Source organism: Eumetopias jubatus, unplaced genomic scaffold (assembly GCF_037043125.1).
Source record: "Eumetopias jubatus isolate StellerSeaLion01/CBP00866 unplaced genomic scaffold, mEumJub1_p1.0 scaffold_5, whole genome shotgun sequence".
NCBI classification, from domain to species: Eukaryota; Metazoa; Chordata; class Mammalia; order Carnivora; family Otariidae; genus Eumetopias; species Eumetopias jubatus.
This window is the reverse complement of record NW_028274811.1, coordinates 17,532,354-17,676,532: the sequence shown is the minus strand read 5'-3', so window position 1 is coordinate 17,676,532 and position 144,179 is coordinate 17,532,354. Positions and strand designations below refer to the sequence as shown.

Sequence of the window (144,179 nt, the reverse complement as noted above, 5' to 3'; positions counted from 1 at the left end):
TAAATGTGTATAGTGATGGTATATGGTATTGATGGCACCCAGAGTGATAGTTTTAGTAGAAGGAAAATATATTTTTATGCTCCTAATATGTTGTAAGTCGTTGGGAAGAAGAAAAGAAATTCTTTTTATTTTTCTCACAGCTTAATTTGATTTCATTCAATGGAAAATTTGTGATTTTAAGTGGAAAAAATGTTATTGGTTGACTCCTGCATACATATTGTTAAAAGTCTGTGTGTGTGTGTGTGTGTGTGTGTGTGTGTGTGTGTGTGATATCTAATAGAAATCAAATCAAGATTTGACCAAGGAAATAACCCTGGGATGAATGGATTCTTAGTACCCCTAAAATTCATATTGAATGGGAGCCTAACTGCTGTGGAAAATATAATGGGTCATTTACCATTAGGTGACTAATATAAGGATAGAAGAGCATGTTGAATTTTCTTTTATATTCACTAACTTTTATTTTAGGTATCAATTATGTTGTTTTTATCCCTTTTCATGATTGTTATTATGTATATTACATAATCAGCTTTAACTCATTACTTTTATTAAAGCTAGGTGCATGTTGTCCTTTATTCACATAGTATGTGCTATCTTTTTCTTTTAAATTTTTTAAAAAAAGATTTTATGTATTTATTTGAGAGAGAGAATGAGCATGAGTGGGGCAGGGTGGGGGGCGGGAAGAGGCAGAGGGAGAAGCAGACTTCCCGCTGAGCAGGGAGCCCGAGGTGGGGCTCAATCCCAGGACCCTGAGATCATGATCTAAGACGAAGGCAGACACTTAACTGACTGAGCCACCCAGGCACCCCTAGAATGTGCTATCTTAATTAACTTGTACATAGCCAGCTTAACCAGAATATCCATGTCCTCTTTGCATTGAAAAACCAACATTCTGATTGAAGTTCATTTCATATCAAATGCATGTAGTTAAGTACCTTTGCATATTTCCAGACTAACAGTTGAGCTGTATGCTTACTGAGGGCTGTTGGGTCTGAGATTTGCTTTTTATTCTACTTACAAGATAATAAATCAACCTGTTATTATTTCATGGATGCTGGCAGAAGACAAAAGACTCTTGGGCCAGAGACTTTAATTACTCATGGTGTAGCAAGCAACAGGAACATCAGCATATTCACAGGAGTTTTCCTTGCTTCCAAGAGTCAGCAGGACAATGTGAAAGACTATACATGCAGTCAGTTTGCGTTAAAGCCAAGAAGCATTAGAATTGGGGAATCTACCTGTCTTATAGCAAGCAGTAAGCAAACCTCCTCTGTGCCTGGGGAGAGATGTTATGTCATCTCTCAATGTCGCTGCAAAAACAACCCTGAGCAATGATCTGAATGGAAGAACAGTCAAAGTCTTTTGGTCTTGGCAAAGTAGTTTTAAAAAATTGCCCTCAAATAAATTGTGAGGGAAATAGTTATGAAATACTGGTACATACCGCATACAAATCTAGCTGGCTCTTACACTAAGATGATATCACAAATTTTAAAGGCTCTCACTGCATTTTAAAGAAAATGGAAATAGAAATCACAGATCATGCGTTCTGGTTTGTGAAATAAAGTCAACAAAGAATTGCAATTAGCACACACACACTCAAAGTAATGGCATTAAGTGAAGAGATTGGCAAAATAAATGCACATTTATGCCTTAAGTTAAAGAGTATATTTAAGAAAGGTATGTACAGGCATACCTTGGAGATACTGTATGTTCAACTCCAGATGATTGTAATAAAGTGAATGTTGCAATAAAGCAAGTCAAAGAAATTTTTTGGTTTCCTAGTACATATAAAAGTTGTGTCTACACTGGTGTTTATTAAGAGTACAATAAGCATTATGTCTAAAAAAACAATGTACATACCTTAATTTGAAAATACTTTATTGTTAAAAAGTGCTCTCCTCTGAGCTTTTAGTGAATCATAATCACTGATCACAGATCACCAAAACAAATAGTAATAATAAAAGATTCGAAACATTGTGACAATTACCAAAATGTGACACAAGACACAAAGGGACCGAATGCTGTTGGAAAAATGGCTCTGATAGACCTACACAACACACAGTCATCACAAACCTTCAATTTGTAAAAAATGCAGCATCTTTGAAGCACAAACAAGTGAGACGCAAAAAAACACGATATGCCTACCGAAGTGTTTTTGACTCGGTCAGTTGCTTTAACCCATCTTTTCTTTTCTTTTTTTCTTTTTTAAAGATTTTTTATTTATTTATTTGACACAGAGAGAAACACAGTGAGAGAGGCAACACAAGCAGGGGCAGAGGGAGAGGGAGAAGCAGGCTTCCCGCAGAGCAGGGAGCCCGATGCGGGGCTCGATCCCAGGACACTGATATCATGACCTGAGCCGAAGGCAGACGCTTAATGACTGAGCCACCCAGGCACCCCTAACCCATCTTTTCAATTAATTATAGTTCCAGCTATTCTACTGCTCTTCCTTTCCAAGAGTTGTTTATTATCAAATAATACCTACTGATGGCCTCTGGCCTTGCTAGTGGTAAAGAACTAGACTCTCCCTGTGTATTGCAAAGAATGTATCTAAGCAAAGAGTATGATAGTTACACAATGCCCAGAGCCACATTACTCACTTTTCTAAGGGATTTCCTTTCAGAAACCATTTTTCCTCTCTCAGAAAACATGCACCTTTCAGGTTGTTGCAGGTAACGGCAAACCTAGCTACCTTAAGAGCTAGATTCCAGTTTATTAATCACTCACGAGAAGACACGTGTTGATAACCAGACAATTTCCAGATAGAAGATCCAATGCAAATTAAAAGGAAAGAAGGGGTCTTAGTGGCTAGACTGTGTATCCTAATGCAATTATTTATGAGGTGTTTTCCCAGAACTCTTCATGAATCACCAGCTGCCTTTGGCTGAGCTGCTGTTTTTCCCTTGGACAGATGATACCAAGGTTCACACCTATCCTGCATGGGGCCTGAAGCCTGGGACTGAGAAAAGGTGTGTGGATGGCCACATGTAAAGAGGCCCAAGCCATAGTGATCAGTATTATTGCATTTTATGAGTACCTCAACTATGGCAAAGGGTATTTTTATTTTATAAGCCTATAGGTCCCCTAATGGGGCAGTAGGCCCATAAACACAGTGACCCATTCACACTAACCAAGTTCAAAGCTTTTAAAACTTAATCTAGTGTACTACATCGAAGTGACTGGCAAATAGTTTACTCTCAGTGCTTATGGAAAACAAATTGTGTTGTTGAAAATGTTGCGACTGGGTCTAAGTTTGACAAATTAGTGCTTTGACCTGAGTTTATACGATACTAAGAGATATTAGGACATAAAAGAGCTGCTTTGTGAGAAAAAAAATTTGGCCGTGACTTCTTCCAACAATTACCGAGTTCCACAAAACATATGCAAGCAGATCCCTGAAAACCCCGACGAGCCCATTCATCCTGTGCGCCCGTAACCCCAGTTCTCGCTTTCTGAACTGTTAACGTGCTGGGACACTTCCTTTCTTCACCTCTGTTTTGGGCTCCATTCCTGTTGCACCAGCATAATGTGATTGACAAAAATGACCTCCTGATGCAAGAGGAGCAAAAAATTTCCAGATTTAGATTACTAGGGGAAAAAAGGAGATTATCAAAGATCTAAATAATGCAACTGATAGCAACACATCCTAGTAAATCATGAAAACCCAGCTAAATTAGATAGCACTGTCCATATACAATTACACTGTTTGGCTCCCATGACAGCCTTTAAATGTGACATGTTATTTGACATGTTTGCAATTAGAGCTGAGAAAAAAAAATCAATCTTTTTCTATTCCACTTAAAATAAAAAATGTACTGTTTTCCAATGAAATGCATCTTTTTAAAATTCAAGACAGACAAAAAAAGGAATACCAGAACAAACATATCACAGCTGCATTATGAAGATAGACATTTAAAGTCCGATTTTATTAGATTTTATGAAAGGGCAGAACCTAGAAGTAATTACCAGCATGTTGTATTTACTTTCACATCATTAGCCTCATTCACTTTGCCCCTAGACTCTAACAGGCATTGAGGCAGACAGTAACTGGCTGTCCTGGGCAAGCTTCTGAAAAGGCTATGGGAACTGTGCCTTTTACCAACTCAAACAGGGGCATGTTCCTCCTTCCATCAGCCTGAGACCCATTAGCGGACCAGAGAAAGTTGCACTTTCTCCTCCACGTTCTGCTTTCCTTCAGTGTTGGTTTCCAACCACTCTGAACAATCCATACATGTTGCGTATGGATATTCGAAGGTGAGATTCTTAACAGAATGAAATGCTTCCAACTTCTTGTTATTCTTCCTTCTCCTTGCTCCTTACTGCTTCTTGTATCCTCTGAAGATCTAGAATCAACATTTGAGATTTTTTCTCTTTCAAGGAGACATTTTGACCTTCAATATACTTTGCCCCATCATTAAGTATCAGATAAATAATAGCAATAATAACCATAATAGGAGAAATTATAGTAACAATAAACTAACGTTATTTGTGTAGTTTCTATGCATAGGCACTGTTCTAAGTGATTTATAGGAACTGTCTCAGCTGATCTTTACAGCGACCCTATAGTTGTTAATGCCATCCTCAATAAATATATCTGCCATTGTCAATAGATTAAGGAATCCCAGCAATCATTCTGAAGTAAATCATATAATTCTTGTTAGTTACTTTAACACAAATGGGGGCTTATGATATTTACATAAACTCTGAGATGAACTTTAGATAAAACAAATCAAGCATTATGGTAGGCAGAATAATGCCCTCCTCCAAGATATCCACCTCCTAATTCCCCAAAACCACTGAAGGTTACCTTATATGGCAAAAAATGATGCTACAGGTGTGATTAAGCTAAGACTCTCGAGATAGGAAGGTTATCCTGGATTGCACCAGTCCTTATAAGAGCTGGTGAGGCTGTCAGAGTTGGAGAGAATGAAAGATGCTAGACTGCTGGTTTTGAAAATGGAGGAAGAGGCCACAAGGTAAGGGATGCAGGTACCTCTAGAAGCTGGAAAAGGCAAAGGAACTGATTCTCCTCTATAGCCTCCGGATGAAACATGGCCCTGCTAATACCTTGATTTTAGCCCAGTGAAACTCATTTTGGAAAGGTGACCACTGGAAGAGTAAGATAAAAATGTGTTTCTTTCAGCAACTAAATCTGTGGCAATTTGTTATAGAAGCAATAGGATGCTAATACATATAAGAATCCTCATACATTGTATTATTATGGGGTATGAAAAAAATGTGGAGCCCCAGAGGAGGGCCTGGAGGAGTCTGAGAGTCTCTTCAGAGAAGGTCCCTCTGCAAGAGTTGGTCACCTTAGTGGCAGCACCAACCACAAAAGATTGCTCTGCCTTCTGACACCAACTTTAAGTTCAGGGAGTTCCTACAACCACTCTCAGTCTTAATAATCCTGCAGAAGGACTCACAGAATTCACTGAGAGCTACTATATCCATCATCGCAGTTTATTATAGGGAGAGAATATGGATTAAAATCAGCCAAGGCAGGGCAGAGTGTGGGCAAGTACCCAGCGCAGTACTCTATAGTTTTCTCCCTGCTGCCTTGGGGACAGCCTCACTTTGCTGACATTGATGTGTGACCAAATTGATGTGTAGCATGGAGCATTGCCAAGCAGGGGAGCTTACCCAAGACTTGGTAGAGTTTTCACTGGGGCTCCATCCTGTAGTCATGACTGACTGATTAACTGATTGCTCACATGGTTAACCTCAGTTTCCAAGTCAACTGATACCACTTTACTCAAAACCTCCACTTTATCTTCTATTATTGGTCTTTCTGGCCAGTACCCCACTCTAAATACTAGCTACTGTGGACAGCCCCCATCTTAAGTCAGCGTTAGCCTATCTGGTATGACTGAAAACCCCAGTCCAACCAAGACTGTCCTAATAGACATGGCACTTACAAGAGCCCAGAGATTTAAATCCTCTGAGAACTTGAGGGCAAAGGCCACACCTTTTCTTTGGGCAAGGCTAAATTCCTTATAACATGAACACCAAGCTGTGTTTAGAGCACGAGTGGGATTGTTCTCATTGGAGCAAAAGAAAGGGAGAGAATGGCATCCAAGACGTAGAAAACAGCATGAACACAGGTACAAATGTTTGGGGCATTTCTAAAAAATACCACAGACTTGGTGGCTTAAATAATTTTTTCCCTCACATTTCTGGAACCTTGGAAGTTCAAGATCAAGATGGTGGCAAATTCAATTCTTGACGAGGGCCCTTTTCCTGGCTTATAGACAGCCACCTTCTTGCTCTGCCCTCAGTGGTGGAGAGAAAGAGCTCTGGTGTATCTTCTTCCTCATATGAGGGCACTAAGCCCATCATGGGGCCCCAGCCTCATGACCTTATCTAAACCTAATTACCTCCCAAGGGCCCCACCTTATAATACCATACACTGGGGGTTAGGGCTTCCACATACAGATTTGGGGAGGGACACAAATATTCAGACCATAACACGGAGCATTTTCCTCTATTTAGTTGAGAAGGGCCCTTGGGGGCTTCCCATATAAAGGCACACCATTATCTCTCATTTGCTTTTAACAACAGGCTCATTTCTAAGTAACTGGAAGGTTTCTTTCTTTCTTCCTTCATCCGTTCTTCCTTCCTTCCTTCCCTCTTTCTTTCTTTCTTTCTTTCTTTCTTTCTTTCTTTCTTTCTTTCTTTCTTTCTTTCTTTTCTTTTCTTTCTTTCTTTCTCTTTCTTTCTTTCCTTCCTTCCTTCCTTCCTTCCTTCCTTCCTCCTTCCTTCCTTCCTTCCTTCCTTCCTTCCTTCCTTCCTTCCTTCTTTTTCTTCCTACTTACTTATTTTAGAAAGGGAGAGTGGGGTGGGGGGAGGCAAAGGGTGAGGGAGAGAGAGAATCCTAAGCAGACTCCACACTCAGTGCAGAGCCTGACACGGGGCTGGATCCCACAACCCTGAAATCATGACCTGAGCTGAAATCAAGAGTCCGACGCTTAACTGACTGAGTCACCCAGGTGCCCCGAAGGTATTTTTTAATTGAAAAAATTATACTACATGCTTCCCGTGGTAAGGAAGGAATGCAGGATTTTAATGCCTGAGAACATGACTTGAATATCTTTGTGTGATCTTGTGTATATCTTCTTTCTAATTTTAACCTGTTAAATGGGAAGAGCAATGATTTTTTTTTTTTTTGAAGAAGCTTATTTCACAGAGTTTTTGGAGGACCAAGGAATACTGAGTTAGTTATATGCAATCATACATGTTACTTTTCATCTACAGGACACAAAACATTGCTTTCATTTTCTGGGAGCTTTGTGGCCGTTCAGGGTGTGTTCAAAGACCCCTCAGTTAGAAAGCACTGCTTCCTGAGGAGCCTTCGGGGAAACAAAAAATTCGAAAACCTGGGGCCCATATTCTCAAGGACCTCATGATCTAATTAAGGACTTAAGTTACATGGGCACAAAGATGACCCAGAAATAAGTTGCTAGACTTAGCAGATAAAAATACAAGATTTTCAGTTAAATGTGAATTTCCGATAAATAATGAATGATTTTCTTGAGATAAGTGTATCCTAAATGCTGCCTGGGATATACTTGTACTTAAAAATTACTTACTGGTCATCTGAAATTAAAATTTCACGACGTATCCGTTAGTTTACTTGGCAATCCCATTCAGAAGCCAAATGTGCAAATGTACTCTCCTGGGAATCAAAGGAGGGCACGTTTGGGTAGGCTCCCCAGGAAGCAGATTGGGGTGGAGCTGGGAGGACAAAGGTTTCAGGCACACTGAGTTCTGTGAAGGGACAATCAAGAAGCAGGGCTGGACGAGGGAGCCATCAGATAGTGATGTGGACCTGGCCAAGTCTCTGCCAGCTCACTAGGAGCTCTTCATGGAGTGTCCATTAGAGGAGTCCACGGGGGTTAGAAACAGAGAGGCTTTTTGCACCAGTGAGTATCTCATTCTCCTCTCATCTCCCACTCAAAGCAGCTTCCTTCTACACTAGTCATTGATGCCCCAAATTCTAAAAAGAACATGCCACTGCCACCCAACAACAGAGCACTGGTTAAATCCCCTACCTTTGCACATGGTTTTATTCAATATAATCATAGAAAAATGTTTACAAGAAATGGGTTAAAACTCAGGTGTATGTGACAAGACATAAAGTATGATCTCATTTTGTTAATGCATGTATTGGAGTCCACGTTTATACACACATAGGCACACGCACACACACTCATGGCAGGGAGATGGACAGAGTAGAGAGAGAGAGAGAAAGGGAGAGATAAACTGACAGGACATGCACTAAAATATTAATGATAATTATCTCTGAGTAGTGAGATGATGGGAGATGTTCATTGTGCTTGTAGGTGTTAATATTTTCTAAAATTTGTACAACAAGTTAATGTTATTTTTGCCTTATGGAGGCCAAGTCATTATACTTTTTTTTTTTTTTCAAAGCCACTAGAACACTTCTTGGCCTTTCCTTCCCTTCTTGCAAGAATTAAATATTTTTTTCTACACATTATATTTGAAGCATCATTGGAAGTTGCCTTAGGAAAAGATGTTACCCCTTACTTCTTTCTACTGGAGAAAGTGATCTAAGCAGTTTCCAAGATTCTCCTTTCTAGAACCCTATACATCCCAGTAGTGACACTAGGCGCTCCTGATAAATGCTGGTGGTCACGAGAGGGATGATCTTTGTCTACAGAAGAGGGGAAGAAACAGCAGCTTCCCAGTACTACCTTCCTCTGTCTTCTTTTTACATTTTATCTCTTCTTCCTTCTGGGGAGCAAAAACATCACTTCACTATTAAAATGCCTTGTCCTCATCAAGAAAGCGTTCAGAGTAAAGAGCTGGATGTGGAGTTGAGGAAGTTATGACAATTTTATTTATCGGGGATGTGGATGGCTGGTTCACAAAATACCAACACTTTTACATTTGCCTTAAAGCTACACTGGTTTTCTTGGACCATACAAACTACTGCCTTCGGCAGCATTATAGGAAGGAATTAAATACTCTTGAGAAGAAGAGAGAGAAAATAAGGTCTTATTGACTTTGGATGTTTGAAGTTACTTCTTTGATACTGTGAATCCTGTGGGTTTTTTTTTTTTCTCACTTTAGGCAGAAGATGTAAGATAAGACAGCAGTGGAAAGAAAGAAGGAAGAAAATGCCTAATTCATTCACAAAGGGTATTTTCACTGGAGAGATCAGTAGAAGAAAAACTGAAGATCTTTTAAAAGCCAAAAAAAAAATCTCCTCGCCTCCTTTTTCCCTGGAGGAGAGAGGCTAAGTCTTCCTGGGGGTCCAAAGAGAAAGTTCTCAACCTGCTTACTCCTGATTCTCTATTCTAACCGGGGTGACAATTGGAGGAGACACTGGAAGGCGTCCTGCCAGAGGGAATGACTTGTCTGAGTCTTGCAGGGCAAGAAGGAGGGGGACAGACAAAGGACAGCAGAAGGGGCAAGTGTGCAGAAAGACCCTGCCACACTGTAGGAGTCCTCCGTGAGTTTGGGGAACCAGAAATGGGTTGATAGAGCTGGAGGGTAAAGATGGGTTTGCCAGAATGATCACCATGAGCGCAGAGGTACAGGGGGAGCTGATGTTGATGGCTTGACACAGAGAATTAAGGCATTGGGGGAGCCAGTGAAGGGTTTTCAGGAAAAGTTGTCTTATTCCAACTTGAATTTTAGAGAATGACCCTGATAGCAGTTCAGGGAATGGGTTTGAGGCTGGGGGTGGACGGAGAGCAGGAAGCCAGAACAACGAGACAGAACTGAGGCCATGAGCATAAAAAGAGATGTGTCCCAGATATATTTAGAAGGCAAAATTGGAAGAACTGGATCATAATTAAGTGGGCTGGGACTAGGGTTCTGTGTGATGGGGTGCGATCCAGGATGCTGGATTGACTCCCAAGGTCCTGGGTCAAGTGACTGGGGGATAATGGTCTTAGTCACTAAGGTAAAGAATAAAGGGAAGGCAGATTTGGAGGGGAGGAAAGATGATGATTTGGGTTTTGGACACTCTGAGTTTTTAATATGTGGTATATTGTATTTTCCAGAGATGATCCCAACCTTATCTTCCATATCACATGCTCTTATTACAACGTGACTTTGATATGTCCACCATTGAGAGATGGGGGTCTATGTTCCTTCCCCCCGCCCCCTCCCCCAAGGCCCGCCAAACCTGGGTGGGACTTGTTGACTGCCATGACAAATATAGACTATGATGGAGTTGATGCTATGTGACTTAGAAGGCTATATCATAAAAATTGCATGCACATCTACTTGGCCCTCTTGGGAGGCTTACTCTCAGAATGCAAGCTGCCATATTGTGAGGAAGTCCAAACTAGCATGAGGTGGAGACACAGCATGGAGAGGCCATGTGCGGGTTTTCCAGCAAATAGCCCCACTGAGGTTCTAAGCAACAGGTGCGTCAATGATCACACATGTGAGTGAAGGCATATCCAGATGATTTGAGGCCCAAATGATCAAGTTGTCTGAACCTTGAATCATCCCAGTTGAGGTGTCTGACATGGCGCATCACAGATCAGTCATCCCTCTTGTAGCCCCTTTGAATTCTGTGAGCACAGTAAAATAGTTGTTTAATACCACTCCATTTTGGGGTGGTTTGCTACTTTGCAAAAGTACATGGAATAGGATGCATGGGAGATATTCATATGGACATGTTAATGCAGATCTGGCTCCATGTACTGGAGCTTCCGGTTTAGGTCGAGGCTGGAAAGGCTGAACTGGCCATCATTGGCATGAAGATTAGAACTGAAAACACAGATGTAGGTGACATCCCCGAAAGTGTCATAATTAGGAAGACAGGAAGGGAAGATCTGGAACCTGAGAGTGCACTTAATGTTAAGGAGGATTTAGAAGACAAGAAGCATGCAGAAGGAGCTAAGAATAATACTGGTCAGGGTTTAGGCAGGAAGCTAGAAATAACTAGAAGCATTTCAAACAGAGATTCAGGTGTTTACCAAAGCACTGGCGGGGCTAGGCATCTGATAGAAGCTTCCAGGTTCATTGCCATAGGTGTGGTCCAGAGTCAGAGCTGCTACCACCACCCGGGGGACAGGGACCACTGGAAACTCCACAGAGCCACCTCAGCACTGAGCTGATGACAACTAGGGGGTTGTGGAGGCTGCTCTGCTCTGTAGCCCCCACCTCTGTTGCCACTGTCGGGGGAGAAGAATAATTTCCACCTTCCAAATCCAACGCAATGCCTCTCACTGCATCCAGAACACAGATTTTACCCAGAACCCTGAGGCAAAGGGATAGAAAGAAATGTATCCCAGGCTACTCCTGGGTAGAGAGCCTACAAGGCGGGTAAGAATGAACGCTTACGACAAAACTCAACCAGACTGAGCCAGAATACAGCCCCATGACTTTCCAAAGACATGGGGTAGCTTGAGGTGCAGAAGAGACCCCACTTCTGAAGCCGAGCCAGGCAGTGAAATGGAGCAGCAAAATGGCAATGGAATTGGGAATCCAACAATCTTGAGTTCACATCCCTGTTCGGTCACTTACTATGGGGTTCACCACTCCCCCAGGCTTCTGTGTCCCCAACTGTCCAACAGGGAAGAAAAGACAACCACTGCAGTGTTATCGGAAGAACAGAGAACAGGACGTGTTGGGGGCAGAGCACAAAATGGGACCCAGAGGCCGACGTCAGTGGTGGCTTGTGTTATTCCTAAGGCGGCAAGTGACGTGCGAGACAATCCAGCAGTGGGAAGGTCCTTGTCCATATTAAGGGGGAGGGTTCCATCCACCTCAGTGGATGAAAGGCAATGAATTGGTGAAGCAGGAACTTCCTGAATAGCATTTTGTCAGACTTTATTCAAGAGCCTTTGGTTTAACACTGCTCCTTCAGAGATCTTTAGATAAAAGGTGGCTTCTATCACCTTAGAGAGTTAGTTTCAACACATATTTTGAAGGGTGGAAGAAAGTGGCCCAAACAATAACAAAAACTGCTGAGAGATCAGCTTAAATCAGCTGGTACCAAACTGGCCAGTTTCAGAGCTGACTCTACCCCTCCGTACACCCTAAGCTTGTTCTGATCCTAGGTGGGACTTGCTTAGCCTCCTACAGCTTGTGAATACCCGTCTGTCTCCCATTCCATCCGCAGTATTTCCATTTGCTAAGTTAGAGTCCAAAAGATGTTACATTAGAAAATACAGTGTGTAAGATCTAAGAATGCTTAGCATTGCGTAGTGGAAAGATCACAGCTGGCTTTTGATCCAGGTGATGCTTCTTCTGAGCTGGGTTGCCATAGCTACATTCCAACCCTCTCTGAGCCTCAGGGATCTTTACGTAATAGCAAAAATGGACTCACTCCCTAGCAGGGTGGCAGCGAGGATGAAATGAAATCAGTAATGGATGATAGCTGCCGTGTATTGACATGTGTGTGCCAGGCGTTGTGCCTAAGTGCTTTATATACGTCTACTTCATTTAATCTCCAGGGTAATCCCATGAGGCTTTGTTATCGCTAGCCTAGAGATAAGGAACCTGAAGTTTAAAGAGATTAAGTAACTTGCCCCAAATCACACAGATGCAAAAATGCTGCAGAGGCAGGATTTGAACCCCTGCTGATGGAAAGGCCCAGCATGGGGGTCTGGCATGCAGGAAGTACTCAGGAAATGGAAAATGATATTTTTTACTGGTCCAGCGCACCCCCTCGTTTGACAGACCCCAAACTGATTCACAGAGATTTACCAAGTGTGTAGGGCTAGGGTTGTATCTTATATCGTGTATCTTCGGATTAAAGTCCAGTGCTTTTTAGGTTAACCTAAAGCCGCCCTTCCCCGTATCAAATCCCATTCTAGGAAGACTGTAACGTGAAACTTGGATGGGCTGGCGGTGAAGGATACATGTGCATGCCAACAGCGCTCTCTGCTGGCCTCTGGGAGAACTGCATGGGAGCCTGCTGGACGTTGACTTAATAACGGAAGGTTTATGTACCATAAGCTTACTATCTCAGTGGACTATGTTGTCCTCCTTGCCTTTTCAAATTTAAATTTTTTTATTTTTACGGGAACCCTTGTGCCCTTAAGTCTTTTATTTTATTTTACTAGAAATTCATCCTTGGTCTTTGAAAACCCTCTGATCCTGCCCAGAAGGGGCAGGACCCAGTCTTAGGGAGTTCTGTGATTTTCCTCTAAGATTCTAGCATGCTCTCGCCAACCACTCCCAGCTGCCCCTTACTGACAATCACTACTTTGGTGAGTACTCTAACCAATGCCATTAGTTTCAGGTGTGCTGGTGAGTGAGCGTATCACGAGCACGAGCCTTGCAAAGATAGGTCTCTCTCTCAACACTGCAAAAATGATGTGGGAGAACCAATCTGCACCTACAACACTGCATTTGAATCCAGCTTTGGGTCTGTGCTTCTCTGTCTGCCAAGCTAAACGAATGTTTAGGAGTATATTCTGTAATGAAAAAAACCCAGGATCTTTTGGCACCTCATTCCAGAGATCAAATAGATGATATTCAATGACCATGATGTATTCAGTTACTAATATTTGGAGCAAATGCTGGTGTTTCTAAATGATGAACACACTGACAGTCAAATCCTTGCTCTCACTGAGAGTTTAAGGGGACATCGTAAGTTATTTGCATTACATGGTACCTGCCACTCAGAAAGCAATTAATACAGAATTGCCAGAACAGACAAAATGAAACAAAACAAAGCCATTATGTTCGCAAGGCCAGCACAAACTCTCTAATCTCCTTAATTCCTTCTAGAAATTGGGTGCTGGCAGGCTCTTGGAATGAGAATCTGATTGCTGGGTATTCCATTCTGAGCGCCAATCTCCTGCCCTCGTCAGCCTGCTGCTGGCATTGGAAACAGTTGTTTCATTCATTCATTCATTCATCATTCATTCATTCATTCATTCATTCATTCATTCAAAGTAGGCTCCACGGACAGCTTGGAGACCAAGGCGGGGCTTGAACACGACCCTGAGATCGAGACCTGAAAGGAGATCAAGAGTTAGACACTTAACAACGGACCGAACCACCGAGGTGCCCCACAAACCTGTTATTTTAAACATCTTCCCCTTCAATCCTCCTGCAATTACCAAGAGAGTTGGCTTTTCTGCCCTTTATTTTCAAGTTAAAGATAATTCATCCAAGCTCTCTTCCAGAAAGAGAGAGAAGATGGGGCTGCAGGGAGGAAAGGAACTCAATTATAGCACTGACAGAACCTGCCGATACCGGCCTGGATGTCGGTCCCTGCCTTATCCACGTGGCATTTGCACCAGTGGGGGCCTGGCAAAGTCCTACTGATGTATACAGTGTGACAGGAGTTTCTGTTACTACCTCAAGGCTGTTTGTATAAGCATTTCATTGAAAGGGGTCAGTTGGCAAAGAGCACAGACTGACAGTCCTGGGCTCACAGCCACATCCGTCACCCACTCACCGGGCAGTCTTGGATAATTTAACTTCTTTGAGTTCTTCAACTCTCAGATAGTGGTAATGGGAACAGGATCTCTCCCGGCAGCTCTTGCGAGGGTTATAGAAGTAAATGTATGGAACTGCGGGGTCTTGTGTGTGGCAAAAAGGAAACTTTCGATACTTATCTATTCAACAAAAGTTGACTGAGTACCTACTGTGTGCCAGGTGCTGATCTGAGGTCTGGGGATGACCTAGGGAATGACATGGCCAGCTCCCTGCTCTCCGAGAGCCCACAGTCTAGCTGGGGGAGACAGACGCTAAACTTTCAGATAATCTGGAGTGCTGTTCTGTGAAGAAAAATCAAGCAGAGTAAGGGCTAGATGTGGCTAGGGTGTTTTTTTGACAGAGGGAAAGCCTTTTGTTATTTTTTTTGACAGGAAAGACTTCTCTGGGAAAATGGCATTGGGGAAGAGACGGTAAATGAACTACGAGAGACAAGCCTTGGGGATGATGACCCCAGGAGGAGGGCAGATCAGTAAGCACGAGGCTCTGAAGCAGGTTTGCACTTGGACTTGGAGCAGCAGTAGGGAGTGTGGCTGGCATGTGGAGACAAGGTGGAGGAGAGTTCAAGAGATGGCAGGTAGTCAGCTCCTAGGTGGCAGGTGGGACCTGCAAGGTCATGGGAAGGACCAGTCAATGAGTGGTGATGGTGTTTGGGCCAAAGATCCAGAGGGGGCCACCTGGAAAATCATTCTACTTCCTGACCATCATGTGATCTCTCCTTGATTCTGGAGAACCTAAAGACTCTCGAGAACTGGAACTCGTGTTGTCTGGGTTAGGGAACACCTATGAATAAACTCCATCCTGGGATTCATTCTGCCTTCTCGATTCAGTTCCAGCATTAAGATCATTATTAATATTAAATGCTTCCTAACAATAGCTTATTTTATTGACGGCTCAGGAAGGTTTTATAATTACACCTTTGAAAAATCCAGTGATGAGTGTTGAGCAAATTAACCCGGGTGGCTTGCTCATCCCACTGTCATGAAGGTCGCATTTGCCTTTCCAAGGAACAAAAACCAAAGCTATCGATTGCTTCTCTCCTTCAGGACACAGAAGTAAATATTTTATTTTCCAACTTGAGAAATATCACAAGGCAGAGAGTCATCCTGAAAATGTAAACCTGTCTATCAAGAATGTGTTTAGTGACACAAAACAGACTCTTGAAGCTACAAGAATCATTTTCTCTTATCAGAAACGAATCTTGTTTTGAAGGATATTTAAGTTTAACCCCTATGTGTGGGTGCGTGTATGTACACACATATGTGCATAACAAATTATTCTGAAGCTTAGTGACTTAAAACAACAAATAGGTCTTGTATATTTGGTGGCCCAGGCTTCCAGGTGGCCCTGGCTCATGGTCTGTTACTAAGCAGAAACCAAACTGTTGGCTGAGGCTTTAGCCATCTCAAGGCTTGACTGGGGAAGGATCAGCTTCCAAACTCACAGATACTCATGTATACATCTTCAGTCTTCAGTCACGTATACATCTCAGTAGGCAGCCTCCAAGATGGGCTCCCCAACATCCCCCCTTCCCTGGATTTCTTGCCCTTGTGTAAATTACCCCTCTTCAGTGTGGGCTAGCCCTTGTGACTTTGATGCCAACAAATGGAAAAGCGAGGAGACATCACTTCTGAGATTAGTTTGCTGAAGGACTGTGGCTTCTATCTCGTGTGCCTTCTACTCTCTAACTTGTTCCCTCGGAGGGAAGCTGGCTGCCATGTTGTGAGCTGCCCTGTGGAGAAGCCCACTTGGTAAGGGACCAGTGTCTTTAACCAATAGCCAGTGAGGATCAGAGGCCCTCCGAGGGAGTGGGCAAGCTGATCCTTCCCCTGTTAATCCTCAAGATGGCTAAAGCCTCAGCCAACAGCCTGATCTCAGTCTACTAACAGACCATGAACCAGAGGTCCCCGGAGGAGCTGTGCCTGGATTCGTGACCCACAGAATCTGTGAGATCACATTTATTGTTTTAAGTCACAAAGCTTTTGGGATAATTTGCTATTTCGTGATAGAGAACTAACAGGTAGCTCATACAGATTTTTTTTCTTCTTCTAGCTTTTTCTTGACATCCTGGTTCGAAGAAATACTTGAGGAATATGATGCTTACTAAGAGCACTAGGTTTGCGTTATGACTCCAGAAATCTAAGTCCGAAGACTAAGTAAGGGTCTAGGAGCTTTTACTAGAGACTGAAAAGCACATAAACAGTCAAAGCATTTTAAGCCAAACTATAAAACAAATGCTTTAAAATTCTTTCCATTATTATTCACTGCTCTGAAATATATTAAAACATAATTGAAGAGTGCATTCAGTTCAGCACTGATTGACGTACCACAAGTCACTTGGGGGCAGGTGCAGAGGGTACAAGATGACACTCGGGCCCACCTCCAGTAGCTTGCAGCCAAGTTCATAGCTGCCTCACCGGATAATCTCCATAGTGTTACCACCACCATGTAACAGACCCTGAGAAAGTTCCTGATGCCCTCTAAGAAGGTTTCTACCATTTGGATTAAAACTTGATCAGTTCTGGTATTGGCATTTGCTCTTATAAAAAGTCAGACAAGCAGATTGAGAAACCATGACTTGGGTCTAGATTACAGATCGGGGGCGAAATAAGCACTGACATATCATCTCTTTCATTTACCTGGAAAATTTCACCAGGTGCAAAGTAGTTATAAATGTTGTTTAAGATTCCAGAGCTCAGTTGTTACATGGGGCTAAAGAGAATGGTTTACTGATGAACAGCTAGAGGTAAGACAAAAAAATATCCCCCAGAAACACTGAAATGGCAGCAAAGCAAATAACTCTGTTTATGGAGGGAAAAGGGCCTCTGATAAACATATAAATAAACCAAAAATAAGAAACACTGACATAATCATGAGCACTTCTCAGATAAAGAGACCTGGATTACTGCAAATTATATTTACTTTGCTAAATGTGAATGCAATATTGCTAAGGCTTATTTAAAGAGTCAGGAAGAAATGAGACTAGAATTAAACCAGATGCGCTGGCCAGAGTGCCTTTAAAACTTGCTTTCCAAGTCATAAAAATCATTTGGAAATCCAATGACATAACAACTATGGAAAACCAAAGCTCATAGTAAGTATTTGTTTATCTCTAGTTTTAGCTCCTACTCTGTAATGTATGTGTACATACAGAGTGGTCTCAGCATCAAGGATTTGCTCCCAAAGAGAACTCCATCACTTTCCTGGAGTGTTTACAGCTCTATGTGTGTCCTCTCTAAACCATGAACCCCCTGAAAGGGGTCTAATTCATTTCTTTAATCCTCAGGTAGCCCCACTGCTGGCACACAGTAGATGATCAAAATCTGCCAGTTGGATCCATGACAAAGTGAAGAAGCTGAAGGAGAACTTGTTGGTAGCCTTCATATCATAATCCTTCACGAGAGGACAATCTCATCAGATCTTTACTTGCCCCACAAAGGACCACCATCCATAGTGTGAACTGAAGGGGGCTCCCCTGTGGGCAGGAACTCTACTCTAAAGATACGACCATCACCCTAAATCTTGGATTGCTCTTTCTACTCTCTCTCCTTTACCCACTTCTTGTAATTCTTCTGTGCTGGCGTGGAGTTTCCAACAGAGCATGGCCATGACACGGTGAGCAGACAGAGGCTTCCCATCCATCCGCCACTGGGTGTGTGTGCGTGGGGGCGGGGGGTGGTCAACGGCTACCTGGAATCATTACTATCTTTTTGCATGACTTGAGAAAAATCAATCAGAACCCAATAAACTCAACAAGAAATAAACACTGTTTTAGCTTATCTTATTTAACTTAGTGTGTGCAGAAGATTTTAATTGGTAAAGAACTTTTGTAATACTGTCTTGAGCAGGACATCTTGACTAAAACGAAAAATCATTTACTATGGGATCATTTACAAAGGAGGGCCTATAAATATCAATGGAGTTGTTGACACTTGAGCACTTTCTCAACTTTGGCTCAAAGCACAATCCCACAGCCACGTCCACAGCAATTTTATTACCCTTCCATCAAAAGTCTTAAGACATACCTTCTGTTTCTTACATGACCTCTGAAGGAGGAAGCCACCACCTTACGAACTGGAAAACTGAACTACCATTGCTGTTTTCTTAATCTGGGACAGAGACGGCAAATAAACGACTCATTCATGGCACACTGTTGTTCATCAGTCATGGAACTCACTTCTGTTAGGTTTAGGCAGGATCCAGATTCCTTTTCAATACAGTTAGTATAGCTACACCATTTGGGGGCATGTGGGAAAATATGCACTTGCCATCCCTGAGGACACAGGGCAAATGCTAGTTGTGGCCATGGAGAGATTATTCTGTAGGTATCTTAGCAATGGAGACCCGCAAATTTGTAGATGACACTCAGGGAGTTTGTCAACTGACCACGCTTGTGCAGCAGGTGGAAGGAAGGCAGAGTAGAGTTTGAATATGGAACATCTAACCTGAAATTCTTCAACAGCAGTGGGTGACTTTTCTTTTTACCTCGACGTTGCATTTCATGTTCTTAAGGGAGAGCACCTGGGTAAGACAAATAGAGCTAAAAAATCTCAATTTTTTCTTGATTATACATTGCCCTTCTCTAACCTCTTGGCCAAGTTATGGTTAGACAACCGTTGCTTTTCCTCCAAAGTCCTTGCTGCCTAGAGCCCGAAGTTCATAGTCTCATATACTCCTCACCCCACTCTCGACAGGTGCTCTTCTCTATTTTCTCAGCTATGGATCTGCAAAAGTGTTTTCATCACGAAGCTATTTTTTTTTAAGATTTATTATTTTTTTGAAAGAGAAAGAACGTAAGTAAATGGGGGTGGGGAGGGAAAGAGGAAGAGGCAGAGAATCTCAAGCAGGACTATGAGATCATGACCTGAGCCAAAAATCAAGAGTCAGAAGCTTAACCCACTGAGCCACTCAGATGGCCCCATCACGAAGCCTTTCATAATAAGCTTTAGACTCTTACCGAATATATCCCCAAAATACGAAGGACTAAAATCAAGAAATAATTTTGGAAATAGTTGAAAATGTAGTCAGAGTTTTATAGGAGAGATGATACCAAATATGCATTTGAAAAACCGTTCCAGAGCAAAAGAAAAATGGAGAGCTTCTCACCTCATTCTATGAGTCGAGACGAAGTTCCTGCTACCAAACTGAAGACAGCAAAATATGCAAGCAAGCAAACAAACAAAAACAGCAAAACAGCCTGAAGCTTCCTGGTCTACTTGGAGGACCGTGATGAGGAAGAGAAAGGGGACCAGAGCTCAGCTGGCATCTCTGACCAACAAGGGCAAGATCCCTGAACAGGAGGAATCAGAGGCCCTAGTTGGAGTCCTAACTACATCCCTTACTAGCTCTCAGAGCTTTGGGGAGTCATTTGATATTTGGGATCTCATCTGTTTATCTGTCAAGAGGAGGTGAGGCTCACAGAATACTGAGGATGACAGAGGATCACAGGAAAGGACCTGAGAATTTATAATATACTATTAAAGAGGACTGTTTGGGGAGGGGAGACTTCAAAAGATATCAATACAATATACTCTGATTACATTATTTATTAAGCTACTCATTAGCTTATGACCTTGGGCATGTCATTTGACCCATCTGGGACTCAGTTTCCTCATCTGCAAAATGGGAAAAGTACTACCCATCTAACAATGTTGTTGTAAGGATTAAGTTAGTGCTTTTATTTTTATTTATTTTTTTAAAGTATTCTTTTTTTTTTTTTAAGATTTTATTTATTTATTTGAGAGAGAGAGAGAGCTAGCGGGGAGAGGAGCAGAGGGAGAGGGACAGGCAGACTCCCCACTAAACGCAGAGCCTGATGAGGGGCTTGATCTCACGACCCTGAGATCATGACCTGTGCCAAAATCAAGAGTCAGATGCTTAGCCGACTGAGCCATCCAGGTGCCCCAAGTTAGTACTCTATTAATCGTATTTATTATTTATTAAAAATAAAAGTATTATTTATTTAAAAAGTATTAAATATTTGTTAAGTAAAATAAAAATCAGATTTAATGAGGTGTTTCAAAAGTTGTCTCATAAAACTATGGCTTATTGTATGATAAATGAAACAATGAAACCAAGATTTTATGCAAATTATAGCTCATCATTTTTGATGATTTTGACCCAGTTTGCAGCAGTCATTTTAATTTTGGGGCAGTACCTTACCCTTGGATTTGGTGATGAATGGCTCACAAAAGCCTATCTTGAAACACCATCCACACAGCAATGTGACCACAGGTAACATACCACTGGCATAAGGCTTGGATTGGAAGATGGACTGCAGAAATCTAGCCTTTATTCTATTCCTGAATGTTCATTTGTGCCAAATTTTCAGTGGTCTAGGTGCTTGCCATTGGATTTGTGTGTTTTTATGTTGATCAGATAAGGTGACAATGCTTTAGGATTCCTACGTGCTCTAGCTTTTTTGAGATTCACTGTATTGCGGTGCACCATGAAGAGGTTTGAAGTGTAGAAACCCTTCAGTGTCAACCAAAGATAGCCTATCACCTTGGACCTGAGGCCATCTTGATGAACCACTGCGGAAGATCCATTCTGTTTGGCCTCAACCACTCCTTTGCCTTCAATTTCTCATATTTTACAACTGTTGCTTTCTCATTCAAGAATTTTCCCATTTCCCCAAACGCATACATTCTGAAATTGTAATTTTGCGACCACATGTTCCCAGATGCTGCAGAAATGAGGTATGACACAGATATATGGTCACAAGGACCTTGAAACGTGCCTCAAGTTGGTGCCAGACTTGTTCGTATGCAGTAGGAGTTGCACACGGCAAAATTAGCATCAACCAAATCATCTGTTTACAGGAAACGCTTTTTGAGCCAAATTTAGTAATTTTAAATACAGAAGTCTTTTCTAAAATATTTTGTTTATTCATGAGAGACGGGGGGGGGGGGGAGAAAGAGAGAGAGAGAGAAGCAGAGGGAGAAGCAGGCTCCCAAGGAGCAGGGAGCCCGATGTGGGACTTGATCCCAGGACCCTGGGATCATGACCTGAGCCGAAGGCAGACGCTTAACCATCTGAGCCACCCAGGCGCCCTAAATACAGAAGTCTTAACTGGAGACACAGTTATGAAATTTTTCCTCCAGTGTTTTCATCCTATTCCATCGAGGTTGACCAGACCAGAGTGAAGGATGGTACCTCTTAGGTCCATCAACCAGGAACATCTACCAAGAAGAGGCTCATCTGCTCCATAGGCTGTCTTTAAGAAGGTGGGGTGGTGGCTGCTTGAATGGGTAGTAGGCGAAGTGGTCTCATTCCTCTGGCCAGAGCTTTCTAGATCCAAGGTTAACACTTGACCCAACCTGGGCCAGACTCTGTGTTTGGGGAAAATGGAATTGGGACACAGTGACAGTCAGGACGCTGAGTTCAGAGGACATGCTGGGTTGACTAGGGCAGCCATTTTTCTACCTATATAGTGGAACAGACAAAACCAATCCATGGAAAAGAGAGAAAGAGATGTGACAGTGAAAAGCAGAGGGAGACTGAGGTTGTTTTGGTCCCTAACTGCTCTGCTGTCCTTATTTCTAGGTCTTCCAGAAGGCTGAGCTGCTTCCGGCCCTTACATCCTGTGAAAGGTTCTTGAGTCCTCTCAGTATAATGTCCTTCCTCCCCTTTAGCCAACGTGGAGTGGGTTTGTTATTTTTCACCAAATAATTCCTGACCGGGTCAAGTGGGTAGGCAGAATCCAGTGAGGGGAGGAACCAAGGGACCAGCTACTGGGTTTGCCTGGGTCCTGCTCTCCAAAGGTGTCCTTTCAGATGGGCCTTTCTTTTCAGGTGTGGGTTCTGTGCTGAGGAAACCAGGTAATCATAGATCTGTCATTCATTAATCAATTCAATAACTATCTAGAGAGCATCTTTCCCGTGCCAACATGCTTGAGAGGCACGGGAGAAGTCTAGATTAATAACATCAAGTTGTCCCTCTCTAGTAGCTTGATGTTAGGAGACTAAACGTCTTCTTCAATCAGATCTGTGAATCAAGAGAAAATTGTATCTTAATTCTATCAGTTTTAAGAAATACTTTCCCTTCCCGTGATGCACCACATTCTAAGGAGAAGCCTGAAAAAAGTTTAAAATCCAGAAATTAGAAATCAGTTCTTTAAAAAACAAGGCCAGATGGTACCAGCGTAGCTTCCCGGATCTGTCACTTACACGGAATATTTTGGTAGTTACGAATCTAACTTACAGTTGTCAGGCAAACAGCCCTACAGATGAATCCCAAACTCCCCTTTGCCTTGGCCGTGTTCAATTTCTTCCCTCAAAAAAGAAATGATATCTAGTGTTACTCTTGTGTCTCTGTCAAGAACCCCAGGACCTGACCGAGGAGCTGCGGAAACTCTGCTCAGGCTGCAGGTGCTGATGCTCTGGGCGGAGGGCGCGAGCTGGTCCCCCCAGGAGCCTCCGTGGGCGCCACACTCTCCTACAGCTGCTCCCTACAGGTTAGAAACGCGCCAGGACAAGGAGCGGGTAGACGAGGAGGAGGAAGGAAAAACAGCAGTAGCAGAGGAAGAAATGGAACCAAAACAAAGAATTCCAGCCCTGGTTCTTCTTTCTCCTCCAGCTTCTCTGCACTTTGTGGCCAAAGCAGACGCGCCTGCTGATGTCTCAAGCTCTGTCTCCCTCTGGTGACCACTCTTACTATCTCCCACCTGCTGCAGGGTCTGTGGCTGTCCTTGTTTTTCTAGAAGCTGTAGCCTGCATGGATAAAAATGCTCCCTCTTTCCCTCCCAACACTTGGGAGGTCTGGTTGGGGTGGCCAGGTCACGGGGTTGGGGGGGCAGCTCTGCCACCTGTTGGGAAGCATCAGGCACATCGCTGAAGCTCTCTGCGCCTCTTTCCTCATCTGTAAAATCAGGGTGTGAGCTGCACCACCCAGAGGTCGCCTTGAGGACTGAACAAGACACTGCCATCAGCATTTGCATGGCACCTAGCAGAGGGAGCCCACGTTACTCTGGTTCTGGGAACCCCGAAACTGGGTTGGATGAAGACGCTCTTGTTTTTGGAGAGCACAGCTTTTCCAACAAGCCAGAAGCATTTGCAAAGGAGGCATTAGCTATGAACTGCTGGTGGTGGTGGGGCGGGGGTGCGGGTCTGTACATTAAGAGTCTGTTTCCTTGTGGGAATTCACAGGATTTTCAAATCAGATCATAGGTGGTACAAAACATATAAAAAACATCTTAAAAAACTCCCCAGGTCCTGGTCACCAGAATTCAGAAATTTCTGTCTCAGAGCCTGACTCGTGGGGTCCAATCCTGATCCCACCACTTTTTAGCTTGTTTGACTTTGGGCAAGCGATTTGGCTTTTCTGAGCCTTAGCCTCCTCCTCTCTAAAATGGGAGTGAGATTGCTCCCTGCCCCCACAGTGTTCTTGGGAGGATTAAATGAGACCATTCACAGGAAGCATCAAGGATATGCTTGTGCGGAGGAAGCCCCCAGCATATGGTACATATTATCAACTCCAGTGCAAGCTGAGCTTTCCACTCTTCAAGGAAGATTGAGCCCAGCATCGAGGGAGAAAGCTTGGTAACCATAATTTGGGAAGCAATGGGTTTAGCAGGAAGGAAGCCTGCGTTTCTTAAAAGAAAAAAAAAAGTGGTATTCAGATTTAGCTGCATATTGGAATTGCCTGAGGAGCTTTAAAAAAAAAAAGTCGGAACACGGGCTCCACCCTCTGAGCTTCTGATGAAACTGGTCTGGGGTGTGGCCTGACGTTGAGATTTATAAATGCTCCCCAGATGATGAAAATATGCAGTCAACGTTGGCAACCCACTGCCTTAAGAGTACCTTTCTATATACCTGCATGATGTTTTCTTTTTTTTTAATTTTATTAAACTTTTTTTTTCACCTTCATACAAAATCTGCTAAGGTGTACAAGCTAAAAAGCAATTTTATTTTGAAGATTTTATTTATATGGGGGGGCAAGTGGGGGGAGGGAGAGGGACAAGCCGACTCCCCGCTGAGCACAGAGCCCAGGCGCTGGGCTCCATCTCATGACCCTGAGATCACGACCTGAGCTGAAATCAAGAGTTGGACGCTCAACCGATGGAGCCATCCAGGCGCCCCTAAAAAGCAATTTTTAAGAACAGAATATTTGTGAAATGAAAGCAGCTTGACTGGCTTTCAAGGATCAGGTGAAACAATGGGAACAGACACGTAAATCGCACCAAGTATTTTTGTAAATTGTGAGGCCCTTTAGGATCATAAACATGTCCCCATTCTCCCTGAAGTCACCCTCACTGACAGAGGGCCGAAGTCCACTGCTGTCCCCCGGGGAGCTTAAACCTGGGGTCAGTTGTATTCACATGTGCACACGGGAACCTCAGTCAACAGCCAACACCGAGAGGTGCTTTAAAGGGGAAGGGTCTGTGGAGGGGGTGGGGTGGGGGTCAGTGGGAAGAATGTGCCTTTATATCTGCAGCACAGGACCGAGAGTTCTGTGTGTTCAAGGCCCAGAGCTGATCTGAGAATAACTTAGGGTCAGGCAGCCGCCATCAGCCAGCCCTCAGGGATGAGCGTCTCAGGGGAGTGGGGGTTTTGGGGTGGCGGGGAGAGTACAGCTTTCCAACTGAGCGGGTGCAGAAACGTGGAAAGACACCCACCCCGGGGGAACAGAGGGACACATATCTAGTGAGTCTGGGGACAGCAATGAGCAGTTAGTTGGAGAGAAGCCTTTGAATACAACCGTGAGCTGTCCCTTCTCTTGTGGGGCATGGACTCTGGAGCCATCTTACTGGAGTTTGAATCCCAGTTTTGCCCCTTACTCTGTGACCCCAGCATGCTGCGTCACCTCGCAAGGCCTCAGTTTCCCCATCCATAAAATGGCAACAATAAAGAGCACTCACCTCACAGAGGGGTTGAGAGGGGGAAGTCATCCAAGTGACGTGCTTTGAATGATATTTAGGACATGCTGAGGGACATATTGTTTGCATTTTTACGATTTCTAATTCAGCTCTGAAGAAAATATTTCCTAAGCCTTCCAAAAGGAAAATCTGATGAAAACACAGGTGGCTGCCATGGGAGGGGTGTACAAAATAACGTAGTGATTTTTGTTGGTTTGTGGAGAATTTTTATACCCCTGCAACCAGGACCCTTCCTCAGCGTTGGCCAGAGGATGTGTCGGGAGGGTGGCATGGCTGGAACCGAGCTAGGAAGAGAAGGCTGGTCAGGCCAGAGCCAGCAGCTGTGCTCGAAGTGACGGCCGGGGATGCAGTGGGGCAAATGCAGGCAGAGCCACAAACTTTTCACCTCAGGCAGAACTTCGTGCGCGGAAGGAGAATGGCCCCAGCCACCCTGGGAAGCAGGGACAGGAATTCATTTCCAAGCTTTGTTGTAGGGGTGACTAAAAATGACTGTCTCCATTGTGAGGTCTTGTAGCCCCTTTCCCACTAAGGTGGGCGTCAGTTACTGACCAGATGGTCACCAGCTATTCCCTGAAGCATGAGACCTGTTACGTCAGGAGGCAGAGAGACTCCTCATATTGTACCATCTTTGGGGGTAATTGTGCCGCACCAAAGTTCAAGAGCAACCCCAGGGGTCTTGGGAACTATCTGAATGTGAGATAGGATGAAACCCACAAGGAGACACCCGGGCCCTCATCTGTGGCAGTGACAAACCCACAGACTCTAGGACTTTCCTCATGTTGCTCTGGAGCGAGCGGGCAGGTCCCTGCTGATCACGAGTCAGGCCAGTTAGGTATTTGATCAAAGGTGTCGCAGTGACCAATTCCACATCTACTTAAGTAGTGATTTAAGGGTTAACGAATTCCCCAAATAGCTGTAGTCCAGAGAAGAGTCTAAAAATGGTTATCAGTCAGATTCAAAAGGTAGCATGATAGAAGAAAAAGAAACACAAAACTCTGAGGGTCTCTGTGAATGAAGCCCTGATACAAAGTTTTCTCAGAGGTTTTTCAAGAGGCTTTGAAGTTTTTCAAATTAATTAGCATTTTATATTCAGCATCCCATGAGTTTCACATCTGCCACTGATTTTCTGACTAATTAGAAAAGCTGTTGGTGGAGGGACTGTTAGATGTTTGCACAGTACAAATTAGGGCATAATTACAAGGCAGGGTGTATGCTAATGAGAAGCAAGGCTGATAAAGCAGTGTTTACACCAACAGAAGAATCTTCCTTCTTGTGGTTCTTTGAGCTCATTTCTATTAGAATCCTGGATGAGTATAGGTACAAATACATTTTGATAGTTAGGTGGGAGTTGTTTGAAACCATACAATTTTCAGAGGAAGACCTGCCCTCAAAATCCCATGGACAATATTGCAGTAGCATACTACCTGTTCTCAGGTGTCATCAGGTGAGACCTAAGACTTCTATTTCTATCTGATAGTTACTTTGAAATGCTTCCATATACGCATCTTAAAGAGCCTCTTCTCTTTGGGGAATCTCTAGCTTAGCAGGGATCAAAGAGGCCCCAGTTCCCATAGAGAGCCAAGGAAGGCCAAGCTGTTATATGACCCCCGGCCTTATTTCCGCCATTACTGCTCTGCCATTTTGTCTTCGTGATCTTACTTGGGCACTGAAGACTGCCTGCTGAGTTAAGTCAGAACAAAGAAGGCGCATGAGCTATTTGACTAACACACAGTAGTTTGTCAGAGGTGGCAACAGGTGAAATGTAAGGCATTTCACCTGCTCACAAGTAGCTATCTTACTGAAGAAGTAAAACATACACTGAAAGCCAAGAGCAGATAGGCTATGAGTGCTTGTCCAAATGGGGCCTCTGTGAAGATTTCTGAGGCCAGAACCTCAGCCTCAGAAGACAGCAGTGACACTGATGAGCACCTTCACCCCATGAATCATGGAGAACTCCTATGGGATCCCTGCTATCCTGTGGTTCTGTAGAAGGAAACTTTGTTGAAGGAAATTGCCAAGGCAATTTCCTTGGCAATGTTGCCGATGATACTGCCATGTTGCTGATACAAGCCATTTTCTCCTCTTGGGGGATCCCCGTCCACTGTCGGCCAGACCCTCCTACAGCCATCTACAACCCCTACAGGCATGTGCTGATTCGCTCAGCCCGGGAGCCTTCACTGCAGCTTCATGGCTTTGGCCATACTCACAACCAGGCTCTTTGATCCAGCACTTGGTGAGGAGGGTCTCAGCAATCAGCTTGATCTACTTACCCACGTGCAGTGGGTCTGCACCAAGGTTACATACACCTGGTCAAGCCCTCGGGTTGAGTTGCATATTCAAAGTCCACAGAGGCCAGAGAGGTCCCCCACAGGACCGTAGAGACACTGGCAAGCCAGAGGGCACCTGCTCTTTCTACAGAAAGTAGCCATCCCTTGGTTTTAGCTGCACAGGAACGTGGACTGTGCCTTACCAGATCTTTCTGATCCCTCAAGAGAACGGAGAACACTGGATTCATACAAGAAAATTGGCCAGTTTTGGAAATGTTAACACATTCGAAATTTTGTAACACTGCAAGTCAAACAAAATAACATGCACACACAAAACTCTTACTGTATTCATTCCACATGTGGCCTCAATGGAATCTGCCTTAGGCTGGTCATCTCAGTCTCAGCAAATATCAACAGGAAGTGCCAACGGAATTCAGAGGTGGGGGATTCAGGCAGAAGTAGCAAGAGTCACGAAGACCATGAGAAGGACCATGACAATTCTATCACTTTGTACCAAAGATATGATCTCTGGCGCCCTGTGTATTATTCATTTCTCCCATTCTAAAACATTTTTTTTCCTTAAATTATGGAATACTTTTAATTTCCAAAATATTCTGTTAATATAGTGCCATATTAAGTCTCTGTGTCCCTAGAAAGCTGTTCCCAGCAGTTCATGCATTTACTTTATGATGAAATATGTTAGGATACAAATAAATCAATCCTTCGGGCAAAACACAATATTTACAACTCAGGAATCTTAACACACAGCATTTAAAGAATCTAGTCAAGTTACAGTCTACTTAAAGAACATTGACTCTCGAAAGACATATTTGTAGCTGAATGTTGCCGTGAGGAATTGGAAATGCCTCATTTTCACCAAGAGCTTGTATATGAAATAAGATTACACTGACATTCCAAAGACAGTTGTGAAATATTCCTTTTTATACACCATGCTTCTGTGGTAATGTGTTTTTTGTTTTTTGTTTTTTTTTTTGCTGTAATGTTTTCAAGAGAGACAATTGTTTTTAAATTTTATAATGGTCACCTGTTAAAGGGATTTATTTCCCCTGGTCCATTTCTTATATTCTTTTTCATTAAAAAATTAATTTAATACACGGCAAAAATCCATCCCATTTTGTGCATGGTTTTGTGGGTCTTATTAGACATAGACCACTGTGGTATCTCTGGTGCTCAGTTTTGACACTGGAAATCAAATATAGAGACACTCTCAAACCTAGATTCATCAGTGGCTTCATTTTACTCTTTGCGGTCAGTGAACTGTTTTAGCTTCTGTTCCGTACCAGGTAGTGGGAGTACAAAGGAGAAAAGACTTGGCGCCAGCTCTCAAGGAGCTTTCCGTTCTGTACGTGACAACAGGCACGTGAACGTAACAACACACTACGAGACTACTGCAAAGGACGTGTGCCCAGATATGACCCCCATTTATTCATTTCACTAATGCAATTGGATGTAGCCATCAGGACCAGGCCCTCTGCTGTTGAGTGTGACAGTAGGTGACAGAGCTGGGAGCAAGCTCACAGGCCAGCCTGGAGCCCCTAGGCACACAGAGAGGGATACTCTGCTGGAGAGGGATGAGAGCCCTGGGCCCTGGACAAAGCCACATCTTGCCCTGGGGAGTGGAGGGGAAGGGTGCCAGGCAAGAGGTGAAACCCTTCTTGAACTCCCTGTGCAATTCCTCCAGCATGGTCCAGTTCTAGAAAGGGTTGAAGAAATCTACATGGAGAGGTACAGAAGTTGGTGAGTGGATTGATTTATGACTGGTTAATGGTGAAGGAAATGCGAGACAGAGCATCTACACTCAACTACAATCCAAGAAAGCTTCTGCTTTTCATGCTACAAGCAGGCATAGGAGAAATGGCTATCTTGCTGACAGAGATTCCATGATCCCTGCATTGGCAGCAGTGGGAATGCCATTTATTAGTAGAGGGAGGACAGAGAATGGGCCTGCCTGTCCAGGACCATCCACCCTGCCTGGCCCTCCACTCCCCCAGCTCCAGGAGCCGACGATCAGCGTCCGGGCAGTGGTGAAGCAGACATTGGCAGGGCTCACTCCCAGACAGCCACGGTGCCAAGGTAAGTGGATCTAACGGGCTGCCTTGATTACTCTATCAATCTCAAGGCAGGCAGACCATGGTCAGGAGGCAGCCACAGTTATGATTCCCTGGACTGGAATGCTTGGTTTTGTCCATTTCCATTGGCTGGTCTTCTGTATCATCTACCATGCTGGCTGGTGCTCATCTGCTGACAATGGGGACAGTTCATTTAGATGATGGGCAATTTCTTGGCTTGAGTTCTTTTCCCTGCGTACTTCCCCGTCTCCATTACCAATGAGTGGAAATCTCCACCTCAAGTCAATGTCTTCCCTTCATCCTTTTTGGCTCTTGGCCATACCCTCACAGTCCCATCTGCATTTCCCTGTGCATTCAGATGCCAAGCACAAAGTCAGCCTTAGAGTCAGGGAGATAGGGAGTTCTCGGCCTCGGCACTGCTGACCTTTAGGGCTGGATAATCCCATGTGGTAGGGACTGTCCTGTGCACTGCAGGATATTTAGCACCCATCCCTCTGCCCAGGAGATGCCATGAGCACCCCTCTAGCAATGTCAACCAAATACATCCCCAGATGTTATCAAATGTTCCCTAGGGGGCAAAATTGCCTCTTGTTGAGAAACATTGAGAGAGTCCTGGGCTCTAATCATGGTTCTGTTGCTTATTGTTACTTAACCTCTCTGAGTCCCAATACCCTTGTCCATAATGTATTTCCTATGGTCAGTATAAGAATTAGAAAAATGTACAGTTGGTTAATTCCTGGCGTGTGGTAGGTCTTCCAAGGACAACCCTTATTACCATGTCAGGACTTCATGAATTTTCCTAGATAATTTTTGCTGTTATAGTAATTTCAGATTTGTGGTGACCAAAGAGTTCAAGAAGAAGTAGAACTGACAGAAATGTCCTTGGCTCTATCTCTGGCCACGTAAGGAAGCTTGGCTTGGATTGCATCTCCTAAAAGTATAGTTTGGGGTCTCTCTCTCCGGGAAAGCTGGTGTTTTCAACATTCCTGTAGAATGGGATCAGCAGCCCCATGAGCTTAGGGATTTTGGCCTTCTTATTGCCCGTTCTGGGGTTTGAAGACTCTTTCACTTCTCATTATGAGTGTGTAGGTCACTGATGGTTTCTGAAGCCAAGGTTTGAATCCCCAGCCTTTGGGATTCGGGGCTTAGACCCGATCCAAACTAATTTAGGAATAGAGTTTTTAAATAGTTTGTAAAGAGGGAACCAGTTCTTGGAAATTTATAATTTTGAGAAATTGGCCTTTTTGGGGTTGCCGATCAGGGTTTATGGAATGTTCTCCCTCTGCCTCCACCACCCCAACACATACATTCTTGGATATAGGAACATTTTTATATAATTACATAGAAAAGCATTCTTCAAGAAACTAATCATCTTCTGTTGGCTGATTTATAAGAATACGGAAGGGAAAGAGCATATAAAGAGGACAGCTGTTTTGCAGTTTATCAAAGTAGGAGATATGTCAGTCCTCTCCAATCTCCTCCCTCTTCCTTCCTTCCTTCCTCCCTCCCTCCCTCCCCCCCTTTCTTCCTCCCTTCCCTCTCTCCCTTCCTTCTTCCTTCCTTGTTTCCATAAAAATCTTTATGTTTGTTTTAGGGCCAGCCATGCTATGATGATATTTACAAACCTAAGACAGAATAACTGAACTGATGAAGAATGGACAATTCTTTTTTTAAGTTATACTGGAATGAGAGACATGTCAAACTTAAGTGGACTCTAGTACATAGATTTTGGTCAATTATTCTTACTATTTTGGATGAATAAGAGTCTTAGGAACTTAAGATCCAAAGAGGAATAAGACAATATCTATACCTAAGAATTAGAGAATCTAATTGGGAGAGATTAGATGATAGAGCTGTTGAGAAGATTATATTTGAAAATTGACAGAAAATAGATAAGAATAGTGTTCACAGAGTAAGCAGTCAATAAATTTTAGGAGAAGGGGAAGTGGAAGGAAGGAAGGGAAGGGAGGAGGAAAGGAGGGAGGAAAGGAGAGAGAGAGGAAGGGGAGGGAGGGAGGAAGGAAGGGGAGGGAGGGAGGATCTTATAGAAGAGTATATATTAAATGACAAATGAAGGGCACAGATAGTTCTTTAGGAATTTAGAGAAGATCCCAGGTCATGGGCTAGACCAAGAAAACTCCTGAATCATGTGGAGAGGCATATGACATGTCAAGTAGTTGAGCAGAAACAGAGATCTCCATTTAGCCAACAACAAATATTTCTAAGAGATAAACACTCCTCAGGCAACAATCTACGAATTTGAATTGCTAAAAATCTCTTCTGAGCTCCCTGAAGTATGAAGATAATATAAGACCCTAAAAACCACTGCCTCTTGGTATCTTAAACCATGTATTTTTACAACATAAGCCTAAGATTTGCCTATGTATTGGGCACTCTGTGTCTGAAGGAGACACCAAGGCATACCCAGGAAAGGGGCTCAGCTGCCCTCCTCATGGAACCAGGAAGACAGAGAGACATGACTTGTTAACTCCCTCTATGCTGGTGGCCATGCATTTCTCTCCCTGCAGGGTTGTGACTTCTTTTTAAGATTTTATTCATTTATTTGACAGAGAGAGACACAGCGAGAGAAGGAACACAAGCAGCAGGGGTGGGAGAGGGAGACAGAGGCCTCCCACCAAGCAGGGAGCCCGATGCGGGACTCGATCCCAGGACCCTGGGATCATGACCTGAGCTGAAGGCAGACGTCCAAAGACCGAGCCACCCAGGTGCCCCAGGGTTGTGAGTTGTGAGTTCTTAAACTACCTGCTATGTAGTAGCCATTTCTTAGATTGCTACTAACGTTACCTCTTTTGGACGTTCATATTCATACCTGAATCCCTAAATATTCCAGGTCCCATATGAGGAAAAACATCTCCAACTCTGTCTTCCATTTACCTATTGGCTGGCACTGTTGCTTCTTGTCCAGATATGTTTTTAGGATCAACTGGGATCAAATGTTCATTTCCACTTAGGGCAAGAGAGGGGCAGGCATTCCTAGATCTCATCACATTTGAGAAAATGAGATGAGAGTAAAGCTGGACCTGGAAATATGAGGCCCCGTGGAAGGTATGTCATTTGGTATCCCTTCAAATGGATATATTCTTTGCCTATTTGTTTAATCTTTATGTAGTAGGGGTGAGGAAATACTGATTTTTGTTAATAAAAATTGTACCTCTCTCTTAGTGCTCAATTAAGGCGTGATTACATGTAAAGTATATAAAATTACTTTTTCCCCCCTTTTCTACTTACTTGTAACTGTCTTGGAATTTCCCCATTCTGGACTAATTTCTTGGGAAGCATATTAAATTATCTAAGCTTCGGATAAAAAAAAATAATCACTTATTCTCAGGGAGCAGCACTCTTCGATAGTGGTACTGGGCAGATAGCACTTTGGGAGGAGTGGTTTTGAAAATTCACTTGAGAAATTGTCTGCTTTGTGGAAAACAGGGCCTATTTGTATTTTACCAGTGTGAACTGTAATCTGGATAGCAACCCAAGTTAAGACGTGCTGGATTTACTAGCTCATTCTGCCCAGTTGGCCCGCCACTGGCGCCCACCCCCACCGCCGGCTGACAGACCAGGCTCCCCTCTGACCATGAGTTCCTTGAAGGCTCACCATTTGGGAATTGCTCATGAGCCACTGGCCTTCCAGAGGCTTCTTTTTACACATCTGTAAAAAAAAAACTGACTCTACCTCTAGTAGGAAAACCTATTTAAAAAATGATAAAGATAATTCCATGAGGACCTGGTTTGAAAAATCCCAGTTTTTATGGTTTGAAAAATCCCAGTTACATCTCTCAACGTGTACCTTTCCGTTTAGATTGTATTAGTCATCATAATCCTTTCGGGGATGACTCATCGTGCTCTCAATCCGCTTTTCCCCTGGTAATCCACTTTATCTTGTCCAGTGACTGGGACTGTATGAGATCATAAAGACAGAGTTTGACTTCAGGAATTTATAATGACTTCACGTTACCTCTGGTCTGGTAGGAGCAGGGCAAATTGCACCCTTGCCCTTGGGAAATCACTGGTTATTCTTCTGTTGCCTCCCAGGCCCTGCACCTGTACCTGATCCGTCCTCCTTTTATCTCTGACATCACCTCCTATCTGCCTCGTTCAGTCCGCTGTTTCTTCAACCTGCCGAACTCATGTGCACCTCAGAGTTTTTGGGGGCCTGGACCGCCAGTCCCAGATTTCCACGGGGTTCTCTCTCTGCGTTCACTTACATGTCTGTTCAAGTGTCACCAACTGGGGAGGCTTTTCCTAACCAACCCCTCCATCTAAGCACACCGCTAGCCTCTCAATCATGATCCTTTTATTTTTCTTTTATCATCAGTGTCTGATGTGATAGCACATATGTATTTAGTTTTGTTGACTGTTTTCTCCACTAGAATATGAACTTACTTAGGACAGGATTTTTATCTGTTTTATGCACAACTGTATCCCTAGGACCTATCGCTAGGGTCCGAAGGAGATGAACTGAGGAACAAGGCAAGGAATTAAGATAAGGAATATGGCACGTAGTTACCTAAAGAACTTACAGCTCCACCTTGAGGGAAATTCAGAGCCACCAATTAGAGGGGCTTAAACGAGGGACATGGAGGTGTTTGAGGGAAAGTTTTGGGCTCTTTCTGATTCCTGGCTCCATAGTAGGGGGTGTAACAATCTATATTTTTACATAAATGATTAAATGCCTCAAATTAAGAGTTGGGTGATAGACACTGGGGAGCGTATGTGCTATGGTAAGCGCTGTGCATTGTGCAAGACTGTTGAATCACAGATCTGTACCTCTGAAGCAAATAATGCAATTTATGTTAAGGAAAAAAAAAGAAGATAGCAGGAGGGGAAGAAAGAAGGGGAGTAAGTCAGAGGGGGGGGATGAACCATGAGAGACGATGGACTCTGAAAAACTGAGAGTTCTAGAGGGGAGGGGGTGGGGGGATGGGTTAGCCTGGTGATGGGTATTAAGGAGGGCACGTTCCGCGTGGAGCACCGGGTGTTATGCACAAACAATGAATCATGGAACACTACATCCAAAACTGATGATGTAATATATGGTGATTAACATAACAATAAAAAATTTAAAGAAAAAAAAGAGTTGGGACTACACAATTTCCAATGTCCTTTCTAGTTCTAAAATTGTATGAGTCTATAAAATCCTACAAGCATCATCAGTTTAGTGAAATGGACACCTTGGGGATTCCTAGGAGATCCTAAACTAGGGAGAAATCTGTCCAGAGCATACCAATAAGACAGAATGTTTAGCAAAGTAGTATAGGCTTGTCTCTTTTTTCTTTTCCACTGGAGAGAATCAGAAAGACATAATAAAGAGTCAGAGAGTTTCAATAGTGGAAACTAGGTTAAATCATGGAAGGTGTGCTCCCTACTTTCCAAAGTGCCCTTGTTGGCAAACGTGTAAAGTTTGAGAGTGAAGAGCTGTCACCAGGGCGCCAGGCAAACCCGCAGAGAAGGTCAAGCTTGCATTCTGCATTCCAACCCACCTCTTCCTTTCTGAGTCCACTTTTCACCCCAGTTATTGGACTGTAGCTATTGAATTTCCTCGTGCTGCCATTTGCCTTCTAAATCTTTCCCCTCCCTGACTGCCCTACTGCCCTGCACAGAGATTTATCTTGTTGCCTTCTTATCCAGCTACAGTTCCCATCCCCTAGGTGCTCGTGGCAGCCCAAATGATGAAAAACACTTCTATTAAAGGGTCCATGAGGCCTACAGAACATCTGCAGTTTGAAAAAAATGGTCCAGTGTCTTACCTGGTCTTCTAGGACCTGAAATGGATGGAATAAAAATTGTGGTCTCAGATACATTCTTCTGTGTATACCCATATGTGTGCGCGCACACGCACGCGCACAACACACACACACACACACACACACACACACACACACACACACACACACACACACACACACACACACACACACACACACCCTATTTCCCTGTAAAGTTACCCTGGAAGCTAGGAGGCAGCAAACAAAACCTTGCTTTGGTAGAAATCCCAAGTGAGCAGCCTCATGACTATCCTGATATTCGTGGGTTTGCAGGTACAATCTTCAAGATTTTTCTAATCAGACCAGACTAGCAAATAAAGGTTTTCAGACAAAGCAATTTTCTAACCAGGGGTCTTGTGGCACAGACTGCAGAAAAATGTCCTCTGATTTAACACAACAGTTGAGTAGTAAGAATCCCTTAGGGTCACCTTGACATGGAGCCAGAGCAGAGACCCTCATTTTCACTGTGCCATTAAAGAATTTTATCCTTAATCTGGGATCTCAGGGGGAAGTGTGAGTTCCCAATGCCCTGACAAGCAGTTGCTGATGAGTAGGCCTGATTCCTGCATCCATGTAACCTCCTCCTCTGGAGGGTCTTGGGGTTACTGAGGGGTGAGGACCCTACAAAAAGACTGAACTGTTAATTTGTCTCGGAGCCCTCATCATTTGCTGTATAAATGATCAGAATGATATCATTTTGTCCCCTAAGATGGTGAAGTTTGAGAGAGGCTGTTATTAAAAAGTGAGGCCAGTGTCCAGTAGGGCCACCCTGGACACAAGCGGGAATTGAGTTTCCACAGAGCCTGCAGCAGTGACTCACATCTAGTGTGGTTGGGAGTGCGAGAAATAAACACAGGACAGCACTGTATCATTTGCCTTGGATTTAAAGTAGACCTATGATCCGACTTTGCAGGGATAGGACCCAGGAACCTACATTTTTTTAATGGATACCCCAGGTGACTGTAAGGCCCAGCCAGCCAGAGGTGAGATCACTTCCTATATAAAGGCCTCTTCTAAGGGAGTAGACAAGGGCTGGTGGATGTATGTGCTGATACCTGGAAAACAGGGAATAGCTTTCTAGGAGTTTGCAGGTGGAGATTGCTGGACGTAAGAGGTCTTGAGCAGCTGTGGGGCAGGAGTGGGACAGTCTTAAGTGAATTTTTTTTTTAAAGATTTTATTTATTTACTTGAGAGAGAGCACAAGCTGAGGGGTGGGGCGGAGGGAGAGGGAGAGAGAGAATCTCAAGCAGACCACGCACTGAGCAGAGAGCCCAATGTGGGGCTCGATCCCAGGACCTGAGTTGAAGGCAGACGCTTTACCAGCTGAGCCACCCAGGTGTCTCATAAGCAAATGTTTTTTAAAAAAATTTATCAATTTATTAAAGTATAATTTGCATGCAATAAAATGTATCACTTTAACTGTACAAGTTTGATGAGTTTTTGAAAGAATATATACATCTATGAAACCACCATCCCAGTCATGATACGGAGTGTTTCCAACAGAAGTAAAATTTCCTGCATGCTACTTTGCAGTCAAACCCCTTACCGCCCAGATCCACCCACCAGCCAACGCTACTCTTGTTTGCATCAGTATAGATTAGTTTGGGTTGTTCTTGATCACACAGTATATGTCCTTTTGTGTCAAGGCTCCTGCCATGGATTTGCACAAATTTATTCCTTTCTATTGCTAAGTAGCATTCCACTCTTTGAATGTATGATGATTTGTTTAACCATTCACCTGTTGATGGACATTTGGGCTCTTTTATTTATGAATAAAGTTTCTGTAAACATTTTGGCCTAAGCTTTTCGTGGATAGGTTTTCACTTTTCCTGAGTAAATATAGTTGGTGTGTGTTTAACATCACAACGAAGTGCCAGTTTTTTGTGCCATTTTGCATTCTCACCATCAGTGTAAGAGAGTCTCAGTGCTTGACATCCTTGACAACACTTGGCATTATTGTCAGTCTTTTTCATTTTAGCCATTCTAGTGACTAGATGCTGTTTCAATCAGGAGTGTCTCATGTTGCTTTAATTTGCATTTCCCTCATGACTGATGATGGTGAGCACTTTTTCGAGTGTGTATTTGCCACGTGTTTATCTTCTTTTGTGAAGTACGGGTTCAGATACTTTGCCGATCTTCTTAAAACTGAGTAGCAGTCCTTTATATATTCAGGATTTAAATCCCCTGTCAGAAATATGTACTGTGGCTATTTTATGCTGTCTATGACTTACCTTTTATTATCTTAGTGGTGTCTCTTGCTGAGTGAAAGTCTTTGCTTAATTCTGAGTTATTTTTTTTTCTGTCTAAAAAAATCTTTGCTTACAATCCAAGGTCACAAGTATTTTTCCCATGCTTCATTCTACAAATTTTAAATATTAGACTTAATTTTTTTTAATTTATTCATTTGAGAGAGAGAGAGAGCACAAGCAGGGAGAGGGACAGAGGGAAAGAATCTCACGCAGGCTCCCTGCCGAGTGTGGAGCCCAATGTGGGGCTCAATTCCACAGCCCTGAGATCATGACCTGAGCCGAAATCAAGTCAGACACTTAACTGACTGAGCCACCCAGGTGCCCCTCAAATATTAGACTTTTATATATAGGTTTATGATCCTTTTTGAGTTCATTTTTATTATGCTCTAGCATTCAAGTTTCAGAGCATCTGTCTCTACCAGGGGCACACCCAGGGGCGGACTGGCTGAATCACAGAGTGAGCACAGGTTTCCTTCAGGAATGGGTTCATGTGTTCGTGGAGGTTTGTTAAGTTCAAAATCTGTTGCAGAGGCTGGAGACTCAGGGAAGAGTTAGTTGCAGTTCCAGTCTAAAGGCTGTCTTCTGGTAGAATTGCTTTTTTTCTCAGGGCATATCAGTTTTTGTTCTATTAAAGCTTTCAACCAATTGGATGAGGCCCACCCACATTAGGGAGGGCAGTCTGCTTCATTCAAAGTCACCAACTGAAATATTAATCTCATCCAAAAAATGAAAACAAAATCCCTAACAGAAACATCCAGAATAATGTTTGACTACTTACTTGGGCACTGTGACCCACCCAAACTGACACATAAAATTAACCATCACATCCACACAGATATCCAACTGTCCTAGGGCCACTTGAAAATTCTATCCTTTTCCCACTGAATTTTGTTGAGAATTTTGTAAAAAATCAGTTGAGCATATTTGCGCAGGTCTATTTTTGGACTCTATTCTGCTTCACTGATCTATATATCTATATATCTATCCATATACCAACACAATGGTCTTGATTTTTGTAGTTTTGCAGCAAATCTTGAACCTAAGGAGTGTAAATCCTCCAACCTTTTCAAAGTTATTTTGGCTTTTCTAGGTCCTTTGCATTTCTCTCTATATTTTGAAATGAACATGCCAATCTCTGAAAAACTAAAATCCTTTCAGACATTGATTGTAATTGTATAGAAACAGCAGGCCAATTTGGGACAACTGACAACAATGTTGAATTTTTTAATCTGTAAGCAATGTTTATTCCTTTGTTTCTAGGTCTTCAAGTTCTCTCAGCATTGTTTTGTAGTTTTCAGTGTAGAAGTCTTACATGTATTTTGTTCAATTTTTTTTCTAAGTAGTCTCTTGTTTTTGATGTTATTGTAAAATATTTTTAAAATTTCACTTTGCAATTATTCACTGCTGATACATAGAAATGCAATTTATTCTTGTTTCTTGACCTTGTATCCTGAGACTGCAAAATTCACTGATTAATTCTAGTAGCTTACTTTGTAGATTCCTTAGGATTTTCTATGCACACCATCATGTCATCTGGGAATAACGATAATTTTATTCTTTCCCAAGTTGCAAACATTTTATTGCTTTTCCTTGCATTAATACACTGGCCAGGATTTCCATTACAATTTGAATTGCAGCGATTAGATGGCACATCCTTGCTTTATTACTCATCTTAATCTTAAGGAAAATAGCAACATTTTCACCATTATGGAGAATGTAGGATTTTCTAACATGCCTTATCATGTTAAAAATGTTTCTTTTCTCCTTGATGGCTAAAAGTTTTTACTCATGAATGGATATTAAGTTTTGTCAAAAGCTTTTACTATATCTATTAATATAATCATAGGATTTTCTATTTCATTGTCTTATTGTGGTACATCATATCGAATGATTTAAAAATTATAAAAATCGACCTTGTGTCCCTGAAATAAACCCCACTTGATAAAGATGTATTATTCTCTGTATTGCTAGCTTCAGTTTGCTAAAATTTGATTAAAGACTTTGGCTTCTATTTTCACAAGGAATATTAATCTGTAGTTTTCTTTTTATGTATTTATCTGGTTTTAAAACCAGGGACATAAAATAAATTAGGAAATATTCTCCCCCCCTTGATTTTCTGAGTTTCTATGAAATCGACATCATTTCTTAAATGTGTGATAGAGTTAAGCGGTGAAGCTATTTTTTTAAAAGCTAATTTTCCCAAAGTTTTAAAAAAATCATTAATTCGATTTATATATTAGATACAGGATTCTATGACATAAATATGGCTATTCAGATTTTCTATTTCTTCTTGTGTCAATTTTGGCAATTTATGTCTTCCAAGAAATTTGTTTTTTGTAAAGTTGTTATACTGTCATAGAATTGTTCACAGTATTCTCTTATTATCATTTTAAATGGCTATAGGATCTATAGTGAAAATGAGTATTTCATTGCTGATACTGGTTTTTAAAATTTTTTTCTCGATCAGCCTGGGGTTTACCAATTTTACAAACCTTTTCAAATAACTAGATTTTTCCCCTGTAGATTTTTCTCTTTTATTTTTTCATCGATTTCTTCTCTTTTTAAAAATTTTAAATAAATCCTTATTTGTTTTTATTTTTTAAATATTTCTAAAATATTTATTTATTAGATTTCTGTTCTTATTTTCATTATTTTATTCATTCTATTTACCTTGGATTTAAATGCTTCTCTTTTTACAGCTTCTTAATGTGGAAACTTATATAAATGATTTTAAACTTCTCTTTTCTAATATAAGCACTAAAATCTAAAAGTTTGCCACTTGGCATTGCTGTTGCTACATCCCACAGATGTTGATATATTGTGTTTTCACTACTCTTTTTTTTAAGATTTTATTTATTTATTTGACACACAGAGAGAAAGCACAAGCAGGGGGGAGTGGCAGGCAGTGGGGGATGGAGAAGCAGGCTCCCAGGGAGCCTGTGATCATGACCTGAGCCAAAGGCAGACACTTAACTGACTGAGGCGTCCCTCACTATTTTTCACTTTAAAGCTTTTTTCTAATTTCCTTTGTAACTTCTACTTTGAACAGAATATATACACATAAACATATAAGCATATAAAGAAATGGAATTATATTCTATTTGCAACCTGCTTGCTGACTTAACAGTAAATCAAGAACAACTTTCTGATAATTTTCTGCATTATTTTTCATTGAGTTTAGTACATTATGGATATATTGTACAAAATTTATTTAAACTAGGCCTCTATTGTTGGATAACTTAGTTGTTTCCATTTTTCAGTTACAAATTGTTGTGATAAATATCCTCATATATTAGTTTTTGTGTAGTTAAGAAATTTTTTCATTGTGAAGTTTTCTAAAAGTGGAATTGTTATGTAAGGGGATCCTCTTTCAAGGTACTTTCCTATTTTGATACCGACTTCTTGGACCTGAGCCTATATTTTCTACATGGTTAGTTTTTTCCCCCAGAGTGAATGTGGTTTGTGGGCTGCATCAGCCCTTAGGCATGGCAATTTGGCATTCACAGAGGTGGAAAATAGTCAACTGCCAACATCCAAGATTGCAGGGGGAAGGTCTTACATACAGCATCCGGATTTTCAGGTTCTTCTGGATAAGTGGGAATCTGGCAACACTAAGCCAACATTCCTGTGTGATAAGAATTAGTGGGAAAGGAGTAATTACTTTAGATGGGGCAGGCTCTTTCCATGTTTCCTAGCTCCTACTTCGTCCATGCCACTTGATTAGGACATGGCTTGACTCTTACAGGATTTGGGTTCACCACCCCTGATATGGTAGGACAGAACCTATGAGAAAACTCATGCCAGTCACGTACAGGCAATCCCCAACTTACTACTCCAAACTGTGTGACCTTTCCCAGTGAGCATGACACCTCTTTGCACTTCTTTCTCTAAGAAATTCTAGACCTCCCCCTTGGTAACCTGTCAGATTTGTCCTTCCAAAACAAAATTCCATTCTTTTGAGGAAGAGAACAGAGATCTTCTCCGTGCTTTAATGCCCATGAATTTTTCTAGGTGAACATTATCTTTAGAAATATGCAAACATAATGTACCCACATCATGTCTCTCAGATTCTCTGGGTCTCATTTTTAAGGATATAATGAGGATATAGCCCTCCCTTACCAGTAGTTTTTAACTCATGACACAGTTACGTTGGGATAAATTATGAATGTGGGATGATTGCTGTCTCTTCCCCTCCCCTATCCAGCCAAAGAGAATTCTCTAATTACCAGATCAATCTCCTGATTGTTTTTCTTCTTACAAAGAGGAATTTTGTTTTCTGCTATAAGAGAGGTAAGGTCCGTATACATGATGAAGTGACACAGAAAATCGTGAGGACAGGCAGAAAGAGGAGCATGATGTGTTGAGAGCAATTACGGGGAATTGTGAATGAAAGGGCTCTGGATTGGTACCCAATGTGACGGGGAGAGGAAGAAGAAGAAAGGAGGTTTTCATAAATATTGTTATGGTCTTTGAATCTGGATCCCCTTTCGGTTCTCAGGAAATGTAAAGAAAGGGTTTGAGTTATTGAAATTACTTTTGGTTGTGAGAAGCTATTTTCTTGACTGCAGTCCTGCTCTGAGACCAAACTGTGTCTGGCCCAGGTTTATAAGGTTACACAGGCTTGTGGATAGGTTTTCCTTGTTCATATCCTTCTTAAACTGTGCTATGGTTATATTAATTTGCTCTTTGTGAGACACTAAGTACTGGACACCTGTTTAAACAGATTTAAGATTGTTCCTTCTGGCTGGGAGTTTTGTTGTGTACCCTCTTCAAAAAAAAATCCAAGACCTAGACAATTGAGACAGATTTCTGTTCTCCTTTTCTGTTTATATTTCTCCTTCTATGGTTTTTCTGAGGTGGGGAGTCCACATTAAAGGTCATAATGCTTCTGGCTCTAGGGTTGGATTTCTTAAACACATCCCCAGGTCAACTGGAGTCTAGAGTTTATTACTTTTTAAAAACGAAACCCCTGCCAAGTAAAAGGAGAGAAGGGCATGTTTAGATGAGAGTGCCTGATGTTCAAATTCTGTAGTTTGTTGACATTTTATTGCTCAATGCAATTTTTCCTATCCTTCAGGGCATTTTGCTTAATGGTTTCCCAGGAACACTGTGATGAGGCTTCAAAGCAAACCCTAGGTTTTAGCAACGATGCTCTTATTCCAGTTTATATGAGTCACATGTCCAAAACCTTGTACACATCTCAAGTTTTTCCCATAAATGCTTATGCCCTGAAAATATGGTAAACCATGTTACCAAGCCGTATTAGATGTCACACACTAATATGGAAACAAACCAGGTAATTCCAATGTAATAGATTTTTGTGGTAACTGGGAGGCGGAGAGGTGTGCCTAAACTAGACATTAGCTGTACTATATATACTAAATTCATTCAAGAGGATCTGTCACCAGTGGTCTGATAGAGCCGGCTGTTGAGTATGAATTTGTCAGTATTGGCTAGGTAGGTGCGATGCCTTCAACGTTGAATTATTACAAACACACCAACAAAATGATGTATAACCCCAAGAAGTCTGTCCTTCACGATTATTTATTCCCTGGGTCAAGAGGAATATGAGCAATTTATTACCTTTAAAGTAATTCTCATCTGATTGAACCCCATATATACTAGTAAAACATGGCTTCCTGAGGGGATATATTTTAGTACTTTCATGGTTGAAAAATGAAATGCCAATGCTTAGACTTAGCACTTACCTGGGATGGTGTGCACATGCCCCTTCTAGCAAGTGCTGGGAGGCAGCCGACCTCTCAGATCTCTCCTCAGAGTACCATGCTTTTCCTTTCCAGGTGTTCATTACTGAAAAGCAGAGGAAATGGTGCTCTTACCTTCCATTAAGAAGATATCTCAGGCAGCATTGGGAAAGCCACTTCTGTGGTGGTTTCTACCAGCATAATCCTCCAGGAACGAATGTCAGCCAGACCTGCAACATTGAAGAAGACTTCAGGGTCTGAGCTTGTGTTTTGGAAAATGCTAGTCCGTGTTTGAAGCTTCATCTGACAGACTTTCTGCAATACGCATTGCACAAGAGAGGGCATTTTCAGCCCTGGTTTTTAATTTCTTCTCTTTTGCGGGTATAGGCACAGACCTCAATGTTATTTTAACCTCGTTTCCTCCAGGCAAGGAGATTTACTTAATTAGGTAGCCAGTCAAGAAATTCTGTTGCTGCACATTTTGCGTCATGCAGGCTGTGGTGTGTCTGGAAAACAGAAGGGGCACAGGAGAGGAAGCTCAGCCTCTGAAACTTGTCTTGGAAGGAGGCTGAAGGATATTCAAATTAAGTATTTTTTAAGGTCCACGGGGCCAAGATAAATTCTAGCAACATGGCGCTGAAATCAGAGGTGTGATTTTTCCTAGTTTGTCACAATGTCAGCCTGGGAAGGAACAATGGTTTGGAATTCCCTTGAAAAGCTGCTCTTGTAGATACAAGCAGCAAGAAGGGCTTTCCATCCTCTCCTGACCACTCTGAAACTTAAGGATAAATTGTTTCCTGCTGGAGACTTGTCATAACAATCTAGCAAGTGTTGGGAATGTGACATCACAGGGCTTTTCTCGCAGGTGTGTGTGCAGATTCAGATAAACCTGGAAGTTTGCAGCCAGGATGCCAGGCATCTATTCAGATAAGGCACAAATAGAATGCTGCTTTTCTCCTCGAAGTCTCTACAGGTTTTGGAAATTGGCTGTGACTATACATCTTGCACGTGAGTTGGGAGAGGCAATCACCATTAGGAACATGACGACCAGTAACTTCGCAATTTAACCAAATATTTACTCCCTGTACCTGCAATTTACTGCCTGTAGCAAGTTTATGAAAATTTTAAATGTTTGTTTAAAAATACATCTCTTTCGATAAAGATGAACGCAAGGGAAATAAATCCTACAGTGATGAGTAACTTGAGTAATTCACTTATGTGTTCTTTGTGCTAAATTAACCTACATAGGGAGACTGATGATGTGAAGGAGAAACCTGAGGTGAGAGAAGGGAGTGTGAGTTAGTCACCTGTGAAAAGCAAGATTTTTTTTAAGATTTTTATTTATTTATTTATTTACTTACTTACTTCAGAGAAGGAGAGAGCGAGCGAGTGAGCACGAGCAGGGGGAGGGGCAGAGACAGAAGGAGAGGGAGAATCTTAAGCCAACTCCATGCCCAGAGCTCAGGGCTTGATCTCAGGAATGTGAGATCATGACCCGAGCTGAAATCATGAGTCGGACGCTTAACCAACTGAGCCACACAGGTGCCCCTGGAAAGCAAGATTTTTTGAACATGGGCAATAGATGCAAAGAGAACAACCCACAAAGCACTGGGGAGGGGAGCTTCATGTAAAACAAGAATTCTCTTCACCTCTCAGGGACTCTAATTTTCTTCGAACTCAGATAGTGTGCTTTGCCTGTATTGTAGGGTAAGTTTTCTCCCATTACATACCACCTCTCCCTGCCCCACAAGCCGCTCTCTTTCTCCCACCAAGCCAAGACCTTGTCCTTGTGTCTGGAACTTATGGGGCCCAAGGGAATGGAATATGGCTTTTTGTGATGTAACTCATGTTACGGAAGGAAATCAAGACTCAGCGTAAGTTATAGACAATGTCCATAGTAGCACCAAGTTCATCTTTGCTGTGAGAAGACCCATTGCCTTACCTACCACCACCTGTAAGATCTTGGGCACCATCCTCACCCCACACTGCACCCTGCCTAGCAGGGCAAAGAGAGGATAGCCCATGCTGGGTGCTAAAGCCAAGAGGAAACTGAACTTGGAATGGAGTGCCAGGGGAAGTAAAAGGAGGAAGACACCGGAGGAAGGTCAAGGAGTTTGTCAGTTAAAAGGCCTGAAAAGCAGCCACCAAAATGGGATTAGATGTGCAAGAGGTTCCTTGAGGGACATGCCTCTGAAAAATAAAGGGGAGAGGGAAGGAGGAGGCAGGGAGAACCTTCAGACTGGGATGCAGGGCTGACACATGGGGAAGGAGAGAGAGAAGGGGGGAATAACATAGGAAGAGCCTCAGATCACACCATATTGTGGAGAAAATGGCGGCAAGGTAAAAGGGAGTCCCAGGCCACCAGTGTCCCTTAGAAGAGTCCCCCAGCTAATTGCCCAAGAAAACATGGGGAGAAGTGTGGCCCCGGGGTGAGCACCAAATTGGAGCGGGAGGCACGTCCCATAGAAGCTTCTCTTGAATAAAGCTCGGCAGGACTAATGAACTTCAGGGCCACCACAAGGAGGGATACATGGTGCTGACACAGGCAGGGTCACAGTGAAGGCTCGAGGACCATGGCCCTGTAACTGAGAGCAAGAAGACAAGTGGAATTATACAGGGAACTCACTTCTCCATCTCTGCTCACCTGCCTGTGGGTTAGAAAATCTGCTGGATCAAGTTCAGGGCAGACTGAACATTATACAAGATTCTCAGAGTTGGACAGCCTACAGCCAGTCCATTTGGCTGTGGATATGTAACGTTGTGTTCAGATGCATGTCATTTTGATAATAGCATTCCCTGGGGACTGGGGTAGCCAATCGCGGAACCCGAGTGTATTTGTCCACCTTTATGAAAAGCAAACCTTACAGGGCACCTGCCTGGCCTCAGCCAAAGTCAAAGTGATTACTCCCACCTCTCAACAACATTGTCTCCTAAGAGACAATGTGGGGTCTCCCCACCCCACATATTGTTTCTGTTTTGCACTTTACATGTGTGTCTATGACTTCCCCCATCCTTGAAAGCTAATGTGCCACTTGAAGCTAAAAGTTGTCTTACGCTTTGAATCAGCATTGTCTTGCACATATAGTTGTTTTGGGTTTTCACATCAGGTAAATAAAGGGACTGAGCAGCCAGGGGGGTAAGACGGGAAAAAAAACCCCCAAAGAAACATATATATTTCAGCCTACTTACTTTTCAGGACTAGCAGGGACTTATAATAGAAGACTCAGATGTATTTCAACCATGAAAAAGGATCAACGTATACAATGCTTTCAATTTATATGATGCTATCTGTGAAATATATTTCAAAAAACAAAGCATAAAGAAATGAGGACAAAGGAACGGGGTGAAGTTGGCATGGGTACAGCTAGAAAAAACGAAGCTAAGGATTGCTACTGAGATTGAATACTAACTTTACTTTTGACCTTTTCCTGGCAGCCAAGACAAAAAGGAAAACACGTTATATAAGGTTCTTATTAGCTAATAAAAAGAAACATGCCAGCTTTTCTATAGATTTTTTTCCCCCTAAAACTAACTTTAAGAAGAATTTCTTTTATGGTCCCTTATAAAGCCACTGACTTTTAAAATATATGATGGTTTCAATAACAGTTTTATAAAAACGTAGATAGCAACTTTTTTCTGTATGGCCATTTCTTATATTGATTTTTGATAAATGTCATCGTTGAGAGAGGACATTTCCTTGGGGACTTAGGATGGAGTTCAACCCCCAGGAGTGAAATGAGGTTGACAGATGATGTCTGGGCCTGTAGCCTGTGGAAGGGACCCTGGGAATGGAGTGATCCAGTTGTAATGCCCACGAGCTAAGCATCAATTTGAGATTATTAGCATACAAACGAAGTTGTATTAAAATAGAACAGAAGTTTGGTTGTAGTCCTCATTTGGCTCCACAGTTGTGCCCCAACACATACATTTTGATTTAACACTGGGCCTGAATCATAATAAATTCCATATATGTACAATGATCGAAAACTGACCCCACGAGGACCTATACTCCTATTAAGAGAAATGGAGAATGTGACAAGTGTTCCAAAGGAAAAATCCTCTGGTTTACAAATCCGTTGAAGCACCAAACACAATTGAATGAGTTGCTTTTGTATTCTGAGATTCTTCGAGACTTGCCTATGCTAATATGCTGTCACAGATTGAGCTCCCTGGTAGAGAGACTCTGACCCGGGGATTAGCATGTAGGAAGTTTACTGCAAATGGCTCCCGGGATCAACACCCAAGGAAGACAAGAAAAGGGGAGGGGGAGCACAAGATCAAGTGGAGGAGAAAGTAGGGTGAAAGCCATGGGGAACACCGGACCTGGGATGGCTTTTTGGAGTTGTCTCCCATGGGGTGAGGGGCTGGGACCCTACACCCCCGCACTGACCACTCACCGGATCCAAGCTGTCCTCAGAAGGGGTGTGCTCTTGGGCACGGCGGCTTTCTCCGCCAAGGGCAATTCCCTGAGGAAGCTAACACCCGAGAGCTCTGGGCCAGTAGCCACAATGAGGGGGATTAAGTCCCAGACTTCTGAAGGTGGTCCATTACAATTGATCAAGGGATTTTCTAGGCACTGTTTGCCAAACTAGCAAGACATACTTTAATCCTGAAGCACAGCTAAAATATCTCCCAGACCTGACGGTCAATAGAATATCATTTGTGCCATGCTGCTTTATTCCCATAACCTGGATGTATACTCTTTATTCTGTAGGACGAGTCCATCAGTGTGGTTTTATATTTGGCTGCTTCTACCAGAAGCCAGCTACAAGGGAGTTAGTCAATGAAAAGGACTTATTTTACTCACTTAAATAATTTGGGAGACAGTCCATAAGCCTGTGCATCTGCTCACAGAACTGGGGTCTTTCTCTTTTCTTCTAGTCCCTTTTTGGCAGGTAACTTCTGTTCTCATGGCTGCAAGAGGCACTGCTCTGCCCCAGAGGGGAAAGCACAAGCCACAAAAGATAAACGCCAGGCAAGCTTTTCTCCCCAACATTTTCCGAAGTGCTGTAGGATCTCTACTGACTTTTCATTAGCCAGAACCGAGTCACATGACCGTTCCTAATTTCCAGGGCATTTGGTAAAGTCATTTTACCTGAGAACATTTAACTGGCTTCTCTTAATTGGGAAGAAAAAGAGAAAGGATATTGAGAAGACAGCTAGCTTGGCCGATCACAAGTAATAGAATTTAAATCCTTCCTTCCTTGTTCCTCATGGGCTGAACAACTGCATGAAATGGATTCCATAGAAAGAAAAGAAATGTAGTTATAAAATATTAATGCGACTATGGGCACGACATCACAAAAAATTTATCCAGTTGAACTCAGACTTTCCACATTTCATCAAAAGCAATATGCATTCATTACCCTAGATTTATGCTTGCCTTTCTGCCGCTTGGGACAGAGCTGTGCACATGGCAGACATTCACTGTGTGTGTGTTCATGTGTGTCTCTGTGTGTGTGTTGTGTAAACAAAGGAGCGTCTTTGGCATACAGTATAGCACTGCACTGTGTCTGAAGTCATAAAATCATGAAGTCATGTGTCTTGTTGGCATATATGGGAAGCCCCCGCAGCGGTGGTTGAGGAGTGGTTCTGGGAATGGTTTTAGTCTTTCCTTGACCGTGTTTTGTCTTCCTTATGCCCTTGCCAGATGGGTAGCTTTTTGGTGATTTGGTTTCATACATCCAGATTTTAGAGAACTTTGAAAAATAACAATGCAAATCTACCCCCAGCAGGATTTAAAAAGTGCAATGGCCTCATCCTTTCTTGAAACATTATGGTGCTCTCTTCTACCTCTCCCATCCAGAAAAGAAGCCTCACTTTCTATAATTATATGATTTTGAACTTTCTGCATATGAGATTATAGTATGGAATAGGATTTCCATATATACGCTTAAACTTATGGACACACTAAACAGAAGAATATAATGTGATATTTCCAGAAAACACCTAATACCCTCTCCAAATCTGACTCTAGGTTTAGGGGTTCATCATTCTTCCCCTCTCCTTGAGGAAGGGTCTTTTTTTGTCTCAATAGATAGTTCACAGCCTCACAAAATTAGAAGGAGAGGCCATGGTCAATGTCAGATGATTCTGCATTTCTGATGTGCTCCCAGCTGGTGTCAGTGCTAATGTTCTCTGGCCACACTTTGAGTAGTGAGGTGTTAGTTTTAAAGCTTGGTTGCCTTTTTGGAATTGTGAGGCGAGTTTTTACAAATACTGCTGTCTGGGTTCTACCCAAGAGTTACATTTATTATAGGGTTGGCATGGACATTAGATTTTTTATTTTTTTTATTTTTTTTTCAGCACGGGGGAAGGGCAGAGGGAGAAGGAAAATCCCAAGCAGACTCTGCACTGAGTGCAGAGCCCAACTCGGGGCTTGATCCCATGACCTGGAGATCATGACCTGAGCCGAAATCAAGAGTTGGATGCTTAACCACCTGAGCCACACAGGTGCCCTTGGGCATCAGATTTTTAAAAGCTCCCCCAGGTGATTCTAATATATAGCAAAGTTTGAGAACCATAAGCTATGAACCAATTACAATACATTTCCCCATGTGTCCCTCCAAATACACAATTTGTTAACTTATGTAACCTTGTATGCCCCCACCGTGGCTAATACCAATTTCTGAGTGGTTTTTATTCCAAGAGAGTGCCTAGCCCAGGGCGCCATTGCTGGCATGGGCTCAATCAGAGTCTGATGACCACATCAGCATATAGAAAAATGCTGTTCTGTTTACACGCTGTAGCAAGAAGGGAGAGAGGATTTTTCATTGTAAGTATGGGTCCAGCACATTTCTACTTACTGCAATTCCTTTGCCAGTCTTCTTCCAAGGAAACCCCATAAAGAGGGTTTCCAGATCTTGGGAACCTAGGGCAGACAAAGGGGAAAAATGGAGAGTGGAGGTGTCAGCAAAGGAAAGAGAGTAAGGGAGGGAGGGAGAGAGAGAAAAAGAGAAGAGGAGGAAGAGGAAGGGGTAGAATGGGGAAGAAATGAGAAGAAACTAAGAAGGATATAAGGGTAGCAGAAGTTGAAAAATATTGACAAAAATTGACGATTGGTATTTACTAACCACCATCTATGAGAGGCGACAAAGATTCTTGTGGAGATCAATGAACATAGGGTTTTGTTAGGGGACAGGAATCAGGCACTCAGCAAGTTACATTGAACTATGCAATGAAGAATAAAGGGAAATAAAATCGGAGATAACATGGGACTTACAGAAAAAGACCCATCAACAAATAAGTTTCAGGGCAATAGACAGCACAAACTCCATTTTTACATGGGGAAATGGTATCACCTCCATTGCCATGGATCCCTATTCTTACTTGGCTATATCAGCTAACTCAGATTACGCACATAGGTGGCTCCTGAAGAGAGAACATTTAACACATTTCGTATCAAGGAGTCCTTCAGGGAATTATTTAAATATTTTATAGTTATTTCCTCTAGCCTGTACCATCCAGTATGTTGCCTGCAAATATTCGCTTTGAGAAAAAAATTAACTTTCCAAAAATTTACTTGAAGATAGTTACCCTTTGAGAGTCCTCATACCCACTCCTAACCCCATGATGCACATCTAGAAATTTCTTCTTAGAGTTGAGGTCTTGGTACTAATGTTTTATGAGAATAAGGAATGGGCATTCAATCCATTCAAAGTGGTGAAGGTTTGGTATCTTGTTATCTTTTCTAAGAAACGTTCTTAATTTGATGTGTTGAACTTTGGCAAAGTGAGTCCCTTTAGTGACATAAAAGCAGCCAGTCTTTAAAAGACGCTGACAGATGCTGAGAGAGTTTTTTACAGTGGGGCTGAGTTTCCAGCTCTGCTGCATGTAATTAGGCAGGCAGATAGAGCTTCACTCATTTTACTAGCCCTGTGGGATGGAATGGGGCGAGGGCCCCAAAGTTCCGCTTACTTCAAGGAAACACACTCTCTCTTTAACATGTGTGTCTCCATTTCTGTGAAGAAATAAGAGTCTGTGTTTTCATTTTATAAATTCTGCACACAACTGAGCTTGTGGTAAGGAACACATCATTTCTATTTATTTCAAGCAAGCGTAATTTATCCATTTCATAAAGAACTTGGATGGTAAAGATGGGGTACATGCATGATTTAAGGATCAGCATTTTTAGTGTCCTAACATCAATAAACACAGAATGCATTGTCTTGGCAATCTGGCTCATCTGAATCTACTTGAATTTTCCTATTTTGCCTTTTTTTTTTTTAAATTATTTGCTCTTCAGGGCTTAGTACTCGGGTGTCTGAAATGCTTGTGTCAATAAACAATTGAATTGCCAGTTTTCTATGTCAAGGTAGCATCTCTTTCTTTCAAACTCTTGGTTTGCTCTGCTACGTTTAATTGGGAACTCTGTTTGGCTCGTAAAATCTCTGCAGAATGCCCCCCCACCCCTTCAACTTTTACGTTTAAAAACCCAGTCTGTCTAAGAACAAAGCTGGGGCCTCTGGAGAACAGAGAGAGCACTCTGTGGGTCCCTTTCCCTTGCAAGCCTCATTCTAGAACTAAGTCCAAAAGCTTGGCTCATGTGTGTTGCTAGTGTCACCTCTTCTGTACCAAGCAGAAAGCACGGGAATCTTCACAGGTGCTGGCCATATATTCTCTATTAGAATCGTAACAGTAGGACCCAGCAATGAAATGTGAAGAAGCAGAGAGGGTCCTTGAGGCCAAGGGGCCAAATTCAGAATAGGGCATCTCATTTGAGGAGAAGGCAATGTGAGCAACACAGAACCATGGTGGGCACTGGGCTCTAATGACAGGAACTCAGAGGACCCAAACACGGACAGAACAAATTGGTTGAATTCCTAGACATGTTGCTCTGTAGGTCGAAAGGAACTTACCTCTTAAATGTGCATGCAGGCCAGTCTCGCCCTTTTCCAGATTTCTCGAGGAGGCAATGTTCCTCGCCCAAGACCCAAGAGTCATCCCGAAGTAGAGCCAACACAACCCATGATCCCTGTGTACTCATCCAGTGGGTAATGCACTAAAGATATGGCATTGTGCGGGACAGACAGGTTAGTCCAGTGGGAATAATGAGCAAACCTGGGCCCGAGCCAAGTCTGCTATTTACAAGTAGTATTACTTTGGACATAGGACTTAAAGCTTTCCGAGTTTGCTAAGCTATAAAATGGTAGTAGTAATATCTCTACATAAGTGTGGCTGGTACATAAAAGGTACTTGAATATTAGGTCCTTCTTCTATACCTCATTGCATCTTGTCAAGCCCAAATTTGTCAGGCCAAGCTTGTCATCCATATATGCAAGATTTCCTCCTAACTCAGTACCTTGGCCTCTTGTGTCCACCAGGATATGGAATGGTTCACATCTGATGGCAGTAACACCGCTCGTAACTGTAACATATAGGGCTCCCTCCTACTGCTAAGAACACATTCAACTTCCAAACTAAAATTTGACAGGCCTCTTATGGGCCGTGCCAGCACTTTGAAAATAAAACTCTTGAAGTTTCAACAGAAATATTTTTTTACATGATAGGACGAAACCATCTGGAACTTACTGCTTACATGGACTGAAAGAGCTATATCAACAATAGGGTTGTTATAAACTCAGGCTCCACACTGTCTCCTAAAGGGATTAGACAGGTCTCATAATGTGTTCTAGACAGAAAAAGTGACCCAAACAGGGGCTGAATCCTTAGATGTCATTAGTATTTTCTCATGTCAACGCTGGGATTTGAGAAGACAGAAGGAATTGACTTACTTTATATACTTGTCTGATCCTTTAGTATTTAATGAAAACTAGAATGTTTTATTTCACCCCTATGGGAAAATAGCTAAACTGGGCAGTTTGTTCCTGAAATAAAATATCAGCAATCAAAATAGTCTCAAGGTCTCTTAGAAAGCAGAACATCACAGGCTTATTAGAAAGTAGGTGCCCCAAGCTTCTAGGTGCTGTTAACATTGTTTTATTTCCTTTATACAAAAAGTAGAAATGACAGAAAAAACACTCTTGACAGAAAACAATACCACTGACCTGGTCTCATTTAGGAGCTGAGCCCAAACTGCCCATTTTACCGGGAAAGGAAAGTTCAATCAACATTAGCAAACACTCATGCAACTGATGAAAGACAAGATGGCGCCAGTGGCTTTAGGTGGACGTCGTGTGGGTAGGCTGAACCAATCCAATCTTAAAAAACATACATTGGCCCAATCATGCTTTTAAACGTCATCTCTTTAGAAACAAGTTATATATACAAATATCACCCAAAAATGTGTATTATATAGTCTACTACTATAAATTTAAGGCATCCTGATACTGTTCTTCTGCTGGTGAGGCATTGGTTCTCATGATTCTATTTCCACAGTGGATAGTCCAGAAATTTCCAATGGTGTCCAAAGGGCGGCAGTGAAAGATAAGAAAAAAGTGATTTACAAGAAGAGTTCTTTTGACTCTGGCTCAGCATTGTGCTTTATGCTGTAGGATTTCTTCATTTTTCTATTGATGTCATTATGCCTAAGCAGAAGAAAAACCATAAAGGCCAGAATTAGATAAAACTATGGTCAAGTTACAAGACAACAGCACTAAACAGCTCACCAAACATGGAAACTATCCTCATACAAACCACACTGAAGAACACTTCATTCCAGTAGGCAAATTATTTTCTTTTCATATAAACCACTCTTTAAACAATAAAAGCTATAGTCATGTAATAACACACACTTAGTGAACACTTTTTAATCCAGCTCTGGAAGTAATTTCTCAATCATGCTGATTGGAATCCAGGCAAGATTCTAGTCAAGGGAATTTCATCAAATTCAAGTCAAAGTCACATCAAATAAGATAGTAAGTATAGTAATGTTGGTTGAGTGGAAACGAGAGATGTTTATATTTTATTGACATGGATTCACTGGTGACATCTTTAATGTCCAATAAGCTCAAGTCTTAATTGTTCAAAGAAGATGCTCTTTTTGGGTGTGTGTTTACTGTTGGAAGATCATAAGTAGGTAAGTCTAGGGGAAAAAGTAATGCTGTTTGCTGCCCCCAGGATCTGATACCTAGTAAGCCTATGTAAAGAAATACCAGCTTAAGCCTTGGAACAGTTGTGCTGTATAAGTGAATTCCCTCCTGGGTAGATACATTCATTTTCATGAGATATTACTCGCATTCTGGGTACAAAAATCTTCCAGAGGGGAGTCATCTCCTGAAGGTGGGCCAGCCTACATATTAATAAATTCCTTCTTGTTGCTACATCAGACAAAAACAAAGTGTTTCCGGTAATGCTACTTGCTAACATGAGGACATATTTGGATGGAGAGCCTCAAGTGGGATTTTATGGCCTCAAAATCGTGCTTGCTTACAAAGACCATGTAGTCTATTCTTAGTGTTCCAGTAAGTATTTGATCCTCATCACAACCTGAATGTTCTAATTCTTACTTTATTCTTACTTTATTTATGCCTCTAAATAGAACCTTATTAATTTTTTTAAGATTTTAAGTAATCTTTACACCCAACGTGGGGCTTGAGCTTATGACCCCGAGATCAAGAGTTGCAAGCTTTAGCAACTGAGCTAGCCAGGTGCCCCTGAATAGAACCTTAGAGAGTGTCTGTGGGCAAGAAAGGGAAGAAGGGGCAAGAAAAACCTGGTTGGCTAAAAGATGTTCTAGGGACTTTCAATTAAACACGGTGGATTAAATACATACGTTCATCACCCTATTCTTACAAAACAACACTAAAAGGAAAGTAAAGAAATAAAAAAGGCATAAACCTAAATGAATAAGGCAAGTGAGAGGGGATGATAATAGACAAAATACCAACACTATTTCAGAAACAGGAAGGTGGATGGGCATGTGGAGTTGATTTAGGAGAGTTGAAGATGCAGAAATCCAAGCCTATAGGCAGGGAACCCAACAAACTGATTTGTGCTGCAAGATGCAGAAACCAAAAGCATCATGTATTTCTGAAGGTGACAGTGGGTGCTGAGTGGGTGCTGAAAATCGGAAGATTATCTGAAAAATTTTTGGAAGTAGCAATTCATATCCCAGATTACCTCCCTGATCAAATGTAGCTGGGTATATATCTCTTTCCCACTGAAAGAAAACTGGAGGTAACAATTTACAAGGCATGAGCCAGAGAGACTCTGAATTCAGCTGAAGCGGGTGGAAACCAGAAGATTAAATGAAAGTCTCCCTAAGTGAGAAAGTGAGAATATGATTCTCAACCCATCTCCCTTTAGTCTGACTCATGAATGCTTGGCATTCAGGTTATGGGCCCTGGCAGAAGACTGGAGTTTCCTTAACTTGAGAAATGAACTGGCCAAGAGAAAAGACCTACAAATACTGACAGGGACTTCCCCAACAAAGAGCCTTGTCCTCACCAGTTCGGGTGAAGCAACATCTACCAGTCCATAAGCTCACCCATAAAGTCGGAGTTTCCATTCAGCTTTAGTGAATATAAATGAGTTGGAGATCATCAGGTATTTGAGGAAAGTGCTACTATGAAAGACAGGACCAAAATAAACAGAGAAATGGAAGTCAAAGTGAACAGAGATAACATAGGGAGACAATGAGAACTTTGAACATCTTTAACAAGAAAAGAAAAACTGGGAAAATGTCTGTAATTCATAATACAAAGGGTTAGTCTTCCTAATATGTAACATATAAAGAGCTGTTATAAGTCATAAGAAGGTGAGAATCTCAATAAAATGAAGGGTTAAAAATAGGACATTCATACAATGAGATAATACATAGCTGTGTAAAAGAATAAAGAAACTATATACTAATACATAAAGACCTTCATTGTGTTAGGTGAAGAAAAGCAAGAAGCAAAACTGTATCAGACACCACTTTTACTGCAAAAAGGAAGAAAAGAAAAAAATATACATTTGTATTTGTCTGTAAAATTTAAGTAAGTCCTGCATGTATAATGCTACAAAGAGGAAACAGAGAAAACCAACAAAGTACTTCTAGAAATTAACACTATTATAGCAAAAATAAAAAATTAGAAAGGTTGGAAGGTACACGTCAGTTCTTTCCTAAAGGAACTAGAAAAAGCAGAAGTATGGATAAAGATAGAAAAATAGTTAGCAAATCTGAGGATTGATTCAGTGTGTCCAACATTACAATAACATGATTTCCAGAAAGAGTGATCAGAGAAATTGGAATGGAGAAAACTTTCAAAGAAATTGTACAAAAACATTTCCCAGAACTGCAGCACATAGGTTTCCAGATTGAAAAAGCCTGCTGAGCGCCCACATGTCAGGAATGAAAATGGCATCATGACAAAGCATCAGGAAATCAAAATACTGGGGATAAAGAGAAAATCATAATAGCTTCCAAGGGATTTGCAGTTAGAGAGGAATGGAGCTTTGCAACAGACACATTAGAAGCAAGAAGAAAATGAAACAGTGTGTTCAAGATTCTGAGGGAAAATCGTTTCCTAGGTAGAATTCTATACCCAGCCAAACACACCTAATTCAGAATGAGGGCAAAATGAAGATCCTTTCAGACAGACAAGGTCTCAACAAATTTAGCACCCATTCACCTCCTAAAGATGGGAGGATGTGTTTACCAAAACAAGAGCATAAACCCCAAATGGGAAAAGACAGATTCAGGAAATAGGGCTCTACACAGGAGAGAAGCAGAAGCAATTCCCAGAATAATGTATGGGGGAAACACCAGGAAGACAGCTGTATAGCCCTGCCAGATAGCAGCAGTCCAGACTGGGGCAGGAGGAAAGAGGTTGCTCTTTCCTCAGGGATTCCACATTTCCATAGCCCATGAACAAACTCAGAGACACTTGACTTGTCTGAGTGTGCTGAAGGAAGGATTCTGTCTCCTGTGAAGTGTTTAGAAATGAATTGTAAACTGAGAAGCAAAAATTACTTTCTCCCCTCAAAATGTAAAGTTATAATTAGAAAGGAAATGCACGGACCTAATGTGATTAATATTTAGACAGCCATAGTAATAATAAACACCAAATACTAATTTAACCCCAAAGAGAGATACAACTGTATTAATAATGGTGGGAAGAGGAAGCAGGTGTGTGTGTGTGTGTGTATGTGTGTGTTTGGGGGTAGGGGGCAGTGCTGGGTGCTAAAATAGAGCTAGACAAGTTTGTTTCTTTGTGGAGAATATAGATTTTTGGAATCCTGGCTCCATAATTTATTATTATCATTACTGTACAAACTTGGGCAAGATACATAATCTCTCTTGGCTTCCAATCTGCAAACTCTGATAATAATAGTATTTACCATATTGTGTTACTGTGAAGGTTAAAACAGTTAATATGCAGATGGCATCTAGAATATTCTTTGGTACACTGTTAATGCTTTATAAGTGTTAGCTATCATTTTACCTTTTATAGTGGAAAGCCAATAGGTAACAGAGGGAATATCTAAAGTTGAGTATCTGTATGAGCATGTGATCTGGCAATACAGAATACTAGAGAATACATCTGAAAGAAAGCCAAGTGGTTGATTCAGGGGAGTGGGAATACAGAACAGGGTAGGTTGGGCAGAGGAGAGCCAATTTTTGTTAGGACGCTAGCATTATTGTTATATATACCTATAGCACTTTGACAAAAAAGTAAACAAAAAATCAATAAAAGTTAAAAAGAAGGCTTAGGTTGTAGTTTAAGGATGATATCATCATTTAGACATTAACAGAGTATTTTTGCTTTAATATAAGGGGTGTTGTGGTCAAGAACACTAAAAAGGAACACTTTCTGCAGGACAAAACCCAGCATGATTAGAGCCGAGTGTATATTTGAGGCATTTATTTGAATAATATCAGGATAAGCCTCCCTGAATCCCTCAATTACCTAGTCCTGAATTACCAGTATTCAAAAGAACAAAAGTGTTTGGGTAATTGTGGCATGAATTATTCAGATAATTTGCTGTTCCTTGATTTCATTTTTGGATACAAAATCACATTCTCAGTGACCAAAATTGGGAAGAAGAAAAGGCTTAAATTTAAATAACAGTTTTGCAAGTAATCTAACTTGCTGATTCATCCAGGCAGGGATTCCACATTTCCATAGCCCATCGTGATCAGACAGCAATTTACTTGGAGGATTAGTTTAAAAGGGTCCACGGGCATGCATTACACTTCCACTGATAACCAAAACAGGGAGATTTTGTTACTTTCCTGGTCTCCTTCAGAACTTTACTGAGAGCAAATCTCTAAATCCCATCTACTAAAAAATGGGATTCAGGTTCAAAGAATGAACAACTTGCCCTCTAAGTACCCACACTAAAAACTCACTGTAGGTAGGGAGGCTTGTAATCAAAGGGCCTAGATTTAGATGGAGGACACCGTTGTTTCTTGGGATAACAAGCTCAGTCCTTTTTGTTTCTCCTTTTCCCTCTTCTTTTTCCCTTTCCTCCCTCCACTCTCCCTCTTGCCAAATATTTATGAAGTCTCTAGCATGTGCCAGGCACCAAGCTGGACACTGGGGTACAGATGGGGGGTGTAGGGAGGCTGTCAAGGGTCCCCACTGTCATGAAGCTCCTCTATGTTTCATGGAGTTTACTGTGTTATAACTCTATCCTCTTAATTCTCCCTGGATTCTGATCTCTTTTAGGAAGGCAGCATACCTTGTGCCAGCACAGCAAAATGCCTGGCTTAGAGAGAAAGACGGTGGTGCAGTGAGTGCACTGGCAAACCAGGGATGTGGCATCCAGGAGGGTAATGTATCTGCAAGGTTCTCAGTGTGGGAAGGAAAATCCAAGATGACTGTGGTTGGAGCAGGGATGCTTGGTGAAGGTACTGGAAGTTGTCTGGGTAAAGTCTCTAGCTGGTACTTTTATTTTTACATTTTTTATAATTTTTTTTATTATGTTATGTTAGTCACCATACAGTACATCATTAGTTTTTGATGCAGCGTTCCATGATTCATTGTTTTCGTATAACACCGTGTTCCATGCAGTACGTGCCCTCTTTAATACCCATCACCAGGCTAATCCATCCCCCCCACCTCTAACACCCTCAGTTTGTTTCTCGGAGTCCATAGTCTTTCAGGGTTCATTTCCCCCTCTGATTTCCACCCCCTTCATTTTTCCCTTCCTTCTCCTGATGTCCTCCAAGCTATTCCCTATGTTACACAAAGAAGTGAAACCATATGCTAATTGTCTTTCTCTACTTGACTTATTTCACTTATTTCCCCTTCAGTTCCATCCATGTTGATACGAATGGTGGGTATTCATCCTTTCTGATGGCTGAGTCATATTCCACTGTATATATGGACCACATCTTCTTTATCCATTCGTCTGTTGAAGGGCATCTGGGCTCCTTCCACAGTTGGGCTATTGTGGACATTGCTGCTATGAACATTGGGGTACAGGTGCCCCTTCTTTTCACTACATCGGTGTCTTTGGGGTAAATACCCAGTAGTGCAATTGCTGGGTCATAGGGTAGCTGGTACTTTTAAACCTCAAATCAATGGCTGCTTCTTGGAAACTCTAGTCTTCCTCAGAGCTTATAGACAGGCACTGCTTTTTTAATGTTCAGAGACACCCCCGTGGTGGCAGAGATGGTGCCCATAGGACACTAACAGGGCAGTTTCCCTGGGGGCATTTCACAGTTCAAACCAGGACCTTAGAGGGGAGGGAGGAAAGGAGGGTGGAGGTGGGAAAAGGGAGTAGTCTGTTCTTCAGTTTCGTGATTGCATTTAAGGCAGGATTCACATGCTGAAAGAACGTATTTCTGGAGGGATGGTTTTGGTTTTGAAGGAAGGTCTTCTCTCTGTACCCTCCTACTTCTCATTCATGGCTGTTCCACATGGTCATTTCCTGCCTTCCAAGGGCAGTGCTTGAAGACTGAACATGGGATCTTAGTTGCAATAGCTTTTTCTATGTCTCAACTCCTTATACTTGGAGACTCAACTCTGTTTCATTGTCTTCCTGTGGCAGCATATACTTTCTCTTTTTCCCAGTGGGTGTACGGCATGTATGGAAAGAAACTCCATTTGTGAATCATGCTCTGGTCAACCTTGGGAACTCTGGCTGCTTTTATAAAGAGCTTGCGAAGTTGTGCCGAGACTTTGGGAGGGTCTGGTCATTTTAACTATCCCTCATCACATGAGTATTTCCCTCCACACACAAGATTCTGCTATGCGATAGCCAAGGACAATGCAAAAACCGTGGCCTGAGCAAAGGAGAACCTGCCTTTGGAGAAATGTTCAAGACTGGGGTCTCTTCTCTCCTCTAAGTCATAGGGACAAAAAAGCTCAGTATGAAATATGGGTTTCCCCTCTGAAACTAATATGAATACTAAGGAGGCAGAGGTGAGGGTGGGAGGGACAAGAGTTGTACAGGGAACACAGAACCTGGGGACACACGGAGGAGGAGTGGGGGGGAAGGTGACCAGGGGGGTTCTAGGGGTTTCTGGAGTAGAGGAAGGCACCTCAGGGACCTGGTATCAATTCCTGTTAATGGGCTGGCTCTAGACCCCAGAGCTAGGATATTACAAATGAATATCCACTTCTGATCAGGGCTTAGAAGCCAAAACTGTAGTTTTTGAGTGATAATGCTAATGTCTGTAATCGCTAAATCCCCTTTTTGTATTAGCCCTTGAACCAACTTTTCTGAACTGTTATACTTAAGACTCTGTCTGCCCTCGGGGAGGTCGCTCTAGAACTATGTCCTCAGCATGGATCAATGATCCGTGGTAACATAACAGTGACCAAAAAATTACAGACACATCCCTTCAAGAATTCTTAAAAAGCGTATGGGTTAAAAAATAGATACTTTAAGGTAAAAAATTAAAGACAAGATTAGAATGTGGTTATTTTCTCATATCCAGAGAAATGATGGTGAGGATGCCTTTGTTCAGCAAGACTGGGGCTCCTTTTTGGCACCGACTGGATTTTTCCATCATGAGTCTGGAAGTGCTCATCAGTGGGGCTGAGGATAACACATTGTACTTGGGAGACAGCTTTCTGCCAGGGCCTCACCTCTACTTTTCCAATGGCTTCCATATCTTTGATCATTTTTTTGATTAGCATGATATCCTGACAGTAAGGACATAATGTGTGTGTGCGTGCGTGCGTGCGTGCGTGCGTGTGTGTGTGTGTGTGTGTGTGCTGGTGGGGGTGGGCACCCTCAACTCTGACCTCCTACTGGGCCCAGCACATGACTACCACACCTCACATCGTCTCAGGCCAAACGTACGACTCCTGTTGAAGTGGTTAGTGAACATCCTTGACATCTATGCAAAATATCGGATACCAGAGCTCTTGGCCCTGCATGTATCATTTCCTGTGTGGCTAATTCCTTGGCAGTAAAACCCACACTAATGGTGTTTATTACTTAATGTGTTTTGAAGCCGTCTGCTCTGGTGTTGGGGCTAGGATGAGGGTTTCAGGCCGCAGTGGCACTGTGGTCACAGAGGGTGTGAGTGGTGGTGGCCAGAGGATGATACCCTCTGCCTCTAGCTAGCTGGACGCAAAGCTCACGTCATGTGTCCCAGGCCTCACTTAGACTTAAACTCTGGGAAATGAATGTCTTATTGGCGTTTTAAGACAAGTAATTGCAAACATTCCTTTGGAGTTGTAATAACTCAAAACCAACTTGTCCTTGATAAGAAAAAGTAAAGATAAATCTGCTTGTTATAAACAAAGTCATCGTGGGCTGTGGAAACACTCTGGGAAAGCTGTCCAGAGTAATGGAGTCCAATCTAATTTTAAAGGGCATTGAAAAGAAATTTAGATTCTTTGCTATCAAGCTGTGACCAATTTAGGAAAATAAATAGCAAACAGAATCCCCACACAGAGGTGATGTTCTTTCAAATGTATTTACTGCCCGTATTTTCCCAGGAAAAATAAACATTTCTTAGGAACTAAAATGGGACTCCAGCATATGTCTGCAACTAGGTTCTGGGGACCCACTCTTTCTCCTAGGGCCATAGCGATAGGGTAATTCGGTGGCATTAATATTTGGAACCAACCTCAACCCAATGACTGCCATTGGATTCCAAAGTTATATAAACCTGGGGAATTGCTGCTACCCGGGAGGAGCCGTTTAGCTTTCAAGCAAATTCTTGGGCCAAGATGTGAAGGCATCACTGAGGGATGAACCCTTGGGTTCCTTTCTATATTGTATCTTTCTGTGGGATGTTCCTTCAATGGGTCCCTGAGGCAAAATGAAGCAAGCACTAGAGTCAATTAGGTGTTTTTCATGCCCACAATCTCATGCTGGTGTTAGTTTCTCTGAGGAATCTTCATTTCCACTATGGCCGTCCACCCTTATTTTATCTAAGGAGTGAACTTGGCCACGTTCTCTCTGCCTCTGTGTCATTATGAGTGAATCCGAGAAACCTCCCCTCTCCAGTGTGAGCCAACGAGGGACTTCTCACTTTCTGTGGAACACACGCTAAACGGAAACCATGATAAAGTAGAGGTTAATTTATAAGGTAGGGGAGGGGAAGGGTGGCCAAGATGCTTATTTAAATACACTAAGTATTTTTATTTTGGGGTTTCTAGTTTATCGCTGAAATCAAACTCTGTTAATATGTAAACCCAGTGACTCTGAGGTTCAGAACTGAGCCTTCAGAAGGATTGTTCCCTCAACTGAGTAGGAAAGAGTTAACCTAGAGTTGGATAGCTCAGGAGCCCCAAAACCTCATTTGGTCCTCTGACTTTTGTAATTATATTATAGAAAATTGTTCAGCTTTCTTCCTTTGCTTGTAAAAAGACAGGACGAAATATTTCTGGCAGGACAATCCACTGTGATACTAACTGTCTTGTTTCCAGGTACTGTAGGAACCTTCGAGAGATGAGAGGTGTTTCTCCTTCTCCCTCCCAAGAGTTTCTCAAGTCTTTGTGCTGCCTTTCCTGCCTTCTTAAACAGAAGTTGGTGACTTCTGTTTAAGGACAGGAGCAGAATTTTCCAGGTACCAGAAGACACACCCAACCTCACCTGGGACTGAGAAGGGTATGGGGATGGGGAGGTGGGTTGGGAGGAAGAGAGGGGGTCCAGTACCAATGTCTGGGAGGGGAATGCACATTTTATTTTTCCTTCTATTTCCTTCCTACCCCAGGCCTTGGGTTCGAAGAACGGGCTGAGATTCCCTGCCCCAGGGTGGCCGGAAGCAGCCCAGACTCAGGCACCGTGTGAGCCTGACCCAAGTTGAATGCTGGTGACCAGTAAATACCTAAGCTCCAAGGTGCTTCCTTCAATGTGCTGAATTAATGAGACCCCTAGGGGCACTCCCTGAAATGCCTGAGATTTACTTCTCCTCTGGGCTGACCAGAGACCTGGAGCAGATTAAATCTGATTTAAAGGGTCAAGAAAAGGACGTTTCTTGCACCTTAGTATTCTGACCTAAAAATTTATACTCGCAACACATACACTCTTATTTGGGTGTGTTTATCATTATATAGAAACAGACGCACATTCACAAAACAGTGCGGAGGATTTTGGAAGGGTGCTGCAAGGCGTAACATATTTTTCTTTTAATTTAAATAATTATATTAAAGCAAGCAAGTTTAAATGATTTAAAAGTGACAGCCTCCCTTAACATGAATTTGGGGCTTTCTTCTGAAAGAAGCCAGTCACCGGGCACCAAGTGTAGGAAGTCACCCTCCACGGCTCTCCTTTCACTCCCCCCCCCCCCCCCCCCGTTTCCTGCTTCCTCCAGGAGTAGGAGTTATGCACATTCCCCAGGGAGGAAAGAAAGCCCGATGCAGAAGGACTTTGCCCAGAGAGGCGCCTGAGCCACTGGGGACCTTCGAAGACGATCCTTTTCTGGACACAGTCCATGCATTTTGAAGCATAAACCTTTTGTTTGGGAAAGCCCCACGTGTGACTGGTGGGTACACACAGACGGGCTGACCGCTGGGCACTGGGGTTCTGAGCGTTAAGCGAGAGCAATTTCAGAATGGCAGGGCCTTGCTTCTCCCCAGCACAGTGATGAAAGGAGCTTTCACTGTAGGATAAGCAATGAAATAAAACCTCAGCTCTCCTTCACAGCTCTGATTCTGATCAGAGATCGACTCCGTCCACCCGTGACAGGAAATTTAATTTCTATACTTACTTGGTACTTGACTCCATTAAAACAAAGACTGAAAGCCAAAGTCAACCGGGAGACTCAGCATGTTTGTAAGGTGAGTAGATTCCTCTGCCCTCTGCGGCTGGAATAAAGCCCCGCCAATCAGGCACTTGATCCCTTTCTAAAGCCCCGTTATAAGCTTGGCTGCTTCTGTTGGGGTGTGTGTGTGTGTGTGTGTGTGTGTGTGTGTGTGTGTGTGTGTGAGGGGAAGGTGTCATTTTCTTCTTTCTTGGTATCAGCTCCTGCTAAGGGTGCTCTGGGACTGTGGCTTAAAAGGTCATGTTACTGGAAGCAAAGGCATGGCCTCACTGCGCGAGGGACCCGCTAGCTAGCACCACGTACCGTGCATGGTTACGCAGAGGCTCTTCGGTCAGCAAGTTAGAAGAAAGGGTGATGCAGCTGCCGTACATCTCCTAGAGAGGTGCAATTAAACATCATCTGAAAACATGCAACAAAGCTCGGCACATGCACATGTCTCAATCAACAGGAGGCATGCAGGAGGCAGTTTAGTTGGACAGAAGCTTCATACCTACTTTAAGGAGCATGGGGAGCTGCAGAGATCATTCTTTCACTCCTGAGTGACAGAACCCAGTAAGTGACTTGGGAAAGTCTTATTTGAGCAAGGTAAGGCTGGCCGTGTGAAACCCAAAGGGGCCGGGGTTTGGGGCACGGGGCTGACTTTTCTAGCTGAAATACATACAACACGGAAGTCCTTTAAGACAAAGACAATTCACGTTGGAAATCAATGTATAGTTAAAACTGGCGTTCAATTAATTAGAGAGATATTAATGGAAACTCGATTTCGGTATTGCAAAAGGAATCTGGACGGGTCTTAAACCTCACCGTAATGGAATTTCACCTTATGGCCAATAATCAATTACGCAGGTTGGGACTCTCTAGATTGCAGGATGGATATTCTGCATCCTTTCATTCCTTAGAGTTTCACATTTTGGATGCTATACCATTTTTTGGGGATGGCACGGCATGCACAGAGCACACGGCAAACATCGCCTAAAAAGATGTTCCTATCTCTTAGTCACTGGTTTTAAACCACAGATTACAGTGCATGGTTTTCCAGGAAATGCAATTATAAAATGTAGTTCATGGCACACTCCGCCATCCCTCATGTACTGAGCACTCCAGACTGCCCCAGCATTATCCTGATTAACACTTACTGGTTTGTGTCGTAAAATGCCAATGTGGAGGTCCCTGTGGGTGTATTCATTTTAAAGGTCATTCCAAAGTTGAGTGGTTAAGTCTTTAAAAATAGAGTATTTATGTGCTCTTTCACTGGGCTTGAGAATAAACTAGCCAGTCATCTAAGGAGAACAAATTCTTCCTGAGGAAGAGTCAGTGCCAAGGAAGGGCCTGATTTCACATCAGCTGGTGGTCTGATCTTGTAGAAATGCCTCCCGGTTCAGGACTCCTAACACTCAGGGAGCCAACTATTTAGGGCACCTGGGGGACTGGCGTATAATACCCTGTGATGTATTTAATCTTTCTCTCTTATTTTCCAAAGGAAGAGCAAAGTGTCTATACTCCAATGTGAAATATCTCATTAGAAAACACATGGATTGGGCTTCCCGTGTATCCCTTTGGACTTTTTCCGGGGATTCCCTCGTGGTGGCAAAGGTCACCAATCTGTAGTGTGAGGAACAGCACAGTGAATTCAAAGGCAAAAAAGGGATAGTCTCCAAATAGCACTCACCGCCTTATTCTTTCCTTTGCTAGCAGAGCTCATGGGATTTCCCTTGGCGTCTGTTGTCTTCCTTCCAAGTGAGGCTAAGGGCAGTGTGGACGTCTTCAGCTGGTTGGCTGCCTGGTAGTTATTATTATTGTTCTGGTTGCCGCTGAGTGTCTCCATGATAGACCGGAAGGTTCCAAAAGGCCTTTTCAGTTGGTCCCCTGATTCACTACTCATGGAGGCCCTCTGGAGGGGCCTGCCTTTATCTCTGTCCTTCTCCCCATTTAGCTCCGGGCTAGTTTGCTCCATCTGTACCACAGGCTCCTCAAAGGTAACTCTGAGTTTCAAGTTCTGGGAGGTCCGGCGCTTGGAAGATGGAGACTTGAGGGCACTCTTGGGGCTCATGGCCACTTTCTGGGCGGCGGTGCTGTCGGGGCTGGGCTGAGCGGGGTCTCCAGAGGGCTGGCTTGGGGGATTGGTCCCTGAGCCGGGACACTGGGATTCCAAGTCAGGTTCGCTGCTCTCTGAGGTGGGGGATGGGCTATGGCCATCCAGAGATTTGGAGGCCTTGATGCCAAAAGGAAACCTACGTCCCGATGCCAAGGGGTGTTTCTTTATCATCAGGTGTAAGCTGTCTGCACTGTCCACACTCTCCACACTTCCCACGATGGGCGGTGGCCGGGGCCTGTCAGGCCTCCTCACGGGTGTGCTCTTGGGGTCCTCAGAGGTGTTGGAATCCGTGTCGGACTCACTCAGGGACCGCTGCATCAGCTGCCTCAGCCGAGCTAACTTGAGTTCCCTCTTCTCCGCAGGGATCTTCTTGGAGTTTCTAGAGGAAGCCTGAGCATCCTGGAATTCCAAGGACAACTTTTCCTGGGTGCAGACGCTCTCTGAGATATCTTTTCCCAGTAACTGGCGTAGGATTTTGTCAGAATCTTCGTCTTTTCCTTTGGCCCTGGCCCGGCTGGATGCCGACAGGCTTCCGAGAACCTGAAGCCCCTCTTGGACTCCAGGTTTGCTTTTGGCTACAGACTCATCGTCCACATCTGGAGATTTCCACTGGGACCTTCTGGAAGCTGGGGAGGATGGTGAACTGAAAGATGACGGAGAACATATGAGGGGATTTTCTATCACTGATTTCCTTCACTGCCACGAACAACTTACAACAAATCGACAGGACTGGAATAAGAATAATCCCTTAATGTCTGTGCAAATCAATCTGCATAGTGGCAACTATGACCAAAGTATAGTGCCTCATACCTAATGCCATGACAATATAAATGTGTCTACTGTTTTACTGTTTACACATCAATTTTGCTCTAATTCTATTATTCTCATCTTCTACAACCTTACAAGTCTACATATCCTTATTTCCATTTCACAGATGAAGAAATGAAGGAGTCCGAAAGAGTACGTGACTTGCTTACAAGCGGGGAAAGAAGAAATGACAGAGCCAGAGATGAACCCAGGTGTTCTGACTTTAGCCCCAAGGCCTTTTTCCCCTGAAATGTCTCAATTTTATTCCTCTTTACAAAAATAAAATATTGTGGTCTCCTTAAAGATATTTTTCCTAGAGGTCCAAAAGAAGGCTCAGAGACTAAAAATAACTAAGAACTCTAAGAACCCATGTTCTTGGTATTACCTGGGTGAAGAAAGGAGTGACTCTGATTTCTGAGCTTCCAGAAGTTGCTGGAGCTGGTTCTGCAATGTGACGCGTTCCATTGTCTGTCTAGAAAAAACAAATGGAGACACATGAGCTCTCTGATACATGGCCACTACTACAAATGAGCAGCTATAAACTTTTTCGTGATTATTTCAATAAATTGCAACAAATCCCAAAGCCTTACAAATGTGCATATTCTTCATTTTGCAATGCAGAAATTTTCCTAAGGACACAATCAAGTACCCAAAAGGATGCTTATTATTCACGCTAGCAAAAAACTGTAAATAACCTAAATGCTCATCAGTAAGACTAAGTGAATAATTTAGTTATTTCCATAAAGGCAGCTATTAAAAATGAGAATATATTTCAGTATCCATGACATAGGAAAGGTTTCCCTAATATATGTGCATATATAAAGTACACTTTATGTATATATATATATGTATAGTAAGTAAAAAAGGAAATTGCAAAATACTGTGTGTAGTATAATACCATTTTTAAGAAAGCTCCATAACGTGTATACTTATATAATTTACTCTTTCCAAATTGTTTAAATCTTTAAAGTAATTGAATTAATTTAGTGATCAGAAAAGAGCAAAATAGAGCAACACAACTATTTCCGTATTGGGTAAAAACCATTAAATAGCTTGGTATTTTCTTACATGAAGGGAAACACAGTATGTCAACACTCATTTTCTTCTGGAGATAAGAGCATGTGAATGAGAATGTGCTTCAAATTTAAGAAAATCAGTTAAAAGCCACAGGTTACAGAAATTGAAATCAGTTTAGAAAGCCTATTACAGAACCTGAGGAAAGTAAAGCCAACTGATTCTGACTTTCAGAGAATAGCAGTATTTACTGAACTCTAGTATTAGTGTGCTGACGCTCCCACCTCAAGACGTCTATCACATTCTAATCCCTGGAAGGTGGGACTATGTTACCTTTGGTGGCAAAAGGGAATCAGTGTTGCAGACAGAATCAAGATTATTTATCAGCTGAGAGGAAAACAGGGAGATTATCCTGGATTATTATTATTATCATTATGGTTTATCCAATCGAATCACAAATCTTTAACAGTGAGGAGGAGATAGAAGATGAGGTCAGAGCCACTCAAAGTGTGAAGATTTCATCTGTGGTTACTGGCTCTGAAGACGAAGGGAGGGGCCATGAGCCAAAGAATGCAGTGGCCTCTAAGGACTGGCAACGACCCTTTGCTGACAGCCAGCAAAAGAAGGGGACCTCGGTCTTCTGACCACAAGGAACCGATCCTGCAACCAGACCCATCCTCGAGCCTCCAGAAACGAATGTGGCCTGTGGACATTTCGATTTTAATCTGGAGACCCATTCCAGTCTTTGGACCTATAGAGCTATAAGATGAATTTGTGTTGTTTTAAGCCACTAGGTGTGTGGTAATTTGTTATAGGAATAGAGAACTAATACAATTAGCATAAAAAATGGTAGGCCCTCTCACGAGCCAGGACATGGAACTAAATGAATGAGCATTTTGTTGTTGTTGTTGTTGTTGTTTTTAGAGAGAGAGAAAGTGTGCACGCATGTGCGCACTCGCACAGACACACACACACACACACACAAGTGCGTGAGCAGGGGTAGGGCCAGAGGAAGAGAGAGAATCTTAAGCGGGTTCCATGCCCAGCACAAGCCCAACAAAGGGCTTGATCTCACAACCCTGAGATCATGACCTGAGCTGAAATCAAGAGTTAGACACTTAACTGACTGAGCCACCCAGGTGCCCTGAGTTGCCGGTGTTCTTAAAATGACTGCGGTACCTTAGATCTGGGCTTGAGGAAGCCCACTGTTCTCCTTGCCAAGTGTCACTGTACATACTCAACAACCACTGGCCACCTAACTCTAATTCTGTGAGATCAGACTGGGATGACACCCTTCCAACTCCCCAAGTACTCTGTTTTTCAGACATAAGTCAGTCTTAGTCCTAACGTTTTATCCCTAAGACAAGAAATGTCTATGATTTCAATTTGTCTCACTCATTCTGTGACTCACCTACTGAAAACTAATTGTCTAAAGAAGGAGCCAGCAAACTTTTCCCTAAAGGTCAGATAGTAAATATTTTAGGCTTGTGAGTCACACGGTCTGTGTCATAACTACCCAACTCTGCTTTTGTAGCATGAAATCAACCCTACACGATAGGTAAATGATTGCGTGTGTGGCTGGGTTCCAATAAAACTTTATTTACAAAAACAGACAGTAGGCTGGATTTGGCCCATAGTCTATAGTTGGCTAACCCTTATTCTAAAGAAAGAATAAAAAACAAAAGTACATTCTACCTTTCCCACTTTGCAAGCTGGTATTGCCAGTCAAATTTTTAAAGAACAATAGTGAGGGGCTAAAGTAGATGAAGCAAGATTACCGTCTACTTTTAAAGGGTTTGTTAAGTGTCACAGTGAATTATGGTACAGTTAAGAAAACTATTTGGGGGCGATCGGGTTGACTGATGATTGGAATTCCATGTATGAATGGGAAAAAAAAGGGACTCTACTGTCTAGAGTCTAAAGAAGCCCCTCAGCAAGGACTGCTCAATTTTAAGCACATGATCATGTGAAATATGATTATGTAAAAGTATATGAAACATGAGAACATAGATGGGTATATGCCATGCTGGGGCTGTTGTTAACCCAGTACCATCAGTTGGGTGGCTAAAAAACAGAAGTTTATTTTCTCACAGTTCTGGAGGCTGGAAGTCTGAGACCGAGGGGTTGGCAGTATCGGTTTCCTCTGAGGGCTGAGAGGGAGGCTGTTCCCTGCTTCTCTCCTTGTTTCTGGTGGTTTGATGGTGCTCTTGGCTTGTGGATGCACCACTCTGATCCCTGACTTCATGTTCACCCATGTGTTCTCCCTGTGTGTGTCTGCCTTCACAGCGAAATCCCCCCTCCCTTTTTAAAGATTTATTTATCTGAGAGAGAGAGCGAGAGAGATCACAGAGGGAGAGTGAGAGGGAAAAGCAGACTCCCTGCTGAGCAGAGAGCCCGACACGGGGCTCAATCCCAGGACCCCGAGATCATGACCTGAGTCGAAGGCAGATGCTTAACTGACTGAGTTTCCCAGACGCCCCTAGATTTCCCCCTTTGATGACAACGCCAATGATACTGGATTTGGACACACCCTCATGACCTCATTTTAACTTGACTCCTTCTGTAAAGACCCTATCTCCACATAAGTGGATATTCTGAGGTACGAGGGGTTAAAACTCTACCCTATTTTTTTGGGGGGGGGATGGCATAATTCAACCCGTAATATCTAGGTTTGTACATCAGGACCTCTAACAGAGCTGAAGGTCGCCACTTTTTAAACAGTAGTTATGTTTATTAACTCTAAAGAGTTAGTAGAAAGGCTTTCTGGCAGGAAAAGGCACTCTGGAGTGTCTCTCACTCAGAACTTTGGACTGGAAAAACTCGTGGTTCTCATCGCTCCTCCTGTACCTTTCTGTGCTGGGGGGTGCCCTGGAGCCTGAAGGGCACAGGCTACAGTGGCCAAACCCAGTGGATTTCCCGGTTCACTTCTAGTCCTGCCAATCTCACTGAGGCACACAGTAAGTCAAAGACCGGGGTCTCCAGCCTAACCTCTCATATTTTATCTTGCCACTGGCCTCACCATAATTGTCTAAAGCATTCAGCTTCGGAGACAATGGAAGAACTGTTATCTATTAGCGTACATGTGTATTTTATTCTGGGCCCATCAACCGAGAGGGCAGCCAAGACCCTGACCTTGAAGAGTTCACCAATAAAACAGCTATTATAGCTCATGAACAGCTCACAGACTCCACGGTACAGGACTGAGGACAGTGTTTTGCGATCTTTCCTCTGAGTATGAATCTTAAGGAAAAAAAACAGCAACATTCTATTGGACCGTTTTAAAGCTCCTCTGAATGGGTATGTCCATACACTACCCACGGGGGAAAGGATATTGCCACAACATTACCTGGAAGGATATTAGGCAACATCTATCCACATTTTAAATGTGTATGCCCTGTGTTTTAGCAATTCCCCTTCTAGGAACTTAACTTTAGAAATACTTACACATACACATAAAAACATATGTACAAGTGTCTTCACTGTGGAAAAGCAACTTACTGAGTTGTGAGTTTGTGTGTATTTTCCCTTCAATTGCATTAAGTCCTTGAAGCTCATTTAACTCACCCGCCCCAGGGGAGTTTTGTGTAACTGGGCAGAGGACGCTTGGAGTGTCACTGCACATACTCAACAACCTTTGGAGGGAACCGCTTTAATATTTAATTTTTAAACCTTATTTGTGTCTAGTAAAATCCTAATCAACTCATTGAAGTGCGTACTCTAGTAGGGGGAGGGCGGGAGGGGACAGAGACTTGGTCTCTGGGGCGAGAGGGTGGAAGTGGACAGATGAAGGTTTCTCCCAGCTTAGAGAGGAGCCCGAGGGTCTAAGGGCTTGTCATAGTGTCGCATGATCGGCGAAGGCCTCCCAGCCATCGCAGGTCTCTTTTCAAAAGGAGAAAAAGTATTTTTTTTATTTTTTAAGATTTTATTTATTTATTTGAGAGAGAAAGAGCATGAGAGAGATCATGAGCAGGGGGGAGAGGTAGAGGGAGAAACAGACTCCCCGCTGAGCAGGGAGCCCAACCCGGGGCTCCATCCCAGGACCCTGGGATCATGACCTGAGCTGAAGGCAGATGCTTAACTGACTGAGCCACCCAGGTGCCCCAAAAAGAGTATTTTTTTAAAAGATTTTATTTATTTATTTGACAGAGAGAGACACAGCGAGAGAGAGAAGACAGCAGGGGAAGTAGGAGAGGGAGAAGCAGGCTTCCCGCAAAGCAGGGAGTTCAAAGTGGGGCCCGATCCCAGGACCCTGTGACCATAACCTGAGCCAAAGGCAGATGCTTAACGACTGAGCCACCCAGGCGCCCCCAAACAGAGTATTTTTAAAAATAATTTAAGACACCCCCTATTTTGCTTCTAAAATTTAATTTTTTGGGGTTTATCCTCTTAATCGGTCAACATGATTTTGAATACCAATTGGGATTTTCAGTGAATCCCTCTCCAATATGCAACTGTACTTTGACTGGTGTGTTTGCCAAGGGCTGACCTTAGTCCTCTCAGGTGGTGTCGGCTCGATTCTTTGGACTGCTAGAGACCTACCTGATGACTTCTCCTCTGTCCCCCCTGTCGTCAGGCATATCATGACAACCTCCCAGAAATGCTCCCTGACAGCTCCTGATAGGCAATGGCTACCAGTTTGATAATCTCATCAAGAACAGAACTGACTCCATCTAGACCAAGAGGGTTTTAAGTAACATCACGCTGTCTGAATGCTATTTTCCATTCTGAGGACTCATGAATTGTCGGCTTCGTTTCTGTAAATCTTAACATTGGTGACTGTTGTCAGACGGCCTGTCTGTAATACACATTTTTTGTTTGAAAACCTGAGAAACTGGCCCATGTCTAGTTTTTTGTTTTTTCTTCTTCTCTCTCAGGCTTTTTTATGATTTCCTAGAATGTAAAGGACAGAAATTTGGGGATGATGCGTGTGTGTACCTAAGTCATCGGGCCGTGAGCCGCACACACGGAGAGAGGCTGTCTCTCATCCGATGTGCCTCACATTCTCTGCTCACGGAGTTTGCTCTGCACTGTCTGCTTGTGGAAGCATCCTCCTTCCTCTGCGCAGATGGCACCCATTGCGTGGATGCCGGCTGGCAGGACTCGGGGTGGAAGAGGAAAAGGAGATGGGCAGAAGGCTGGGAATTCTCCAGACAACCGGCACCGGGCTCGAACCTGAGCCAAGTGAGGACCAGACCGACTTGGTTCGCAGGGACTTCCACTTACTCCTTCAGCTGCTTGGTTAGCTTCACCACCTGGGAGGCCAGCGACATGCAGGTCTCCACCACCACCAGGTACCGGGAGCAGAGCGTGTGCCCGTGGCGCTCGGCGCTCTGGGATGGCTTTTCCCCCGCATGGTTCTGCATGGTAACGTTTGCTCCGTACTCCACCAATGTCTGTGGGAACGTGCAGAGGCATGGGATCGTTACAAGACCTCCCTGGCGACATTTTGGAATGACGGGAAGAGAAAGGTGAATGGAACTTTTCCTGCTAGTCCAATACCAGTTACCAGAGCCCATGGCAGGGTGGGGAGGGGGGCGGAGGGTATCATCACATACAAAAGAGAGCCTCTGGTGGCTTTGTAGGGGTTGGTATCAGATACTTCCCTCGGAGCCTTCACACATGCAACAGATCCCGTCCCAAGGCTACCATCCCACCCAGCCTTGGAGGAGCCGGCTGTGAGGGGCAGACCCTGCTGCTGTCCTGAGGGGGCTGTCTCCTGGGTTGAGCTGCTTTGTTCCTTTCAGTGGGTGGGCCCAGAAAGTTGGGGACGCCTGCAAGGAGAGAGTGGGGTTTTGTTTACCTGTTCCTATTTGCTTGGGAAGCATATGTGGTCTATTGCTGAGCCTACCCCATCAGAAATAAAAAGCACTGGAGAGAAATGACCTGCAGGGGCTGTGTGTGGGGCAGCCCACACTCCCACCATGTGTCTGGCAAGGCTATGACCCATGGGTTGAGGAGACGTCGTAGAAGGGGGCTTGGGGTGAGCTTGCTATCACCCCACTACGGAAGGAGAGGGTTCCCGGCAGAAAGAGCAGTGGGTGTGACACAGGCGGAGGGACTGTATGGAGGAGGGCGTGAAGTGGGGGCCAGATCTCCCAGGTCAGGTGTCAGTGGGGAGGCTCCAGAGAGCCCCGTGAAGACCTCACCCATCAGGCCCAACAGAGGGTCAGCGCCTGAAGGCTGCCACAGAGGACACCGGTGGCCCACCACAGTGAGCCAGAGAAGGAATGACAGCTTTCAGGGAGAGTGCCATGACCTCTGCCAGTTAAGCAAAGAGACGGGTAACTTTTCTCTCCTCCCTCCTCCTTGTCTCCAACACTGAGCCCAGCAGAGCGAGGGGAACAGGAGTCAAGGTGCGGTGTACAAAGCCAATTATGGCTCGGTCCCTTGAACCCCGAGTCTCATCTGGGCTGGAGAGGAGAACACTTTGATTCAGAAGTAACACCAAGATTTTAAACTGGTTTGGAGTCAATGTTAAGGCACAAGCAAGCACAAAGTTACGGAATCTGACCAAGGCATCGTTAGTAAGGAAGAGAGACTTGATGGACCATGGTTGACATCGCTAATTAAAAAAAAAAAAAAAAAATCAAAATTCTTTTCTATCTATACTGTGGTGACATGAGATGCCACAGAAAGCTGTTACATCAATATTAATCAGCTGCCACAATCTGACACATCCGTTGACACTATCAAGATGAGACTGGACCTCTGGGTTTATATGAGTAAAAGGTACTATTGTTCCCAAAAGTAACACTTAGGATTTTTAAGTTCCTAGATCGCTTAAACTCAGAGGTCACAACAGCCTGCCCAGGATGTCCCTGTCAACACTCACTGATCCCACTCCCTTGACTCTGGCCTCCGCCATTTCCCTTCCAGAGTTTCCTAGAGTCAGTTTCTGCCGCCCCTCAAAAGGGCCTTTGCTCACCTCCTGTTCTATTCTCAGTCTCTCTGTGTCTTTTCTTTGCTTTTTTTTTTTTTAAGTCTCACACCCAGTGGATAGACCCGCTTCCAAGATTATCCAAGTTTCCACAGCCACGGTATCTAGTGCCAAAAATATCATTTGTGTTAAGTGGAGAGATGAATGGCCCGAAAGCACACACAGCCTCTCTTTGCATATAAAAGAAAAATGACTGAAATCTCAAACAGAATTAGTGCTATCAGCTGGTTTTCTTTGGCTTTCAGTCACTTATTAGCCGATAAAAAAAGTTCAAGACTAATAAATATTAGAGCGTTTTGTTAAAATGGAAAAAAAAGTGAAGTCTTTGGTTATGTTCAATTACTTTTCCTCCACAAAAAGTCACGCTACTCCTTTCATCTTCCGTAGATCCTGGTAATGATTTAAGTTTCTCTCTTTTCTCGGCTCTGGGTTCTCATCACTGCTTTTACAACGTGGTGCCTTAAATGAGAAGAGGCACACGTTGCCAACATTAGTGGGGAAACGTTTGTCCAGACACGTGGAATATTTCCTATCCCTTCGTTCTCCAAAGGGCAAAAGCTCTAGAGAACGTTCTGCTGTTACCTCTGCCTTTTGCTTTTATTAGTCTCTTGCCTTTCACGCCGACAGCTTTTCCAGATCCTCTCCTGTCATTTTCAGAGTCTCTTCTACCTTCCTAAACCACCGGTTCTCACTGCCCAATTTTCTTTTTTGGATACAGTCTAGCCTGCGCACAGTAGGACGTCAGTAAGTGCCTGTTAAATCAGCACGCCGCGTTGTAATAAAAGAAACAACATATAGTAAAAGCAACAAAAAATGCTGCTTTCTTATCTGAACTGCATGGGCTCAGTGAGGTGAAAAGCAGTTTCTTTTCTCATGGCCTTCAGCTGTATGCGGTCAGTCAGGAAAGGGCTTTCCTACACCTCAGGCAGATGTGGGAACACATCCACAGATGCTGGGTCATTTTCCACGATAACAATGGTGTGACTGGTCTGACGCTGGTAATGCTGCATTCATAAATCAAATTCCAGGCTAAATCTAAATAGACCCTTTCCTTCCCGCACACAGTCACTCTTCTTGCTCCTCCTCCTTCTTGTTGGTCACCTTCTCTCTTTGCTTTGTCATTCAGGGCCTTAACATTTTTTTTTTTTTTAAGTCTGCTTTTCATATTCACACGTGCCTCAAACTCCTGAGGACCCTCCCTGGGCTTTCGGCCATGTGCTATTATGACGGCGGCCCTGGGTTTGGTTCAGCTTCATGCACCAAGGCACTTGGAGGGGAGAGATTCCGACTCTTCTTGCGGGAACTCCACATGATCTAAGCTGCATGTGGATACTCTCTCAGGTGGCTGGTGGCAGGGGGCAGAACCCGCCTCCCTCTCCTGTGGCTGTGCTCCCCAACCCCACACCCTTGCACACACAGACCATGGTAACACCTGTGAGGCAGGTAGGACTACAAGCAGGAGACCACCTGAGGCTGTCGGCTGGACAGGCTGGCCACCCTGCCTAGCCTGCCTGTGGGCTGAGGGGAGCAACGGTAATATCCGAGGCCTCCCTGTAACCAGTTCTGGGGCTTTCTGAAGGCATTCTAGAAGCTCTGCCCTGCCCCAGAGAAAGGGGGGAACCCACAACCCTCCATCTGCTGTCCCTTCCGACATCCTGCAACACTCAACGAGAAACTTGTAGGGCTCCTTATGATGCCATTTTTTTGGGCTTCTGGAAATACGAATATATCAACTTAATTCCTTACGATCTACTACAGCAGAAAAAGCTGACTTAATCCGCACACGTCTTCCAGGACACAAAATTTCCAATTTTTGGTTTCATTACTTATAAACTCATTTGTCTCCTCAAAGCAACAGGGCCTGTGTACCTGGATGCACCCGAGGAAGCCATGCTGGGAGGCTACGTGGACGGCACTGTTGCCATCTTGGTCCACTTCATCCAGGGAGATGCCCTGTTCTTGCATAAACTGAAGAAGCCAAAGAAGAATTTTTTCCTATAAACACAAAGACAGTTGCAATTAATGGAATATTATGCAGCAAGTCTGAAATAAAGACAGAGGGAAACAAAACTCTGACGTGGGAAGCTTACATACAACCAGGTTTATCGTATCAGCAGAAAATACCCTTCCTTCTGAACTGAAAATCCATGCATCTCTCTGACTCAAAGTCCACGAAAGAGGAACGCTCAGAGAATTTTAAGAGCAGGGAGTTATGTCAGAAATGCTCTCGTGTTAGTTATCCCATAGATGTAAAAGTAGAACGTTTGAGTACTTCCTCAAAGTGACACAGCTAGACAGATCGAAAGCGGGGACCAAAATCTAAGTCTTTCGATGACAAGGCAATGTTTTTGCCACTTTGTTCTACTATCTTTAGGGTGCAGGAATATTATTATAAAACCTCAGGCGTTAAGAGAACCAGCTTCTCCTTTGAAGTTGATAATGCTTCGACCATGCCTTCATGATCCCAGACCTCCTGCACTCAATAGGCTGACAGAGAAGCAAGAGCTTAAGTGGCTAAGTATAAGATAACCTCACCGAGAGAAAACCAGGACCCTCCTGATTTTTCTGACCCGTTGTTGGTGGGGTTTTAAAGGTAAAGGCTTCCCGTATTGCCTGTTAAATGGAGGGTGCCCGACGCTCTGAAGGCAACCTTTCAAAAGCAAAGACACAGTGTGCTCAGCGTGTTGTCAAAATCCGTTTGCCTTTTACCCACTGAGTATTTTGTGGTATTTTCATGTTATGTTTGGCCTCAGGAGAAAGCAGGGGGATGGGATTTCACTGTTTTAAAATAGATGAATTAAATATAATGTTAAAAAAACATGAGAGTGGTAAAAACAACAGCATGAAGTTTAGTGAGTGGAATTTGACATTTAAAAAGACGATCATGTGTTTGAAATAGCCTTGAACCTCTCCTTAGCCTTTTAAAGATTTCTCTTTTTTTCCAGTTACTTGCTCGGACTGGTCATGAACTTTTATACTTTTCTGGATTAAATTTGCCTTCACCTTCTGAACATGCCAACTAATCTGCTAAAAGAATGTTGGATAAACACAGCCAACTCCTTTCATGGTTCACCCCTCGTCGGGGGAGCAGGGCACTGTTTATGAAGGCATTGGCAACATCAGGGACAGAATGAACATTTGCACCACATTCTTCCCATGTGAGCAAGCAGGGAGTAAGACCCCCAAAGAACAAGAAGGCAAACGTGTAATCAATGCCTATCACCTATCAAGAAGGCACCCAGGGAACGCAGGGTGAGTGTCAGCTGCAAAAGCAGACAAGACCCTGAAGAACATGAAACCCTCAAGGTCCCTGGAGAATGAGGTGGAGCAGAGCCTGGAAGCCAGGGCTGGGAATGAGACTCTGGATCAGGTTATGCTGATGTGCTTGCCCTCTTCTTCCGAGGCAAACTTGGAGAAAGTTGGGGCTGATACTTGGACCAGAGTGGGTGGTGATGTCTCCTATGCACAAGGTAGAACAACTTTCTTTATTTTTCCTAATTAGGAAGGGGAAAAATGGTATGACTCTGACTTGGAGCCAGATGATTCTACCATGGGATCTTAACTCCTTAAAAGATCCGGGTGAGTGGACATATCTTAGGAAAAAAAAAACATAACCATTGAAGTCAATGGCGAAGATCTGGAAACAGCAAGAGGGCAGGTCGCCATGACACAACCAGTGACAAGGACAGTTCTGCCACCCCAGTGGCTCATTCTCAAGCGTGTGGTGACTTGGCTTGCTCTGATATAAATCATAGAATCTTAAAATTGCAGAGTGGGAGAGACTTCAGGGAATTATCCAATTCAAACACTCTTGCTTTACATGTCAGAAAGCCAAAGAAGACAGGTATATATTCTCTGATATTCTAGCAGCTCTATTCTTCAGCAAGTCAAGTTCAAAGGAATGCAAGATAGTTAGGAATGTTCTACATGAACCTGTTTGTCAGGCATATTTTCATATTTTTCAGACTCAAATTAATAGTATAGTGGATAATGCTGTTCTACCTGGACAGAAAATGCCCTTTACTATCATTCACATTGTTTTGACTTTTAATAACAGGGTTGTAGGAAATGGAATACTGCCTTTCATAAGACTAGGAATTTTCCCCTTGCCGAAATATGGAGAAGAACCTAGAGACCTGGACTTTGCAGGGGCTTGAAGATCTGGGCAAACAGGCCAAGGTCTGAATGAGGCCAAGAGCTGCCTTGGCTCCCAATGGTCTTCCAAGTCAGGTTTAGCCCGGATTGTTCAATAACCTGCCTTTTTTCTTCTGATGGCATGAAAATCTCTTCCTGATAATTAAAGATCTTACCCAATTCAATATGCAAGACTTACATAAAGTCAAACCATTATTCTACTGTTCAGAACAGGCATGTCTTTGCCCAGCACCTCAAATTCAGTTTTGCGTTCTGCAGTGGGCAATTTACTTTAGTAAGAAGTGACATAATCAGCCTGTTCACTGATCAACTTCATGGAAACAAAAGATCTTGAATTCCTGGGTTCTGGTAAGAGCATATTTAGCATCCACTCTCGGAGAAATGCTGCTTTCTGCTCTGATTCTGGAGAACATGCCAGCAGAAATCGACGGTCCAAAAATTCAAACAGCGACTTATCTGAGAAATATCTAGTAAGGAGAACAAATACAACTATCTTCTCCAACCAAGAAGGGCCTTATGAATGCATATGTGTATTAAATATACATGCAGTGAGGTCTACCTCCCTCCTTAGACATTCAGCGCTCGCCTTCTGTGCGTGCATGTGCGCATGCGTCACGGCGATGTTCAAAGCAAGATGTAATTTCTGATTTTCATTTTCCCTAAGCATTGCTTTCAGAGAACATCTGACACAGTCATGTGGATGGAGAGGCCCTTCTCTCTTATTTCTGTTTTACAGAATGCCTTTCCAACTTAACATTCTACCCATCCACCCACACACTCAGTACATTCAATTTTCATCTTTTGACTAAAAACGTCCTTCATGTCCTGGTTTCCTCTTCTGGGGATTTTCTGTTTTGGGGAACCTGCTTTATTGGTGTATTTTGTGTGTTCTTAAAGGCAATGTAATTTGTTTAATGAGGCGATTAATACATGTAATTCACAAGATTTTCTGGACAAAGTCTAATAAAAAATGTAATGGAAAAGGGTGCACAGGTTTATTACTGGCATCAATAAAATCTCTACAGTTTTCGCTACAACCGTTAAGTTCTAAAGGAGGCAGCTTTTTCTGCAATCATATATATCATCAAATCTAATACACCATCAATTTTATGATTCAGCCTGGTTTTTGAGATGGTAAAGTGTAAGAAAGTGGCCAGCCATAATTTCACGGTGTCCTTTATTATAAGATAAATGTAGAATCCAGAGATAGTAAAGTATGAAAAAAAAAAGTATATCCAAGGATGTCTTCAATAGGTTAAGGCCTAAATATTTTTTTTTTTTGCCAAGTTTCCCTAATGCTTTACTTATGGTGAAATAAGTAAATTGAACAATATTGATATCAATAAAAATAGGAAATTGGGAGACATCCAATAATCCAAAGAACCAATATTTATGTCTACTTCGTGCCAGCAGCAGGCAATGCTTCATGTGGCTTTTTCCCACTTAATCCCCAGAGCTGCCTGGTGAAGTAGGTTCTTTTATCTCCATATTAGAGATGAGGAAACCGAGGTCCAGAGAGATCTTTAAAAAAAAAAAAAAAAAGTCTCCAAGGCCACCGAGCTAGTAAGTGGTAGGGCTCGGATTTAGATAGACCCAGACACAGAGTCCATGTTCTCCGGGTCTCTCCTTTCTGTCTACTGAGTATGAATGTCCGCAATCGCTCACTGACCCATGACCCTTGATTCCATAAATGACACACTCATTTTGCACGGTGACCACTCTTGGGTCACAGAAAGCATGGTTAACAGCCCCTCAGTCTGTGGGTTTGCAGAGCTCAGGGTCGCTTAGGCTGTTTTTTAAAGAGCTGTCCTCGGAGAGCAGATGGATGCCCAAGCTAATCAAAGGTTTTTCTATTTTGCTTTCATCTGCAATCCCAGCACTTTCCAGGTTGTTTGCTTATTTCTACCCCATGACGGTGAAACAGTGAAGTCAACAGAATATTCTGCCTTGTGAATCGTGGAAAAACAGTAACACACAGCCTGTGGAAGGAAGTATCCCTCTTGCTAGCCTGCCTGTCACTGTTCGTGACCATTTGTAGGAACTGCTGAGACTTTCCTTTTTCTCAAAAAGTGTCTGCCCCCCCCCCCGCCTTTTTGTTTTTTTGGATCTGTATTAGGGCAAACATTTAAAATGGGAGAATGCACACAGTACAGGCAAAGGTGTTCTTGGTATATGCCGAATGCTACGATGGAGGCTGTTTCTGTAGCAGGATCTCCCTCCCAAGAGTCACAGGGAAGATTCGGGAGCAACACGATCACCAGGTTTGATGCTGAAAGTAACACAGAACCCACTGAACTGATGTCCAGCGTGGAACAGGCCGAAGCCCCCCTGAGCAGCTGAGGGCGACAGCTTTGCTGGGAGCGGGGACAAGACCGTCGGAACCTTTGTGTTGAAAGAAAACAGCCCGAGTCCCACCGCTGGTGGCTCTGACTGGAGACAAGTCTGTCTCCATTGTTGCGCCAGCAACATCTCTCTCACAGGCCAGCAAAGCGAGCCGACTGGAGGACATCCCTGCTTTATCCCTGAGTCCCCCCATGGCTCTCGCCTCGGCGCTCCCTGCGGTGAGCTCTGCTCGGGACACTCAGGCCATGAAGTAATTGCACCCTCTGAGACTTCACGTGTCACGGTGAGGAAAATCAATTCCTATCACCCAAAGAGCTATCACTCCAGGAGACCACTAAAAACTGCAGGCTGCCCCGCGGTACCGGAATCTTTAAGGTAATTTTTACAAGGAAAGGGACACAAATTGGGAGTCAAAGCAAGCCTGTTCTTTAAGAATCTATATGGGGGCAGAGGGCAACGAAAATAAACCGAGAGAGGACTTTTGCTCGGCACTATCCTTTCCAGAGGTATTTACTCAAGAAACAAAACCAGAGCACAGTAGAGTGCCTGCCTGTTGGAGGAAAAACTTGCATGTGCTGAATCCATTAGAAAACTGTTCGGTAACAGTTTTCCTTGTGAAAATATTAGCCTTGTCCCGGTTCCAAGTTCAGCATCGCCACAGGTTATCTGCTACGTAAGTGCCTGCAGCCGATGCAGGATGGCTGGACAGAAGAGAATTCACAGTTTGGAAGGGCTTCTACGCTTTCCACTTGGGTAGGAATGCTCTCCTACGGGTGCCGCTGGGCTGGCCCTGCTCACAGCTGGCCTCGAGGTCATCAACAATGCTTGTCAGCTTGAAATAACAACCTGGAGACTGATAACTGGCATGAGGCAAATGTCTGACATGGCTCTTTGACTAGGTCACCCGTTTCAGGGTTTTCCTCGAGTCCCGTCAAGCAAGCCGCGCCATCACCCAACCAGTTCCAGAAAGGGCACTTTACTCTGGTTCTGTCCCAATGCTTCACAATTATGAGAAACCCACTGTGAGGACTGAACAGAGAAACTGGCACGCTTTAAGCAAAGAGACAAAGAAGGCCCGGGGGCCCAACTGTTTCCTAAGAGGCTCAGAAGGGCAATGCAAACCTCTCCTCCTTTTCTTCGGCAAGCTCTACCCAAAGTGCAGTTAGCCTTTCCACTGGTATCGAAAATTCCTCGTGAGGAATGAGGATAAGCAAAATGAAGCCAGGGACATGAGACAATTATTCAGACAGTTCGGGAATAAATAACATTCTGTTTTAGACTGCAACTGATTTATGAAGATTATCAGTGATGACATTCTTCTGGTCATTCGAAAATTCTATTCTCCCCTTTGCCAGTGCAAGCAAAAAAAGGGCATCCTTCGCAAATGCTTATTAACTATTATGGTTGTCGGTAGGAAACTGTGGCTAGGGCTCGCAAGGACAGTACACAGAGAAAACGGAGTGATTATTTCAAAGACGGTGGCTTTGACAAATTTTAAATGTTCTTCCTGCTCCTTTCTTCATCTCATAAATTTAGTACCAGATACTCCCTTCTTCAATGAGCTGTGTATCACAGTGTGTTGTTAGCTAAAATTGTAAAAAAAAAGCCTTCCTCGGCTAGATCAATGCTGCTATAAACAGGCTATACAGGTTATCTACACAGGCGGACACAAGACAGGATCTGATCCTGAAGTCACAGGGTCTGAGCTGAGACGCAATCGTTGCTTACTAGGCACTGGAACATGTGTAAGTCACTTAAATTTCTTTCTTCACTCTCGTCTACAGAATGGGTAATAGGATCCAAGAGGGTTGTTCTAAGGAATAAGTCAATAGGATCCAACAGGGTTGTTCTAAAGAATAAGTCAGATAATGTATGCAAAATCCAATGGCCTGGTGCCTGGCACATAAAGGAAATATTACATATTAATGTGACTGTAATTATTAATATAATAACATGGTAACTGTAATTAATACGCAATTATATATTATTAATATCACCCATTAATGTAACATATTACATATTATACATATATTACACACGAATATAATATTAATACATATTACATATTTACATATATATAAACCGAAGTTACCATGGCACAAAATAAGCTATCACCTAACATGGACTCCCACTAAAGAAAGACTGTAGTAACACTCTCCACGGGTCTTTTTTGAGCTTGAGATTGTCATGCTCAAAAAAGCATAATCTCTTGTTGACAATACCACAATTTACTGCCACTGGGAAAGTTTATGAAGCCAAAGGGGATATGGTTATATGCATGAGAAGCAATTTTCTTTGCCACAAACAAATATGATTAAATCTATTTTAATACAGTGCTGACTTTATTTATTTTTTTTAAGACTGAGATTGGCATTTTGTGGTTCCAACTTAAAAAAATATATAATTTATACTTATCCTTCTCAAAGGGAGTTACTGAGGATTTTTTTTTACTCCATACCCTGGATTGTGATCTGTGAACTTCAATTACTCTCACAGGGATTTCCTAATGTAGGAGCTGGTTGTAACTGAGACTCATCCAGTTAGTGTGTTTGCTCATCTTTAATAGAGAGAGACTTCCTTAATTAATCTTACTGAAGATTTTACTGAATTAATTTTAGTTTAATTTAATTAACTTAATTAATTAATTAAATAAGACTTTACTTAATCTTACTGAAGAAAATCTTACTGAAGATTTTCCTTTTAACGCTGAGACAAGAAAGTTTGTCACTTTCCCTTTTGACAAAAGTTAAATGCATTTATTGTAGAAAATTCGGAAAATACTGAAAAATAGAAGAAAGAAGATAAAAGCCATTCTAATTCCACCCTGAGTGATAACTCCTATGAACATGTGGTGACACAGTTTTTTTTTTCCCCCCGAGTCTTATGACCTACTTCTCTTCTTCTCTCTCCAGAATTCAAAGTTGGTACCAAATTAATATGAATGGTTTTGTATCATGCATTTTAATATTATATAATGACCATGTTTTCCCATAAAATTCCATTATAGGTATGTAGTTTTGTTATTTAGCCAATATCTTATTAGGGAATATTTAGGTTGTTTAAACATGTTTTTCATTAAAAAATACTACAAAGAAATGATGGCTTATAAACCCGATCATTAAAAGTTCTTCCTACCTGGCCAAAGCAACCTGCATAATGAATAAGGCTTGGGAAATCCTTAGAACAACTCAGCTCTGCGATGGCTTCGGTTTCACTCACCATCCAACGGACACACTCCAACTGACCATTCTAGATTGGAAAAAAGAAGAAAGAAAGAAATTCAAGGTTACTCAAATTTGAAAAATACCTCATAGATGGTAATTTTGCCAAGGGAAGAAATCACGTGAATTTTGGTTCTTGTTATTTGGCTTCATTTATTTGCTGTCTATCACCTATTTTGTCTCTGGTCTGTGCTTTTGGCTCAAAATCAGATGGGGAATTTTTACTGAAATGCATTTTCATAATTGTAATCAGTTAGTTTAAAATGACTTTATTGAGGTATAATTTGCATACTATAAAATATACTCTACCCTTTTTAAGCATACAGTTGGATGAATTTTGACAAATATATACTCTCTTGTAATTACTGCTCCCATCAAGATGGAGAACATTTCCATTCCCCCCTTTCCCCAAAATCTTTAGGATTCCTCTGGTCTCCAGAGGTCTTCACCTTTGCCCCAGGCAGCCACTGATAGGATTTCTATCACAATAGGATAGAGGACATAGTCTTCTGTGTCTCACTTTTGTCCCTCGGCATTCATGCCTCTAAGACTCATCCAAGCTTCTGCTTGTATGAAAGGTTTTTTCTTTTATACCGATGACAAGTATTCCAGTGTATGAATATACCAACATTTATTTATTCATTAGCTCTTAGTATAGGCTTTTACCATTGAGAATTTGAAATGGTAGGATTCCAAAATAAAGAAAGAGAAAATAACCTTATTATTCTACTGGCTCAAATGCTACATTCCCTGAAGCCTTTGGTGACTCCATCCCCACACTGGCTTTTTCCTCCTGTGCTGAGATCCCACACTGTACAAACCAGGAAGGCAGCTGTGAAATGTATAACCTAGTTATTAGGACCCAGACTTTGGAAAGGATTTAAATCCTTAATCCACTATTTAGTTACAAGACCTTGAACAAGTTGCTTCCCTCTCTGATACTCAGTTCTCTCATCTGTGAAATGGCAGGGATAGCACTAACTGCCTCGTAAAGTTACTATGAGCAGCAGATGAGACAAAGCGTCTGAGCTTACTCAGCACACAACACTTGTTACCTTTTACTAGTAGCGCACTCTCCCAGCTCCTCTACGACACAAATGAGACATTCAGCTGCCTTCCTGGTTTGCCCAGTGTGGGGCCTTAGCCCAGGAGAAAAGAGCTACCATGCCATGGAGTCCGGGAAGCTTATTCTAGACACAAGATAGAGGAGGTAATCTATTCCTCTTCCATCTACACCTATTTGGATAGTGGAATTTCAAGTAGTCAACTCTCAACTGCTCACAGGCAGAGACTATCTTTGCACTGGGGGAAGAGACTATCTTTCCATCTGGCTAGATTGCCAGATCAGGTGGGTGGTGAATAGCTTCCAGGTGCCACCTCAGGTCTGTCTCCTCCTTCCTCTGCAGTCATTGCTGCCAGGAGAGGGAGGTCTATATGGGCTGGCTCCCTTGCCTCCTGGGTTCAGCTGATGGAGAGTGTTGGCAGGACACCAGGAAAGGAGAGTGAGTTTGAGATTCCCTCTTTTCCTGGCTTTCCCAACTCGCATGGGGTTACCGTTGGCTGCTGTGTCCCTCCACCAGGCAAAGGTCAGAAATCGGCCAGTTCTTCCATTCGGCCATCTCTAGCTTGTGCCTCTCCCCCAGCCCCTTCAGGCTCTCAGGTGGTAACAGTGCTCTGCTCTTATCCCCAGGATGCTGTACTTTTCTTCTTGGGCTCCCTACACCTCACCCATCACCCTTTTGTACATGAATCCTTCATTATAGACGTTCTTCAAATTGCATAATTTGAGCATGCCAACTGTTTCCTACCAGGATTAAAATAAAACCACTGATACTATGTGCTTTATTCCCTCTGAATTAAAAAAAAAGAAATAGGAACCATAGTGAGCATCTACCAGGGAAGAGAGTTCATATCAACTGGCATTTACACAGAACACAGAGAAGAGGCAACATTTCTGATTTTAATGATTTGAGTCTTTTCTCTTTTTTTCTTGGTCCATCTAACTAAAAGTTTACTAATTTCTTCAATCTTTTCATAGAAACAGATGTGGTTTTGTTGACTTCCTCTATTTCTTTTTTTTCTGTTCTGTATTGCATTTATTTCTGCCTGAATATTTGAATTTCTTCTCTTCTGCTTGCTTTGAATGTAGTGTGCTATTCTTTTTCAAGTTTAAGGTAGAAGATAAAGCTATTAACTTTAAATCTTTCTTTTTCCCCCCTTTTTTTAAAAAAAAAAGATTTTGTCTACTTATTTGAGAGAGAGAGAGCACACAAGCATGGGGGAGAGGTAGTGGGAGAGGGGAAAGCAGACTCCTTGCTGAGCAGGGAGCCCAACGTGGGGCTCTATCCCAGGATCCTGGGATCATGACCTGAGCCAAAGGCAGATGTTTAACTGACACGAGCCACCCAGATGCCTCTCCTTCTCTTTTTATTAATACTGGCATTTATGGCTATAAATTTCCCTCTCTGCATTGCTTTAGCTGCATCCTTAAATGATAATAGAATGCATTTTATTTTCCAGTTTCCCTTGTAATTTCTTCTTTGACAAATGATTATTTTGGCGTGTGTTAATTCCAGATACTTGTATCCCTAATTTCCTTCTGTTACTGATGCCTAATTGCATTTCCTTATGGTTAAAGGACATACTTTGTATGATTTCATTCCTTTCATATTTATTGAGACCTGTTCTGTGGCCCAACATATGGTCTATTCTGGAGAATGTTCCATCTGTATTTGGGGAGAATGTGTATTCTGCTTTTGTTGAGTAGAATGTTCTGTTAGATATCTGTTAGGTCTAGTTATTCAAGAAGGTAACATTTGAATAAATGTATTAAATAATAAAATGCTGCTATAAAGGCAGAAGGAAATATATTGCTACTATGATCTTGAACAGAACATTGCTTGACATAAACAGAAATACCAAGAAAACAAAAAAATGTTATTAAATTTCAGCAGGAGATTTTTGCCTGCTGGAGTCTCTGAAACTGGGGTCACTCATACTGGATGTTAAAAAGGAACGTCAGTAGGTTATGTCTTTGAAGTCATTTTCTCATCAGACCAATGTGTTATCTTTGAGCTTAATCAGAAGGACTGAATGAGAAATAAAAAAGAAACTAAGGTTGTTTCACTCCAAGTCTGCTTAACTCCAAAAACAATGTATTATGTTGGCCCCATTTTAGAAACACACTGCTCTCACCATATAGAAATCTTTCTTTTCAGTTATTTTGCTTAACTGTTCCCAAAGGGCACTCAGTAATGCCCTGAACTGCCACAGTATCTAGTGTTGGGTTGCCCAGAAAACTCTCAATAAGTTCTGTATGTAACTGGTAAGAATTTATTATGTTCCATTTAAGGAGTTTAAGGGTAGGGGAGAGGTGTTCTTAAGCCTTCAAAGCCCCTTTTCTCAGGTTATCTTTTATCTTTTTATTTGATACCCTATCTCTGACTTTGTTTTTCCTGTCAGCCGAGTCACATTCTCTCAGTGACTTCTGCTCCTTTGAACCAAGTTTGTTGTCTTTAATGACAGCAGGGCTCTCAGAACTATGCTTAATGAGGTGAGATGCCATCAGTTGGTCGCTGGTGTTCAAAACAAGGTCCTAAAACAGAAGAATGATGACTTAGTAGAACTCCCTCAACTTCACCAATGTCTATCAAATGACACTGAATGGATTGAGGCCAGATTCCCGAAGGGGGTGGCACTTACTATAAAATATTTGTTTTGACTTCTTTTGTAAATTCTAGATTAAATGAAGAAAGAGAAGAAGAGTTCCATTTCTCATATCATTGTCTGGAAGTAAAAATATGAAAGGTCTGAGACCCCAAATCCATAAGAGCTTTTGAGTCTCGTGGGTTTGATCTGCATTCTTCATTAAAACAAAGAAACAAAAAGCACTGCAGTTCAAGGTTACATGCTGATTATATGATAGCAGTACGTTGACTGGAGGAGTTTAAGAATGAATTACCAATATGGATACCGTAGAAGGAGTTTTATAGCCAGGGTTGGCCCAATGACCACCAAGTTTCTTATGTACTGTCCTACTCTGAAGATTCTTAATCCATGGAAACAAGCACTAAGGTATATAAATGAAGAAAAAGCTTTCTCATCCAACTATGTGGCTATGATATACTCCATAATTTAACATCAGTTAGGAAAGCTAATGAGCACTGTATTTTATAAACACTAAAGAGCAAGGCAAATGTCAACATTTATTGGCATTGCAAGAATATTTTATTCATCACTGACCCACACCCATCGATGACCAGATCCGACCCCTGTCTTCCCACAGGACTCTGATATAGGACTAGATCCTGAATTTGCCATCCTGCACTTGAAGTACTGGTAACTTACCTGCCCTATCTACCTGGCTATCAGCTTCTGAGGAAAAGGGACTAGGTCTCATTCAAATTTGTACTGTCACCACACAGTACCTGGTGGACTTGGTACACATTGCTGAACTCAACTATACTGCACCTTAACTTCCCATCTAATTTCTCTTCATGATGGCTGCTTGCAGTTCAGTTCCTAATGTGACGTAGCAACATTCATTAAAGGAAAGCAATATCTACCAGGGTCTTGGATCTCTTATTTTATTAAAAAAAATTCTTCTATACTACCTTAGAAATAATACATTATCATAGAATAAAATTAAATAAAGCAAAAAGCAAATTTTAATACATAAAACTTCACTGAATGGTAGGGTGCCTAGGTGGCTCAGTTGGTTAAGTGTCTGCCTTCACCTCAGGTCATGATCTCAGGGTCCTGGGATCAAGCTCCCCTTCGGGTTCCCTACTCATCGGGGAATTTGCTTCTCCCTCTTCCCTGCCCCTCCCCCACTCATGCTCGCGCTCTCTCTCTCTCTCTCTCTCTCAAATAAGTAAATAAAATCTTTTAAAAAAGTTCACTGAAGGGCGCCTGGGTGGCTCAGTTGGTTAAGCGACTGCCTTCGGCTCAGGTCATGATCCTGGAGTCCCGGGTCGAGTCTCGCATCGGGCTCCCTGCTCGGCAGGGAGTCTGCTTCTCCCTCTGACCCTCTTCCCTCTTGTGCTCTCTGTCTCTCATTCTCTCCCTCTCAAATAAATAAAAAAAAAATCTTTAAAAAAAAAAAAAAGTTCACTGAATGGTAAATAAAGATGCAAAAGTTCAGATTTGCATAAAAGATATATTAAGGTAGGCCAGCATTCACTTGTTTTTCAAATGTAACATGCTCTTCAGTGAATACACAAGTGGATCTCTTTAACTAGCAAGTATCCCTAGTAAATTTCAAAAATAATTCCATTTCTAAAAATGATTATTCAGCTTTTAGAAGACATAACTATTATGTAAAGCAGAGCACATATGCAGAAGCCCAAGATGTATTATATTTCCCTGAACTTCACTTCTGGCTTCTTCATAAATATGACTGAATTCTACACTTATTTGCCAAAGATCTTAAAAGTAATTGTAGTTTAATAGCTAACCTTCTAGTGATGTGTTATGTTTTGCAGAGGCACTCACAGCAGTGAGCTATAAAAGACCATGTTTCCTTGACTCACAATTTCTAAGTTTTAACTCTATCCCAGTTGACACTATACTCAAAACTAGGCCCTGACATTCTAAACAACTCTTGGTACTGAAGACATTTACACTTCAGATGTGATCCATTAGAAGCCTGCTTTATTATCTAAAATACTCATGAGAGCTATCTTTCCTTAAAATACACCTTTCCCTCATTTGTCTCGCTCATTATACTCACATTAGGAAGAAATGAAATAGTCGCAGATAAATCCAGGTGTGGTTAAAATCTAAATTGCAGTCACCATGAATAACAAAAGTTCTGAGAACCACAACAGATCATTTTCCTTCCTCTTTATTAGCTGACTTGAAGCTTACCCTCATTGCACAATAAATTGGAATGTAGTCGCCAAAGCTCAAAGCGGTTAGTACCCAAAATGATTACTCTCTTAAATGTAGTCTGCTCACGTGCCATTTGCTTGGTGTATCACGCCACTCTCTCCCTGCACTCATCTCTCCCAACTTAGCTCACTAGGAATCTTTAAAAACAGAAACTTTTAGCTGTGGTGGGTCCAGCCCCCAGCCCATCATCACCTTGATGGCCAGGCCCGCTGGAGTCAACTTCTCTACGTTTCGCTCACTGAGGCAATCTTCTCCCATCAAAGAGGTGAGGTGCTGCAGACATTCGGCGTGTCCCTGCGACGCGGCCACATGTAAGAGATTGTTGCCGTTTTCGTCATGGATTTTGTCTAGGTTGTCGGCAGCGAGGTGTGGCTGTACAGATGGTAAGATTAGAACACTTAAGTCAAGAATCAGAATGAGATGTTATGGGGGTTTCGCTGTGGGCCCTGGGAAGAAGAGATGAGTTTCCAGGAGCTCTGGTGGCCATCCTGGGGATTTAATAAGTCAGAAATTCCCTACTATTAATGCTAATGACTTTCCATTACAGTTTTTGCTATCCTATCCTTTAGAACCTAAGTCCTCAAGGGACTTATCTTCATGGGAGACATGGCGACCGGGCTCGGTCAGCGAGCTTGTGGAGGCACCAAGATGGTTTTCTAAACAACTGCGCTGACATTTATGGTAATGGGCAGGTCTCTCTGTCTCCTCCATTCAGCTGCTAAGTGCTGACAGCCAGACTGTGTTTTATCCTCTGTTGTAGGTTTGTTGAATGAAAGAACTACTTCTCTCCACCATCTGGTTTGCCTTGAACGACAGAGAACTGGCTTTGATCGTAAGCTATCTGATGGCTGCCACATCTAGAGCTAACATAGGATTTTTCCCGACACTTGCACCCCAAATAGAGTCCTGGGGCACCTGGAGGTTATACCTGGCCTTTAGTGTTCTCACCTCTAGTGAAGCTTAGTTCCCTGCATATGACATGGTTGATAGAGACTGTTGGGTGAGTCAAGAGGTGTTACCAGCTGGGAAACACGAAAACATGGGATGGACAGAAGAAAAGAATAAACCAGTGAGAAAAAGAGAGGAAGAGCCAGGAGAAATAGAAAAGCTATTTTCAGGAGAAAAAAATTATTACTTTTTTGGAAAAGTGTTCAATCCTATCATCCTATGACAACAGTCAGATTTGTGACAATAGACCAGGCACATTGTACTTATCTCTGCATGGCTTTACCCTAAGTGGAATCACACTGCCAAGCTGTGATGCTTTTCTCAAGTGAGACTTTAATTAACATCATAGTATCAGCCCAGGCTTTCTACTGTTTGATCCAAGTCTGCAAGCCAGAAAAGAACAATGCAGGCAGATGGAGTGTGATTTCAGTTGAGCTCTCTCTGAGCCTAAGCAGAACAGACTTTTCTTACATCATGTTAACTCTGTGACTCGAATCTTTGGAAAGCTTCTTCATGTTCCCTAGACACGCAGCGCTGGAACTCAGTAAAAACTCCATGGAGGTCAGAGGGCAACCAAGCTCTAGGGTAAGCTTCTATCTGCAAATGTTTTCAAACTTCCTGGTCCAAGTCTTCTGAATAATGATCAGGATAAAACAGAAGACCCTCTGTTCATGTATCTGGCAGGCCTACCATCAAGGGACCAACATCCCCACAAGCAACCAAGTGAGAGCACTGGGATCCATTTGAACAGGGAAGGGAAAGACATTCGGATTCACATTAAAGCAAGGGCTGGACTTTGTTTTTTTGTTTTAGATTATGGTCAGATTCATGCACAGATTTGTGCACAGTTCAAGTGGATTAACACTCCCTCTGTAGCCGTTTGTTTTCTCCCTGTACTAACCTCCTAATTTTGTATTTTAAAATTCAAGAAGCACATCATCTAACTCAGGCTATAAGTAAAGATGAAGCAAGAATGGGAAGAAACGCTCATCATTCTGTTACTCCTAATGGAGCTGATAGAACCGAAGTCTCTAGATGATGGAATGAGATCATACTTACCAGGAGAGATATCTGTCCTTCCTTAACGATGTTCAAGATGCTTTTCACTTTTTTCAGATACTCACTCCTTTCTTCCGGGCCTTGGGAGCTGGTCCAGTTCACGCCCCCGATCGGCTCTTCTAGTTTGGGTTCTGCGGCTGCGGACTGCGGATGGAAGGCCCTGAGCTGGCCGTCTGGCATTGCCTTCTCGCGTTTTCGACTCAGAGGATCATTAAAGGTCTTGATGAGGAAGTCCTTAGTCTGGGTCTCCGGCTCGTATGCAGAGCCACACTTCACCAGAGGCGGTGAGCTCTCAGACTCTTCCCCGGAGGGCTTTTGCTGCTCGCGGACGGCAGAGGACGCTTTTCTCAAGTGAGGGCTTTTCACTGGCGAAAGAACACAGAACGGTGTCATGCTGGCTGGTGAGCTCTCAGCACTTCCGGGGGAGCAGGCTTTGCCAGAAAGGCCATTGATGGTGGCGCACAAACCCAAAATTCTCTTCTCTGGAGCCACCTTGGTGAAAGAGGCAAGCTGTTGACTGGATTTAATGTAAGGCACATCCAGAATCTCATCCATGTCAAGGTCATAATGCTCCAGCTCCCCCAGCAAGGTGCTGGGCTCGGTGCTCTTACTTTGGGGACCACTGTCTCCATCTCCAGGGCTGAGCTCCTCGGGCTGGGGGCCTGGGTCGGAATCACCCCCTTTCTGGTACTCCACCTTCTGGTTCTTCTGGTCATCGCTTTCATTGTTCTCCAGAGTCTCTGGCTGATGTTTCAGCGGGGAAACTCGCTTCACAGGACGGAACTTACTGTATACATCCGCGATTCCTGTGGGCTTTTGCGTGTTTGTCATGAGAGCCGACACGTTGCAATTCCAGCTCGAGCTAGAAACTGTTTAGAAATAAATACAAGAGGAGAGTATTACATTGAAATGCCGAAGACATCTTGGCCACGCAGGCAGGCATAGTCCACTTACGTTATGCTCAAAGAAAGCCCGTCTGAGGGGATGACTTAGAGAGAACGTGTATCACATACCAAACAGTTCACACTTACCACTGGAAAACAGTGAGTGATAAAAGTTAGGGCCTATTGGCTCAAAATTAAAAAAGTATTCATGGAAAAAGCAGACAGCTAAACCAAACAAACAAACAAACCAACAGATCTAGACAGATTTTTAGGTTCATTCCCTGGATGGCTATACCTCTTTGGAAGGATTAGGATACTTGTCACCACCTTGAAAAACAGAAATGGGAGGTCAGATCCTCTGGATTAAATGAACTTCCAAAGTAGTTTGGGGAGAGAAGGGATGTACATCCACACACACACACACACGCGCACGCACGCACATGTGCACATGCACACATACATATATGTATACCCCTAAAGCTTAAGAAGTCCCACATAAAAAATGGGTAAATTATTTAATATCAGGCAAACTGAAACTGTGACCCATTGGGTGATTGTCCACCACAGATGGGTATCCCAGTGAAGCATCACTCAGAGGCATTTCCCAGTGCTCTCTGGCATACGACACAGCAACATCATGTATTAACACTTCACAACGGAACGTGTTGTAAGAGTCAAGGAGGCCCTCCAATGTTGGCAAAGCTGGGAGCAGCCAGGAGGAGAAGGAGTTGCAAAGGGAGAGCGAGATGCACAGGTTGGTGGGCTTTTTTTCTTTCTTCTCCTTTCTCTGCAAAGCTTAGATAAAGATTGTCTGGTTTGCCTTTGAGTGAGCGCCTGGTAGAGATGGAGTGTACAGTGAAACAGCAATGCACCTGGAGGTTAAAGATAAGAACACCATCTCTCCCGGTTACCCTCATGGAAGGCAAGCCTGTGCCTTCTCCTGGCGCAGGATGACGGAACCACAGTCTCCTCCCTCATGATGACCCTGCTTCCTCTCTGGGATACTCCCCTGACTAGACAGAGGACCCGGCACCTTTGGAAACTTGTAGGCCACTGGTGTATGGACTCTTCCCTTTCCAATTACATTTATACCATCCCCCTTCAAAGGGGGAAGGTTTCAGGACATGCCCTCCATCTAGGGGCCTCCCATCCCATTCTCCTCTTCTGGAATGACAACAGCTAGGAAGAATTTAATCTAAAAGCATGTGCTGTGTCCATTCTTTGCTACTGGACACGACCAAAGAATAAAAGAGATGGGGTATATTCAGGTCTGTAACTTCTAGGACAGTCCCCGGCTACCACTACTTTTAGGGGTGAAAGTTATTAAAAGTTCCCCAAATTTAGATCATCGGTCAATCTTGTTCCTATTGCAATGTGTTCTAAAAAGATTCAGAGAAGTTCTGGAAGCGAGCTAAGGAGGTGAGAGTAACTATTCTGAGACTGAATGCTATGTAACTGCTGGTGGGTGGGGTCTTTCCCCCCCAAAGAGACCAGTTTGCCATGGGCTTTCTCAGAGGGTCTGCACTAAGTGGTCTAGTTCTGAGGCCTTTAAAATCTATGAAGAGAATACTATGAACTGTGAAGGGAGGCCTGGATTCTGTCCAGTAAGGAACAGGTATTAACAAGAATGTTCCAGAAGGGAAGGAAGGTATCTAGATGCTGTTAAGCTGCTGCCTCTCTTCCCTTTCATTGGCTCGGTTCTAAGCTGTACACAGTACTTGGCACAGAGCAGACAATTAACAAATGCTAGTGTTTGAATTTGAATCTCACTTTGCGCAACGCATTAAATCTCCTTGTAAATGCCCAAAGCGCATCCTTCTGAGGGATTTACGGCTTAATATCACAGGGGACAAAAGTCCTGTTAATAAACTCAGAGGAGTGATAATCACCAATGAGAGCTGGATTTTCTGAAGTTATTTATGAAATGTAAATATGCAAAGGCAAAGACTAATTCCAGTTGGTCCATTATAAATTTAAAAGATTTCCTATCCTTTATAGGTCCATTTTTCCCTAAAAATGTGAAGCTCTGAAAAATTGTCTGCCAGAAATTTCTGCCAAGCTTTCCTCTCTTCCTTTCAAGAACACATGGTTACTTATTTAAAACAGCAGAGAGATAGCGGACATAAAGTTTATAATGCGTAAATATGCCTTTAATTTTATCCATCAATTTTTCTGAAAAGCTTAAAATACAGTGGCCAACATTTTGTGTGTGTGTGTGTGTGTGTGTGTGTGTGTGTGTGTGTGTGTGTGTGTGTGTACTCCATGACATTTCAGAGATACATACTTATTATTAGGGATGGTATTTGCTAATATTTTGCCAATTACCTTGATTCCTTTGGAACTTCCTGAAAATATGCATCTCAGGATGTAATAAAAAATTTTAAAGTCACATAACTTAGTGGACCAATACAACGAGCGCATTGTACCTATGTATTTATGTATTGTATAAGGTCACGGGTTCAAAGGGCTACTCTTTTATGTTGGCTTTATTTACATGTGAAATTTTTTCCAAGTGATACAGGGAAATGGATACCATATGTTTCCCAGCTGTTTTTACTGACAGGAGCCATTAAGAATGCTCTATGGAAATGAATTCTGTCTGAGTCTTATGAAAACACTTCTTTCCACAGAAGGGTCTAGAAACTGAAGAAGGGGCATCAACATTAGTCTTGTTGTCCTTCCTCTTCTTCAAATATCTGACTCTTTTTTAGGCTCAGAGTTAAATCTACGCTTTCTAGTCTGTGTCTTGTTGACCAGGAAAAAAAAAAAATCCCAGTTATGTGATTGTTCAAGAGAGTCTCACGAGAAGGCTCCAATTTATTACTACATATATTCATCTGAGGGGGAAGGGCAATTTTATGCTACACATAAGACAAAACTTTAGATTATTTCTCCTAAGCTGGGAAAATGAGCATTTTAAGCACAACATAAGAAAAAGGGCTACTAATGATTGACAAGGTTTTAACTTCCAATTCTGTAAGTCTACCCCAAATTTCATTTATATTGTTGTTCTACCCAAACACCGTCATCAATTTCTAATAACACATGAAAACAAAGTTCAGACTATGGTTAGTAGAGAGATTTTGAGGCTAAATTTGTTTTCTGGAAATCATGAATAAAGGTGTCATACGTTAAGCTTTAAATCCCTGAAAATCTTATCTATTATCTTATTAGATCTTTACAAGCTCTATGAGAACAGGGTCTGTGTCTAATTTATCTCTCTATTCCTCACAGCACTTAGCAAATTGCTTTATATAAATAGGTTCTTAATGATTTTTTGGTTGAATGGATTCATTTTTAACAGCTTACGAAAGTAAACATGTCTAGTATACCTTAAAACTGTCTACCTGATTATGTCACAAATTTTCTGAAATGGTCATGAAGTAAAGGCAAGTGTTTTTGAGGCTGACTTATAGGCCATGGTGATCTCTTCCAATCTAACTGTCATTGGGACTGTCTCTGAGCTCCAGCAAGGTGGCTTCCAGTGGCCCGCTGACCATCCACACTTAGCCCGTATCTTCAACAAACATTTAATGTGAGCCTAGAATGGGTGCATACTTGTCACAGGCAGCATGCTCCAAAGCAGGGGTCTTACCCCTCCCTTCCCTTACTTGCTCCCTCCCTTTCTCCTACTCATCAAGCACACATGCTCTACTATCTCTTCTTTGTAATCTTGGCCTGGGTCATATGACCACTCATGCAGTTTCCCAAGCAATCTCCCTTCGGAACATCGCTGGTCCTTCTCTTTCCTTGACCTGCATCTCTCATCCCTCCGGGCATTAACTCCTGCTGTGGCCCGATCGAAAATTTTTCTCAAATCTGGTCCCTCTTTTCCAGCCTTATTATACTGACTGGACCACATGGGAACCCTTGCGCATCCTCTACAAAGTTCTAGCTACTTCTCTGGTCTTCTTTTCTAGTCCTGAGTTATCCCTCTTCACATAGGTCTGATTTTGTCACTTCTTAGCTCAGAATCCTCAGGTGGCCCTGTATGGCCTATGACATTTCCCCCTATGTAGCATGCGTATCCCGGCAGTATCGAAGATGGCACACAGGAACCACACCGAATACTCCTTAGAGAAAGAGGGAGCCATATGCCGTTCAACTCTCTTTCTCCCACCTAACTCATTCAAGGAATCTCAGTTTGGTGCTACAGTGAATTTAACTCCTCTCCCAAACTTACCATCTCCCTTTAAAATAATGAGACTGCAGGCCTCAGGCTAGGAGACTTTCAGGAGCAAAGACTTAACAGGAATGTTTTATTTTCATCACATTCATTTTAATGATGACCTTGAATTGACTGCAAGTGACATTGTTGTTTTTTTTTTAAGGTTTTATTTATTTATTTAAGAGAGAGTGAGTGAGAGAGAGCACAAGCAGGCTGAGGGGCAGAAGAAGAAGCAGATTCCTCACTGAGCAGGGAGCCCGATGTGGGGCTTGATCCTGGGACTCTAGGATCATGACCTGAGCCGAAGGCAGACATTTAACTGAATGATCCACCCAGGCACCCCTGACATTGGTTTTATATTTACAATACTGATGTGAAGATTCTTTTGAAAACAGGTATGTTTTAAAGTAAGACATTTGAGGAAAATGTTAAACAAATAATTGCATGAGTAGTTTACAAGGGAGAGCAAAAATAATATAACGCGGCTCTGGATATAACACATATTGTGGAAATAATATTTAAATTACTAAGGTTTGGGAAACTGGCTTTCAGGATAGTAACTAAATTCCTTAGCATAGATGTAGCAGGTTTTTTTTTAACACAGGCATACCTTAGAGATCTTGCAGGTTTAATTCCAGATTGTTATGACAAAGGGAGTATCGCAATAAAGTCAAATTAATTTTCTGGATCCCAAGTGTGTATAAAAGTTATGTCCTCGTTATTAAGTATGTAATTGCATTAGGTCCAAAAAACAACATACATACCTTAACCAAAAATACTTTATTGCTGAAAAATGCTGACCATCATCTGACCTTTCAGCAAGTCATCATCTTTTGGCTAATGGAGGGTCTTGCCTTGATGTAGATGGCTGATGACCCATCCCAGTGGTGGGTGCTGGGCTGGCTGTGGCAATTTCTTAAAGTAACACAACAATGACATTTGCCACATTGACTGACTCACTAACGATTTCTCTATAGCCTGTGATGCTGTTTGATAACATTTGCCCAAAAGTTGAATTTCTTTCAAAATTGTGGACACAATCCTCTCAAACCCTGCCACTGTTTGATCAACTAAGTTTATGTCCTGTTCTAAATCCTTTGTTGTCATTTCAGCAATCTTCACAGCATCTTCCCCAGGAGTAGATTCCATCTTTGCTCATCCATAAGAAGCAACTTATCATCCATTCAAGTTTTATCATGAGATTGCAGCAATTCAGTCCCATCTTCAGGCTCTACTTCCAATTCTAGTTCTCTTGCTGTTTCCACCACATCTGCAGTGACTTCTTTCATTGGAAGTCTTGAACCTCTCAAAGTCATCCATGAGAGGTGGAATCAATTTCTTCTAAACTCCTGTGAGTGTTGGTATTTTGACCTCTTCTCATGAATCACGGATATGCTTCGTGTTATCTAGAATGGTGCATCCTTCCCAGAAGGTTTTCAATTTACCCTGCCCAGAGCCATCAGAGGAATCACCACCTGTGGCAGCTAAAGCCTTCCAAAATGTATTTCTTCAGTAACAAGACTTGAAAGTCAAAATGACTCCTTGATCCATAGGCTACAGAATGAATGCTGTGTTAGCAGGCATGAAAACAACATTCATGTCATTGTCCATCTCCATCAGAGCTCTTGGGTGACCAGGTTAATGAGCAATGACATTTTGAAAGAAATCTTTTTTTTCTCTGAGTGGTAGGTCTCAACAGTGGGCTTAAAATATTCAGTAAACCATGTTGTAAACAGATGTGCTGTCATCTGGGTTTTGTTGTTCCATATGCAAAGCACAGGCAGAGTAAATTTAGCGTAATTCTTGAGGGCCCTAGGATCTTCAGAATGGCAAATGAGCACTGGCTTCAACTTAAAATCTCCAGCTACGTTAGCCCCTAACAGGAGAGTCACCTGTCCCTTGAAGCCAGGACCTGACTTCTCCTCTCTAGCTATGAAAGTCCTAGATGGCATCTTCTTCTGACAGAGGGCTGTTCCATCTACATTGAAAATCTGCTGTTTAGTGGAGCCACCTTCGTGAATGATCCTAGCTAGATCTTCCGGAGAACTTGCTGCAGCTTCTACATAAGCACGAGCTACTTCCCCTTGCACTTTTCTGTTACAGAAAGAGCTTCTTTCCTTAAATTTCATGAACCAACATCTGCTAGCTTCCAACTTTTCTTCTGCTTCCTCACCTCTCTCGGCCTTCACATAATTGATGCTCTCAATGAGGCTTTGGCTCAAGGCAATGTTGTGGCTGCTTTGATCTTCTAATGGGACTACTAAACTAAAACTCTCTCCATATCAGCAAGAAGGCTGTTTTGCTTTCTTATCATTCGTGTGTTCACTGGAGCAGCACTTTTAATTTCCTTCCAGAATTTTTACCTTGCCTCCACAACCTGACTGTTCGGTGCAAGAGGCCTAGCTTTCAGCCTGTCCAGGCTTTGGATCATGTCTTTCTCACTAAGCTTAATCATTTCCAGCTTTTGATTTGAAGTAGAGACGTGCAACTCTTCCTTTCATTTGAACCCCGAGAGGTCCTTGTAGGATAACTGACTGGCCTTAATTTCAATATTGGTGAGTGCGTCTCAGGGTACAGAGAGGCCGGAGGAGAGGGAGAGAGATGGGAAAACAGCTGGTTGGTGGAGCAGTGAGAACACACACAACCTTTATTGATTAAGTTTGCCATCTGATATAGGTGTGGGTTATGAGCTCCAAAACAATCACAAGAGTAACAGCAAAGATCACGGATCATCGATCAACCTAACACACATAGTAAGAATGAAAAAAATTGAAAAATTGTGAGAATGACCAAAATGTGACAGAGACATGAAGTGAGCAAATGCTGTTGGAAAAATGGTGCAGACTTGTTTGACACAGCATTGCCACAAACCTTCAATTTATAAAAAAAATAAATAAAAAATGCAGTATTTGAAAAGTGTGAGAAAAATGAAGCACAATAAAAAGGAGGTATGCCTGTACTTATTTTCTAATTTATCTTCTCATCAAAGCACCCATCACTCCACATCACTAATTTCCCCCTGCACCCTCCATTGCTAAACTCCCTAATTCTGGACACACCATGTTCTTCCTTCAGTGCTCCTGCCTTTGGGCAAGATCCCTCTCTTCTGACAATGCCCTGACTGTTTTCTCTGCCTGAGACAAGGCTCATCTGAGGAAATTCCCCTCAGGGGTTACCTCCACGGTGCACTTCGCCTGCCACTCCCAGGAAACTGTTACTCCTTGCTTCTCAGCGCCCTGAGATATACTTGCCCGTACCCAGACTTGGATATTTATGAAGCGCTTTTGCAACTCTTCACACATGCATCTGTCTCACCGTCTGTCTTGAGAGTTCCTCTAAGGCAAAGATTGCTCATGAACCTCCTTGTGTTTCTAATCAGCCATCTGTCCAGCATAGCATCTCACAGATATGGGGGCCCAGTGGCTTATCTTTTAATGAATGAATGAATGAATGAATGAGTGAATGGATGAGGGTGGGAGGAAAGGAAGAAAGGAATATGCTAGCCTAAAGATGCAAAGTATAGTCCATAAGTATGAGTCATCTTGTAACAACGAGTCACCCTTTCCACATTTGGGGCACACTGTGTTAGTAATGTACTGAAGATAGACATTTAGAAGATGTGATGCATATGGAAATATTTTCATATATTTCCTACAATAAGTTCCAAGCCTTGATTTCTTCATGTGTAAAATAAAAGGGTTAGACTATATGATTGCTAAGACCTGATCCATCTCTAAATTTCTATGACTATATGGAATGTCTACAAATAACAGGGCTCTCTCTTCTAAGTGACTCACTATGAAACACTATAATTCTTCTGGATCCATGTCTTTCAACAGATCCTTACAAATTTATAATTATGAGGCTAAGCTGATTGCTGACACAGAACAACTCGTTGGCTCTTGGGACTGATAAATTAGTATTTTCTTAGGAAGATAATGTACAGTTTGCTATTGCAATGGTGGATACAATTTTTGAGACCAAACGTCAATGCTGGCTCCCCAGATGCCTATTTATTTTACTTCTAAATATGGAGTTGTGTGTCCCTATTAGAAAATTAGCTTTAGACATCAAGAAGAGGAGGAAAAGGGGTATGTCTTTAGGATAAAATAGTGTTTTCCTACTATTGACTGTAAAAGCTAAATGAATTCTATTTTCCATGAGAAACAAAATAATCAGTTTTACTCACAATTGCCTTAAAATGTACGTAACAACACACTCCACATCTATAGCTACCAGAAGTCCAGGCACCTTCAAGGACATACCTGCTAAGTTCTCCAACATTCCATATCCTTCTATTTTTTACACTTGAGGGGCATTATGAAAGATTGGGAGTGCCAGCCTTAGTCATGAGTTTCGTTAAGCCACTGTAAACTTAAATCTGCAGTGGACCCACTTATTGCAAACACTTCAGGCTCTGGAAGGAATGGTGACAGGTGACTTATACCATCTCGTGACAGTGGGAGGAAGGGTCTGGAGTCTGAGGGTGGATGACCTGATGGGTGCTCTTCTGCACCATCCTGGAAGACTAGACTGTAACCTGATCCAAAACAAGGGCTGAGTTAACTCTGCATTTGGAGAATTGTGTAGGGCCATTATGTTGGGAAGAACCCGGGTGAGGAATGCATGTTTCTGGAATGTTCCCACGGAATTACTTGTTCATCTCTTTCATTGATGCCATAGACCCTTTATTGAGAGTATTGTGAGTCTGAAGGGGGAAAACAGAGCACTTTCTCATTATAAAAATAGCAACCAATGATTTATTTACCTTAAGACATTAAATACTATTGGGAAAGATTCACTGCTTTGGTTCTCAAGTTCAGACTTTAAGTGGCTGTTGGTATCAGGCAGCTGTTGGAAGTGTCAGATTCACATTTCATTATTTCCAGCTCTACCCACTGTTGTCCAGACTTGCTCATATAACTTTGTGCCCTATCTGTACCCATTTCTTCGTTCTGTGAAAACTCCCAGAAATCCTCAAGCCCTTCCTGCACTAGACAGAAAAGATACTTCACCAAAGAGGCACATTCTGCCATGAAATCAGACTCAATATTTTGACAACTTTAAACCTTTGAGCTTCGAAAGCACAGTTTATGTAGAAGAGCAGTTGGTGGGTCTGAAGAAAGTCCACGGTTTCAGAGTCATTCTGTCATCCAAAAAGTATGCTGACCTTCACTTTGCCATTAGCCAAACCTCTTGAGTGCATTAAGTCTTGTATTCACTCCAGGACCCTGTTCCAGGCTCCTTCCTTTCATTCTCACCCTCCCTATGCTGAATTGCAGAGAGAGACACAGGACAAGGGACAGTGAAGAAGCTCCTCAAGCAGAGAAGCACTGAAACAGAGGACAGCTTGCTCTGGGTGGTATCTGGAAAGTGTTAGGAGGCCCGGTGTGCTCTCTGCAAAGTGCAGACAAACACCAGTTTTAACTGAAGGTGGCGATGTTTTACAGTGTTGATCAACTGCCAAGGACAAAGAACACCAAGTTACTGCTCTTCTGTGAGGGAGAGAAGGAGAGGCAGGTGGAGGACGTGTGGGGGTGGGAAAATCCTTCCTCTCTACCCTCTACTCCCCATTTCTCTATTCTCCATCTCCAACTGCTGACTCTCCCAATGTCTGAGGATTTGATTTCTAAATATGGAGCTAGGTATTTCCATTAGAAATAGAGCTTTAGACCCAAGAAAAAGAAAGAGAAGATGGGTATGTCTTCAGGGTATAAGAAGAGTATTCCCTCCTGTTTTCTGGTAAAAGGGAAATGAATTCTATTTTCCATGAGAAGTAAAGTGGTAAGTCTGTGAAACGTGGTCTCATTTTTGAGAGGAACACAGTTTAAGGTCTGGAGGGGAGGAGAAAGGGGAGCAAGGCCTAGAGTTGGCCTGTAGCTTACTCTTCTCTTGACAGCCCTCCTGGGGTCTGTTCACAAGAGCTCCCACCTGGACCATGGTTTTTAGTTACGAGGCCTCTGAGAGAAAGAGCAGGTACAGCTGAACGAAAGCAAAGTGCAGACAGAGGCTTTTCCCAGCATAAATGAATGGCAGAGGTACTTTCTTCTGTCTCCTGGTGCAGTATGGTAGACACTTCACAAGCACTACTATAAACAATGGAAAAAAACCCCACAAAACTTCTGCATATTTTATGAATTTCTCAAAATATTTTTTGAATTGGAATGTTCCTAAAATTTCCTCCATCTAACATTTTTTTTATTATGTTAGTCACCATACATTACATCATTAGTTTTTGATGTAGTGTTCCATGATTCATTCTTTGTGTATAACATTTTAAAATTGCTAATACCATATATTTGTGTAAGGCTTTCTAAGTTTCTCAGTACAAGGCCAAGGGTATGGTTTCCTTAGGGGTTTGTGCAACAACTCTGCAGGATGGATGAGCAGTTCTTCCATAGTATCACTTGAAATAAACGAGAACTCTGGGAATTTTAAGTGTTATGTCGCAAATCGCAGAGCGTGCTGAGTCTTCCACCAACACCGAGGTTCCGTGACTCCAGCTTTCTTTCCATGACAGGGCATAACTGCCTTATCAAAACTACAATTATTCCTTATTCATATTTTCTTTTTTTAAAGATTTTATTTATTTGAGAGAGAGTGAGAACATGCAAGCATGAGTGGGGGGAGAGGGAGAAGGAGAAGCAGGCTCCCCCTCTGAGCAAGGAGCCCAATGCTGGACTCGATCCCAGGACTCTGGGATCACGACCTGCAGCAAAGGCAGACGTTTAACTGACTGAGCCACCCAGGTGCCCCCATATTTTCTCTATTTGGGTCGCATATAGGTAATGGAATCCCAGAAACCAGTGGTAGAACCTGGTTGAGCTCATTTCAGATTCATGTGGACCTAACTCCCAAATCCTGCTCCCTGCCTTGGTTTTGGTAACCACTAACTGAGAAGCTTCTGGATGGGAACAAAGTTAGGAAAATGGTTTTCTACAACAACTTTTCTTAGAAACAGTTGAGTAGAAGAATTTCCCTACTTTATCATTACTGGCATTAGCTTAAATTTAGGGTCATCTTATCACCGAGAATTTGTTCTTTCAGCTGCCAGTTCTTTCAACTGGTGAAACATGACAATCTTGTATGTAAGCAAGAGATACGGGAATATAATAAAGCTTGTTCAGAGGGTTAAATTGACAGAATGCTAAAATACTCTTATAGGGTCCATTCATTCAACACATATTAGCACATGGTTCTGTGCACATGGTTCTAGGGGTGCAGAGGTGAATGAAATAGACATAATCCCTGTCCTAATGAGAGAACCAGATGGTAAAGCAAGCATACAGATGAATAAGAAATTACAAAATGCAAAGTGCTTTGAAGGGAATGCAAAAGGTACTAGAAGAGACAGCAGCTGAGAAGTCTCATCATGGAGGTGACATTTAAGTTAAGACCAGGGTAACGAGAAGCCAACTAAGTGAAAATCTGAGGGAAAGTACAAGAGATGAGATCATTTTGTGGTGATCTGGGTAGAAGGGAGCACATTTTCGAATGCCTAAAGCGGGAAAGAATCTGGCAGGTTCTATAGCTCTTACAGCTAGAGAACAGTGAACAAGGGCGAAAGCTACCAAAGATGAGGTTGGGGAAGGTTGTCAGGGGCCAAACTCATTTGGGCGTTTTCTGGCCACAACGAAGAATTTTCACAGAAATGGGGTGTCCTGGGGGGATTTCACAGAGAAGTGAAATGATCCACTTGGCAAATTACAATGCATCCTTCTTCCCACTCTGTGGAAACAGAGGGTGCGCAAGGGTTAGTGATGAAGAAATGGGTGAGGACTAGTTCATGCTGTTAACCCGGATGAAACACAAAGGTGGCCTGTCCTAGCTGGTAGCTGAGGAAGGAGATGGAGAGAAGGGGGCAGATGGGCACATACTTTGGGCACAGATGACTCAGGACCTGGTGATAGGCTGATGGGGAGTATGAGGGAGAGGGTGAATTCTGGCTGCAGTCCCTGAGTGGGTGTATCAGTAAACTGAATGCCCATGACTGAGGGAGCGTCTGAGGAGGAACAAGTCGGGGAATGGGATTCAAGGATTCCTCTTAGAATTCCACGAGACAGCCAACATAGACATGCGGCCGGCACGTAAGGAGGTGGCTTGGAAGCCCAGGCAAGCAGAAGCAGCAAGTAAGTGACGTCCGAGGCCATGACAGTGGATGAGCTCCCAACCCAGAGAGACTTGGAGACTGAGAGGAGAGAGGGTCCTATTGAATACAGAAGCCCCACTTGGATGTTTGAAGTCCAAGTAAAGAAGGAGGACTTGCAAAGGAGATAAGGAGACGTCAGAGTATTGGGAGAAAAAGCAGGAGATAGGTGGTATCACAAAGCCAAGAGAGGGGAATGCTTCCAGAAAGGAGCGGTCAATAGTCTCAAATAGGGGCCAAGAGAGAGGAGAGTATCCGTGTCAGCAGATGTGACAACGTGGAAGTCATGGCCTTCCCTGGGGAGGTGGAGGTCATGTTTGGAGATACTTCAAGTGAAGGAGGGGGGAAGGCTGGAGATGGGGGTTCCCCTAACTCTTTATAGCAGGTTGGCTGTACTTGGAAGGGGGTAGAAGGTGCTGGGGAGAGGAAGGAACAGAGAACCAGGGTGGGAGTCACCAGAGGGGGTACTGTTTTTTTTTTTTTTTTAAGAGACGGAGAGAGTGAGCACGCATGCAGGGGTGGGAGGTTGGGGGGGCTAGGGGGAGAGGGAGAGAAAAATCTTAAGCAGGCTTCACACTCAGTGTAGAGCCCTATGTGGGGTTCAAACTTACGACCCTGAGATCATGACCAGAGCCGAAATCAGGAGTCTGATGCTTAAATGACTGAGTCACCCAGGTGCCCCCCGTTTGCTTGCTTTTTAAGACAGGAGATGATCAGAGAGTGTTTGTTGGATGAGGGTAATGACCCCACAGAGAGAAAGATACCAATGGTACAGATAAAAGAGGAAAGCTGAAGGATCAAGGTGTCACACCAAATGAAAAGAAGCACATGAACAGCTGGCTCATACCTCAGTTATGATACAAAAGCCAATGAAGGGAGGCTTTCTTTCGCCTCGTCACACCTTCATTTGCTCAACCATCCCTCAGATATACACAAGGCTCCGGCGTCAGGCACCGGGGATTCCATAATAAACAAGAGACATAGCACTTAGTCTATTAGAGAAAACTGATATTAAACTAACATAATATTGTTAATAGTTTTTTGAGACGCAGATATTTAAAGAGGAGGAAACTATAGGGAGCTAGGAAATAATAAAGTTGGGACAGCGGCGCTAATGTAGGCTCAAACTGTCCCAAATGGGAACCACTAGACACCTGTGGCTATTGAGCAGCTAAAATGTGGCTGGTGGCCCACGTTGAAATAACAGTTTTGACGTACTGGGTTAAATTAAAGACATTAAATTAATCTCATTGGTTTATAGTTTTAAAATGTGGTTCTTAGAAAAAAAAACAAATCATGTCAGTGGCTTGCATTGTTATTTCTATTGGAACATGGTGGTTTTGGGAGGCAGGTAAAGGGGCCCTGAGGAGGTGAAGTGGGAGGTGGAAGAAGGAAATGTCACGTGGAAAACAGAGCACACTGGAAGAACTTAAGAAGGTTCCCTGATGCGGCAGGCAGACTGGGGGGAGGGGGCATGCGAGGAAGCTTCCTGAACCAGGAGAGGATCACTCTAAAGCCCACAGGAGTTTCCCACTCTATGTCTTGAGGACCCCCTTGGGGAACTACTGCTTGGTTTTGAGCTCAGAGTGACACTCATCACGGACACTGGGTGAACACCAGCGTGTCCTAAATCAGTGCTCCTCAAACTTGAATATGCACCAATCACGTGGAGAGCTTGTTACAAAATGCAGATTCTGATCCGGGTGTCTGGAGGGAAGGTCTGAGAGTCTGCCTTTCCAACAAGTTCCCAGGTGATGCCCATGGTGCTGGCTTTGGTCCTGGGCCACTCTGTGAGGTGCCCCCAAAGGGTCTGGACTTCTGCGATGACTCTTGACTCTTTCTGAGGATCCTTCAACTATGAGATTCTAGGATTATTTCTATGACTTGAATTTCTTTTATGACTTTTATTTTTTTAAGGGAAGAGTCTGGGCAAAGGAGGTATGTGGGCAAAGAGGGCTCATTTTTTTGAAGATTTTATTTATTTATTTGTCAAAGAGAGAGAGAGCACAAAGCAGGGGGAACGGCAGGCAGAGGGAGAAGCAGACTCCCTGCTGAACAGGGAGACCGATGCGGGACTCGATCTCAGGACCCTGGGATCATGACCTGAGCCAAAGGCAGATGCTTAACCGACTGAACCACCCAGATGCCCCAAAGAGGGCTCATTTTAAATGGGAAGATAGAACGCATTTAATTTTGGGAGACAAAAGAAAAAGGAGATGTTTCCAGCCAGAAGTGGGTTGCTAACAGAGATGCTATGAAGCTCCAAAACTAGTATCCCCACCCCCACGCTCTTAACACACACTCACACTTCTTCCTTGGATTGGGAAGACAGGACTGGGAAACCACTCTCCCTTATGACAGGAACGAACTTTGGAGGCCACGCAAGGTACAAGGCACTTGGCTTCCGTATCACTTCTTCCTTGTCCCTCAGCTTCAAGTCTTTCCCTTCCTGCCTAAATGATGCTTATCTCCCTGCTTCCGAATTTTCATCCTTGCCTCCTGCAGACTTCCTTGAAATCATTTCTACCAAGATTTCTGTATCAATTTTGAGGGAGCAAAACATGTTTCTCAGAGTCCGATAAAAATAAACTAAATCAGGGGAGAGGAGACTGGGTCCCCTTCCCCTAAGGTTCCTCTCCCTTTACATTGTCTCATTTCTTTCTTAATTCTCCAATGCTAGTAAAGTTTTAGAACACCAGGGAGCTGTGGTGCTTGTAGCTCTGGCTAAGGAAAGACAAGAAATGTGCAAATGAAGAGAGGAAGGGCCAAGCATGCCATGTATTGATGCTCTGCTCCTTCGAGCCCCTTATGTTACTTGCAACACTACCAGTGTTTTACTTTTAACTTTTCCATCGTCCCCCTGCTCCTGTCTTGCCCCATACTGACTTGTAGCCTTTCTCTCAGAAACATAAGCTAAGTGTTAAGGGATTAAAGGCAGAGATGGTCTCTCCCTCTGGACAGAGGGGGCAGGGGTATGCTTTCACAGGTAAGTTCTGGGCTTTACTCCACATGATGGCCACGCATGTTCTGTAGCAGCAGATAAAACGTTCCCTGCGTGATGATTGTAACCGAAACAAAAACTAGGCCTCGGGAAAAGAAATTCTAGAAAGAAATAGAGTCACATTTTGTTTTGGTGGCAGGATTAGCTGTAATTTTTGCTTTTCATTTTTTTTATAATGAATGATAAGATTTTGTTAAAGAGAAATAAAAATAAGTGTTTCTCTTGATCACATTCTCATCTAGAGGTTTTGCTGTGGTTAGATAAACTGAGATTTTTGTCATAGGTGTTCGATTCTTTGCTGTCCTGGGTTGAAGTGTTCGTTTTTTTTAATTGCGATCTTAGAAAACATGTTTCCCTATTCTTCAGAGTCCATTTTGCAATATATCACATGAGATGGAGTCATCAGCAGGCTTTTCAAATTTAAACTGCCCCACCAACCTGCACTTGTAAGCTTTTAGCATTAAACCTTAATAAAATTGAAAATAGAGGGTTTACATATTTAGCATCATCAGCTATGTTACAGAAGGGTCAAGGGGATAAATTTCATGTCAATTTACTATTTTTGGTGCTGGCTGAAATCCTTGAACATCTTAGAGAAACCACATATTTTCAAAGGTTCAGAGTTTGTCACAAAATCTGCATTCCAAGGGGCTAAAAAAATAGCAAATCTGCAATGCTTTTACATCTACCACCAAAATGCCTTTTACCAGATAGATATCAGATATAAAGTTCAGAAAAGAATGGCTCTCCTTTACTCACTGTCACGCAAATTATTGTCCATATTATGTAGGTATTAAAATTCGTTCAGAATTTCTTCTCAAACACATGCCGGGGCCATTTATTACTGTTACATAACTGAATTTTCTCTCCTTGGCGCATCTCGTTTTTGGCGGCAGAGCTGCATTAATATTTATCTGCCTTCTTTCATGAGAAAATTATCCAATGAGCTTAGCAGATACATATTTCCAAAGAATCACAAGACACTTAAGGCACTGTGAATTGAAATGAATGTGTATTTGAGTGCCCAATTAGTTAAAGAAAACTCGAAGTCAATGAAACTGAATATGTTGGATTTGAATACCATATGTCGATGTATTTTAGCCCTCATTTGGAGAAGACCAGAGGGCAGAGTTAACAGTCCCTGCCTTGCACTGGCCCCTTCTCCTGCACGAGCAGTGGGGATTAAGCAGAGAATACTTGAGAATGTTTCACAAATAACTTCCTTGGAGAGGTGCAAGTTTTTTACACATAACTTCCTTGCTGCTAATCCCTGCTTCACACTAGTAGCCACACACGGCTCCTTGGATGACAGTTACTCAGTTGACTCAACTTCATAGGGCTCTGGAGTCAGCACGGCTGGTTTTAAAGATTTGCCAGCTCCAGGACTCTGGGCAAGTTATTTATCCTCTAGGCGTCTTGGTTTCCTCATCAATAAATTGGGCATAGTCATAGTCCTCCCTCAGAGAATCATCCTGAGGACAAAGAAGCTGTTTACGGAGGACCGGAAGAACACCTAAGAAATAACGAGGAAATCGCAAGAACGGCCAAGTCTGTTCTCAAGGGTCCAATTTCTAGCTCTTCACTTTCCTCTCCCGCCTTCTTGTGGTCTCTGCAATACCCTCGCAGGTCTTTTCAAAACTTTTCTCACAAAAATGTGAAGCTCAGTCATAGTGCAGTGCAATGGGTAGAGGACAGTTTAAAATATTACTCCTGTCAGAGGAAAGTGCAGATTTCAATAGGAGTCAAAGCCTTCAGCTAAAGGAAGCGCACTTCTAGGGCACACGCGTGGGTGTGGGACAGCTAGCGGAAGGTAGTGGGACGCTGCCCCAGGCTTCTGACCACACTGCCATTTGCCTTTCTCGGATCCCACCATAGCATGGCCCAGAGTCTAGGGATGAAGGGGGGTGAGCTCTGGGCTGGATGTCTCGCAGAGGGGCTTCCAAGGCCACCAACAGGCTCCTCTGATATTCCTGCTCCTCTCAGGACACTTGAGAAACAGGCAGAAAGCGTTGTCTCTGGAGCTCACTTGGGAAGGCAGGACAGCTAGGTGGGAGTCCTGGAGGCTGACCTGTGGGGCTGCCAGGCTCTCCTCAGACCACGCGGGGAGCAACCTTGGGTTCAGTTCTGAGGGCTCCACTTTAAGGAGGACGCTGGTCATTTGCGGTCACCCACGAGAGAGCAAGAAGGATGAGCAAGATAGACTTAAAACCATGGAGGGAAATTTCAACCTGGAGAAGACAAGACCAAGAGTGACTGCCATCTTTAAACACGTAGGGGCACCTTGTCCAGGAGGGGTTGCCCTTCTCCATGGATCCAAAGGAAGAACCAGGGGCGAGGGATGGTAATTTGAGGGACACTGATTTTGACTGAATGAAAAAATGAGCTTTTATGGATAGGTCGCACCTCATGAGACTGTGAACTCTTTGTCACTGGAGCCGTGAAGTATAAGCAGGATAATTAGGATCCTCTTTGAAGATCTGATGGATTTTGGAATAAGTGATTATTACTGTTTTCTTCTTTTGCCTTTTAAAAAAACTTTTGATTTGTAAATAATTTTTTCATATGTAAATAAATTTATAAAAGTGTTAAAATATATAATCAGCACAAAGAACACCTGTATAAGTTTTATCCTTATTCATCAATTTCTAGCATTTTACCCATTTGCTTTATTATTTGCACTCTCACGTGCTCTCTCTTTCTCTCTCCAACTGGATGATTTTTGGGTCCCTTCTTCTGTTGAGAGTTATGATTCTACACACCGAAGCTTCTTTCCAAGTAATGAGATTTTAGAAAAATTGAAACCCCGCTGGCGGTGCTTTTCATGGCACTTAGCATAAAATCCATGTCTGCATACATGACGATAGGGCCCTACAGAGTCTGACCCTGACCATCTCCCAGGCCTCATATCTTCATTTTGATCACCCTGCTGCAGATTGGTTTTCTTTTTCTTCTTCCTCATACATGCTAAGCTCATTCCTGGCTCAGGGCCTTTGCACTTGCTAGTTCCTCTGCCTTCAATGATCTTCACTGGTTATCGACTGGCTGGATCCTTCTAACACTCTCAGACCCCTGCAAGTGCCCTCCTCCAACTCCTACAAGTTACTCTATCACATTGCTTCGAGTTACCTCTTATCACTGGGTGAAATGATCTGGTTTATTTTTTCGTCACTCCCTAGAACATAAATATCACGAGAACGGGGGCCTTGTCTATGTCTTATTAGTTACTACGTCCTGAGTGCCTATGACAGAGAAGTATTCAGTTACCTGCTGAATGAATAAATAAAAGAACAAATGGGCCTGAGAACATCTGATCAAGGGCTTGTTAATGCAAGGATGAGTGGTAGCATTTGACAACCTACACAAAATAGAAATTGCTTAACAAACTTGAGAAAGATAAAGAGGCGGAGTATATTCTAAGTGACAGGAGGTTTGGAGAAAAGTTTTTCCAGTGGGTGCCCCATCCAAAAGAAGCTGTAGACTCTTCTCAGAGGCCAGTGTGCCTTCTGTTTCCATCTGTTTGAAAAGATTACCATAAAGATGGAAATTTGCAAGCCCTCTTGGGTGGTTGACACCGGAAGACCAGAGGGTGCCAAGGGTATTTCCACAGCTGCATGTCCTAGGAGTGAATCAAGAATGGCTCAGTTCTTTCAGAAACTAGCTGTGAAAATCGTTACTATGTTGAAATTTCTTTTAAAGGAGCTCACAGATAATCTACAGTGACGCTAGAGAGAGATGGATTTTTCTATGTGTTCTTTTTCTAGGATCACTCTGGCTCTATTAGAAAGTGGTTTGACAGCCTCCAAATGAGGTGTCCATGTGATTCCATTGGAGGTGTACATGTGATTCTATTAAGAGGCCTGAGTCTTGCCCACAGGCATCCATTTCTTGTCAGGTCTAATTATTGCCAATGACCTTGAGCACTGGGTCTTTGCTCTGAGTGAAGTTTAAAGGCTTTTGAACTTGAAACTGCCTCCTTCTCAACCAGAGAAGAAAAGTCCAATATTCACCTATTGTGCAAGTGGCGAGAAGTAACATGACCTGGAGAAGATGAGATGAACTGGCCCCAGGAAAAATTATTTTTAAAAAGCTTTGCTTAATTCACTTACTTACCTTGGTAAGCAAGATATAGCTACTGAACAGAGAAGAGAAATTCACCACTTAATCAATGAGGGAAAATGCTGATTTTTAAATTTTTAGAGGCTAATACCATAAAACTAAATGAATGCCTCGAAATCAAGCTATCTGAGGGGAAGTGTATGCAATGGATAAGAGAACCCACTCCAGAGACAGACTTGTTGCAGTGTGAATCCCAGCTCTGCAACTTAACTGCCGTGGGCCTCTAGGCAAGATACTTAACTTCTCGGGAGGTCCTTGTCTTCGTCTCCTGATATGCACCGACAGAATTTTCGACCCCCGACTCCTCCCTACCCCGGCGCGGGTGTAGGAGGTTGGGGTAGCGGGAGCAGCTTCCGGGGTACCCCGGGCGGAGGCGGACCGCGGCCGCCCTCCCCTCGGGACGCGTACGGGAGGCCGCATCACACGCCGCCGTACGGGCCCCGGTCTAGGCCCTACGGGAGCAGCCACTCTCCGCCACACGGCGGCAGCTTCCCGGGGGGCCGATTCGGGTCTCCGTCCCCTGGCGGCTACCCTGGCTCCTACTCCAAGTCCCCCCGCGGGGTCCCAGCAGCATTTCGGCTACTCCCCAGGGCAGCAGCAGACCCACCCCCAGGGTTCTCCAAGGACATCTACACCATTTGGATCAGGGCGTGGTAGAGAAAAAAGAATGTCTAATGAGCTGGAAAATTATTTCAAGCCTTCAATGCTTGAAGACCCTTGGGCTGGCCTAGAACCAGTATCTGTAGTGGATATTAACCAACAATACAGCAATACTCAAACATTCACAGGCAAAAAAGGAAGAGACTTTTGTTAACATTTCTGAAATTCACCCGGAAGCTTCCTGTGTCAGGAACATCTTGGACAAAACTTTTACCCATGTAATTAAGTTGAACCCTAAGATGGTGACTTTGAATAATTAGTTGAGTCTTCTTGGTATTTTTCATCATATCAAGTATTGTTGATATTAGAAAAGACATACAGTAGAATAACTTGCAATATTTAGCTCTTTGAAAGTGCCTACCACATGTTAGGAGATTTACAGTTTCCAGATATTTAAAGTTCATGGTTATATAATGGACATTTGTCTTTCAATGGTTTTCCAATGTTTTAAAATAAAACATTTTGTCTTTCTAGATACATTGTGGTTTTGTCATATGCTAAAGAAGTAGAATTATTAAAATAATGCCTGTAATAAAAAAAAAGATATTTAACTTCTCTGCTCTGTGCCTCAGTTTGCCCACCTCTAACATAAACATCGTAAGTACTCAGCTCACGGGGATTTTAGGATTAACTGAGTTAACGTGAGTGAAGGGCTTACAACAGGACCTCCCACACTGAGCACGCTGCAAGTGGTTGCTATTATTTCTTCTCTTTTACTCACCACCTCTAGTTAAAGAAGAAAATCCTGTATCTACAAAATAACTTCAGATACATCACCTAATTTTGATCCTAACAGTGCCTGGTAACATTGGCGGAACAAGCTTCTTCTTTATTTTGTAGACGATCAGTCTCAGGCTCTAGGCTGTATAGCTGATAATTGACTGAACCCTAACTTGGAAGCCAAGTCACTGCCCCCAGTCAACAATCCAACTTGGAACCTGGGGATGCCTTGTCAGGAGGCACATCCCTAGAGCCTCGTGGCCAAAGCCTCCATTAAACATGACAGAAACTTGAATGTGTTTGAAATTTAAAAAACAGAAACAACCCCCAAACACTGAAGCATTACTTTCACTCACAAAAACAGAGATAAACAAACCTAGAAAGACTGATTATTTGCCCCATCTCATCTAAGCAAAATGTCAAAAGAAAGCGAGCAATCCAGGAGACAAATAAATTAGCTTTGTGCAAGTCCTTTCAGTGAGAACAGCCTAGAATTCTAGTAGCTGTCCAGGTAAGGGTCATCTATTTATTTTGAAACACGATACACATAATCGGAGGATTATCTTGTGCCTTCCATAGCCCAAGGTTCTCAGGATTCAAGCTACTATCAGAAGAGGTCCAGCTTTGGCACGATTGATGGTGATGCCTTACAGTAATTACTTCGAGAAATAATACACATCCTTTCATAGTTTAATGCCATCATATCGCTCCCATCGACATCCTTTTTCATTTTCATTTTTGCCCATCACGGAGAGAAAAGGAGAGAGGCTTAATCTGATTTACAGAGGGAAAAACAACGCTGAATGTCCCTTTTTTTTTTTTTTTTTTTGCCAGGGGTGGGGGTGTGTGTAAGGAGAAAAGGTCAAACAGCTGGTTTTCATCTATATGCCATAATTCTCTGTTTAGTTTACACTATTAAACTCCAAAGCTTTGCTTTAATCTTAACTGTTACAGTATGCCTTCTTGCAGATCCTATCATGTCGCATCCCTGATAGGGTTTCAGACTCTGGCGAAGTACCATCCCCCAAGCTGGTCCTGGCCATATGGGTAGTGAATGCATCCAACATTTTTTCATTGGCGCCTGCATCATTATGTTTTGTCACCAATGGTTTCTCGGGTTTTCAGTAAATTGCTGCGTATACTGTGGTTTGGAGCTGTCGAAATGACGGCCTCCATCTAGCTGTATACAACCGCGTCCTCATTAGGGCCTCCCCGTCCTGTTAGCCTTTGGAGGATGACCTGACATCTGTTTGCGGAGGGCGTGTGTGTAGGGGGGAGGAAGGGAGAGGCCGTAAAAGAAAGACAGAAGGCAGGAGCAAGGAGTGTGAGGGGGAAACAGCTCCCTGGAGTCCTCCACTCTCCAAGAGTCCGGGGCAGGAGGGGATGAGGAGAGAGACGTACCTGATCTGTCTTCGCTCTGCGAATCACATCTTCGGCACAGTTCTGGGATGGTCTTCAGCGACGTGACTGAGTACTGAATGGGAAGCCAGAGGACAAAGGGAAGAAAACGACACTTTAAAACAAGAGTGTCACATTCAAATTGGCCAGAAAAAGCAAGACACAAGAAGCGATACTTGAGTACACCACGTATATATCCAGAAAGTCTGTCTAATTTTATCTGAAATGGGCTGCTTAGGGAACTGGCTGCATCCCAAGCTCCACCTAGAAGCATCGAAGTAGATGCACATTAAAAGGGGTGACATTCCCCCCCCGCCTGCCACTTTCACACGCAAGGTGTGGCCAAGCAGACATTCTCTCTCCCGTTACTTCTGCTACTGGTGGAAGATGGAAGAATTTTCTGGCTCAAGAGTTTCCAGAAGGTGTCCAGAATATTTGCATTTGGAATCCGAGTGTGAAGAGCCGAGGGGAGAAGGCCCCAGCTTCCGGCAGCACCCAGGGCTGCCAGGAACCTTACCCGTGCCCGTGCTGGCTGGGCTACGCTAAGGTCCCTCATGTTACCACCTGCCAGAGATGTCACTGGGTGGCATCTGTGAGCTCCACAGGAAATACCGGGGGAAATGTTATGAGAAGCAAGAGGAGCATGGTTCTGTGTCTGCAAGCTAATCTGTTTCATGTTATAGATTAGTCTGAACTGAAAGAAACCACCTCCCAGCATCAACCCAGTACCAACTCAGGGACCAGCTCTCAGGATAACAAATTACAACACGAGGGGGCATAAAATCAGATGAGCTAAAACAAATGTAAAATCAATAGCTATGATTTATGGGGACTATGTTTGATGCCATTCCATCTTTCTTTAGAGAAGCATGTTTTAAAACAAAATAGGATGAACTATTTCTTTAATCAAACAACTGTCTTGAATGACACATTAAGCCCTAAAAGATGGCTCCCTAAAAATATCTTGCTCTGTACCTTTGAGAACGATGTTCTTACGGCAATGAGAATGTATTATAAATTACTTAGACTGCTGCAAAATTTGGGGGGATTGAGAACAAATCTTTAATCTGAAAGAAAAATGATCATGGGAAACTCATTAGGATTATTCTAGCATTACAAGTGAGGAATGTGTAATTAGGACACATTTGTCAATAAGAAGGTACTTTAGTTAGCTTGATGTTGATAAATGAAGCCAAGTGTCTACATTGAGACCCCCCCCCCCAGTGCTTCCTCCACGATGTCAGGACAGCAAAACTGAGGAAAGGGCAACGGTAGCTTGCCAATCGCCTGTCACAAACAAATTAAATTTCCAACTCTTCCAAGTGAAAAATGAAATCTCAAATGACTAATTAGAGAAATTACTCTTACCTGTCTGATGCAATAATATCCTGTTTATGGTGCCCATTCCTTAGAGACTACAGTGCCTTTAGTCAATCTACTCACATACTCAGAAGGAGGGAGGACTCCCTCTTAAACCAAAAATGAACTTAAGGCATTTTTCCCCTTTTGCTCTATGCTTTTTGGAGTCTGGGGTTAACATAGGTACAGAAGGCGTTTTTCTTGTTACTAATAAGGTACCTTACGTTCCTGGCCAAGTACAAGCTCTCTAAGGAATCTGGTAGCTTCTTGAGACCAGCTGGTACAGGTTAAATAATTACACAGTTTATAATTCAATTAAGATGAGGCCTTGTGTTTCAGCTGCTATGTGCCCCAGGAAAACACCCCTTGGCAAAGTCTCACCCCCTCTCCTTCTGTTTTGTTCTGTTTTTCTTCTAAGGCAAAATGTTAGAAAGAGGGAATTTAAGATGGATTGTGTTGAAATATAGTTAGTGATAAATTCAATAAGGTTGCTCACTGGGCTTAATGATATATATTTGATTAACCTGGGTGTGTTGCTGTCTGCATTTTCAGCCATGTGCATCCTGACTGCTACCTCTCACCCCAAAGTGGGGCATGTCAGAATCTCTGAATTATTAGCTGTACATTCAGTTCTTCCTATGTGACCTCAAAGGTCCGTAGCATGCGGTAACTCATCATGTAATAAGGTTTAAATTGGAGCAGCGCAGGCGGCCTGGTTGGTGTGGGGACTGAGTTACAGTAGGCAGAGGACTAGCCTCGCTGAGCTCCACCCACTGCCTCAACTTCCATCCCACGTGGAAGCTTTGCCTCTCCACCCCTGGCATACAGAAAATCACATTTGTGAAGGCAGACATCTTAATTAATTGGGAATAATGACCTTGAAGAAAAAGTCATAGGCTACTCCTGGTCATGAAAATTACAAGGGTGGTACAGCAATCTGAGAAAAGGGTGACGCGTTGGCCAGAAAATCAAAGTTCTGGATAACACTAAGGGTATAGGGAATGTTGAATTCAGTAAAGACTCCAACCTACACTGTGAACAAATCCACCATCCTTTATAAAGACACAAGGAAAATGTCCATTTGTGTATTTGCTTCGGTAAGCACACACACTGCTCTTTGGATAGAAGATAAGCTTAAAGAGAATGCTGTATGATTAGGTCATGATGGGAAGTGTAGCTGAGGAAACACCCAATTCACAAAACCAACATGCAAAAACATTTTCATATGTGCACATTCAGGAATAAGCAAATGACCCAGGAAGTCTCCCTTACATAAGTGCATTGTATTACCATCTGGGAGCTGAAAGGGAGGGCTTCCCAGGCCCTCATCCCAGTGCAAAGGACAGATGGCCTTTCATAAGGAGCTGTCTGATCGCCAACCCACCTCATTCCCCGGACAATGGCCAGCTCCCTGGGCAACTACTGTCATTTTTGGCCCTACCAGAACCAAAGCCAATGTGTCTTCCCTGTCTCTTGCCCTCAGCCCATGCCTTTGTATTCTGTTCCCTTGATAGCTATTATTCTTGGGTGATAAGAGAGAGGGGGCTTGCAGATGATTCAGAAGCACCATATTTCCTGGCTCTATGTTGCTCTAATTTATTCATTAAAAAAAAAAAAAAGTCTTCCAGAGGTTATTCCCACAGAAATAGCCTTTGTGAACGAAACTTCATTTCCACTCCACTATCATGTCTCAAGAAAAGCCCCTGCTATGGGTTGACCAGCTGCCTCTGCTTCTTCAATGACCCTATGTGTTCAATGTTTAATTCCACCTTCTGTACCTTTACTCCAGGGTCCTGTTTGCCTGCAAAGCCTTCCTCTGGCCAGGCAAAAGCTACTGTTCTACAAGGCCAGATGGTGCTCTGCTTTCTGCATGAAACCTGGCTAACTGCTTCAGCCCTAAAAGACTCCACTCTTCTCTGCCTTTGGTAAAATACTGCCTTGCCTTGTGCTCTGGTGTCTCCTCTGTTGTTTCCTAGGTGTTAGTGTTGGCTCCCCCAAGTGCCAGAGGGAAAGGACGGTGTCTTTGACTTGCATGAATGCATGGCACAGAGCGTCTTATTAACTATTTGACTGAAATATCAAGACTAGCACATGTCTGATTAATCCCTGGGCATAATATTATAGATGTTCAAAAGAGCTTTCATATTTAGGTACTAAGTGGGAATTTCCTCCATGCTTCCATACTTGGACTAGAATCAATTAGCTTTCTAAAATGCAAATTTGACTAAGGTGCTTCTCTGTTTCATATGGGCTACAGGGTAAAACCTTAGCATGGCACGTGGAAGCCTCCATGAGCTCAGGCTTATCTCTTACCATTGTCCACTTCTCTTTTGACTATAACCAAGTGAAATTTCTTATCGATCCCCTGTCTACTGTTCTACCTGTTTATATCTTTATGCATGCTATTCTGTCCACCTGAAACGCCATTCCACCCATTCCATCAGGCAAACTCTTTTTAATTCTTCAAACTTTGCTTAGGAAGCACTTCTACAAAATCTTCCCCACTCTCCCAGATGGAAGTAATTCCAGCTTTCAAAGTGTGGTGTCTGGACCAGTGGCATCAACTGCCTCTAGGAACTTGTTAGGAATTCACATTCTTGGGCCCCATCCTCAAAACTCTGAGGGCAGAGCCCAGCAATCGGTATTTTTACAAGCCAACCAGATGATTCTGATGCATGCTAACATTCAAAAACAACTGCTTTGTATATAGATTTTAGGCACATGTCCATTACAGATTCCATCACATGACATTTTGCCTATACATTCCCATCACTACTTTCTGAGGGTGTGGGCAATATTTTATTTGCCAAAGATACTGGGCACTTACTGAACTGAATAAAATGAATTCCCCGATGTAACCCTGATTTTAGTGGCAATAATAAAAATAATAATAGCAGAAGTTAATATTTATATGGCACTCATCTTCCTAGAAAGGCCCATTATTACAAGTCTAGCAATGCAATCATGGTATATCTAAAAGAAAAAAATACACTTCTAATAGATTAATAGTATGGGTACTGGCTGATGTCTTAGTCTTTTGTATGAAGAACAATGGATTCGGAGCCAGAAGATCTAGATTCAAGCCCCAGATCTGATATTTATTAACTGGGGTTCTGGACAAATAAATCATTTCATAGCTCTGGGGTTCACCTTCTTTACAGATAGAACACAGTGATCACATGAGATAATGCAAGTGAAGTCAGTTTGCAAGCAGTAAAATGATGCTGAATGTTTTTGTCTCTTCCCCCGACCTGTTCTCCATGTGTGTACACAGCCCTTCTTCCCTCCCCACCCTCATTCCTGATTTTAAGCTCAGTGGATCAAGATGTGGGAACTAAAGAAACCAGAAGAGGGGGCCGAGCTGGGACTGGAAAAGAGGAGAGCCCAGCCTGTCCCAGCCTGTTCTTTGGCTTCTCTTTGGTCTTTCTTCCTCCAAGAGAGTCCACGGCCAAGGGCTAACACTGAAACTTAGCTTCGCAAACTACAGAGTTGATGTGACGTAAGACAATCCTATACATCCCAGCTTGCGCCAGTCACTTCTGTCACTCTGCCATGCAAAATAGTTTGAACATGCATGGGATTCATAAAACAGTGCATGATTTCTACACAGAGCCATGAGGATCTCTGACCACCCTAGATACTGTTCAGGACTGAAAGGCTTTGGCCCTGACTCCAGAAAGCTGGAGCCAGTTGGGTGAACAAGCAGACATTACTCAAACAGTAATGAGCCACAGAGAATAAAAGAATGAAAATCCCCAGCACCTTTTGAAGTTTAGAGACTTTTAAACAACTAAGGTCTCATTAAGTTTCCAAAAGAAACAATTAAGCCAGCCATCCAAACAACTCTCCTGAAATTCATGATTTCTCACAAAGCTTTCTAGAAGTGAGGCAGGCATCTCAACAAGGCATACAAGGAAATGGGTATACGCCAAGCTGGCCACGGAAGCAGACACACCCTGAAGTGAGATTTTCAGAGACATGGTAAGTTTCTGCAGTTTGGGCCTCCTCTCTAGCAGTCTGCCCTTCCAGTTCAGGAAGGCGTGTCCTGACTTCAAGCCCTCCCCCCAGATGGTGCCGAGGATGCGGCTCTAACAGTCCACCCCTTTGCCACCAGCCCTCCACTTGTGCTCAGGTCTCTTCTTCTCCCGTCCCTTCAGAACTCTGGCTCTGCCATCGTCCCTCTTCCTTCTCTTCAGCCACCCTCTCCACCTCGGCTCTCTCCTCTGATCCTATAAAAACAAATAAGTGCCCCTGCCACCTCAAGATATGCTGCCTCCCCAGTTGCCCATGGGCTTTCTTGCTCTTGGGTTCACCGCCATCTTTTTTGAGAGAATTGCTGTGGTTCTTTTCTCTCCTTCCTCGCCTCTTGCATTTACTCCTCTAGCCACCACAACATGGCTGCTACTCCGCCACCCCAAAGGCCCCACTCTTATTTTGGCCACCGATGGGTCTTCACTGGAAAATCCAACCCTTCACTTTATAATAAATGGTCTATTTCCCACCATTGGCCACTTCTTTAAATTCTTTAGATCCCTCTCTCCCTTTTAAACTCCCTTAGTATTCCTCCTATATTTTTGAAAACTGTTTTCCAATCTCTTTGGTAGAAGCCTCTTTTTCCCCATACCATGTGGGACATACTTCTGCACAATTCTGTCCTTGGCTATTCTTCTTTCCACATTCCATACTTCACAGGTGACCGTACAGATGCCCAGAGTTTCAGCCACTGCCTCTAGAGAGTGCAGATACTGGTGATCAACATTTTCATATATTCATCCCAGACTGCTTTATTACAGTTCTTTCTACCATTTAGGCTTTGTTAGAGAAAAATATTACAAATAATCCTATTTTCAAATGCATTTTTGTTCTGGCTCCTTGTTTTTATTCTATCAAGAGGGTTTTTAAAATTAATAATAGTCAAATACTTTTATGCTAAGATGTATTTTACAGTTGGTATTTGGGAAAACTCAGTAGCTGTTTTGACCATTTTAAGAGTATACCACATGTAGCATTATAATGCTAACACGTAGTCAGGCAAAAGATGAAGGTCCACATTGGCAAAGGTGATGAGATATCACAGCACTGAATGATCTCCTGCTAGAAGGAGTGGTCATGGATGAGAAGAGACCTGGATGAACCGAGCTGACCAGAGGTGACCAACAGGCCCAGCAGAAGTCAATTCAACAGAAGTTACCTACATGGTATCTAGAGCCAGTCTGCCCACGTTATACCCTGGCTTCACCATTTTCTAGCTAACTAATAGTAATTCCTTAATCTCTTATCAGTTTCTTCATCTGTAAAACAGGGTAACAATGGTATTTCTATCAGAGCATGGCTGTGAAGATTATGAGCTAATCACATAAAACATAGGTAATCCTGTCTGATGCATAGGAAGTGTTCAATAAATGCTAGCTATTAATATTATTTACATTAAAAAGTATACAAATGAGCATTTAGAAGCAAAGCCAAAGCAATGGCAACTATTGAGGCAAATGTTACAAATTACAAAGGAATTACAAAAGAAATTTAACTTGCAGTGGGGTACATGGCTGGCTATAATCCTTGTTCAGCTTCAGTGATGGTCTAGTTTTAATTACGAGCCAATAATCAATCACCACAGAAATATAAAGACTGTCAAGAGCAGAGCTTGAAATTGTAATTAAATCTGACCTTCTGTGAAGTTAACCTGACATTTCATAATGGCTCAATTGTTATGATGGGGTTCTGTAAGCTCTGAGAACATAGGTCAAGCCTGTATCATTCACCAAAGCCTAGAATTGCTCTTGGCACACTGGTAACGTTTAATACGTGTTGTTGAGTAGTTAAGCATAAAATCTAGTGGTACATAAGAGGTAAATAGTTTGTGTAAATAATCTGTACTGTGAATCTAATACATGCTATAACTAGCAGGCAAGATAAGATCTTTTAGGGCTATCCGCAGAGTAAGGGAAGAGCAAAAAAAAAAAAAAAAAAAATCTGGCAGCAGTTCATTCTTGGAAATCATTCTATAAGGCTGCTCTCCACCTTCTCAGGAAGAGGTATCAAGTCCAAGGCGTGGGGCCCAGGTTCTGGTCTCGGCCTCTTATAGTACCTATGGGACATGAACATATAATTCATCTTGTCTGGATTAGATTATTACTAATTCCTTTCCTGGCAGGTGTTTGGAAAACAAGAGAACACAGATGACATATGATAGCAGAACAAGGCATGAGGCTTTCGATAATGGGGGCCACAGAAGGGAGGAGTGAAGGGTAATGTAGACTTGAATACAGGACATTTGCAAAAGAACATGTGAACACCCGACAAAACTAGATCATACGGAGAAGCACTAAGAAAAGTTTTAATGCGGAAGAGCGCAGGTGAGTGCTGGGAGGGGCAGGGCTGATGGAAAGGACAGTGAAGAAGGGGCTGAGGCAGCCCGAGGCCACGTGAGAGAGTCTTGGTCACCTTCTAGGAAGCACATAGGGAAGGATGATGGGATCTTACTCAGGTAGACCTCTCGCTAGAGAGGACAGGCAAGCCAGGTTCTTTGTACCTTGATTAACTTCATTCTTTTTCATTACTAAAATCAGGGCAAAAGCTGTACTCTTGACCCACTCAACTCCCTGTCTGAGTCTACTTGATAAATTCCCTGTGCCCTTCCTTGGGGCCTCCCGCTGCTACGAAATGGCTTTGTGGAAATATAATGAAATCTTGGTGGTGTCAGCGGATTGCTTTGAGTAAAAAGTGGTGCATGCAAACCAGAGGGTGGCAGGCATTTTAGTGCAAGGATGGAAAAATATGAAAACCCACTGAAAGGAGATTTGTTTGTCATAAGAAGTTATTTTCCTACCAGACAGTGGTTCAGTCACTTTAGGAAAATGAATCCACAAAATTCTGTGGGTTGGCTTAAAGGGGATAGCGAAGTGCAAGGACACTTGTTTGTCTTGATCTCATGTGACCTGCACAAAAAAAGGCTGTCAAAAAATGTCATTTTTCACCAAAGTTGTGGTCACGGTGGTATAGAATGGTGGCAAAATTTCCTGAGTAGAGGAATGGAGTATATCCTCACTTCTGTCTGTGTGCGTGCATTTGTGTGTGTGTGTGTGTGTGTGTGTATTTACACGTATATGTGTGTGTGCATACAGGCATGTGTGTATACATATGTGTGTATTACATAAATATGTGCATATGGATTTATATACATACATATATAAAATTTCATATTTTCTCCATAAAATCCAGGGCAACAGGTAGCAGATGATTACCATTTTACAGATGGGAAAGCCCAAGGGCCAAAAAATTAAGAGATTTGCCTATGTTTGCTTCAGCTTGTTTTACATTTTATTTAGAATACATACCAACTCCATTACTTCCAAACAGTGATTTGCAATTGCGTCAGTACCAAATGTGGAAACGGATGGCATCTTACAGACTGGTCCGGAGTCCCTACTCTCAAGTCGCTCAGAATGGAGAAGAGTAACGTGGTCACGGAGTTCTGTATTTAAATCCTGACCCAGCCACTTATGTACCTATAACCTTGTGAAAGCCAGATGATCTCCCTAAGGCTCAATTTTTTTCCTGTGCCAAGTGGGATGACAACAGGAGCTGATGGGAAGCTTCAACCAAGATACCAGACCCACAGTGTGGGGCACCGTGCATGGCAGAGCCCACGTCTGAGCTAGCGGTGAGGTCCCTCCATAGATCTATAGTTCAGCCTCTGATTTGTTCGGTCCTGTGTCTACTACTATTTTTGGGAAAAGCAAAATGGCCTTTCTTAATAAAATAAATACACCTATGGCTAGTAAGAACTAATATCCCGGCATATTTTTCTTTTTTTTGAGAGAGGGGTCTGGCTTCCACAGGAGTAAAGAAAGAAATCTGCAAACCCATTTGCAGAGACAGAAAAGCCCTGCTTTGAACTGTGGTGTTTTATGTGTGTCCTCATCTCCCACCTCGACCTGCTGGGATTGGGCAATGTTCTCTCCTTTGAGATGGCAGGGTTACAAGAACGTGTAGTTTAAACCCTGCAGTTTGCAAAGGATGAACGTTATTTTGGGGTCTGGGAATCTTCAAAATAATGTGATTGCCTTCTGGGTTCTGTCTCATTAGGTAAAGGCAAAAAAGTTCTAGTTGCTGCTTTGAACCAATATGCAGCTCGGGTTTTAATTAAAACAAGAACCAGGCTCATGACTGGAGGGGAAAATCATGAGATAGAAGGCGTGGACTACGTCATAGGGCCACAGCTAGAGAATAAGAAGGGCAGTTGTGAATTTGGGCATCTTTTGGGTGAGCCACCTTTTTCAAATATATTGGGCATTTTCCTCCCTGCTCCTGCCACTCAACCAGGGAAGAGGCGTTAAGGGCTGTCAGAGACGGAGGTTATGGAATCCTAAAAGTGAAGGCATGCTTATGGGGGACTGACTACATTCTTTTTACGCCAGTGAATTAACAAGTTGAACACATCTTCATTTTTAAATGTCAGCATCCAAATAGCTTCCATTTGGCTCTTAAAGCAGTTGTAACATTTACTGCTCCTGGTTTACCTAAAGAGGCTGAGAACAATCATTTCAACATTAAAGAGGTCACCACTGCTTTCCCCAAGAAGTTATTATCTAAGAACAATACAATTCTGGCACATTTAAGGACTGAACCTGGATCTGACGGAACTATTATAAAATAATCTGCCATGTTATAGAGGTTGCCATATTACAGCTTCTTTCATTTCATGTGGTTTAAAAAAAGATACAGGATGGCTTAGCCTCAGTACGACCAACATGTTAGGTCAGGGAGTTCTTTGTTGCAGGGGATTTTCCTGTGCATTTTAGGTTGTTCAGAAGCATCTTTGGTGTCTACCTACTAGATGCCAGTGGGACCCTTCCCCAACCATAACAACCAAAAATGGCTCCAGGCATTGCCAAATGATTCCCTGGGGTGTGGGTAAAATCAACCCTGACAAGGACCACTGCAGTAGACTATATTCATCTGGAGAGTCAGTCAAGTACTGGGCCCAGAACAGGTATTTCAGAGACAGAGTGCTCCCAAGGAGCTGGGTGGCCCTGGACAAGATGGGTAATACCTCCTCTGCTTTGGTTTGCTCATCTATAAAACTTAAATCATGAGAAATTCCTGCCTTACAGGATTGTTTGAGGATTAAACAAGATAATGCCTCTGCCCGAGTGAGCGCTCAGTAAAAGTGCGCCATTACCGTTTCAACCTTTCTACGCGCTGCCATTTTTTTTTCTCCCTTCTGATTTAAGGGTAAGGGCAGGTTAAAGATCCAAACAATAGAAACCTATTTAAAGGGGCTGGGAAGGCTTGAGTGCAGCCACACAATTACAGATGGGCAATCTTTATTTATTTCTGAGTGGTCAAGTTGTTGAAACGCGACCTCTTACATAATCCGGTATCCCCGATTTGCTAAACAGCGCCGGCTATTGCCTAATGCGCTTTATTATCTTCCAAGCGGAGATCCCTAATTCATCAAAATTATAGGCTGCTGCCAGATGATTCTTCTGTAAGTACAAACACTCTATTGTATTAAAAAAAAAAATGTCCTGACATAATGCCTGTTTTTTTTCCCCTTGAGTTCTTTCTTCACCGTTGGTCATATAAACATTATTGCTATTATTCACTGAAATAATAACACAAGCTACTTTAAGAGCAACTTACTGTATGCCAAGCTAAGTGCTCCATGTATTTTATCCGGTTACTCAATGCTCAAAACAACCTTAAAAGTTAGGTGGGTATCTTGGAGAGGAGAAGTTACTGTGCTGTAGTCAGCAAAGGTCAGAGCGAGGCTGGAGCTCCCTTCCAAAGCCTATGCTCTTAAAATGCAGCTTCATCAAAGCTAAGAGCGCTGCCCTCAACTCCTCATCATAATGCCCGTTTCCCCTTCTCAGACGGTTTCCACACTCCCTCCACCACGTGATTCTCTCCTTGCTTCTCCCCACTCAGCTCAAAATACCTCGAGGTGAGTGCCATGAAAGAACCATGCTCTGAACACTTTTAAGTATAGTAGCTTAAAGAGAGAGAGAGAGAAGAGACAAAAAGAAACTGTGGAAAGGAAGAAAGTCACTTCACGTGGGTCTTAACGAGGATTAATAAAGATTGTCTGGAAGCGAGGATAGGGAGAGGCTGAATTCACATTCCCCGGGTACACAAGCACTCATTCAAGGTTGTATAAAGCAGATCATTAATCAAACTCGCCCTAGTAATCCAGTGCTGGCATACTGTATGCAAATTTTACTTCAAAGTGAACCGCGCAGTAGAGAAGTAACTCCCTCGCCAGAGGTGTGTGAAAAGAGCTTATCTTTTTGAGACCATTTCTAGCAGTGACCCAAAGCTACATGCCCTGAGAGAGTGATGAAAATAGCGTGGGAAGTTGTGACCCTAGAGGTGCTGGGAAGAAAAGTTAGATGGCTAGCTCAGAAACAGCAACCTTCTCTTCACATACTCGGAGAGCTCAGTTTGGCGGGGGGCTGAGGAGCCAACATGGCTGCCGGTTGGCTCTGTGGCAGAACTGATCGTGTGGCCCGGGATACGTCACAATCAGCTCTACGCAGGCTACGTACGGATGACCCATCAGAGCCACCGTGAGGGAAGCGGGAGGCAGCAGGAAGTTGGCGGCTGTCATGGGAACGAAGCAGCTCATGGGCCCACAGCTTTACAGGATTAAGCAGGGCCCTCAGAGGGCAGCTGGTCCAGTCCTTATCAATGCATGACTCGTTCTCAGTATTCCCCCAGAGCATCCAACCTGTGCTTTGACCCCACAGGGATTGGGAGGATTCCTCTTATTGTTCATCAGTTAATAACTTGGCCATCCGTGTCCTTGGGAACGCCAGAGAATGCTGGCCGTGGCAAAGCCCATCACATAAAGGGAATTATCCCTGATAGGGTTAATCGTGTGCTATACACAGGCACTTTATACATTCACTCAGTGAATAATTTTGGCAACAAGGAAACAGATTAGGAAGGGGAGGCTCAGCGAGGCCAAACCCCTCCCCCACCATACACACCATCAAGTGAGATTCACTTCTTGGTCCAGGAGACCCCGAAACCCCACTTTGTCTGCCACACAGGGTTTCTGCTGTCAACTGCTCAGTACGACTGGGAGAGTTTAGGATATACAGATTACAATAAAGTGGCCCATGGAGGTGAAGGCAGAATTCCCTGAAGTGTCACTTGCAAGAAGGGCTACTTACGGATATATCATCACTGAAGTCAATCTCATCCAAATCAAGGTATTCAGGCGCTTCCATTATTCCTCTTTGCACATTTTGAGTAAAGTCAAATACTTATAAAAGCCCTGGAAAAGACAGAGGCAAAAAGAAAAAAAAAAAAAAGCAAAAGGGTTAGCTGTTTTATAACTCAAACTCCCATCTATATTTAAACAAACAAAAATGAGCAGGGTAAATGGGTGCTAGTGCTACCTTGGAGCCCATGTTCCCTCTTTGATGGCCAGCCTGGCTTTTCAGCTTCTCAGACTCCTCAGGGAGCACCCAAGTTCCTTTGCTTTGCTTCATCTGTTTCCTTATTTTTTTGCCAGGACAGTAACTCAGGTCAGCCGCTTCCCCAGGGACCAATATTAGGACTGACCGCACCTTGCACTTACCACACCCTGGGGGAAAGCAGGGATTTGGGGATGGGGAGCAAGCCTCAAAATCTTAGGGTATTCACCATATTCCACTGTTTACGGCAGGCATATCCCTGGAAGCCATGCGTGGAGCAGTAAATCCTGGCTCGCCATGGAAATAACCCAACTACAAGACAGAGACCAACTAACCAACAGTAATGGCTACTTCAGACGTTGGAGGACAATGTCCAGTTCACCCTTCCCCCAAAACAGGATCCAGGCATAGATGTAAACCACAGGGTTTCCGCCTGGCTCGGGCTTCTCACAGCTTTGCCTGACGGTGCCACAGTGACCTGACGCAGGCGCCAGAATGTCCTCAGTCAGCACTTGCCTCGGGGCTGCCCGTGGCAATCCTTTAAATCTGTCAAGGAAGATACATCACCTCGCAGTTCGCTTTCCCATCACTTATCATCATCACCATTGGCGGTGGCAGTGGTACCTAAAGATGTCAAGAACAGAAATATAGATCTCCGGGTAGTGCCTGAGTGCACAGCGTCTCGCGCAGAGCCGACTCTGAGAGCAAACGAGATCCCCTTTCCCGGAACTTGTCTTTCTTATTTATTTATTTTTTTTTTACTTGTCTTTCTTATTATAGAAACTGTCCTATGTATTCAGACTTGAGCCTCTGAAATAATGTATTCTCTCCTCTTTCGGTTCTCTAATCAAGGGGTTATCTTGATGAGGCCAAGAAATAAGAAGACTAAGGAATACGTTATTGGGAAGTGAAAATAAGTCTAGGCTGATGAAAATGGGTTTAATTAATGAGGAAAGGGGGTTTAAGTGATATAAGATCAAGAGTGTAAAAATGACTCTTTTTGAAAACGAAACTCTTACTTTGGAGGCCTTGCTTTCCCATTTTGAGAACTTGTCTTTTTTTAAGCTACACAAATTGCTTAATTACAATAAATGGGGAAAAAAAATCACTTCCCACCCATACCTCAAAACCATCAGTTGATTTAATTTCCAGTGTTTCCTCTCCTTCTCATCCCACATGCATATACCATTTTTACATATTTTTAATTATAGTGCATATAGGGTTGAACCAAGAAAGGATTGGGAGCCTACTACCATGTTCAAATGAGATTATCCATTTAGAATAAACATTAAAATTTCTTCTGGGGGCACCTGAGTGGCTCAGTCAGTTGAGTGTCTGACTCCTGATTTTGGCTCAGGTCATGATCTCAGGGTTGTGAGATCGAGCCCTGTGTCGGGCTCCACACTGGGCTTAGAGACTGCTTAAGATTCTCTTTCTGCCCCTTCCTCCCCTCTCTCCCTCTCTAAAAAAAAAAAAAAAAAAAAGGGGATTTCTTCTGAAATCACATTAAGGTTTAAAATGAAGAGAAAATCAATTTATTTGTTATATATATATAATATTATATATCAAGGTTACATATTATATATAAAATTACCATATTAATAATTATACAATTACATTAATCATACCAATAAATAATAAATATTGATATGTGTTATTATATATTTAAATATCTATTATTGTATTTGTTATATATTCTCTCTCTCTCTCTCTAAATATATCTAGAAATTTTATTATTTACAGAAATCTAAAAAGAGGTTCTTAAGCAAATTGCTTGGTACAAAAATATGTCACCTTTCCTCTAATCCTCACAAAGATTTTCAGAGGAAAATAATGCACATTCATACTTGCAAATTACACAAAGTAACTTTCTCTTCCATTCTGGTGGATTCTGAGACAATCCAGACTATTTGGATTCTAGCTCGTCAGCTGACAGACTTTCTTCGAATCTAGTTTCTTTTCACTACATCTGTACTCCAGGTTGAATTGTTCACCTACAAATTCTATTCCTGTGGTCTTGGTGAACACAAGATGATAGTGGGTGTCAGGATGGGGTGCAGACAAAAACAATATCACCAGAAGCATGGATTCATGAGAACATGAATCAGGAAAACATGTTTCAAGACTGGGGATCGAGCACATCTTTAAATATAAGACATACAGACTAAACATAAAATACAGATGGACACGTCTTAATGAAGCAAATTCACAAGTACTCATCGAGCCCCTGTTTGAGGTGTTCTGATGATATATTCAGCAATATCCACTCTAGTTCAGCTATTCTAACAGGACATAGCCAGTGGATAATATAAAGCATGACACTGAAGCAGACGATTTTCCTGGTTAGACTTGGAAAAGGTAGTGAGATTCTTTATTCCATAGGCCAGAACACAAGAGTTACAACAGTTCCAGCTCATGACGGAAAGAGCTGGGCCACTGCCCATATTTATCTCAGTGGGCTGGGTGGTCCAGCCTCAGATGAAGGGGCCCAAGGAGTCCAGGACCCTCCTCTCCTCCTAATGGGCTTCCACATGCGTCCATCTCCTTACGATGCCTTATTCTCTCTACCACCCAATTCCTCTTGTCAGGTTTCAGGGTTTCCCTCTTTCAAGGTGCCACTTTAGAAGTGTTACCTCCTCAGTTATAAAGTGCAGAAATCCCCATGGTTCACCAATCCGGCCACATTCCCGATATTCATTGCTCCTTTTCAGTAGAGAGTGAGACCACAGCTGTCCCAGGGGTCATTACATTGCCTCCACATCTGCCCTTGCATGGGGCACCTGGCATGCATGGGCACTCCCTCTGGAGGAATGGGGGAAGGGATGAGGTCAGCTGGGAGCAGGGGCTGAAAATCATCCAACATGATAAGGAAACTGAGCCAGGCTGCCAGTGGTTTTCTCATCCTGCCCTAGTGGCACCATCCTGCGTCCCCCACGCCAGCCCACAATGGAAACCAGAGGGTCCTCTTTCCTGACCACATGCTCTAAGGGAATACACAGCTACAGAGGGCATACACCGGAGGCCCATGAGCAGAGTCTGGCCCACAGATGTGATGTGTCTGGCCCTAGCAGTGTTTTTTAAAAAATGGAGTGAGTTGCCAATTTGTAGACCTTGGGTGATTTCACATAAAATTCTGGATTTCTGGCTTTGCTTTAAAAATATCTGAGGCTCTGGCCAACACAGATCCGCATTCCCCATGACAACAATTGGCTGGAGCTAAGCTGCCTCATGGACAGGCATGTGCTCCCCAGTTCACCAGCTCCCCTTCTTCAGCTCCCCTCCCTGAGAAGCCCTGCCTGGCCCTGGGGGCATGTGAGTGTTTGATCCGTCAAAGGAATTCAGCATTAAACAATAAGTCCCATCACCCCCCACCCCCTTTTTGGTACGGGTGCCTCCTGCCAAACACTGTTTACTTCATTTGTATTCCAAGATCAAATTTGTATTCTAAGATTGTTTTAAATTCTCATGCCACAACAGCAACAAAAAAATTTCTTACACATAAATTACCAGCTTGTTATAATTTGTAGTTTCACAAAGCCTCCATTTTCTCTCCTAGGACTAGAAAAAGAAAACCTTCACACACGTCATCAAATGTCGCAAGGTGGGGATTAGGTTTCCTTCACTGTACAACTGGAGGAAGGAAGGGTTCTTGCTTTGTTGTGATTGCTGCTGTAGATTGATGTGGTGCCACTTTGCTGTTGCGACCAGAGGGAAGGGCACAAGCTGTGTCAAGTGCAAGCCCAGAGGAAAACCAAGGCTATCCACCATCTGGCCAGACTAGCAGCTTGGACACAAGAGGGCTAACTTTACACAGGGCCGACAAGAGCGGGTTCACACGTCAGTGAAAAATACTTTTACATGAGATTTTTATTGCTAGGCTTCATAGTTGGCCTTGGGCCCCTTTGAGATCTCAAAGCCCACTCATTTATAAATTTGTAGCACCCCGTCCCCATCAGCCCTGACCCTACAAGCTACAGTCACTTGTCCCAGGTTCTCTGAGGTCCCAAGGACTTTCTTTTGTATTACTGTCCCCTTTCACCCCAATGTACCTCTTACAAGATCTGTCTACCTTAGATACTGTTGACTGACTGAAATCATTCCATTTCGAGTTCAGCTGAGCTTTTCCTTTCTCTTCATGGAGGTTAGCAATTTTTAATTTGTTATTCACTTAGGCAGGTATGTTCTGTGTTTAATTTTTTTTAAGGGTGGGGAGAGATGAAGATGGAAGCTAGTGGGAAAGTAGAGAAAGGTAAAGAAAATATTTTCTAATGGTTAAATGCTACCAATTTCAGTAGGAAAATTTATAGGAAGGAAAAGAAGGAAAAATTAGAGTGTGTGGACACAGGGCTAGGTGGCTGGGACCTATATGCTGTCTAGAAGCTGTTGGTGACATAGTCTCCCCTTCTTTTGGTGTGCCCGAGGTATCGGGAGAAACTCCATCCAAGCTCCGAGTGGATGCTCAGCTAGAGGAGATAAAGGACAACATAATGAGCACCAACTGTACACAAAGTCTGTAGGATTTTTTTCTACTTTCATGGAGTTTTGATAAACTGCCAAAAACAGAAGTCCCTCCAGTGCCTATTAAAGTGTACAGAAGGGGCTCATGGCCCTAATGGGTCTATCAACACCATGTCACCTTCTCATAAGGGACCTCAGTGATTGCCCAACTGCTTCCTTCGAGGGAAAATTCAGTCTGGGAAAAGAGCTCAAAATAACGAAGAGTCCAACTGGATAATGAAAAGGAAGCAAGCAATTTAAAAAAAATAGCCTTCCCCCACTCTAGTATTATGCTTATCTTCAGGTGATATTTCTGATGTTTTTGTTGCGACTTAAAAATTGACGCTAAAAATAATTCCAAATGAAGACTTCCAAAAATCTGTTGGCTAATGGCATCATCAAGTGGAAAAAGCTTGAAATGGCCAACAAAATTTCTGTGAGAAGCTCCACTCACTTAATGTACACATTCTGGCATGCTTGGCTCATAAAAGGCTCACGGATTTGTGACTACAGTCACACATTACCTAAATTGCTCTACTGAAATTTTTCTCAAAACGAATTGCCTCACTCCCTTTTACAAGGAGTCAGCATGGACTCACTCTGAAGGCTCATGTTACACACATCTCTCCTTTCCTGCCAAAGTCGCTATTGCTCCATTTACCAGTTGCCTACGAAGGCCTGGTAATTAAACCTAAGTTGGGCTTGTCAAAATAAATGAGCAGAGTACTTTCGGTGATGAGGTAACCTCAACTGATATGCATTACAGCTTCTTTCTTTGTTCTTTAATTCACCAGCACTTGGGAAAACACAGCATCCTACACCCCTGTGTGCGTGCTCATGTATGCGCGTGTGCACGCGCAAACACACACACACACACACACACACACACACACACAAAGAGCCAAATCTGTACTGGGATACATTTTCAGTTTGCAAGCTTGCACACAGATACTGGACTTACTGCCTTTAATATAACAAGAGCTCCAAAAAAAAAAAAAAAATCACCAACTAAGTACTGGAAGGCATGGGTGGAAAAAAGTGAAATACATGAAATGTCGTCCCCAGTTGGCTCAGTAGCTTGGCTGGCAAGGAAGCAGCTCATTCCAAATGTTAGATTTGGTTTCTTTTACTCTTTGATTCAACAGGGGCCAGAAGCATGGCAGTCACTAAATGCCTAGTCCTGAAGCAGAAAAATGATAGAGGCAAGACATTTCTACTGGAAAGGGGTAACTGAAGGAGAGCCAAGAAGTACACACGAGGGGTAAGGGGGAAAGCACGACCTCTGGAGATTTCATCCCCTTCTTCATGTGTGGACTATCCTCGCGTGTACATTCTCCACACTGGCATGGAACATAGAGTACAAAGGGACAGAGCTAAGAAAACAAGCCATTACAATAAAATGTGGTCCTTGCTAAGAGAAATGAACCCACAGGAGCCTGAGACACCCAACCTAGATTTGGAGATGAGGCAATCTTCCTGGGACGGGGTGAGGTCTAAGCTGAACACTGAGGGACGAGGGTGTGCATGGTGAGGGGAGCTGGAGGACTGGGGGAGGTGTCCCAGGCAGTGGTGACAGCTGAGAATGCTCAAGCAGAACTTCCAGAAAGAGGAATAACATTGATTTCGTACCTACTGCTGTTTTTGCTCCAAAGAAGGAGTCTTGAAGGGTGAAGGCCAGGGTGGTAAGCTGGCGTGGTCAGGGGATTATTTCCAAAGCCAGAGTGTAAACACAGCACATTTTCTTGGAATATCACATTTTCCAGCTTGTTTGGAAAAAATACAAGTAAAAGTTTGCTATCAAACAAGAGACAACATATTGACCCTGCTCCAGCTCCCAGGGAGGGGGTGTTGTTCTTCCTGTGTGACTGCCCACAGAAACAGTGGTGAAGCAAAGCTCTGTACTGGGATCTGGGTCTGGTGCCCAATCTGGAACAAACTTTATACCCAGGGTCTAGGTGTTTCTACATACAGTCTCCCATTTATGTTTCACAAAGGCTCTGAAAGCCTTCATAATTTCTTCAAAATTTCTTTGGTGGAGATAAGGAAATTGAGGCTCAGAGAGGTTCTGCAATTGCTTCAGAGACACACAGCCAGGGCTTTTGATGTTAAGTTTGCTTTTCTCCTTTATTCCATCTTGCCCAAACTGCAGGGGTCAAAGTAGTGCTTTGCCATTTGATTTTTTCAAGTCACCTTTAATTTTTTATCTGACTTTATTACAACTCTGTGAGGAGGTAGAGTGTGTGTATCACGATTTACAGTTATTTCCTTTCTATTTCACAGATAGAAAAACATAGGACTGTTTTGGCCCAAATTAAGTACAACTAAGTAGGAGAAAAGCAGCTCAGACAAGCCACTTCCCACTAATTCTGGGACTCTACCAGTTTGCCCTCTGGATTGCTCTGAAACATGGGCATGTCTTTGAGCCATCTGGGTCAGAATTCCATAGACATCCTTAGTCCTTAATTGTATCACTTTGGGTTCTTACAAACTGTAATGCCAAGCAAACTGCTCTTTCCCCTCTCCAGCAGAGTCCCAATAGAAAAAACAGTAGGCATGATCATCATCATGAGAGAAAAGTATATGGATCTTTGGGCACCTTAACATTCCTTACCCAGAGAGGTCCCTGAACTGTTCCATAAAACATCATATTCCATAGTCAGTTGGTTTATAATACTTTGACTTCATCTTCAAAGAAAATGTTGACCACCTTTCCTTATGTTTTATTAAAAAGGCAAGTAAGACAGCCGTGGGCTGGAAAACCTCATTCTGGAGATCTGAATTGCTCTGACAAACCCCTACAAAGGTTGGTCTTTTGGTAGTTTTGAGCTCTTGCTTATAGTTTAAAATTCTTGCATTCTTTTTATTTCTAAAATCTAAATGCTGACCATGAACCAACTCATACTAGGACTTTAGAGCTTGAAAAGACCTTAGTAGTTAAGCCTAGAGGAAGAGGCACTTTTAAATTTGTGTGTGTGTTTGTGTGTGTGTGAGAGAGAGAGAGAGTGAGAGAGAGAGAGAGATTTAAAATAAATTTATTGGGTGCCTGGGTGGCTCAGTCGTTAAGCGTCTGCCTTCGGCTTAGCTCATGGTCCCAGGGTCCTGGGATCGAGTTCCGCACTGGGCTCCCTGCTCAGCGGGAAGCCTGCTTCTCCCTCTCCCACTCCCCTCTGCTGTGTTCCCTCTCTCACTGTGTCTCTTGCTGCCAAATAAATAAATAAAATCTTTAAAAAAATAAATTTATTATTCAAAATTCTTTTTGGAAAGAGGAAGGAAAGAATCCATACAGGAGCTTCACAAGACAAAAGAATGTATAATAGAAAAAAATAGAGACATGCCCCTAAACACAAAAATAGTATACTGTATTTGGTTCTGGATGTCACTTCTTATGAAGGTCAGGGGCAAACTGTTATGTACCAAGGAAGAGTAAGGAAGTCAGGACAGTTGGTGTTTGGAAAGCTGTCTTGTGTGGCACAGCTAAGGAAACATCTAATGTGGAGAAGAGAATCTCCTCTCCCTCTATGACCATAAAGAGCCACCACATAAAGGCAAGATTCGACTCCAAGGGTCGATCTTAGAGGAAGTTTTGGGTACACCAATCTCAGCAGTCTTCCTACTAATGGCAACTGGAGCGGGCTTAAATGGAACAGGCTGCTTTATGAGATCGCAACCATGCCAGCAAGAAATTGCTCATCTAGAGGTCTGGAGGGATCCTTCGAGGGCAAAAGATGGGACTCTTGTATTTGCAAGGAGGAAGAGATGGCTTCCTAACGCAAAGATTCTGTGTGGTCTGAGATGGCAGTGGGAACACCCCTAAAACCGAACCAGGACAGTCTTGACCCATCCGGACCCCTCTCCTCAGTGTTGCCATGACAATCTCTGTCGAACCTTCCTAATCCTGTCTTATCTGCCCCCTGATCCCACAAGGAATGTGAAGGAAATATGGAGGTTGAGAGAGAGCAAGAGAGTTAAAGAGAAAATAATTTTTAAAAGAGAACTGGGATGTTGTTCATTCAGTGAGAATATGATTTACTCTCCGTTGTAGATGAAAACTTACCAATTCTACAAGGACAAAACTATGACCTAATGAGGCCCAAACAAAAAGAAAATATCTGGGAAGAAAAAGGAAACATTTCTAGCACTGGGAAGTTGAGCCTGGACCTTAGCCAGTTGCGTCTTGCACCGGCTTCTGGAAAGGAACTATGGAATAATTTTGCAACTGGATCCCTTACTCCGTTATGTACAGGAAACTATCCAAATCCAAGTTCCAAATTTTTGGCGCACCTGAAGTGGTCATGCTTTACTCCTGATTTTGCAAAGATTGTTTGATTTCTACAGTGGATTTGCTTGGCAATTATTATTGAGAATGTATGGAACACAGATGACAATCTCAATCCCTTTTTAGACAGAAGTAGACATAATAGCAATATGCACGGAGAGCATTCAAGACTCCATCAAGAGTTGGCCATCTTGGCTGTGTTCTCCTACTTCTCTGTTTGTAAAGATTAAACTCCCAAGCAGCCTTAGGCCAGTGTTCTCAAAGTTCAGCCCACATGAGAATCCCCCAGAAAGCTTATTAAAGCAGATTGCTGGGTCCAACCCCAAGAGTTTCTGATTCAATAGGCCTGGGTAGAGGCCTGGGAATTTACGTTTCTCACAAGTTCCCAGGTGATGCTGAATCTGCTGGTCCCAGAACCACATTTGAGAGCTGCTACCTAAGATCAATAGCTCATCCCAGCCCCGGCTACATCTGCACTTAATTAAAAGATGGTGACCTCTTCCCCGCATCCTCCATGTCCACAGATGTTAACTTCATTATACAGGATCCATGCCTAGTGCCCTTCTGATTAAACTGCCTCTGTGGACTCCACTAAGTGTTTCCCATGAAGACCACCCAGAAAACGAGAAGGCCTTAAGTCTCTCTCCGTGTGTGTGTCTGTTTTAATTCCCAGTGCTATACAAGGGACAGACGCCCGCCTACAAAATCCTACAAAATTTAGGCCTTGGTTACTTTAAAATTTCTTTTCTCCATAGCACTTCATGGCAACAAAGATGTTCTAAGTTTCTCCTGTTAATGAGATCCAGGTTTATAATTTTAGATGCAGCCTTTTTAGAGCAAGAATCTCAATACAGGGATATCCAGTCACTAGAACTACAGTATAATAAATCCCATGTCTACTAATAAAGAAGGAAAATGAAAGAAAAAATATAAGAATCTAATGAGAATTAGCTTAAAATCCAATGCTTATACAACATGTACGCATTATAAGATATTTAAAATAATTACTCACTGAATCTGAAGCAGTCCAAATGGCTATACTGGCTAACTGTGAAAAATAAAATCCTGGCCATGTATTTTTTTTTAAGATTTTATTTATTTATTTGAGAGAGAGAGAGAGAAGTAAAGCAGGAAGGAGGGGTAGAGGGAGAGGGAGAAGCAGACGTCCTGCTGAGCAGGGAGCCCAAGGGGGGGCTCTATCCCAGGACCATGGGATCATGATCTGAGCCGAAGGCAGACACTTAACCAACTGAAGGACCCAGGCACCCCCTGGTCATATATTTTTATTTATGGTTATAATTATTATAATGTGCTTATTTTTATTGAATCCAAATCCAGAAATCAGATTACTATGGAGATTTCATCAATTCCTCCAATTAAAATGTACTGACTTAATAACCAAAAGGGGAAATAAACTATAACATAAATGGCTCCTTTTTCTGAAGAAGAGTATAGTTTGATATGTAGGTAATTAAACAAGCACAGTTCAGTAACCAAATATTTGCACATCTATGCATACACGCAGAGCATGATTAAGCAAGCACTAATTCTTTGATCCAATGCTTTCATCTATCCCTAATTTACTAAAGACACTTAGAGAAAGGAAAATGAATGCAATCTGCTTCCCAGTTAGATGAGGTACTATGACTAACAGTGCAAAACTGAACACTGCATACTTAATGAATGATTTTCAACGTGGGGCAAAGCATGTTAAGAAAAAACTTAAGATGAAAACACAAGATTGGTGTCAAGTACCGTTAGCAATTCAGCTAGAAAGTTATTATCCTCAGTTTCAACAACATGCTGTTTTCGAATACAACACCTGGCACAGAGTAAATACTTAATATATTATTTGTTACGTGGAGTTTATTTCCAGACTGTGACCCTTGTTCAGTCACTTTGGAATTTCTACATTCAAAATCTCGGTACTGTCCCCAGTGACAAAAGTTGTGATGACTGTTTTCCTGCAGCTTTTAATAACTTTAGTGTTCACGTCATCTTCTTGCCATTTCCCCCGGAGCTCTGTTTTCAGAGAGGAGGGGATCTTCGAGCCCCCCTGCAAAAACTGTCTAGTGATGAGGGCTAGGGAAGCCTCAGCTGCACCTTCCCAGGCCAGAGCCCGTTTCCCAGAGATTAAAAGCAAGTTCTCCAAACCGATGGTTACCAGGGGGGGAGGAGATGGGGGGATGGGTGAAATAGGTGATGGGGATTAAGGAGAGCACTTATTGTGAGGAGCACCAGGTGATGTATGGACCTGTTGGATCATGATATTGTACACCTGAAACTAATAGAACACTGTATGTTACTATACTGGAATTAAAGTAAAAACTTAATTAAAAAAAGAAACTGAGGTCTTTGCCATTAAGCGTAGGGAGAGAGCATAACCTTTGTAGGCGGAGGGGTGGGTTTTTCCTCTCTGGTACCACAGAAGGATACCAACTTCATTCTGTAATTCACCAACATGAGCAGGAAAGGACTCAGAGCCGAGAAGCCTGAAGATAGTGCTGTGAGAACGGCTGGAAAAAAGACACAGGCTGCCAAGTCTTTTAAGAAATAGACTAAGATAAAGTGAGAAATCCAAAGTGGAGTGATCAGCCACATTAATAAGATGCTGAACTTGGCCCCTCTAAGGATTTCAATTTCTGAATCATCATCTCCCATCCAGATGTCGCCATATGTCATTTTCTTTCTTTCCAAAAGGAGAACAGACATCCAGAAACAGACAAAGACTAAGGTGGCTAAAGGAAGAATATCAATCAGAACTAAAAATATTTTCCCATAGTAAAACTCTACCTGCCTGTTTCCAAAGTCAATGAGGCAATCCATATAAATCCTGTTAGGAGACGAGGGGTCTGTATCATTTCCGGCACTGTGGTGTTCTGATTTTCTAGCACAGAGTAAAATGGGGAGGTACGCCACCACCCCAGCAACCCCAAGGGCACACACCACCCTCCAAGAACACTTCGGATGATCCGGGTTGGGAGCCTCACTCAAGGGGTGGACAGTGCGGTAAAGCTTCTGGTGGTAGAGCAAGGCAAAGTGTAACATGAACCAGATGGCCAGCGAGGTGGTCAGGGAGGCCGTGAAGTGCACGACTTTGCAGCCCGCGGAATCCAACACAAAACCGGAAGAATAAACAATTTTCATGACGTTCACCACCAAGTTTTTCAGGACATGGACAAACACAAGGCTGAAAATCAGGAGAAAGGATGTCTGTAAAGGTCCAGCGATACATTTCCTTGTGGAATAAAATAAACACACATTTCCAGCCACGCTCACGAGGATTAGGGTGGTGCAAGTGATGATCTCAAGCACGCCGGCAGACGGCTTCATGGTCAATGACCAACTGGTTATCGCAGATGTCTTCTCTTCAGTTCAGTCACTAGGCATTTGGAAAACGTCTTGGCAGGGACAGCTGGGTTTTTTAATCCACGAGGTTGACAAAACTGGTTGGTGGAAGAACATCAACTGTTATCATCCTAACAGTTGTGAGGTGGTCTGTAACAGCATCCTGCTGGCTCCAGTGGTGATGGGCGGCTGAAAACAGAACAGCTTCCCAAGAGGAGTCTGTTTTATCATCTCCGGGGACTTAACTACGATGAAAAAGTTCTAGGTGTCCTCACTTAATTAAAAATTCTCGGAAATCTTTTTATAGCCACCGTAATGCAATTTCCTAGATACCATGTGGTACAGTTTTCAACAACCATAGGGGAGAGAATGACGTTAAACTTGGGGCTGCAAAGGAAAGGTGGCCAGTGGTTGAAATTACTGTCTCCACTCATGGAAAAAAAAAAATTAAAGAAGTGGGGTATCTCAATAATAGTGAGGATTTCCAAGTAACAAAACGACCAATGACCAGTGACTGTAACAAGGCAGCTTCATGAAGTGTGGCAGTTTTCTAGTACCTCTACCATTTTTACAAAGCAGGAATACTATTATCTATTCTGAAGATCTCATGGCATTGCTGACTTATGAAGGAGATGTTAGGAAATACTCTCAATTACAGTAGGGAAGGTAATAAGGAAGGGAGGGAGGGAAGGGGGCGGGGAGAGAAAGGAGGCAGGTAGGGGTGGGGGGAGGAGGACACTTTTATAAACATGGGCATTATGTCCATGACCAAATTTCCCAACTACTGGTTAAAGAAACATTCAGACAGTTGGAAGTGATTAAGTGGACCCTCCCACCTCCCCACCTCCCAGTGCACGCAGGACTAGGAAAAGATTTCTGTCCTAAGAATGTTGGGAGAGTAACAGAGCAAGGACAGAAAAACAGCACTGAAACACGTCGCTCAAGTAATCAGGCATAATTCACTTTCTGGATGAATTCTGTTGGCTAGGTATATCATAACGCTCCATGCTGGGGACAAACCACTTTCCCTCTGCTGTATTTGCTCCTAAGTTGCGCTGCCAAGCATCCCACTCTATACTGTCCTAGCTCATGCTCTGTCTGCCTCAGTGGTGTACCGGACGCAGCCTTCCCTCACTTCAGCAACTGTGCACACCTCTTCCCAACTCTGTATTCACTGGCTTCATGTTAGGAGCTTGACATTGGGTATGCTGGGAGTACTGACACCACGCCAATGATCAAATGCTACAAATCAGGGCTTTCAGTGAGGGGAGAGAATTGTATTCTCCCTGTATCTCTACTAAACTGGGACAACACTGGCCCGAGCAAAAAATACAGATCAAAGAGATAAGAGATGGGCAGATATTTTATCTATGTCAGGATAAGATCGGTATTTGGTATACACCAACTCCTTTAGTAAGGATACGTGTAAGAGGTTTACGGCAGCGTTAGTGGGTAAGAAAGCTTCCAGGGGGTGGGGGGGGAGAGTGGTGTTTGGGGGGCTGACCCTTCCTATTAAACCCCTTATCCCTAATTGGCTACGAAGACAGGTAGCCACCTCAGAACCCCCACACCACCTTTTTCTTCCCTAAAACATATCCATTACCTCAGCATTATTTACACTCCGTCAAACAGGCACCCCTGAGTTTCTTATGATGCTGGTAATAATAACAATGATAAAAATAACTGATAAAAATAACAGAAATAACACAATAATAATGCTCACACCTGCTACCATTTATTTGACACCAATTCGAGCCAGACACTGTGTTGGCGGGTTCCTTTATAAATTTAATCTTATTTAATACTTAATATCATTCTCATTTCACTGAGTAAATAGAAGACCAGTCTAGAAAGTAAATTGCTCAAAGCTATTGAGTAATGGAGACAGGAGTCAAAGCCACGTATGATGGATTCTCAAGCCACTGGTTCTTAGTCACTGTCTCCACACATGCTGTCAGACTATGGATTCTCTGTGAACTATTCTCCATCTTCCCCTAAGGATTTACAGTAGATACACCCAACACGTAGTGCCTCTGAGCAACTCCTTTTGAGAAGAGTTTCCTCAGGTTTATAATACACAAGTCATGCAGGTTTTTGGCCATAACGGTTCTCCCTCCTCCAAGGCTACACATTTTGGGCACTTAGACTTCCAGATCCATAAAGATCTCTAAATATTCTGCACACCAGTCTCTGCTCCCTGACTGGAACAGAGAAAGGCTGTCAACCCCACCCCCACAACCCTGTTTAAAGAGGCACAGTGACCACCTGGAATGAATTTGGAGAGCAAGGAAGAACCACCCTAAACAGACGAAATTTAATCATGAGACTATAATCATAATTCGAGATTTGACTTGGGGATAATACATTAAGAAACTGTCTATGTGGTGCCATTTCTCAAATATGCCCAAATAGTAACAACTGATGGCTAATAGAAGCTCTGACTTTTCAGAGCCGAGGGCTAAGGGTAAAAAAGTGTCTTATAAACATCTCCCCCCCCCAAAATAAAGGCTTATGTAAACATTTTTTGTTTTTCAAAGGATTAGCAAACATGTAATATGCTCCTTTGCATTAGAGTGAAAGTGTAAAACACGTGTCATTTTTTTTCCCCTTCAGGGTTATTTCTACACCGGAGAACTAGCATACATTAAAGTACAAGGGGAGTAAAATTAATTTTTGTGAATATTGTCTTGACGGATGGATAGTACTCTTCTTTACTGATGGCACACTAGGGCTGAAGAGATGCCTTCCCAAGACAGAACTCACTATGCTGAGAATGAATGCCACTGTCCTGCCTTCAATGCACCCCAATGTTTATAGCAGCAATGTCCACAATAGCCAAACTATGGAAAGAGCCAAGATGTCCATTGACAGACGAATGGATAAAAGATGTGGTGTATATATATATACAGTGGAATATTATGCAGCCATCAAAAACGAAATCTTGTCATTTGCAATGACATGGATGGAACTAGAGGGTATTATGCTGAGCAAAATAAGTCAGAGAAAGACAATTATCATATGATCTCACTGATATGTGGAATTTGAGAAACAAGGCAGAGGATCAAAGGGGACGGGAGGGAAAAATGAAACAAGATGAAACCAGAGAGGGAGACAGACCATAAGAGACTCTTAATCTCAGGAGACAAACTGAGAGTTGCTGGAGTGGAGGGGGGTGGGAGGGATGGGGTGGCTGGGTAATAGCCATTGGGGAGATTATGCGCTATGGTGAGTGCTGTGAATTG

General features: G+C 42.9%; 2 protein-coding genes and 1 pseudogene across 3 annotated transcripts; 1 reads left to right on the top strand and 2 right to left on the bottom strand.

Annotated features, from left to right (window-relative positions):
• Nucleotides 1-53,811: 53,811 nt before the first annotated feature.
• On the bottom strand, nucleotides 53,812-128,627 carry SNCAIP (synuclein alpha interacting protein). 2 transcript variants are annotated; one of them, XM_028103625.1, is made up of 12 exons: nucleotides 128,571-128,627; nucleotides 118,775-118,912; nucleotides 116,035-116,107; nucleotides 92,939-93,807; nucleotides 91,124-91,303; nucleotides 84,954-85,067; nucleotides 77,190-77,315; nucleotides 73,607-73,776; nucleotides 67,755-67,841; nucleotides 66,137-67,205; nucleotides 64,771-64,841; nucleotides 53,812-53,896 (listed from the first exon to the last, which is right to left on the bottom strand). In XM_028103625.1, exons 1-12 carry the CDS (start codon nucleotides 128,625-128,627, stop codon nucleotides 53,812-53,814), a joined length of 3,039 nt encoding a protein of 1,012 aa, XP_027959426.1. The 2 variants fall into 2 exon arrangements, with proteins under 2 accessions (XP_027959426.1, XP_027959427.1); XM_028103626.1 differs by lacking the exon at nucleotides 118,775-118,912.
• Nucleotides 113,517-114,108, top strand: LOC114209541 (M-phase-specific PLK1-interacting protein pseudogene; annotated as a pseudogene).
• An 11,323-nt stretch (nucleotides 128,628-139,950) lies between the features above and the next one.
• LOC148164301 (uncharacterized) lies at nucleotides 139,951-140,922 on the bottom strand. Its single transcript, XM_088023597.1, has one exon. The coding sequence runs from the start codon at nucleotides 140,920-140,922 to the stop codon at nucleotides 139,951-139,953; it is 972 nt and encodes a 323-aa protein (XP_087879723.1).
• Nucleotides 140,923-144,179: the final 3,257 nt, after the last annotated feature.

Coding starts and splice junctions, on each gene's coding strand:
- LOC148164301 (XM_088023597.1), bottom strand. CDS start 140,922: ATGAAGCCGTCTGCCGGCGTGCTTGAGATCATCACTTGCACCACCCTA.
- SNCAIP (XM_028103625.1), bottom strand. CDS start 128,627: ATGGAAGCGCCTGAATACCTTGATTTGGATGAGATTGACTTCAGTGAT. Junction 77,316..84,953: donor ATGCAGGTTGCTTTGGCCAG/GTAGGAAGAACT, acceptor TTGTGTTTATAG/GAAAAAATTCTTCTTTGGCT. Junction 64,842..66,136: donor GCAAAGGAAAGAATAAGGCG/GTGAGTGCTATT, acceptor GCACCTCTCTAG/GAGATGTACGGCAGCTGCAT.